At 41.3% G+C, this 140,533-nt stretch overlaps 16 protein-coding genes, 1 long non-coding RNA gene and 1 pseudogene across 23 annotated transcripts in view; 6 read left to right on the top strand and 12 right to left on the bottom strand.

Annotated features, from left to right (window-relative positions):
* Window positions 1–8,196: 8,196 nt before the first annotated feature.
* Window positions 8,197–9,889, bottom strand: LOC134184715 (uncharacterized). The gene is made up of 3 exons (XM_062652460.1): window positions 8,966–9,889; window positions 8,864–8,906; window positions 8,197–8,796 (listed from the first exon to the last, which is right to left on the bottom strand). Exons 1-3 carry the CDS (start codon window positions 9,887–9,889, stop codon window positions 8,477–8,479), a joined length of 1,287 nt encoding a protein of 428 aa, XP_062508444.1. The 3' UTR covers window positions 8,197–8,476.
* Window positions 9,890–13,682: 3,793 nt separating this feature from the next.
* On the top strand, window positions 13,683–14,886 carry LOC134184714 (DNA-directed RNA polymerase III subunit RPC8-like; annotated as a pseudogene).
* A 1,294-nt stretch (window positions 14,887–16,180) lies between these two features.
* On the bottom strand, window positions 16,181–17,339 carry LOC134185004 (uncharacterized). 2 transcript variants are annotated; one of them, XM_062652784.1, is made up of 2 exons: window positions 16,529–17,339; window positions 16,181–16,475 (listed from the first exon to the last, which is right to left on the bottom strand). In XM_062652784.1, exons 1-2 carry the CDS (start codon window positions 17,097–17,099, stop codon window positions 16,339–16,341), a joined length of 708 nt encoding a protein of 235 aa, XP_062508768.1. In that variant the 5' UTR covers window positions 17,100–17,339; the 3' UTR covers window positions 16,181–16,338. The 2 variants fall into 2 exon arrangements, with proteins under 2 accessions (XP_062508768.1, XP_062508769.1); XM_062652785.1 differs by having other exon boundaries at window positions 16,181–16,461.
* Window positions 17,340–31,774: 14,435 nt separating this feature from the next.
* LOC134184336 (uncharacterized) lies at window positions 31,775–34,743 on the bottom strand. Of its 2 annotated transcripts, none has more exons than XR_009970647.1 (2): window positions 34,550–34,743; window positions 31,775–33,277 (listed from the first exon to the last, which is right to left on the bottom strand). It is a non-coding gene; the product is annotated as an uncharacterized LOC134184336 (long non-coding RNA). The 2 variants fall into 2 exon arrangements; XR_009970648.1 differs by having other exon boundaries at window positions 31,775–32,488.
* Window positions 34,744–36,125: 1,382 nt separating this feature from the next.
* On the bottom strand, window positions 36,126–45,695 carry LOC134184988 (DNA-directed RNA polymerase III subunit RPC8-like). 3 transcript variants are annotated; one of them, XM_062652764.1, is made up of 8 exons: window positions 45,581–45,695; window positions 45,114–45,516; window positions 44,945–45,041; window positions 38,559–38,645; window positions 38,426–38,489; window positions 36,765–36,969; window positions 36,637–36,693; window positions 36,126–36,548 (listed from the first exon to the last, which is right to left on the bottom strand). In XM_062652764.1, the coding sequence occupies exons 2-7, from the start codon at window positions 45,222–45,224 to the stop codon at window positions 36,643–36,645; spliced, it is 615 nt and encodes a 204-aa protein (XP_062508748.1). In that variant the 5' UTR covers window positions 45,225–45,516; window positions 45,581–45,695; the 3' UTR covers window positions 36,126–36,548; window positions 36,637–36,642. The 3 variants fall into 3 exon arrangements, with proteins under 3 accessions (XP_062508748.1, XP_062508746.1, XP_062508747.1); XM_062652762.1 differs by having other exon boundaries at window positions 36,134–36,571; XM_062652763.1 differs by lacking the exon at window positions 45,581–45,695 and having other exon boundaries at window positions 36,134–36,571; window positions 45,114–45,415; window positions 45,476–45,525.
* On the top strand, window positions 45,376–46,841 carry LOC134184987 (lysosomal Pro-X carboxypeptidase-like). The gene has a single exon (XM_062652761.1). It carries the CDS (start codon window positions 45,381–45,383, stop codon window positions 46,740–46,742), a length of 1,362 nt encoding a protein of 453 aa, XP_062508745.1. The 5' UTR covers window positions 45,376–45,380; the 3' UTR covers window positions 46,743–46,841.
* Window positions 46,842–47,079: 238 nt separating this feature from the next.
* Window positions 47,080–60,841, bottom strand: LOC134184985 (eukaryotic peptide chain release factor GTP-binding subunit ERF3A-like). The gene is made up of 16 exons (XM_062652760.1): window positions 60,601–60,841; window positions 60,365–60,484; window positions 59,639–59,914; window positions 59,414–59,571; window positions 56,379–56,513; window positions 56,260–56,318; window positions 56,041–56,201; window positions 54,451–54,532; window positions 54,295–54,388; window positions 54,149–54,229; window positions 51,138–51,239; window positions 47,757–47,828; window positions 47,607–47,696; window positions 47,490–47,542; window positions 47,320–47,432; window positions 47,080–47,248 (listed from the first exon to the last, which is right to left on the bottom strand). The coding sequence occupies exons 1-16, from the start codon at window positions 60,749–60,751 to the stop codon at window positions 47,205–47,207; spliced, it is 1,791 nt and encodes a 596-aa protein (XP_062508744.1). The 5' UTR covers window positions 60,752–60,841; the 3' UTR covers window positions 47,080–47,204.
* A 450-nt stretch (window positions 60,842–61,291) lies between these two features.
* LOC134184602 (glycerol 3-phosphate dehydrogenase-like) lies at window positions 61,292–62,857 on the bottom strand. Its single transcript, XM_062652338.1, has one exon. It carries the CDS (start codon window positions 62,855–62,857, stop codon window positions 61,607–61,609), a length of 1,251 nt encoding a protein of 416 aa, XP_062508322.1. The 3' UTR covers window positions 61,292–61,606.
* Window positions 62,858–62,910: 53 nt separating this feature from the next.
* Window positions 62,911–64,607, top strand: LOC134184358 (pre-mRNA splicing regulator USH1G-like). The gene is made up of 2 exons (XM_062652032.1): window positions 62,911–63,115; window positions 63,271–64,607. Exons 1-2 carry the CDS (start codon window positions 62,949–62,951, stop codon window positions 64,508–64,510), a joined length of 1,407 nt encoding a protein of 468 aa, XP_062508016.1. The 5' UTR covers window positions 62,911–62,948; the 3' UTR covers window positions 64,511–64,607.
* Window positions 64,608–64,717: 110 nt separating this feature from the next.
* LOC134184184 (WD repeat domain phosphoinositide-interacting protein 2-like) lies at window positions 64,718–74,542 on the top strand. Its single transcript, XM_062651808.1, has 15 exons — window positions 64,718–64,847; window positions 64,922–65,004; window positions 65,087–65,187; window positions 65,714–65,779; window positions 69,741–69,797; window positions 70,409–70,448; window positions 71,370–71,467; window positions 71,546–71,638; window positions 71,695–71,765; window positions 71,835–71,942; window positions 72,004–72,082; window positions 73,711–73,796; window positions 73,862–73,969; window positions 74,029–74,068; window positions 74,125–74,542. Exons 1-15 carry the CDS (start codon window positions 64,774–64,776, stop codon window positions 74,314–74,316), a joined length of 1,296 nt encoding a protein of 431 aa, XP_062507792.1. The 5' UTR covers window positions 64,718–64,773; the 3' UTR covers window positions 74,317–74,542.
* Window positions 68,349–69,449, top strand: LOC134184185 (uncharacterized). Its single transcript, XM_062651809.1, has one exon. The coding sequence runs from the start codon at window positions 68,700–68,702 to the stop codon at window positions 69,102–69,104; it is 405 nt and encodes a 134-aa protein (XP_062507793.1). The 5' UTR covers window positions 68,349–68,699; the 3' UTR covers window positions 69,105–69,449.
* A 1,007-nt stretch (window positions 74,543–75,549) lies between the features above and the next one.
* On the bottom strand, window positions 75,550–95,584 carry LOC134184182 (myosin heavy chain, striated muscle-like). Its single transcript, XM_062651805.1, has 35 exons — window positions 95,331–95,584; window positions 95,068–95,211; window positions 94,692–94,848; window positions 94,583–94,610; window positions 94,418–94,508; window positions 92,902–93,157; window positions 90,746–90,855; window positions 90,520–90,652; window positions 89,257–89,378; window positions 87,537–87,686; window positions 87,007–87,360; window positions 85,855–85,987; window positions 84,990–85,042; window positions 84,708–84,913; window positions 84,264–84,521; window positions 84,065–84,206; window positions 82,392–82,505; window positions 82,124–82,333; window positions 81,628–81,837; window positions 81,492–81,572; window positions 81,358–81,422; window positions 81,212–81,302; window positions 80,965–81,146; window positions 80,032–80,239; window positions 79,047–79,486; window positions 78,666–78,936; window positions 78,531–78,609; window positions 77,836–78,269; window positions 77,646–77,774; window positions 77,451–77,582; window positions 77,256–77,390; window positions 77,089–77,193; window positions 76,149–76,219; window positions 75,960–76,089; window positions 75,550–75,899 (listed from the first exon to the last, which is right to left on the bottom strand). The coding sequence occupies exons 1-35, from the start codon at window positions 95,502–95,504 to the stop codon at window positions 75,729–75,731; spliced, it is 5,769 nt and encodes a 1,922-aa protein (XP_062507789.1). The 5' UTR covers window positions 95,505–95,584; the 3' UTR covers window positions 75,550–75,728.
* A 192-nt stretch (window positions 95,585–95,776) lies between these two features.
* LOC134184183 (exportin-6-like) lies at window positions 95,777–107,413 on the bottom strand. Of its 2 annotated transcripts, none has more exons than XM_062651806.1 (18): window positions 107,291–107,413; window positions 106,941–107,028; window positions 105,386–106,388; window positions 103,727–103,853; window positions 103,445–103,666; window positions 99,603–99,695; window positions 99,475–99,544; window positions 99,160–99,412; window positions 97,929–98,301; window positions 97,755–97,869; window positions 97,438–97,593; window positions 97,248–97,362; window positions 97,104–97,163; window positions 96,926–97,037; window positions 96,802–96,869; window positions 96,437–96,632; window positions 96,075–96,308; window positions 95,777–96,003 (listed from the first exon to the last, which is right to left on the bottom strand). In XM_062651806.1, the coding sequence occupies exons 1-18, from the start codon at window positions 107,291–107,293 to the stop codon at window positions 95,902–95,904; spliced, it is 3,390 nt and encodes a 1,129-aa protein (XP_062507790.1). In that variant the 5' UTR covers window positions 107,294–107,413; the 3' UTR covers window positions 95,777–95,901. The 2 variants fall into 2 exon arrangements, with proteins under 2 accessions (XP_062507790.1, XP_062507791.1); XM_062651807.1 differs by having other exon boundaries at window positions 97,438–97,590.
* A 66-nt stretch (window positions 107,414–107,479) lies between these two features.
* Window positions 107,480–113,721, top strand: LOC134184536 (ribosomal L1 domain-containing protein 1-like). The gene is made up of 5 exons (XM_062652251.1): window positions 107,480–107,529; window positions 107,584–107,726; window positions 109,597–109,863; window positions 111,100–111,198; window positions 113,253–113,721. Exons 1-5 carry the CDS (start codon window positions 107,497–107,499, stop codon window positions 113,536–113,538), a joined length of 828 nt encoding a protein of 275 aa, XP_062508235.1. The 5' UTR covers window positions 107,480–107,496; the 3' UTR covers window positions 113,539–113,721.
* A 2,765-nt stretch (window positions 113,722–116,486) lies between these two features.
* On the bottom strand, window positions 116,487–117,870 carry LOC134184810 (phosphomevalonate kinase-like). Of its 2 annotated transcripts, none has more exons than XM_062652561.1 (3): window positions 117,779–117,870; window positions 117,503–117,563; window positions 116,487–117,083 (listed from the first exon to the last, which is right to left on the bottom strand). In XM_062652561.1, the coding sequence occupies exons 1-3, from the start codon at window positions 117,868–117,870 to the stop codon at window positions 116,625–116,627; spliced, it is 612 nt and encodes a 203-aa protein (XP_062508545.1). In that variant the 3' UTR covers window positions 116,487–116,624. The 2 variants fall into 2 exon arrangements, with proteins under 2 accessions (XP_062508545.1, XP_062508546.1); XM_062652562.1 differs by having other exon boundaries at window positions 117,503–117,558; window positions 117,779–117,806.
* A 1,601-nt stretch (window positions 117,871–119,471) lies between these two features.
* On the bottom strand, window positions 119,472–128,769 carry LOC134184310 (uncharacterized). The gene is made up of 2 exons (XM_062651971.1): window positions 128,416–128,769; window positions 119,472–120,926 (listed from the first exon to the last, which is right to left on the bottom strand). The coding sequence occupies exons 1-2, from the start codon at window positions 128,761–128,763 to the stop codon at window positions 119,679–119,681; spliced, it is 1,596 nt and encodes a 531-aa protein (XP_062507955.1). The 5' UTR covers window positions 128,764–128,769; the 3' UTR covers window positions 119,472–119,678.
* Window positions 128,770–135,620: 6,851 nt separating this feature from the next.
* LOC134184713 (uncharacterized) lies at window positions 135,621–137,073 on the bottom strand. Its single transcript, XM_062652459.1, has one exon. The coding sequence runs from the start codon at window positions 137,071–137,073 to the stop codon at window positions 135,775–135,777; it is 1,299 nt and encodes a 432-aa protein (XP_062508443.1). The 3' UTR covers window positions 135,621–135,774.
* A 978-nt stretch (window positions 137,074–138,051) lies between these two features.
* The window catches only part of LOC134184377 (leucine-rich repeat-containing protein 45-like), a 10,294-nt gene continuing 7,812 nt past the window's right edge, over window positions 138,052–140,533 (bottom strand). The window contains exons 13-16 of the mRNA XM_062652051.1: window positions 139,874–139,939; window positions 139,701–139,808; window positions 139,408–139,555; window positions 138,052–138,460 (exon numbers count right to left, since the gene is read on the bottom strand). Of these exons, the coding sequence (XP_062508035.1) occupies window positions 138,261–138,460; window positions 139,408–139,555; window positions 139,701–139,808; window positions 139,874–139,939 (522 nt within the window). The 3' untranslated portion in view covers window positions 138,052–138,260. The remainder of the gene's footprint in view (window positions 138,461–139,407; window positions 139,556–139,700; window positions 139,809–139,873; window positions 139,940–140,533) is intronic.

Genomic DNA, 140,533 nt, shown 5'->3' with positions numbered 1-140,533 from the left:
ACTTAGTGTAATTAATATTGATTACAATCAATAATTAATCGGGTCAAATAATTTTTCAAGCAGTAAGTGCAATTACGTTACTGAAGCCTGCAATTGTACAGCGTAGGTATTTGCTTTAATTAACATAACCTCTTTAATTAAAGTCATAGAACCAAAAATTAAAATTTGTAGGTTTTTCTCTCTGTAACCGATTCTTCAACTGGATTGTTTTATCCTGACTGGAGAGCTCGGCACAAAGAAACGCGGCTTCAATACTAGCAACTATATTGCATGAACGTAGTCACATGCAACAATTTTACTCAAGAAAACAGCAAATGTAATCATTAATAAATTTTCCTTACATGAATAGTTATTCTTATTAAGTACAATTGCGGTTGTTGAAAAAGTGTATTGCGGTTATCGTTAATTAGGCCAACTGGGACACTGCCATGGTGAATGTAACAACCTCATTTTATTTAAACATTCTACTGAACATGTTAACGAGAAAATGAATATTATTACTATTTGTTTTTCAAGTAAACCTAATTAGATTACGTTTGTGTATTATTAAAAACTGATCTGTATGCCTATCTGACGACGTGTTACGTTCAATTCTCAATCCTACTTTCTACTTAAATATAATTCTGTTGCATCTGATCAATCTAAATTGTCTGAAAATTCCAAGATTGTCCATTCGTGTAAGCGCTCGTGACGACCTTTGCGTCCAGTCCACAAATTGACCGGCTTCACGGCCATATTCCTGTGTAAAAAGAAGCAAGTTTACTGTATTTTTATATTAGCTAATTAGTGGGCATTGAAAAGCTCAACTTGAGCAAATTGTAAATAATCGTCGAAGACGACACAGCTCTAACCAGGGGTTTGTGCCTGAGAATCGATTAGAAATCGAAAATGCTAGAGAGCTAAAGATCGTGTGTTTTCTGTTTACCTTGCTTGCTAAGATTGAAGAAAGTGAAGAATACAACAAATGGTGAATACATGCAAGCGGCTGTCGAGTGTGACGAATTGAGGTTGGAGTCGAAAACATATTAGCACGGGTGAAGGTGACGGCTCTTTTGAAGAATGTGCAGCAACACTCTCACGTGACCGTGACGCAAGGCCACATTATTGGAAAGATCGCTTTACGTATTCAATCATCATCTGAAGGTGGGTGGAAACTATTGTCATTTATTTCATGATAAATGGCCAGACGACTTCTCATACGTATCTAGCTTCGAAGCGGTTGCAAAAGTATGCGATAACTTTTGTGATCTAGAGGCCAATTCCAATCATTGTGACTATTCCAACAAACCACTCAATCGAGAAATAGTGGCTGTCGTAGTTTATTGAAACCATAAACCGACAAGTTCTTAGTAGATCTAAAGCGATTACTTACTTTGAAGTTTCTAATTGTTGATTATTATCGAGAAATCAATTAGCTGATGAAGTCAAGCAACAGAGATTGCGACTACTTCAATTGTGCAGCGTTGTTACTTAGTCTAATCGAGTTATTTAATTTAGAGAAATATACTGCGGATTGAACAGGTCGTTTGGTCGCTCTAGAAGATTCTTAAAAGTGCTTGTTTTATCTTGCTATTCTAAAGCTAGCACAAGGGATTGAATTCAAACCCAAATAAGCAGTCACAACAATGTGACAAAAATAGTACTAGTAATTAGCCGAACACTTTAATAGTAATAATTATTAAACGTAGTAATTAAAGCTGTTGAAAGGTTTAGGTATTTGATAAGCAGTTTCCTATTTTATTCCCTAACATTTTCATTACATTAATTTAGCGTTTTATTTAGTACTTCTAAATTATATATTTAGTTTACGATAAAATTTTTCTCGTAATTTTCTCGGATCACAGTTACTTATTAAAGTGCGGCGGTGTCATCAATGTCAATTGTTGTCTCGGTTGCCAGGCAAAGTTATCACACCTAATTACATATAATGCGGCAGTTTGAATTGTTAGGCATACGACAACGTTTGTGATCGAAGACCAATTCCAAGCATTACGACACAATGAATGAAGACTAGTGGTTTCATTGAAATAGTAAAGCAACAAGTTCGTAGTAGGACTGAAACGATTATTTAAGATAATATACCGCATAATCTTTACAGAGTTCAATCAATAATTAATTGGTTCAAGAGACAAGAAATGTTGTACTACAATTGTGCAGGAAAGTAACTTGATCTGTCTTAGTAACAAAAACAATAGAAAATTTATTTGCATGTTTCTTATTTTATATCCTTGTTTATTATTAACGTTTTGTAACAATTGGTGTCCTTTTAAAACTTTGTATAAGAGACTCTGACTAAAGCAGTGCAGCTTTCACTTTAACGTAACAAATTTGTTCTAGGGTCAGATAATCAAAATGTTGATAAAAAAGATTGTTTTAACTTTTCCAGAAGATTCTTGAAATTACACCTTTTGTTCTCAGCCCAAAGGCAGCACGAGGAAATAACTTCAAAACTAATAAAATACAAGAAAAATGTTGTCTATAGCAATAACCGCTCATTAATGTCTCGCAGTACTTTACCCTATATATTATAAAATTTTATCTTTGTTGGCTTATTGTTTAAACGCACAAATATTACGGTTTCAGTTGTTTGAATTTTACTAAAGTATTAAATCTGTCGATTCATTTTTTGAAAGTAAATATAAATCACTTAATTACAATAATAATACACTAATTAAAAATTCCAGTTTTAGCGGACCGTAGAAAGAGCTACTGTGATAGACTATAACGTCTCGTTCGACTCACATTTTGAAAGGACTGCAGCAGGAAGCGGTACCCTATGTCCGGTCCAAAGGTGATCAGCAATTCCAATGTTAGGCGTGTTTGAATAAGGAGATTTTCACAGACTAAGTACTTCCCACGATGTCATACCAAAAGACCACTGTAAGATAAAGAACAATAATTAACGCATCGGTAGTTTTTTAATATATATGGAAATTAAGGCTTTTCGCGATCGGGAGGCCAGCTAGATGCATGTATGCACTTACACATGCATATTTCGGTCCACGCACTCTCTCTCTCTCTCTCTCTCTCACACACACACACACACACACACACACACGCACGCACGCACGCACACACACACACACACACACACACACACACACACACACACAGAGTAGCTTCTATCATCATAGAGTTTCTGTGCTGCCTTCAATTTCACAAATGTAGTTATGTCCATTGTCCATGTTAATTGTAAAATCATACAAATTTGGTAAAAACACCACAAATTTGCAAATTGATTGTTAGTATTAGTTTCGTAATCTTTAATATATTCAACTATTTCAATTAATTAATTGTATTTAATATTTTTAATATTGTCGTAATACCAAAACCAAATCCAAGGAAGCCAAACTTGTTTTTACACACTATTTTCTGACTAAAATTTCTACTCCAAACAAGACCTAAGGCAAATTTGCAAGATGGCTCAAGGCAAGTGACATCGCCGCAAATATTTTAAACTCTTTGCGGTGCAGTAAGTGCATACATTATTGGAACATGTAATATCTTTTTGACAATGTAATTGTGGTTGTGTTTTATTAGATTTGAAGTCATTCCCTCGTGCTGGCTTTGGGCTGAAAACAAAAGACCCAATTTTAAGAATCTCCTGAAAACCTAAACAAACTTTTTGATTGTCATTTTGGTTTTGTGTTTCTCAAAAAATTAGTTAGAGCAACGATTTGCGTTGATTTACTAGTTTAACACAAATTTTAAAATATTTTGTATTGGCCGTTTAGATAACGTGATTGAATAGTAAGTAAATACGCAGGCAACTCAAGCATAAAATGAGTTTGTAACAAACACCTTTAACAACAACGGTTTGCTAAAATTGAAATTAATAAAGTATTAATTTATAATTAATTTGTTATTGATTTTAACCTAGTAAATATTTTTAGCCATTTTTAAAATTAAACAGATGCTAAAAATGTTTTTAATAAGTCTTTCTCTAAAGCTCGACCTTCTTTCTTTAACAAAAAAATTTGTTGAACATGATGAAATTTGGGCTAACTTTTAGTATAAACAGACTTAAAATTTTATAAAATTTGCTAACACCCTGCTGCGGTCCGAACTGCCTGCTATATCGCGCTTGATTTCAGTAACGTATAAATTGTTAATTATGCTCACATCGAGCACGTTTTCTATAGCGCGCGTTAAACCATACAAATTTTGATTTGCTTTCGCTGGGCTTTTGCATTTCATTTTTAGGAATCCTACATGCGAACAGAATTTGTACAATTCCTGACTATAGGATGCAAGCTATACGTATATCGCTATTGCCGCTTTCGATCAGCGGCGTAAGAAGAGCAAAATGTTTTGGGGGTTCATTATCAATATTAATTTGATCAAACTTATTATTAATCCGTATATGTATATACGTATAGATTTAGAAACTAACAACGTATCGTTTTCGGTACGGTATAATTATGTACATAAAACCATTCAATTAGACTATAAAATAGATGAGCTATAACGCTCATAAAACTTTTGGGTATTGAACCCCCCAACAATCCCCCGTAGCTACGCCATTGCTTCGATCGTTTCAATGACGTATTTTCAGACATATTTACGAATGTAGTAGTTGTAGCACCCCGCTTTTAGTAGAACGCGCGTCATTCGCCATTTACCTTGTGCATACGAGTTGTGATAAGACCCAAAACGACCTACATAAGTTCAAACAATTGTAAGAAGACGTCACAAGAGTTTAGAGTGGCTGCATTGCATCCTTGAATGCTACAGCTCGAATTTCATTCACGCCTAACTTCTAGATGGAATACCGGCTGTTCTCGTTCAATCATCTCTTTGCAAACTTTATAGAAATTTGAACAATTATTTTTGGATGTCACGCCCTCGTTGGAGTTTCTGCTTTGCATTATTGAATTTCTACATCTTGGATCCTATTTACACGAAATTTTGTACAAAACCTCTGAAGAAGAGATCTTTGCTGTTTTTGTTCATACGTTTGACATTTCAAAAATTATGTAAAAATTGACAATTGTCAGATGTCACAAGCAAAAGATTTCATAAATATGATTGAATTGATTTATCATCATCTATCTCTCAAACAAATTTAGAACTTTTTAGGATTAAAAGAAAAATTTGGCAATAATTTTTAAACAATTTTTTAAATGAAGCAGACCATTTTTCTCCGGCGGCCGATCTCGACCTTTCCGCCGAGGAATTCAATCAGTGTTGAAAACACTCTTTTCAACGCGTTAAAATTAGTCTTTACAACAAGATATGTGCTGGAAAGACTATTGTTAACACCGACTGATTTCTTCATAGCACATGGACCTCCGATGCTAGCAATTGTTTTCTAGGTTGTTAGATGATTAGTCACCAAGACAATAACAGTACATAGTACACAATGTTCAAACATTTTGTTTCGTTGAGTCTGAGAAATTTTAGCCTTCATTTACTATGTTTTCTGTATAAGCAAAATAGAAGATCACACCCCACGATTCTTCCTAATAAACTATAGTAACTGGTTTCCTTTTCCTTACGCTTGCTTCCGCGGTCATAAAGATTTGAACTGCGATTGAATTGCCTCAGTACGTATTTAGACTTGCAATTGCAAATCTTCATTTCAACTACTCGTGCAAAGATTTTTCTATGCTTCTTGTTCAAACTAATATCTCTTGACTGAAGGCCAGTTGTGTGACGGCTCACCTGTGTCACGGCTCACTGCAAGTGTACAGAGTTTAGCTAGAGGAGGTAAACTTTTTGTGGCGTGTCATTAATTCGAGGTGCGATCGACTATCGAAGTAGAAACTCTAACATTGACATAGCGCCGTCTATATATATATATATATATATATATATATATATATATATATATATATATATATGCTAGCAGTTGTTTAGGTACAGGGGGTTTTAATTAAGCGTATTCGCACTGATATAGAACAGGTTACTAGGTTCCCAATGCCTTAATTCCAGCTTTGTATCTGAAGTACTTTCGATGGAAAACCAAATTCTCGGCTGGAGACACAGACGATCTAGAGCTGCTTGACATTATTAACATTACAGACAAAACTTTTATCTAAATATCTATCTGTCTGTGACACCGGTAATTAGTCTGATGAGGAGATGAATATTTCACTTGCTCATCCCTGGAATAAAGCGGGTGTCATTCATTGTGCCAAACTGAATTGATATTGATTCACTGCAAAGGAAAGAGAAGAAATAAAAATTATAAATACGACAGTGAGATTTTTCAGGAGATAATGCATTCAAATGCATACCTGTAGTGTTTGAGCACTTTGGCACCTGGGGACTTGCAGCTGACGGTCTGCTGAACAAATTGTCATTATGTCTAAAGATTAAGAGGGAAAGAACAACTCCGATGACTTCAAGACCTACTGGAGACTTAGGTTATCCGTTACACTGCATAAACCTACTGCTTGTGTGATCATAAAAAAGTTGAACATTCTAGAAGGTCGTTATTTTTTAGTTGATGAACTCAGGCGTGTCCAGGCGAGCCTACATTAATTATATATATATATATATATATATATATATATATATATATATATATACAAAGAGAGTGTGGAATATATAATATATATCTGTACCAAAAAATTACGTGATAACTAATACTATATATTTATATATGTCATTGATATATATATATATATATATATATATATATATATATATATATATATATATATATATATATATATCAATCACATATATAAATATATAGTATTAGTTATCACGTAATTTTTTGGTACAGATATATATTATATATATTCCACACTCTCTTTGTTTCTGACTCTTCCGGTAGGATCGTGCACTGCCACATGCATGTGAGTGAACGCTATTTAGTGGCCTGAGACGCCTCAAAACTTGAAGCAGAACATCACTAGGAAAGGACTGGACTAGATGGCTTGCGCCTTCCCAAGACATTTATAGGGACCATCCACTCATCTCTCAGCTAAACCGGTGTACTAGCGGATTTCGTCCCCTCGTGATAAATGTGCGATTAGGTCCTACTCGGACCACACACGCGTCGCGACTTAGTCCCCCTACGCTGATTTGGTCCGCCAACGTAAAGTTAAATACGACTACATTACATATTCTGCGCCGTATTTTCTCGTCTCGAGAACATCTACTGCATAACAGCACCTCATTGGACCTATATCCGCAAACGGACGCTAGCTGATTTGGTCCTGGGGGGGGGGGCTTTTGTACGCGGGGGAACCAAATCCGCTGCAACATCGGCCCCTTTCAATGATGTGTTCAAAAAGTCACTCTGCAGAATAATCGCACTGGCGTTCGACCTCAGTCGAGAAGAAACATCACAAAACTAAACCAAGTAGCAGTAATTATACTTTTCTAGATACACACAATGACACGTACGATCTCATTTAGTCTTTGAATAACAGAATAGATGTTATTGCCGTCTTATGATGAAGACTATATCTTACCAGTATAAACACATGTCTCGCCTCCTCTATTTTTTAGGTCTGGCTTCGGCCCTGCGAGTAGGCAACTTTATCAGTAAGAAATGTTATGTGCCATTTTTAATAAATTATGCAAAACTTAGTTATAAAGAGAAATACTGTATCAGTATTCTGTGAGGTTAATGCACATGACATATCAAAGTTCTCCTAAAACTGACTCAATATGGTTTCTCGTAACTATACCCATGGTAGGTCTCACCTAAAATGCGAATCTACAAGACTACATACTAGAATATACACGATTAATTAATTAAACATTGTCGCTTGAGTCATGAAAACTCTACCCGCACTATACCCCTGGTAAAGTGCAAGTACAACCCTGTATGTATATACATTGATATATTATTAGTTTTACAGACAAACAGACGAATTACTTTAGTATCATTTGATCGAGGCACTGACATCGAGATCTGTACATGTAGTGACGAGCCCGCTTGTGCTACGTGGAAACATGTAATATAACGTCTGTTTGCATTATGATTTACGTGTTACAAACCAATGAACTTGTGGTCTACCGCACTCGGCTGTATGATAATGCAAAAGAGTTTACATTTAGTTCGATAATGAGAGACTTGCAAACGTCAGTTTTAGTTGTAATAGCGTTCGATTCTCTTCTAGTGTACGCTAGTGAAGTTTAGAATATACAAAAATCATGAATGGCAAAGGGATATATATATATATATATATATATATATATATATATATATATATATATATATATAATACACAATCTATGCAAAATCGTTTTATAGTAGAATTTGTTGTGTTTGTCAGTTCTGTTGTTGCATGAGTTGTGTAGAATGTAAACAGTCAGTCAGCCAGCCAGACATAGAGACCTTTGAATAAATTTTACCACTATATGTTTTTAGTTGTTGTGGCTACTAACAAATCTCGTGACTTTACAAAGTGCCGTTTCTTACTGCTTATAACTGAAATATCGTGGATATGCTCAATGTTAATGCAAATAACTCAATTGATTCTGACCTTACTACTCTGCAATATGTTCAAACCAACTATATCTGGACAAGCAGATTTTTCACTGTTTGTTTTAGGTCAACACTTTCTCTGTCACACAATTGGAGAAGCTGTGCAATAGTTTTGGGTATATGGACCGGACTCCATTTGTGTAGCATCATTCTGACTAATTCGGTCGGTTCGTCGGTTTTCATTAGCATTCTCGGATCAACCATATCCCTGATCTCTCTAATACTGTATTCCAAAACTTCTGCTAACTCCTTCCATCTGCAGCAAATCACTGGAGTAACAGAATTAATGACATCTAAATCGACAATTGGATATGAATCTTGTGAGAAATAACACGATGACCAAGATGCTAATATGTAAAATATAAATTAATAAATGAGATTGTAGAAGTCAGTATATATACAGTGTTGACTTACTGAAACGGGGAAGCACCCTTGTTGCTCTGCATTGTCTTTCATACTAAAACAGACTCAATACATAAAGATTATATAAATACAAATAGTTGATAGGAAACATACAATTTCACGAGTCATTTCGTAAAAATCTTCCCAATTTTCTAATTTATTGTAAACGAATGCATCGAATTCTCTTGGTTTCCTGACTAACGCTCCCTGCTGCAACAAAGGAACTATATATTCCACTTTGCAATCGCCGACGACAACGTCAGATTTGAATTCAGTTGGCTTTGCATCTTGGACTCGAAGTTCGTCGTCTCCTTCAAGCATGTAAGGGAGATATGTGTGAGACTGATCAGCAAACTGAGACTCGTCCTTGATTTGGGGATTTTCTTTTTCTAGTGAAAATTTGATGCCATCGCGTGGTACATTCACTCTAACGGCAAGAGGCCGCTGTAATAGTCTAACTCTTCTGCTCTTTGTTGTTGGACCCCAATTGACTAGATGCTTTCCAGTTCCAACGTCGTATCTATGACGGATTGCGTGGGTTATGGATGCACCGTTCGTACAGCGGACTATCTTGAAGTTCATCGGACTGCTGCAGTATTGACTTCCGATTACTGCATAGTCAATTCTTCTAAACGGAATTGAACGTTCTGGAAAACAGGTGTACGTTTTATCCGCCAGATATTCGTACACAACGACATAAACGGTGGCAATAGAAATACGGTCAAGATGAAGAATGATTTTCTTCGACTTTTTAACATACCTAGCCTGACACTCATGCCAACCACCTAACCAGTTTATCCCGTCTTCATTCATAATGATGTTTTCCAAAAGTAGAATTCGCCCTTTGTAACACTTGGGAAAAGAGGGATCATTTTCAAAAGTATGCGGTATCATTAGTTGAGCGTTTTTCTTCAACTCAATGTTTGGTTCAGTGCAAACTGTAATGAAAGGACTAACAACAACACGTTTGCAAGCTGACAGGCGGTCACAACGTGGTATATTCTCGCACGGTCGCACAAAACGGTCCGAATGAAGCATTGTTTCACTAAACAATACGTGAACATGAACTTTTGGAATTCGTTTACTTGTTGACCTGGGCGGCCGAGGTGATAATTGGAGTGTAGGCGGCGTCCCAGTTTCGTGAATAGCGATAAAAGTGTCTTTGTCCAATGCATTGAAATGAATTGTTAAGCGAGCTCCGGCTTCACTAGAGATAACTAAATGTTGATAAAGAAATTATAAATTACGTTTCGTAGTACATTTGGTTTCAAAAATTCGGTACTCACTTCTCGTGTAGATATTAGTTTCTGTAAAGCGATACACTAATGCTGCACCGGAAAGAACCGAGAGATTACAGCTAGAGTTTCTCTGATCTCTTGACTTTGTTGTCACCAGCATCACTGGGACTATTGACAAATACATCTATTACGACCAAACATTTATAATATTATCTTGGCAATATAAATGCATATGAATAAATAGAAAACAATACATATGATACTTTGTTATGCTAATGCAAAGAGTAGAATGACATAAATCTTGTAAACAAAAATAATTGCATAAGTTTACAAAGTATTACATGCATACACTGACCTTTACATGAAGTCAAATATTTCAAAATTTTGTCATCATCACACCTTGAGTACATATCGGGTCGTCCTCCTTTGTCGTCCAGTACTGTAACTTCTGCTCCGGCTTCGACAAGAATTGTGACTGCATCAAGACAACCAGAATTAGCCGCTATGTGAAGCGGTGCTAAACCCATATATCCCTTGCTGTTGACATCTGTTCCGGGAACAGCCACTAGACATCTCAGTATCTTCAATGCTGCCACCTTTGACATAGAGGCAGGACCGTCTTGTGGAATTGAAAGGCACACTCTATGCAATGCAGCGAGACCTTGATCATCTATTGCGTTGATATCGACACCGTACTGTACTAGGTGTTGAACTGATTTCGTTGCTTGTTGGTCGATTGCAACGGACAGCATCGTGAATCTGCTTCCTGCTATCTCAACTGTACCATTCGGGTCTTCCAAGTGATCTAGCAACATCTTAACTATCTGTTCGTGGTCTTTCATAACTGCTAACAGCATTGCAGTAGTAAATCGGTGATCGTCATAAGCAATTTTAGTCAAATCTGCGCCTTGGTTTAGAAGCACACTGGCAGCATGAACGGCATTCAAATCAGCAGCTACCATAAGGGCTGTTACTCCTCTTTCGCTAGTCTCATCAACGTCAAAAGGAAGCTGGGGAACTGGTCGGATATGCTTCGTTTTTGCAAAGGAGACCGCGTCTGGTTCGTAGTACCCAATCGTCAGATACTTTGCAGATAAATAGTTTTGTCGAAGACGGCGACGTTCTTCGTAAACATGAAACATATCTTCCACTACAGATTTCAAACCCGTCATCACATCCATACCGGTGTAGCCGGTCGAGAAAGAAAATGACTGGTCAGTCAAATCGCTAAGCGCATGCGTAATCTTTGCAGTCCACGTGTTAGATGCGCAAAGGTAAGTATTTTTCTACGACACAGGCGGTATTGTCGGTATACATATGAGCGATCAAGACAATAAAGGTATGCAGCAAAGCAAACGAAGAAAACTATGAGAGTGGATAAACCCTGCCACTGAGCTTTGTAAAGCACATTTGCAAATTGTGCGTCAAAAGGATTCAGGTGAGAAACAAAAGTCGAGAGAGTTGGAGGAAGCAAGCACACGAGCATAGATTAACAACGTATGGGTCGCATTTATCGTTTGTGTTAAAAATGAGCACATCGTTGATTACGCTTTTAAAAATGTAGACTGTAGTGAGTTTCATTTTGCATCGAGTTGTCAAGTTCAATAATTTTAAAACCTTTTTGTGTAATAAGAAGCAGATGTAGAAATTGCATAAATGATAGAAACAAGATCTATAGATATTGTGAACCAAAACCAGCTATCATCATTGAATCCTTTCAACCCACTGTAAACAGGTAAAATATAGATAATGTGGGTTGGAAGGATTTATGATGATGTCTGCTTTTGGTTCATTTAAATACTAGAATTTCTAAAACGTTTCTCTAAATAGGAAAATTAAAGTAGGGATTATATAAAAAGTAATAGCAGCAATTTCTTGATAATATCAACCAAAGCCAGACATCATTATTGAATCCTTCTAACTCGGTAAATGTAAAATGTGTTCAATATTTACTTGCAATAATACCTTAATCAATTCACTCCTTAGTCATGTCATTCCTATATTGACTGAAGGTTGCTGCGCATAAAATCCAGCAGTCAAAATTAAAGATTAACACATAATGGATATGCGTTGTAAATGTTAGGTACTCATGTAAATTGTTATGTGTAAGTAATTACTTGTCATTTTTGCTGCTGTATGCGACATAGATCGCAAAATATTTTATACAATACCTGACAATGGCAAACACAATCGAATTACACAGCTTTCGTAAAATTCTTTCATCAACGATTTGCCTAGTTAGCTAGAGTTGATTAGTGCTTCTTCCCCATTGTCTCTGTTTGCCAGACAATCAATCGCCAATACTGCTCCGTGATTTGCCCGAACTGTGCATTAGTGTTGATGGCGGGTCGTTGGATCAAATCTGCTTCCAAGTTTTTCTGTGATATCTATACCTATAGCGTGCAAAAAGAGGTAGCCGTGGAGAAGAAGAAGAAGAAACAAGAACAAGGAAAATTAGCGTGACTGCATGTTTTGTAGACAGAGACGTAGCCGCCAGTCCAGTTGATCTGGTTTCAACCGGATCTTTTCAATGTTAGGTACATTCACCAACGGACCATTCCCAGGAACTTCCGAAATAGGTCATAGCTGATTAAATAAATTCTATTCCAGCCTCATATCAATTAAGTGCATGCAGACGCGCAGACTAAAACGTGTACAGCTCGTAGACCTGTTCATTCGGGTTTTAGAATAGTGGATAGTAAGTGGAACCACATGATGTTGCTTCTGTCGCCTTCCTCTAAAGCCTCATTACCCTCTGAACTTTTTGTTTCCTGCGATATTCTTCTGAGAGTCTAGAAATTACCCATGTTTTGCATCGTACTCCAATGCATAGACTTTTCGTTTTCTAAGAGACCCTTCCGAGACTCTATGAATTAACCCTGTGCTGCATCGACTCTGCACAGACCCAGCCAACGTACTAATATCTGGTTTTATAGGACTTCAGTGACGCTTAAGACGTTGCATTATGCAACTACATTACTGTGTAACACAAGAAATACTGATCTTTTTGTCTGTCTTCGCGTGCGCGTCCCTGCGTCAACCGGACCAATTCTTAATTGCTCGCAGCGTCTATGTTAGATGATCGGTGATAAAAATAGAACATTTTACGCAGCGTACAGTACAAACAGACCATTGAATTGATTTTGAGAAATTTTAGCCTGTATTTACTATTATTCTACTTGACCACGTCCACAACACTCTCTCTAGCAAGGGGTAACCTCCAGGTTCCAAAGTGTTCAAATATGAGAGGGGTGAAGTCGAGGCTTGATGTACTGCAAGAAATGTGTTGCTTCTCATATTTGTCTCTCTTCCTTTTCTCTTCAATCTTGCTGCAGCAAACCCATCTTCTAAGCCAAAGCATATCTTGGCTGAAAAGGTGTGCCGTTGCTACATCAAGATAATAGCTGCACCCAGAATCATACACAACTACTGTGTATATGTGAGGTCTATTTTAGTCTGTTTGTTTGTGTATTTGTCTGTTTCTCTGTGTCTGTCTGCAAATGGTAGTATACCGCATAACAGGCTATATCTGATATTTCTGCAAATTCTGTGCAAATTTTCTGATTTTGTTGGTTGGATTAGTTTCTTTTTGATATGCTGTGTTCAGACCGTTCATAGATGAGGTTATTGTTGGCAAAGTGCGAAGTTCAAGACCAGAAGGAGTTAACCGTCAGTCAACATATGATTCTGTTTTGTTAACGTTGATCTAGTTATGTTGTATTGCGTTGTTTAGTCGTGTCTCTTGGGTTTTTTATGATATCCTTATACCGGCAGACTCATTTCAACATCCATCTCGATTGTAAGGCAATTGCCATAGTATTTTGGTAAAACATGTTGCATTACAGGAAAGGAAACTTGCCGCAGATAATATCTGTTTTAAAAGGTTACGAAACTACTTGGTTTCAAAATTGGTGGCTTTGTGGTGCTTTTGCAGGCATTATACATGTCGGCAACCCTTTTTATTATATTTAATAAGATGATTAGTAAAAAATGATAAAAATTTAAAATTTAAAATTACAATTATAATGTACAGGATAATTATTAAATATAAAAAATTTAATAATCGACACATGTTAAATAGCCGCTTATTTCAAAAATTGAAAATAAGATAACCAAATATAAATTGAATGGCTGATATTACAATGCAAAAATTGAATGACCCAATCACCTCTGACCCTCAATGACATTAAAATTTTCACTTTGTGTCTTGATAGTTAGTGTAGATGATTGATTTTTACCTGTCAAGTTGGATTGGATTCTGTTATTATTGGCTTTATGGTCTCCTCTGTCAGCATTCTGCACTGTCATAAAACTGACCGGACAACTATTACACTAGTTTGGCCACAAGTTGGTTTGTTTGTGTATTATGCTTAGACACAAGTTGTTATTAGTGCCAACATTAGTTATCACTTAAAATTGAACATTGAAATCTGCCATAAGGAGTGTGTGCGTATGTAAGTCTGTACAATTATTGGCAAATGGTTATTGAGATTTCAAATTTTGTGCGTATTCTATATCTCAAGCATGTCTTGTTAGAACATTTGTAGTTGTAGAATTAACTGCATGCTTGCTGTTTTTCACGCCCTCTGTAAGTCTGCACTGTTGGCTATTGTTAGTGACCAATCAGAGCAAGTTTGGATTTGGGAATATGAGACCGAAGATGGTTGTCACGACCTCTACATGGACGTCAAAAAAGGCGTAAGATTTCGAGTTGCAGAAGAAATTTTTTTCGACGTTTCTCCATTGGCTCAAGAAGCTAACGAAGCAGCAGAAAAGGAAAACAAGAACGAGAGTTGAGGCAATCACCATACACCATAATAGTAAGTAGGCATTTGATGACCAGGTAATATTCATATAATAGAATTGACTGGTCGATATATTTTGCTTAAAAGGATCAGTCACTGGACCCGGATTGCAACTAATTGAATGGTGGCAGATCTAGTCCAAGGTAATATGTACCTGACCTTCTTTATGGAGTTGATATTTACAATTATTGAACAATTTGTCTGACAGTTACTGTTTTATATATAACAAAACTAGTGAAGAGTTAGTGTACCAAGAGCTCTACAATGTAGATCATGGATTCAGTAGAAGCTCTGTCGTGAAAATTATTGAAACAATTTTTGAAAACTTGATCAAGAGTTTAGCAAACTTTGCATAAGTGATAGCTACCAACACATTAGAAAAGCAGACATAAGAAGAGTGATAGTAACATGGCAGACTTTTGAATGAGATTACAACACTCACCGAATGACATTTTGTTGTAAATATCATGAATGTTGTCAATTAGAAATAAGCACCCAATTAATACAAGATTTCTTACCGGGTACAATGTATATTTTATGTATGTAATACCGTCTTAGTCGTCATGTTAACATCAAGACCAGCACCATCGATATAGATGATATTGATTGTGACACTATACAGTAATTTACTACAGATGATATAGTATAGAAGAGAAGTAGGACATGGTCCATTCGCAAATCGCATGGAACGCTACGACCAGACCGATTTCGTTATACGTAACAACCAGATCAAAGGTGAACCGCCAATCAAATCCGAAAAACGTTCAAGAAAGAGTTTCTTACCAGAACAGTGTACTTCATCAGATCTTGTTGGAAAGAAACAAAGGAGCTTATCTGTCTGCAACTGCTGTAATGCGAAATCAATGGCTTTCTCGCGACAGTGTATACGGGAACGTAAAATACGTCTTTGAAGTCTCGTGTGTTGCGGTCCCTTACAACCAATAAGCTAGAGTCTAGATTCCTAGTGTCTAGTTTAATATTCACGTTGTTAGAAAACAGGGGAAATGAAAGAACACACCGTGGACATCTGGTGACCATACGTTGACGGAACTTGCAAATCATCAAAACTGACACTTTGAAACATTTTACCTCTCGGTCTACCGGGTCTACGGTATTCTAGCAACTTTTAATCACGTGAGTAGTTAGCAGTAGTCGTTTCAAAGTAAATTGAAGTCTAAATTTGTAATACATCGCTACAAGTCGGTCGTATAGTTCTTGAAATGGCTCATAAAGCTGTGAACATGCAACATCAGTTACTAGTTGATTGAACTAATCATATAGTAGGCAATGTTGGGACTACTATTTCTAAGTTTCAAGCAATCAGTATAGCTCTGCAACAAAAGATATGCGCAACATCCATATATGTTACCATCGCACAATCTGTATATTGCAAAAAAATTCGAAATCTAACAGTCAAGGCATGGGCAACCATGTCTTTATACCCTCATAGATACGCTAGACTATTGCACGTCTCGAATCCCACGTAGTGCTTCAGTCTGCGAGGCAATGGTAACTTGTCGACGTCTTTCCGAGCAACAAGAAGCGTTATTGCTATCCTACACCACTCCTGCAACGAAAACACTAACAAATACTTTAGTCTCAGAGTGATTCATGAAAATAGATGCGTTTCTCACCACTAGGACGAATGATTCTCGCTTTCATTTTAGAGACAGGGTAGCCAGACAAAGGATTCGTGTACATGTATAAGGAATCGAGCATCATCGGATAAGACACGTACACGGTCTCATCGGCGATACGAAAGTGAATTCGCTTTGCGACATCATACATGATCCCAATTCGTTGTGCATTAGACAAACAGAGTCGCTGGTAGAGACGTCCACAATATAAAGTGAGCGAATGGCATAGTCGAAATTCACACATTGCTTCTTTAGTGCACTGATCTCTAGGCCAGGTTTGATCCATTTGTGTAAAATGATGAGGCTCTGCTTTCATGTTTGTAAGTCCGATGTGTAGACGGATAAGTCTGTCGCTCTCTAGTTTAGTGTCGACTTCGAATTTCTCGTAAGGTTTTGTATGTAGACTAGCGAAAGGTACTGCAGCTCCTGTACATACTAATACAATAGGTGTCATAAAGCAACCCGTGCAGGAACAATACGTTTCGAGAGTTGTCCAATCTTCTTTTCTGTAACGTGAACGAGACGTCTCTTGAGCATCTGAACTGTTATTGGCTGATAGACAATGCATTTCCTTGCAGACTTTTCCTGTGTTGTTTTCCTTGAGATTCTCGTTTTCTGATTCCACAAATGTTAGAAGAAACTCTTGATCCAATGTGATGCTGCAATGAATGGTAGAGGTTCACGGAGAGGAAGACCGGACGTTCTAGGTCTGTATGTACTCGTATGAGGGCGGGACTACGTTACATCGATGGCAACACTTCTTTGTTGTTCTCGAGACGCCTTGCCATTGCTACATTGTTGGAGTAGAGTGACTGCTATACAAGTAAAGACATTTGGAAGATTCGCACTCGCAGAGCTTTGTAAAAACTTTGTCGAGCAAAGTCAACTTTTCGCCTTTGCTCGTAGGCAGACTTTAAACGTGGTCCACCACAGGACATAATAACACGTGGAGAAACACATGGCGAAGCACGTGCAAGTAAAAAGTGCATTGGGAACAAAACTATAGCGTATACACGACACTCTTTTGCAGCACTGTAATAACATTCGTTTTTTGTTAGCAAGACGCACGTTATAGATACATTAGTTAGCACATGTCTTATTCTAAATTAATTAATTAATTGCACAGAAAATTCTAGACAAACTCTCAACTACAAAGTTTTTCCATGGATATATACGCACTCATGTCTACATTAATAAAAATGTGCTCACCCTTGAACACAATACGATATATCCGACACAATCAGATGTTGGTCTATAATCGTTTCTTGTCGTCTTTTGTTTCTCGCATGACCCGTTTTGACAAACAATTTTTCAGATAAGCTTACAAAGCCCTCTGACAGCATTTATCCATAGTTTCTTTTCGTTTGTTTTGCCGTAGCTTACTTGTCTTGATCGCTCACATGTATACCGACAATAACGCCGATGTCGTGTAAGAATCGTCCCTAAGGAGTTCTTTGTGCAATTTATGTGTGAGAAATTGAGTTCGACGACGTTATCAATGAATGTTACAAAACGGGTTTTTTGCATTTGCTAACGTATTTTTAATTAATAATACCACATTGTGTCACTCGTTTGGCTCTTAGACACGTTTGTGCAGCTGCAACAAGGGGCGGATTTGACATTGTTTCTGCTGTGATTGTCTAGATGTGACTGTGAAGAGGTTTTGTGGGCCAGTAGCTAAGACTCGTACCGGGATAGTATAATTGGTTAATCCACTATATATTTCGTAATTGATGAACAGCGTCATAAAGCGTGTTCACACCGGGTGTAATCATAATTAGTTTGGCGTTAGTGCACTAACGCCAGTCGTTCACACTGGTCCTAATCATGATTAGAGTAACACCATTCTAACGCCATAAAGAGTAGTATTACAACCGCATTAGTGACGTCAGTGGTTGCACGTGACTTCGGCACATGAGGTAGTGTAGAAGAAGAGCATGCCAACAATGTTTCTGATGTGGTGTTGTATGTTAAAGTACAAACGCAGTAACAACATGGCGACCTACACGGAAGCGCAGGCAGATGTATACTACAGTACATGCTTGCTTGTACATGTGATAGCTTCCTGCCGTCCCTGAATGAGCTCCCATAGAAAGCAAACTAAATGTTTCCCTCTTCGAAACCTAAAGCAATGGCTTCGTCAATTGATCAATTGATCAAGGTAGAGCATCGCCGCTCCCGCGCAAAACAACGCCGAATTTCACTTGTTACATAAAAAACAACTAACGAACTCAAAACATAGCCATACCATTCAGCAACAACACCCCGAAAGCAGTCCTTCTAATTTAGACAACGCGAAGAGCTTTAGGAAGTCGAAGAAGACTCGTCTGGACAGCCGGTGCGACTCCAAGCAGTCGGTTTCTTCGTCAAATTGCGCCGCCATTCTGGAACATACGGGAGTTCTAAAGGATTACTTGGGTAGAGCGAAGTCCCGGCTATCATCTGTGACGTCGTGCATGCATTCGTTGTAACCGGATATATTTTATACTAGTATACATGGCCCGTCCTTCGTACGGGCAAGATACTGTAGTGTAAAGTTAGGTCTGAGGACACGTCACGTGCATCTTTGTTGCGAGGTCCCGGATGGGCTAAATGAATTCGAATCTTGCTCTTCGCGGATAGAAATCGACACACTCCCCGTGTAGCGCTTGCTGCAGAAACGTGTAGGTTGGATTCGGTGCAAATGCAATCAGAATTTGGAGAGAAACGAAAGCGATAGAAGAGTAAGTTTCGTCGGCAAGAGATATTCGATTGCTCGAAGCTTTGCGAAGGACGACGATGCATACGTTCTACACGGGACTGGTGTGGTCGTGTGTTCGAATGAACCGGAATGTGTAGCGTTTGCGTCATCGAGAAATTTTAGGCTGGGGTCGACCCCTCGAGAGGAGACCCGGTGCATATTTTCTTAATTGTTTCACGTAAACTTTCCCCTGTGTGCGCCGAGTGTGCGTGCCAATTTCGGTTGCGAACGGACAAAAGACGTGGCCGCCAAACGCGAACACACACACACACACACACACACACACACACACACACACACACACACACACACACACACACGAGACAATTTGAGCTTTATATATTAGATTATTTATTGAAAATTTTGCACAGTAGTGCTATGCGCATAATATGGGTGTGGTGTTAGCTCCGCCCGCCATTGTCCCTAGCGACAGCGAATGAGCATTCAGCATATAATTTGTCGCATGTGTGTTTCAATAGCTCCGCCTGGATATTTGTGTGGCGACCAATCAACAGTTGCTATATAATTGATTAGTCTCAGTGATTGGTTCCGACGTTCGACATCGAAAGAGCTCAAATCCAACCGTTATTACTTTCGAAAACCGTTCGGCGACCTGTTTCTTCCGTCTGTGAACGGTTTTTGGCCAAGCGACCGTTTTGGGAGACGCGTCAGCGTGAACAACTCGATTCGAGCAGACTCGCCTACCGTAATTCACGTTTCCCCGCTCGTAATCCGTTCGTTTATGGGTTTGACTTTGTCTGTAGGTTGATTGAAACGTTATTGAGAGGATAGACGATTGTTGGGGACGTTTGCGACTGATAATGAGAGACAGGAAGAGGTCTGGTTCGTGTAGCGGCGAATTCACGGCGTGACATTGAACTAGATTGCTAAATTGTTGCATTTGAGATTGTTCTTGGTACTTCTAATAAAGTAAGAAAGATGTAGAAACATGTGCAGTGTGTTGAGGATGTTGGCTGACTAGCTAGATTGCAGTTTAGAGCAATTTAGAGCAGCCAGACGTTAGTAATTAGAGTCATGTGTCATATGGTTGCCGTGAAACGTCCCCTGTAGCGACATGTTCTTGCAGATTTCTCAACAAAGCGCTCGCAAACAGCCACGGAACTACATCTCCATGAAAGCAACAAAGTGTATAACGCATGTTCACGTGTAGACCGTTCCCATCGAACAATCACCCAGAATCGGTGTCAACTGATCAATCAGGGTCGTCAGAGTCACTTAGATTTGTCCGTTTGGCAATCGGTTTACCCAACTGTCTTCAAATACAACGTTCTACCATCCTGCCGAGTTACAACCGGTTTGAGCGAAGTCGTGATCGACCTTCAAGAGAATAACGGCTACCTCGAAAGCCTAGCAACGCGTAGTTTGGCAAAAAACGAGCCCACGAGTAGAAAGGGCATACGTAGACATGTTCACAGCCGGGGTTTGAGCTCGAAAAGAGAGCGGAGTTCAAAAAACATTGCGGTAAGGTGAGGTGTGACATGCGTGGGAGCGGCGTATATCTACCTTCATGAATTGAGGACGAGTTCTTGCCAGAAATGACGGAATGATACTGTCGAGGCTAATTACACTCGCGTGCCCACATGACTTACTAGTTAGCGGTGTGAACGCGCTTGCGCTAATGTTGGCCCAATCATATTTAGCCTAATCATAGTTGTCCAGATGTTGGTGTGAACACACTCATTAACTGACGGATTTGTTTGCTTCTAAATTGTATATTTGAAATACAAAATTATAAATTAACTATTTTTGAAAAATGGGCTAAACATTTTATTGGTAATAAAAGTAAAAACAAAAATTTTTAATTTATACATTTTTTCATCAATAACAGTATTTTAAAAATATATATTTACTCAATCTTAATTTATCTTAATTTCTCTACTTTACGGCTAATTTGGGCATGGATATTTTTTACAACTACAGAATTATGACATTATTACATGTGTGTGGATTTTAGTTAGAGATAATGGTATAGATTGAAATCGGAGTGCGCTGCTTATCTTTGAGCATGTTGACGATGGACTGCAAAGCTCTACGCATACGCTTAGCCATTTGACTGGCCAGTCATTTTGCTTTCCAACCGGCCACACCACTGAGGGCGGATTTTATATCTGTTGCGGAAAATATGTTTGATGTTTGCAAGAGCGTCTCCGTCTTTACATCTATTTGCCTGCAAAGAATCTGAGGATTGGGAATGCAACGAGCCAGACTCGGTCTTCTTTGTAAAAACGAAGCATGCAAATCCGACCAGTTTCCCAACTTATGTATACTTTGAACGTTGATGAGATTAGGGAAAGAGCAGTGTAACAGCCCTAAAGTATAGCTGCTGATTTGAATGCTGCCAGTGCATTTCTAAACCAAGGCGCAGATTTGACGAAAATTGCTTACAATCAACGATTTAGCACTGCAATGCGGTTAGCAGTTTGGAAAGACCATGACCCCGTTGCTAGATCACTTGGAAGGAAGACCCGAATGGTACAATTTGAGATAGAAGGAATAAGCTTAGCGATTCTTTCGGTTGCAATCGACAGACAAGCAACAAAATCAGTTTTTAACACTTTGTTCAGTACGGTGTCGATGTCAATGCGATCGATAATTAAGGTTTTGCTGCATTGCATAGAGGGTGCCTTCACAAGACGACTCTGACTCTACTTCAAAAGATTCAGCATTGACGATGCTCAAATGTCTAGTGGCTGTGCCCGGAAGAGATGTCAACATTAAAGATATATTGGTTTAGCACCTCTTCACATTGCAGCATTGCAGGTAATACTTGTTGTCTTGATGCGGTCACAATTCTTGTCGAAGACGGAGCAGAAGTTACAGTACGGGACGAAAAAGTTGGACGACCCGATATGTACTCAATGTGTGCGTATCACAAAATTTAAATATTTGTCTTCAATGTAAGTTCAGTGGAAGCATTTGCTATTTGATAGATATAGGACGTTCTAGGTCTGTATGTACTCGTATGAGGGCAGCACGACGTTACATTGATATCAACACTTATTTGTTCTCGACACGCCTTGTCGTTGCTACATTGTTGAAGTAGAGTGACAGACTCATACTGTTTATACAAGTGACGACATTTGGAAGATTCACAGAGCTTTTGTAAGAAAAATTGTTGAGCAAAGTCAACTTTTCGCCTTGCTCTTAGGCAGACTGTTCACGTGGTCCACCACATGAAATGATACATATGCCACGTGGAGAAACACGTGGCAAAGCACGTGCAAGTAAAAAAGTGCATTGGAAACCAGGCTAGCTTATACACGACACTCTTTTGCAGCACAGCACTAACATGCGTATAAATATGTTATTTGCTAGCAAGACGCACGCTATAGATACATTAGTTAGCACATGTTTTATAAAAAATTAATTAATTAATAATTACACAGAAAATCCTAGACAAAATATCAACTACAACGTTTGTCCATGGATATATATATATATATATATATATATATATATATATATATATATATATATATATATATTTACTCATGTCTACATTACAAAAACAATGTGCTCATCTTTGAACACAATACGATAAATCCAACATAACCAGTTGTTAGTCTTTGAATGTTTCTTGTCGTCTTTGTTTCTATAACAATTTATCAGCTCAGCTTACAAGGCTGTGTGACATCTTTATTCATAGTTTCCTTTCGTTTTGTTTTGCCTTAGTTTGCTTGTCTTGATCATTCACATGTATACCAATAATTTCGCCGCTGTCGTGTAAGTTCTTTGTGAAATTTAGCTGTGAGAAATTGAGTTCGACAACGTGGTCAATGAGTGTTACAAAACTTATTTTTGCATGTGCTAACGTATTTTTAATTAATAAAACCGCATTGTGTCAATCGTTTTGCTCTTAGAAACATTGTTCAGCTGCAACAAGGACCGGCTTTGACATTTTTACTGCTGTGATTGTCTAGATGTAATTGTGAGAGGCTTTGTGGGCCAGTAGCTAAGACTCGTACCGGTATAGTATAATAATTATTCGTTAATCCACTATATACTTCGTAATTGATGAACATTGTCATAGAGCGTGTTTACACCGGACATAATCATAATTAGTTTGGCGTTAGTGCACTAAAGTCAGTCGTCCACACTGGTCCTAATTATGATTATTGTAACACCATTCTAACGTCATAAAGAGTAGGATTACAACCGCATTAGTGGCTTCAGTGGTTGCACGTGACTTCGGCACATGAGGTAGAGTGTAGAAGAGCATGCCAACGATGATTCTGATGTGGTGTTGTATGTGTAAAAGCACAAACGCATCAAAAATATGGCGACCTACACGGAAGCGCATGCGGATGTATACTACTCGCGTGCCTGTACATGTGACCACTTCCTGCCGTCTCTGAATGAGCTCCCATAGAAAGTACACTAGATGTTTTCCTCTAAAGCAATGGCTTCGTCAAGACAATTCACGCGAATTCTTGCTGGATATGACGGACGAAAACAGTCGAGGGTAATTACACTCACGTGCTCACATGACTTACAAATCATAGTTAGCGGTGTGAACGCGCTTGCGCTAATGTTGACCTAATCATAGCTAGTCTAATCATAGTTGTCCAGATGTCGGTGTGAAGACGCTCATAGACTTCAAGATTTGTTTGCTTCTAAATTGTATCGTTTAAGTACAAAATTATTAATCAATTATTTTTTGCAAATTGGGTTAAAGGTTTTTTGGGTAATGAGGCAAAAACTTAGATTTCAAATTTATTAATTTTTTGTCAACAACAGTATCTCAAAAAATATATTTACACAATATTAATTTCTCTATTTTACGGTTAATTGTGAGCATTTATATTTCACAACTACAGAATTATGACGTTATTACATGTGCGTGGATTTTAGTTAGAGATAATGGTATAGATTGAAATCGGAGTACGCTCGTTAACTTTGAGCATGTTGACTGTGGACTGCAAAGCTCTACGCATGCACTTAACCATTTGACTGTCCAGTCATTTTGCTTTTCAATCGGCCACACCACTGAGGCCGGATTTGAAATCTGTTGTGGAAAATATGTTTGATGTTTGCGAAGAATTTCGTCGTCTTTGATAAATCTATTTGCCTGCAAAGCATCTGAGGATTAGGAATGTAACGAGCCAGATGCGGTCTCCTTTGCAAAAACGATCGAAGCATGCAAATCCGACCAGTTCCCCAACATATGTATATTTTCGACGGCGATGAGATTAGCGAAAGACAAGTAACAAGCCCTAAAGGATAGCTGCTGATTTGAATGCTGACAGTGAGTTTCTAAACCAAGGCGCAGATTTGACGAAAATTGCTTACAATCAACGACATACCACTGCAATACGGTTAGCAGTTTGGAAACACCATGACCCCGTAGCTAGATCACTTGGAAGACCCGAATGGTACAATTGAGATAGGAGGAATCAGCTTCGCGATTCTTTCGGTTGCAATCGACAGACAAGCAACAAAATCAGTTTAACGCTTTGTACAGTATGGCGTCGATGTCAACGCGATCGATAATTAAGGTCTCGTTGCATTGCATAGAGTGTGCTTTCACGATAAGACTCTGACTCTACTTCAAATGATGCTGCATTGACGATGCTCAAATTTCTAATGGCAGTGCCCGGAAAAGATGTAAACATCGAAAGATGTATGGGTTTAGCACCTCTTCACATTGCAGTTAATTCTTGTAGTCTTGATGCAGTTACAATTCTTGTCGAAGCCAAAGCAGAAGTTACAGTACAGGACGACAAAAGAGGACGACCCGATATGTACTCAAGGTGTGCAGATCACGAAATTTTGAAATATTTGTTTCCATGTAAAGATGAGTGGATGCATTTGATATTTGGTACATATAGGCAATCAATTTCTGTTTGCATTGCAAGCTTGTCTCATTCTTGCTCTTTTCTTGTGCATAACAAAGTATCATGCCTATACATACTTTCTTTTTATTATATATGTCTATTGCCAAGATAATAATATAAATTTTTGGTTGTAATAATCTATTCGTAAATAATTCCCGAGATTTTTGGGGGAACAAAGGTACGAGATCAGATAAATCTAGCTGTAATCTCTCTGTTCTTTCTGGTACAATATTTCTGTGTCGACTAGTGTCAATACGAGAATTGAGGTTTTCTCATTTTTAATTTTGAATAAGAGAGTATTTAAAATGTTTTAATTATTAAATTTTTTATATTTAATAACTATAATGTACATTATAAAATTGTAATTTTAAATTTAAATTTTCAATTTTTTTCACTAATCATCTTATTTATCCGAGACTTCCTCAGTGTCACGAGACTTGCGAGCAACTACAAAAAACGTATAAGGGGAATTGATTTTTGGTTTGTGGCTGACTGGCTGCTTGTTTGGCTAGCTGACTGGCTATGTCTGTCACGCTCAAAGATGCGCCACACCTTTAGTGCTGTCCAATTACCAAGCAATGTTTGCAATTTGTCGTACATGGCAACATAAGAGACAATGCACGAGTCGGTGTACTAGCGTATTTGGTCCCCCGCGCCAAGTGTATTTGCAAATAAGATGTGTTTGAACTAATTAAAGATTTTGAGCATCTATGTACAACATGCGTCTTCCGAACAAACAGGTTTAACCCAAGCTATTGCAGTTCCGTTAAATAGTGTTACGTAGGTTTTCCTCCAGGATTCACTTCTCTTGCACGTGTTTTGCCATGTTTTAATATGTCATGTGGTAAACCAAGTGTACAGCACACATCTGTATAAGACAAAAAGTTGATTTCGCAAACCAAATTGTATAAAATAGACCTTTAGAGTAAATCGGTTGTGACAATGTTTCGTAACAAATCTTTACGAATCTTCCGAAATTTGTCACTTGTATAACTGATGAGTCACTCTAACCCAACAATGTAGCAAGTGAAAAAGGCGCCTGGAAACCAACAAAGAAGTGTTGATATCGATGTGGCATAGTGCCATCCTTCGTTGTTTTGATCGAAGAGTACGTACGTATACAGACCTAGAACGCCTGTTAGCGAATTTCCGTATTCCTCTACCATTCAATGCAACACCACGTTGGACACAGCTTCTTCTCAAATTTGTGGAGTCAGAAAACGAGAATCTCAACAATACAACTAACTAAGGAACTCTCTGCGAGCAAATGCATTCTCCATCAGCAAATAACAGGTCAGATGTTCAAGAGTCTTCTTGTTCACGTTACAGAAAAGAAGATTGGACGAATGACTACCCACATCATTTCTGCACGCGTTGTGCTTGGACACCTTTTGTTAGTACGGAAGCAGTACTTTTCGATAATCAACGTACAAAACCTTACGAGATATTTGAAGTCGACATAAGTTTAAAGTGCGATGGACGCATTTCTGTAATCATCGGATTTACAAACATACGAACAGAGCCACGTCGTTTTACTCAAGAGGATCGAATATGTCCAATGAATCTTTATGGACAGTCACAATATTTGTCAATGTGGGAACTTCGACTCTTTGACGATTCTCTCTTTCTTCGTTGTGGATGTGACTACCCTCGACACTGGTTGTCTAACGCACACCGCATTGGGATCATGTACGATGTCGCAAAGCGATTTTACTTTCGTCTCGACGATGAGACGGTGTTCGTGTCAGATCCGATGACGTTCGATTCTTTAGTGTACGCGACTGCTTTGGCTAGTTACCCTGTCGACAAGGCGACAGTGAGAATCGTTCGTTCTAGTGGTGAGAAACGCATCTATTCAAGTGACGCTCTCTGCCAGTAAAATTTTTTGTTGTATGTTAGTGATTTCGCTGCAGGAGTGGTGTAGGATAGCAATAACGCTTCTTGTTGCTCGGAAAGACGTCGACAAGTTACCATTGCCACGTAGACTGAAGCGATACGTGAGATGCGAGACGAGCAGTCATATAGTATCTTTGAAGCATATATTTAGAAACAAACGTTCGCTCATATCATCATCTTGATCTTTTGCAATGTATACATTATATGCGCTGGTGACACATATAGACGTTGTGTATATTTTAGTACTACTGATTGCTCGACACCATAGCCACAGGTATAGTCGTCTAGAGAAATATTAATCCCAACATTGCCTACTGTATGTTTAGTTTAACTGAGTAGTCACTAATGCTGGTTTTCACGCTCGGTTCCACGGTTATAAGCCGTTTGAACTGCGATAGACTTGCCTCAATCTACCGTATAAAATGAAACACTGGCGGGAATTTATTTTAGCGGATTGGCAGGTTTTCATTGACCGCCAATATAAAATTCACCCTTAATTTGGCCTCCGGGATATGTAGGCATTTCCATGCATTTGCAGGAATAGTTAATTATGCGAGCTTCATACTAACTAGTTATTAAATGTTGATATAGATTTTAAATCACATTTCATAGATTTGGTTTTTGATCAAAAATTCGTTACTCACTTTTCGTATTAATACTAGTCGACACACAAATCTTGCATCAGAAAGAACAGAAAGATTACCGCCAGAGTTTCTCTGATCTCGTACCTTTGTTGTCACAAACATTACTGAAATTATTTATGAATAGATTATTACAACCAAACATTTATAATATTATCTTGGCAGTAGACATATAGAATAAAAAGAAAAGTATATATAGACATGATAATTTGTTATGCACAAGCAAAGAGCAAGAATGAGACAAGCTTCTAATGGAAACAAAAATTAATTGTCTATGTCTACCAAATATCAAATGCATCCACTGACCTTTACATGACGACAAATATTTCAAAATTTTTGTAATACGCACACATAATGTCATTGAGTACATATTGGGTCGTCCTCCTTTGTCGTCCCGTACTGTAACTTCTTCTCCGGCTTCGACAAGAATTGTGACCGCATCAAGACAAAAGGAATTACCTGCAATGTGAAGAGGTGCTAAACCAATATGTCTTTTGATGTTTACATCTCTTCCAGGCACAGCCAATAGACATTTGAGCATCATCAATGCAGTATCCTTTGAAGTAGAGTCAGAGTTGTCTCGTGAAGACACACTCTATGCAATGCAGCGAGACCTTGATCAGTGATCGCATTGACATCGACACCGTTCTATACAAAGAGTTAAACTGATTTCGTTGCTTGTCTGTCGATTGCAACCGAAAGAATCGCGAAGCTTATTCCTCCTATCTCAATTGTACCATTCGGGTCTTTAATATGATCTAGCAACGGAGCCGTGGTCTTTCCAAACTGCTAACCGCATTGCAGTTGTAAATAGTTGATCGTAAGCAGTTTCCGTCAAATCGGCGCCTTTGGTTAAGAAATACACTGGCAGAATTCAAATCAGCAGCTATACTTTAGGGCTGTCACTGCTCTTTCGCTAATCTCATCGCCGTCGAAAGTATACATAAGTTGGGAAACTGGTCGGATTTGCATGCTTGGTTTTTGCAAAGGTAACCGCACCTGGATCGTTACATTTCCAATCCTCAGATTCTTTACAGGCAAATAGATTTGTCAAAGACGGCGACATTCTTCGCAAACATCAAACATATCTTCCACAACAGATTTAAAATCCGCCCTCAGTGGTGTAGCCGGTTGGAAAGCAAAATGACTGGACAGTCAAATGGCTAAGCGCATGCGTAGAGCTTTGCAGTCCACCGGCAATATGCTTAAAGTTAAGCAGCGCACTTCGATTTCAATCTGTACCATTATCTCTAACTAAAATCTACGCACATGTAATAATGTTCTAATTCTCTATTTGTGAAAATATTCATGCTCAAAATTAGCCGTGAAAGAGAGAAATTAAGATTGAGTAAACATCTTTTTGAAATACTGTTGTTTACACATAAATAAATGTATTTAAATTTAAGTATTTATCACATTACCAATAAAATGTTGAACTCATTTTGCAAAAATAATTCATTGATAACTTTGTACTTCAAAGATACAATTTAGAAGCAAACAAATCTGTCAGTCTATGAGCGTGTTCACACCGACATATGGACAACAATGATTTAATAGGCTAACTATGATTAGGCAAACATTAGCGCAAGCGCGTTCACACCGCTAACTATGATTAGTAAATCATGTGAGCACGTGAGTGCAATTACTCTCGACAGTTTTCATCCGTCATGTCCGGCAAGAATTCGCGTGAATTGTCTTTGTGTCAGGCACATCAGGTACTGGCAAATCATACCTGATCAACGCAATATCTCATCTGTTGGGTTCGCATTGCCTCTTGACGGCTATATATATATATATATATATATATATATATATATATATATATATATATATATATATATATATATATATATATATGTATGTATGTATGTATGTATGTATGTATGTATGTATATATGCATGGGTCGACAGACGGCTGCGTCAAGCAACATGTCGTCTAGATTGTCCACTCGGTAACATGTCTCTTATTCTAATTAGAGACTTTGCACAACTACCACCTGTTAGAGATTTGTCCATCCCAATGCAACAAGTACAGACGATACATGGATTCAACATGTATCGAATGTTCAATTCAGCTGTTGTGCTCACAGACCAAGTAAGACAGTCTGGTGTTGATGCAGCCACTATACATCATTCCGACAGCTGCTGTTGAGACTTCGTAACGGCACAGTCACACAAGAAGACGGGAATGCTTTACAAATACGATCACCACAGTCTGTCCCAAACATGTCATCTTTTAATTAACGGAGCCGTGAGGTTATTTTTTGACAAAATTTCAGTTGCTGAATACAACATCAATGCTTTATAAACTCAGCACACCTGTAGCAAGAATCAATGCGATTCAATTTGATACCATAGCTGCTGTTTCAACAACAGACGAAGCCGATGGCCTTAGCAATTTTCATCGCTTCTGGTGCAAAAGTAATGCTTTCTGCTCATCTCTGGCAACCAGCAGGCCTCTGTAATGGAGCATTTGGCACGGTCAATTGATTCTGTATGCACAAGGTCACCAACCACCGCAACTGCCAATAGCCATAATTGTATAATTCAATGAATTTGTGGGTCCTGCGATGATGCCAGATTTGCCTGGCAGTGTACCTGTTTCAACCATTACTGTGGAATGGGCATCAAACTGCAACACCCACCACTCCAGACAACAACTGCCGCTACGACTTGCACATACAATGGCTATATTCACAAATCGCAAGGCAGCACACTCGACCAGGCAGTCATCGATTTGGGACCTAGAGAACATGCTCCTGGATGCACATTTGTCGCTTTGTCACGCCTACGTAGATTGGGAGATGTTATCGTGCAACCATTTCTTTTAAATTAACAAGCTTCTTACAGTTGGTCGACATAAATCAATAGTTTCAAGAAAACAAAAAGAGGAACGTCTGCAGCAATTGAATGACAATCAGTGCCACTCTGTAAACACACCCGTGTATGATTCGCGTATCACTGTATTACAGAAGATAGAGAACATTTTGCCAAACAACGCTGCTTGGAGTGATGACACCGTCATTAATTAACAAAGCACAGCGTCGATTGCGTATGCAGTCTTCCAATTTCAAAAGTTTCCAAAACGTACTCCTGTCACAACACCTACAATTCCAAGAAGTAAGATTGAACAATGTACTAATTCACAACACACATTTGGGACAGGGACAACACTGGGTGGTTTCATCTACTGATGAGCATGGAAACATTTCAATATATGACAGTTTACATAATGGAATAACACGACATCTCATCAGTCAGCTGTGGAACATCTATCATCCACCAGATGAGTCGTACCTGTCAGTTATCATACAATCTGTACAACGACAACAAGAAAGACGACTGTGGCTTACTTGTTATAGCATGAGCTACAGAACTGGTTAATGGAATTTATCCTTCCTCAGTTGACTATGAGCAACACGAAATGAGGACATACCTTCTCTACTGTCTCCACACAAAGAAACTGACACTTTTTCCAAAAGCAACAAATCAGCATTGTATGTCAAAACACTGAGCAATACCAAGTCACTGTTTCTCTTTGCTGTTACTGCCAACTGTCACGAGCATATTTTTCTACCGCGCAACGACTTCTCTGTGACAATTGTTGTGCTTACAAACAATACTAGGACGTGGTACTGTGCTTTTTATCGTCTAAAGAAGTTAAAATAGAATTTGAATGAATGGCATTTTTGGCTGTAGTTAGCGTAGTTTCTATATGTATGCGTATGCGTATGTGCTATGTGTTAGACCGACCCAAATTAAGTACAAACTATACCATGCATAGACTATTTAGACTGTAGTACAAATCATCTGTCTAGAGTCATGCATCCGTATCAGATTCACTCAATTGCTCTACCTCTAGACGTTTTGTAAGAATCTGTGCACTTTATAAAAAAATCTAGAAAAATCTTTACACTCTCTAAATTTCCAAGCATCTTAATTGATTGGTTTGCTCTTCCATCAGCGTCTGGAAATGTTAAGCTGTATACGTATTATATACTATAAACATACTTTCACATGCTAGATAAAGTCATAATCAGTATAGGAACACTACCACCCTGTTCACACGAGTTGTAATTAATAAATTAATACATACACATGACGCAGCGTATTTGCATAGAACCCAATATACTCATTTTCGTATATACAGCTAACTTAAATACATATGCATTACATGTACCGTCCAAAAAAGCAACACAACACAACATATTCTCTCCAACAACAAGTTTACTCTCTATTTTCCTCCAACCAGCTAGCCTGTAAATCTACTAAACTCAGCAATTCCATGAGTCTTGCAAATAAGAAAACTATGCAGGCTTTTGTCGGCTTTCTGATAATTTTCCGTTTTTTCTTTAGGTCCACGTACACCGACTTCTGGTCTTTTCCATTGAAAAAATCCTCCTATGATTTCAATCCGAGGCGTTTCATCGATTCCCGTCTGTATAGAAAGACACAAATTTGATAATGGAAGTCATCTAACTCTAACCGTTACACAATTGATCGCATCCCATACGTAGTAATCAAACGTAAACTTTCGATAGCAATTTGCACGTCTGCCCAAACGGACTGTCCGTGCTCTCTTAGCCACTTCTTGCTCTTTCTTATTACTTTCCCAGCTTCTACGGAAAACATTCTACTCACAAACGACATCGTAAATTGACACTTTGATCTAGCTACCTGACAGTAAATCCATTCCTTTTGTACACACAAACCTTTCTAGACACTGTCTAACCTCTAGACACTGTCTAGCCTCTTTCTGCGTGCCGTTCTCAAATTCTGTCTAAAACGGTGCTCGGTTTCTTTGTCAATTGCTACCGTTCTACAACTACACTGCATAATCACGAACAATGTCAGACGACAAAATCGTAATCAGTCTGTGACCGTGAGATACTTACAAACCGACAAAACTGTTACACAACATTCACGTCCAAATATGCAATTGCAAGTTGACAACAATGTTTATGAAAACATGTCTCAAGTAGCAACACCTGTTATGGCACTGTCTTCACTAGTGTTACTTTACTCGACAACAGTCTCATTGCTTTTCTCATCTATTACGTCTGTCTATACCTAAACTACGTCTACAAATGCGATGCACACGACTAGAATTTATTTGCCTAGACCTACTCGTTCTCTGAACTGCTAGATTCGTTTTTGAAGGATGGCAACTAACCATTTGCAATCAGTTACTTCACGGAAACGCGCCGCAGCTGATACATCTGACGAATATTTCTATTTCGATCAACTAACGACATCTCAAGGACAAACAACTGTTCACGGATTCGTCACAGCTATTTCACCAATGAAGACAAGCACGAAAACCCTGAAACAATACTTCGATGGACAACTAGCAGACACCAAACGCAACAACGTCCGAATTGTTGGATTCCGTAGAGAACAACAAACTTCACTTTAACAGTATCACCATAGCCGAACTCCCGTCGTTATTTACAATTGCTCTGTTCAGCAAAACCGTCAGTCTGACAAAAACAACACCGAAATTCTTCTTGGAATAGCTACCACTATTGGTGATACACCACACTTGAATATGTACGACAGCACCAGCGCCGAGCCGTTATTTCACGCACAACGCTGTCCAGACGACGTCATCACTCTAGACAAGGTTGAAACATTACCTAGTGGTAAACTAATCACTGTAATGGTAAAAGTGGTGTCTTTGAGCGAGACAATTACCATACCAGGCAAAAATTTACAAAAACAAACGGCGACTATTGCTGACACTACTTCATCAACTTGTACTTACTCTTTGGCAACAACACGTGAACACTCGGATGTTGCGAAATCTTACAAACTAATGTTGTCATCACCACTTACAAGGGAAAACGGCAATTGAGCTATCAGCGTTTCGGCACTACGGCTACCTCTGTTGCCGTCATAGGCAACACCTGTACAACATCAATCAACGAGGGAACTCGAACACTAGACAACGTCACTCTTCTTGGTGTACAACAACTCACCATATATGTTGCTTGTCACAAATGCAACGCCAAGGTCACTGCTCAAACAGACAACTCAAACCTAGGAGTGTGCACCAAATGTTTATGACGCAACTTATGGAGAAAGTCCCACGCAAAGCTGCAGCTTCCATCCTCATTCAAACTCAGCTACAATTCACACCTATAACTGTACGAGCATTCGACACCGTCCTCTACCTACTCGTTCATCTTCCCAAAGGTTTGCATAAACAACTGAACGAAGCAAATCTTCTTTCAACGAACATTTTTGATGCAACTATCGACGAGCAACACACACTAGTCGATGTCAAATTGCTTTGATGCACTTCTTCCTAATTCATCTCCTGCATTAACACTCTAACGACTAGATGTCACCTACTGTCAACTATTCACGCGTTCCCGTACTACAGTATGATCAATCATTTACTACACTGTGCTGCATCTAACACTGTTGATAGTCAATGTTTGCCGATATCAATTTCTATGTCAGTAAATACCATACCACTGACGTTACAACGGAACTGAGTCCATACCTAGACTGTGCATTTCAATTGGCTTGATCACGATCGCAAAACGACGACTACCTAGACCAGGCCTATATACGTAATCTAAACTACTAGGAAGTTTGCATGTTTACTTCCACGACAGCTAGGGTTTCAACAAATACATATTGTCTAGCTAGGACTCGGCGTTTCAGTAGACGGTCTGAAAACACCGTTGGACGTGTTGCTCACGAACGCGAGGCGCCTACGGATATTGTACAACTAGTTACTTTAGACTAAGACATGTGCTAACTAATGTATCTTTAGCGTGCGTCTTGCTAGCAAATAACATATTTATACGCATGTTATTGCAGTGCTGCAAAGAGTGTCGTGTATAAGCTAGCCTTGTTGCTAAATGCACTTTCTTACTTTGCACTTGCTTCGCCGCGTGTTTCTCCGCTTGTTGCTATGTCATTTGGTGGACCACGTGTACAGTATACTGTACGTGCAAGGCGAAAAGTTGACTTTGCTCGACAATGTTTCTTACAAAGCTCTGCGAATCTTCCAAATGTCGTCACTTGTATAGCAGCCACTCTACTCCAACAATGTAGCAATGGCAAGGCGTCTCGAGAACAACAAAGAAGTGTTGATATCGATGTAACGTAGTCCCGCCCTCATACGAGTACATACAGACCTAGCACGTCTGGTCTTCCTTTCCGTGACCCTCTACCATTCATTGCAACATTACATTGGACCAGAGTTTCTTCTAACATTTGTGGAATCAGAAAACGAGAATCTCAAGGAAAACAACACAGGAAAAGTCTGCAAGCAAATGCATTGTCTATCAGCCAATAACAGTTCAGATGCTCAAGAGCCGTCTTGTTCCTGTACGCGTTGGTGTTGGACACCTACTGTACTAGTATATACAGGAGCTGCAGTACCTTTCGCTAGTCTACATACAAAATCTTACGAGATATTCAAGTCGACACTAAACTAGGACGCGACGGAATTATCCGTGTAGACATGGGATTTACAAACATGAAAACAGAGCATCATCATTTTACACAAAAGGATCGAAACTGGCCTGGGGATCAGTGCACTAAAGAAGGAATGTGTAACTTTCGACAGTCCAGTTCGGTCGCTTTATATTGTGGTCGTCTCTACAAGCGACTCTGTTTGTCTAACCCACAGCGAATTGGGATCCTGTACGATGGCGCAAAGCGAATTCACTTTCGTATCGCCGACGAGACCGTGCACGTGTCTTTTCCGATGATGCTCCATTCCTAGACACGACTGCTTTGTCTCGCTATCCTGTCTTCAAAACGACAGCGAGAATCATTCGTCCTAGTGGTGAGAAACGCATCTATTTCATGAAGCTCTCTGAGACTAAAATATTTGTTAGTGTTTCCGTTGCAGGAGTGGTGTAGAATAGCAATAACGCTTCTTGTTGCTCAGGAAGACGTCGACAAGTTACCATTGCCACGCAGACTGAAGCGCTACGTGAGAGGCAAGAAGTGCACTTGTGAGTACACAGTGAGGGTATAGAGATATGATTGCCCATGCCTTGACTGTTATAATTCGAATTTTTCGCAATATACAGTCTATGCGATGGTAACACATATGGATATTGCGCGTTCCTTTTGTCGCAGAGCTATACTGATTGCTCGACACCTATAGAAATGTCAGTCCCAACATTGCCTACTATATGTTTAGTCTAATCAACTAGTAACTGATGCTGCATGTTCACGGCTTTATGAACTATGCGATCGACTTGTCGCCAAGTATTACAAAGTTAGACTTCAATTTACTTTGAAACGACTACTGCTAAATAGTCACGTGATTAAAAGTTGCTTGAATACCCTAAAGAATCCAAAATAACTGCTAACGGTGAAGCCCCTCTTTCAAAAATTTCTGGATCCGGCGCTGTATAAGTATGATGAAATCGGTCTGGTCTTAGCGTTCCAAAACAGATAAGATTTTGTGAATAGACCATGTCCTACATCTCTTCTGTGCTATATCATCTGTAGTAAAGGACTGTATAGTGACACAATCAATAACATCTATATCGATGGTGCTGGTCTGAATGTTAACATGACGACCAAGACGCTATTACTTACATAAAATATAGATCGTACCACAGTAGAAATCTTGTATTAATTGGGTTCTTATTTCTAATTGATAACAGTCATGATATTTACAACAAAATGCCATTCAGTAAGTGTTGTAATCTTGTTTGAAAGTCTGCCATGTTACAGTCACTCTTCTTATATCCGCTTTTCTAATGTGTTGGTAGCTATGACTTATGCAAAGATTGTTAAACTCTTGATCAAGTTTTCAAAAATGATTTCAATAATTTTCACGACAGAACATCAACCGAATCCATGAACTACAGTGTAGAGCCCTTGGTAGAACACTAACTCTTCACTGGCTTTGTTATATATAAAACAGTAACTGTCAGGCAAATAGTTCAATAATTAAAAATATCAGCTACGTATACAAGGTCAGGTACATATTACCTTGGACTAGCTCTGCCACCATTCAAGTAGTCCCAATCCGGGTCCACTGACTGATCCCTTTGAGTCAAGTAAATCGACCAGTCAATTCTATTATATGAATATTACCTGGTCATCGAATGCCTACTTACTATTATGGTGTATGGTGATTGCCTCGACTCTCTTTCTCGTTTTTCCTTTTCTGCTGCTTCGTTTGCCTCTGGTGCCGATGGAGAAACGTCGACAAAAATTTCTTCTGCAACTCGAAATCTTATGCCTTTCCTGACGTCCATGTAGAGGTCGTGACAACCATCTTCAGTCTGATATTCCCAAATCCAAACTTGCTCTGATTGGTCACTAACAATAACCAACAGTGCAGACTTACAGAGGGCGTGAACAAACAGCAAGCATGCAGTTAATTCTACAATTACAAATGTTCTAACAAGACTAGCCTCAAATTTCCAGACCAGAGATCGTGCGAGCGCGAACTCTAGTCTGGACCAAAATGATACTAAAATGATTTCGAAAGTACTTATCTAAAGCAATGCTAAATGGTAGTCTAACAGAATAGAATCGTTTTACCTATATCAACATATCATTTGTAAATGCCATGCGAGCTCACGAACAAAGAAGAGACATCTGCTATGTTTGCAGCGATATCTTGGTGGATGGCATGAAACAACAACTCTTTGATTCTTTGGCAGACCGCTAGTTAGTCTAACCGCTCGACCAGTTGTCGTGATGGTCTAGCGATGCTGCTGTGCATGTTCTGTCACCGCAAGCTTGAAAATATCGAAGAACTGATGCTGAAACTAAATCTAAGATGTGTGCATGCACCAGAGTCTTCATCACGGCTCTGGCGTGCACTTAGCCACCCACAAGGATTTCACAAGCGCAATCAGCGTTAGTGCACTTAGCATAACCAATTACTGCTAAACCAATCAGAATTTACAACCGACATTCCGGTTGTAAGGAGCTGATTGGCTTAGAAGGCTATTTCTGAAATCATTTTAGTATCGACTTGGTCCAGACCAGAGTTCGTGCGCTTTGCGCACTCTCTGGTCTGGAAAGTCAAGGCTACAACAAGACATGCTTGAGATATAAAATACGTACAACATTTGAAACCTCAATAACCATTTGCCAATAATTGTACAGACCTATATATGCATACATTCCTCATGGCAGATTTCAATTTTCAATTTTAAGTGATAACTAATGTTGGCACTAATAACAACTCGTGTGTAAGCATAATACACAAACAAACCAATTCGTGGCATAACTAGTGTAATAGTTGTCTGGTCTGTTTTATGACAGTGTAGAATGCTGACAGAGGAGCCAATAACAGCACAATCCAATCCAACTTGACAGGTAAACACCAATCATCTATACTAACTATCGAGACACAAAGTGAGAATTGTTATGTCATTGAGGGCCAGTGGGTGACTGGGTCATACAATTTTTGCATTGCAATATTGTCATTCTAATTTTATTTGGTTTTCTTATTTTCAATTTTTGAAATAAGCGGTTATTTAACATGTTTTAATAATTAAATTTTTCATATTTAATACTTATACTGTACAATATAATTGCAATATTAAATTTGATATTTTAAAGGTTTTTTCACTAATCATTTTATTAAATATAATAAAAAAGATTGCCGACATGCAAAACACCTGCAAAGGCACCACAAAGCCACTAATTTTTGAAACCAAGTAGCTGCGTAACCTTTTAAACAAAAATTATGTCCGGTAAGTTTCCTTTCCTGTAACGTAATGTAACATGTTCCACCAAAACAATAAAACAATTGTCTTACAATCGAGATGGATGTTGAAGCGAGTCTGCAGGTATAAGGATATCATCGAAAAACCCAAGAGACACTACGCAAACAATGCAATACAACATTAACTACATTAACGTTCACAAAACAGAATCTTATATTGACTGACCGTTAACTCCTTCTGGACTCGAACTTCGTACTTTGCCGACAATAACCTCATCTATGAATGGTCTGAGAACAGCATATCGAAAATGAACTAATCCAACAAACAAAATCAGGAATTTTTGAACAGAATTCGCAGAAATATCATGATCGCAGATATAACCGGTTATATGGTATACTACCATTGACAGACAGGCACACAGAGACAGAAAAAGACACAAACAAACAGACTAAAATAGACCTTACATATATACAGTAGTTGTGTATGATTCTGGGTGCAGCTGTGATCTTGATGTAGCCATGGCACACCCTTTCAGTCAAGATATATTTTGGCTTATATTAGAAGATGGGTTTGCTGCAGCAAGATCAAAGAGAATAAAAAAGAGAGACAAATATGAAAAGCAACACATTTCTGGTAGTACATAAAGCCTCGACTTCACCCCTCTCATATTTGAACATTTTCGAACCTGGAGGTCAGCAGCTACTAAGTATCTCAACAAATAAGCCAAACGATCACGAAATATAGAAGGATCAAAGAATGAAGCCGATTTTAGAGGTTTATGGAGAATTAATTACAACAATGCTATGCTAAAGTTATTCTTTATAAGCTAACTTGAGTCTTGCCTGGAGCTGGAGAAGTAAATAAGAATATTTAGAATAAAGACTATCAGAGTAATTTGCACAAAATGACAATCATGTACTTTATGTTAAATTCAGTAGACTTCTTACTGCTAGTGCTAGAGATGTGAGTAGATTATGTGTTTCAATAAAATCAGATTGACAGACAGACACACAGACAGACGGTCATGCACACACACACACACACACACACACACACACACACACACACACACACACACACACACACACATGCACAGACAGACAAACACACAGACGGACATGTAGAGTTTGAGTCGTATTCTGAGCAGTTCTTAGCTAGATCATTGTGTTTGTTGCGGCCTTGGTGGTCACTGGACTTTCCATCTTTAATGATATACGGATGATTCAGGGTCGATTTATGAAAATATACTATCATTGACAGACAGACAGACTGGAGCTAGCTTTGATTTAAACATTGCCTTGGCACACCCATGAAGTTCTGATGTATTCCTGAGACCTGCTCATACAGATGGTGCTGCTGCTTTGAGATGGGAAGAAGAAAAATTAAATACAGCTCTGTAATGAAAGTAGGTGGTGCCTCTGTCAAAATGATAGCACTCGTCATGGAACATTTAAGCAGATGGGGCTTGGATGGTCTCTAATACCTACAACATCTGTCTAAATCATCTGTTGATGAGCTAGGAAAACCAAACCCAAGCAAATTCTTAAAACCACTGGAGAAAAAGATTCTCAGTTCAACCACAAAAATGCAATAGTAACACCATCATCAAGAAGGTTTCCTCACTGTCTAAAGAAGATGAAGCCTCAGCAAAGTAGACCAGTTGCTTCCAAAGTTCAGTGTGTACGCGTGTAAGCATTGCTTGTGAGCTACAGTCCACCCCTACTTACAATAAAATTGGCGATGAGGTCAAAGAACTAGATGGCTGAAGGGAAGCTTGCTACTGGTCGCATCAGCGAATTTCACCAGGGAGTGGATACTGTGAAGGATTACGCAGAGATATTCTCTCTCTACTGTGAGGCTAAAAGGATTACCGACGTAGCAAAGAAGAAAGGAATCTTTCTAACAGTGGTAGGAGCATCTACTTACACCTTGCTTAAACTTAGTGCAACCAGAGAAACCACTAGACCTCTCTCTGGATGATCTCTGCGAGTTGCTGAAGAAGCACTACCAACCACGTGTTGTGGTGAATTCCACCAGGAAGTGGATATTGTGGAGGATTACGCAGACAGATCCTCTCTCTACTGTGAGGCTAAAGGGATTACCAACGTAGCAAAGAAGAAAACAATCTTTCTAACAGTGGTAGGAGCAACTACTTACGCCTTGCTTAAACCTAGTGCAACTGGAGAAACCACAAGACCTCTCTCTAGATGATCTCTGCGAGTTGCGGAGGAAGCACTACCAACCACGTGTCGTGGTGATAGCAGAGAGGTTTTGCTTTTATAAGCGACAGCAACGTGATGGTGACAAGGTCTAGGTCCACGTCTCTGAACTGAGACGCATGGCAAAGTATTGTCAGTTTGGTCCCTACCTAGATATTGCGCTATGTGACCAACTTGTATGCCTGTACAATGAGGCCATACAGCGGAAAATACTGGCGGAAGATGACCTCACGTTGACAAAAGCAATCGACATAGCTCTGGCGTTTGAGTTAGCGAGTCAAGAGACACGCATGTTACGTGCAACAGATGGTGCAATTGTGTCTAGGAGACCTCCGCTGCGACAACCAGAGACGACCACCACAAACTCAACTTACGTGCAATCGAGAAGGAATGTCATCGATGTGATGGTTACAACCAAAGCCTGGTGAGGTGTAAGTTTTTTTCCAAAACTAAGCAGTGCCACTATTGTAAATCAGTGGGCCACATCAGTCGGGTGTGCAGAAAAATAGAAAGCGGACGAACACAAAAGGGAACGAACAACTGTGCAAGTCACACCTACCAAGCATCAGGGGAAGTCCCGGGCAATGCATAAAATTGATGAGGATGTCAGCACATTTTTCTCCTTATCAAGCAAAGAAGGAGTCATGGTCAAAATAAACGTTGTGGGAGTTGATGTGGAATTGCAAGTGGATACTGGAGCAACCATCACTGTGGTTCCAACAAATATCTATAAGAGTCAGATAAGCCATGTACACTTGCAACTGTACAACGGCGAGTCTTTGAAGATATAAGGGGAAGCCATGGTTACAGTATGCTACGGTGAGCAGACCGCTACCTTGAAGATGGTTGTAGTCGATGTCAACAACAACCAGCTATTATGGGAAGGAATTGGGTACAGGCAAGTACTCTTGACTGGAGCTTACTATTTCAGATAGAAAGTGTGAAGCAAGTGAATCCAATTGCAGATTTTCTGGTCCAGGAATTGGTACCTTGGTAGGGGAAGAGGCAGAAGTTATATTGAAATCTGATGCAAGTTATGTTTTCACAGGCCCTACCCTATTCCATATGCACTGCAAGAGAAGATAGACATGGAATAGACCAAATGACCAGTGAAGGAATAATAAGGCCAGTCAAGCAGAGCAAATGGACAGCTCCAAGCATAGTTGCGAGGTAACGTGACAATGAATACGGATCTACAAAGACTATAAGGTTACCATCAACCCATATCTAGACAATAACAGCTACCCCATGCCCAACAAACAGGATCTCTTTGCAGCACTAGCTGGTGGAACAAGATTTTCTAAGCTTGACATGAAGCAGGCATAAATGCAGATGCAGGTCAAGACTGATAGTCAAGAGTATCTTACTATCAATACAAGCAAGGGACTTTTCACATTACTAGAATGCCATTTGGAATCTCGACTGCACCAAGCATGTGGCAGCATCAGATGGACAGGATTTTGTCAGGAGTCAAGGGTGCACTATGCTATATGGACGATGTGCTAGTCGTGGAAAAGACACAGGCAGAGCACAATGAGGGATTGACAATTGTGTTACAAAGGCTGGAAAAGGCAGCCCTAAAGTTGAAACCTGAGAAGTGTGAGTTCAATAAGACTGAAGTAGAATATCTCGGTCATGCTATCAGTAACAAGGGAATTCACCTCTCTGAAAAAGGTGTCTGTGATCCGAGAGGCTCCAGAGCCTACTAATGCAACGGAGTTGAACGCATTGTTGGGATTGCTCAACTATTATAGGAAGTTTCTTTCCAATCTGAGCACAACTCTGAGACTGTCATATGTATTACTACAGAAGAACAGAGTGTGGAAATGGACTCAAGAGCACACGAAAGCATTTAGTAAGGCCAAGTCAGCAATTCTAAGTTCAGAATTCTTAACTCATTATGATTTAGAGAAGCCAGTGACTCTAACGTGATGCTTTGCAATATGGAGTTGGAACATGTTTGTCGTACACCATGCCAGAAGGTACACTACAGCCAACAGCATTTGCATCCTGAACTCTTTCTTCTGCAGAGTGCAATTATGATCAGTTAGAAAAAGAGGCACTCTCATTGATATATGGCATACGGCAATTTCACAAGTACCCGGTAGGAAGACATTTTATGCTTATTACAGATCACCTACATCTATTGAAGATTTTAGGACCATGTGAATGTGCTCCTACATTAGCAGCCGCACGCTTACAAAGATGGGTTCTTATTCTCAGTGCTTACCAGTATATGCTATAATACCGTCCAGGTAATCTGAATAATGAAGCAGATGTCTTATCTCGACTACCCTTACCGGTGAAGGTCAATGATCCAAACAAAACCACATTTTTCATTGATTACTGCGAGATGTTGCCTCTAACAGCGAATGAGTAGAATGGAGACACAGAAGTATCCACTTCTATGAAGAGTCTTCCAATACATCGAATTCAGTTGGCCTCAGAACATTAATCCAATGTTAGAACAATATGGAAGACAGAAACATGAATTGTCTATTGAAAATGGATACCTGTTGTGGGCAAGCAGAGTAGTCATTCCGCACAAACATAGACCAAGGAAATTGGGTGAACTTCAACAAGATCACCATGGCATGACAAAGATGAAGGCGATAGCTAGGAGCTTTGTTTGGTGGCCGAGTATAGATAGAGACATAGACGAAACGGTGAAGATCTGTGAGCCTTGTGGCAATTACAGGCCAAACCAGCATCAGTGAAACCGGCTCACCCATGGATGTACCCAGGACAGCCTTGGGAACGTGTACATGCAGGTTTTTGTGAGTATGGTGGGAAACAGTACTTGGCGATGGTTGATGCTTTTAGCAAATGGCCAGAAGTTCACAAACCGGGCAGCCACGCAACAACAACACAGGTGTTGGATGTAATGAGAAGGCATTTCAAGTTATCATGGATTGCCTCATCGCCTAGTGACAGACAACAAACTGCATTTACTGCAAGTGAATTTCAATTATTTACGCAGAGAAATGGAAATAAACACCAAAGAAATCCGCCATACGATTCAGCTTCTAACAGGCAAGCCGAGAAGCTTGTACAAGAGCTTAAAAGAGCCTGACGAATCGCCCAGATGGTAGGTTGGTCAACAGTCAAGTAACAAGGTTCATATTTTAATATCGAATGACACCCCACAGCACTACTGACAAGACACCAGCTGAATTACTAGTGAAGCGCTATCTTAGAACCAGATTTACATTGTTGATACCCGGAAACAGAGAACACTGTGGTGAAGATACAACAAGAACAGAACAATAGAGCTACAACCAACAATATAGCACGAATTAGTACCAGGAATGACAGTAAACATTCTTAACACGAGACAAGATAATTGAGGTAAATGGCTTAGGAGAGTTATCAAACAATGCCTCGGACACACCAATTATTTGGTCAATGTGCATGGAATTGATCGTTACATACACAAGATCATTTGAGCGAGAGATATGAAAGAAGTATTACAGACTTTACAGCAAAACCATTGAACGTATCAGAGAGTCAACCCAGTGAGAGTAATACCCCATTCACACGAGCATTTGTAACTGTGCCAGCACAGTACGGCACGGTTTGGCTCGGTTTCACTTCGTCGGGTGAATGCCAGCCGAACCGAACCGAACCATGGTGAGTTGGCCCACCTCAAGTTGCCATGCCAGCACAGTTTGATTCGGTTCGGTTGTGTGGTGCCTGTCAAAACAAAGATGACGTCGACGTCTATGCTCGGTACTTCTCCTTGATATTTCCGCAGACTGTTCTAGTGCCAGCGAGAAGTAAGTGCGGACAGCTTGTTCCATGATGACGTCTGTATCTAGCGTGCGTACCAAGAGACATGCCTACTAAAACTCGGCTGGCTCGCTTTGTCAGAACGTCGTGTGAACAAGGGCTGGCTCGCTTCATTTTAGCCCAGGCTGGCTTGGCTCGGCTCGGCTCAGTTTGGAGCTATGCTGGTGTGAATGAGGTATAAGAAGAAAGATCAGAGTCAACCTTTGTCAACTGTAACAACATCAGGAGTCAATCAACCAACATCGAAAATTACAACATCCGAGGAGGTACCCTGTCAGGGTAAACAAACAGAAACCGCTGAGGTACAGACAGGACTAAGACTAAAAATAGTAAGGGAGAAATGTAGTATAATGTTGTTGATGCTAATAGGCGTAGTTAGAATGTAATTGACACATCCTGAGAGCCAGTTGGCATAGTACGTAGCAAGTGTTGTGTTGCTTCCAGCGTGTAAGAATTGCTTGCAAGCTACGGTCCACCCCTACTTAGATCTAGCACACACCAGTTGTGTTGTATGTAGATTTCAATATTGAAAATATATGTATTGACAGACAGACAGACCGACAGATATACAGGCAGACCTAAACAAAGAACGATATGATATACCTTTGCAGTGATAAGCGCCATCTCCTGGTAAAATATAGGAATCTTCAATTTTCGTAATATCGTGCAAGGCTATGCACAAGCCAACCTGATGTATTACCTTCTCCGGCAAACATACACAAACGCACTGAAGAAGAGATTCCCGACACCAATATCGTTCAAATGTCGCAACCTTGTTTGCAAACTTCTTATTCAACTGCGTCGATATCGTCTCTGTTCTGTCCAGCCCAAACAGATGTGGTTTTATCCTCACGGTGTCCTTCATTTCAACGAGGACAAACATGCTGCTTCGTATCTAGAAACATCAAACACATGTAGGTACTGCGCATGTGCAGCTAGTGCTCGATAAGTCATGAAATCTTCCGTGATTGCGTCGCTTGTAACTGCTACAGTTTACTGTCTCCTCCCCTACTCATTATCCAGTCATTCTCGCCAATGGATGCGAGCCGAGCTTCGTGAGGACCCCAAATACAACTACACGACCAAGTATTTCACAACGTTCATCGACCATTTCGGATTCGCCACAAACGCCACCTTCCGCTTGAGATATCTAGTAAACGACCAGTACTGGCGTCCTGAGAGACCAATATTTTTCTATACGGGCAATGAAGGTGACATCACACTGTTCAGTGACAATACCGGTTTTGTATGGGAAATTGCACCGGAATTTGAGGCTCTCGTCATTTTTGCTGAACACAGATATTACGGCGAATCTCTTCCGTTCGGTAACGAATCGTTCAAAGATGCTGCACACACTCAGTATTTGACGTCAGAGCAGGCGTTGGCAGACTTTGCAACCTTGCTGATTGATTTCAAACAGTCGACCGAGGGGGCTGCGCATAGTCCGGTTGTTGCATTCGGTGGGTCGTATGGCGGTATGCTGGCGTCGTGGTTCAGGATGAAGTATCCGAATGTGGTGGGCGGCGCTATTGCTGCATCCGCTCCCATATTGCAGTTTACTGGAGTCACCCCTTGCGATTCGTTCTCCAATATTGTCAGTGCCGACTTTTGTGGAGCGAGCGAAACGTGTTGCAAGAACATCAAGACGTTTTGGAGCACCATGAATGATACACTGGGCAAAGCGGATGGCTTAGGAATTGTATCGGATATATTTCGATTATGCAAGCCACTTTCGTCAGAAAGGTTGGCATACGATGTCATGGAAGGCTGGATTAGTAACATTCTTGGTAACTTCGCAATGTGCGACTACCCTTACCCTGCAAATTTTCTCACCCCTCTACCTGCTCATCCTATCAATAAGTCGTGTGAGTTCCTCAACACGCCGCTGTCCGGAGACGACCTATTGAAGGGTGTGGCGAATGTCCTAAATTTGTATTTCAACTACACCGGTTCAGTCGATTGCTTGACTGTTGGATCACAAGGAACGTCGAGACTAGGCGATCAAGGGTGGGGGTATCAAGTGTGTACGGAGATGGTTATGCCTATGTGTAGTATTGACAATATGTTTCCAGCTAGCAGATGGGATTATGATTTCTTTGCCGAGGAATGTCGCAAGCAGTGGGGTACCGTTCCCAGGCCGATGTGGATTCCCATACAATATGGTGGCAAGGATATCACAGCGCATAGTAATATCGTGTTCAGTAATGGAAACCGTGACCCCTGGTCTGGCGGTGGAGTATTGACCAATATGTCGGCATCGCTTATTGCCATTGTGATCGAAGGTGGAGCCCATCACTTAGATCTACGAGCATCTAATCCAGCCGACCCTCCTTCTGTTATCGAGGCTCGTCTGACAGAAAGAGCTTACATTAACGAGTGGATACATGAATGGAATGGCTGATGCTTAACTTAATTAAACTTGCGTTTCTAGCCACTACTGTTTGTGGGTAGTTGCCAAAACAGACAATTTGTATGGCAAATTTGAAATCACACAACAGTGGAGCAGTGCAGGTCCATACATTAGTTTAGAAATACCATTGACATGTACACCAACCATAGAGACGAGTTGCACGATGAATAATCGACTCTTGCGGATGTTGAAAAGAAATAGAAACTAGAATGTGACGATAATATCATCCAGTTTTGTGTTGCTAGTTGAATCTTGTTCTTGTTATCACTTTCTCGCAGTATTTGGGGGTCATTTGTCTGGTGGGCTTCGTAGCCGTGTTGGACCCGTGTGTGCACAGAGCAGGGCAATTTATTTCTCAAAGTTCAAACTCTAGTTCACACTGATTCTGTCAATTTCAGAAGTGTAATTACAGCTGGTGAACTAAACATCAAAAATTAACCTGCTAACAGTCTCTTATTCGACAAGCTTCAAAACTTTCCCAACAGCAATGGTTCGTCCTGTAACACGACACAATCGTTTACATGTAGTGGCCATACAGAGAAATGGTTAAAGGTATGGAGTGCTTTACCTTCATCTCTCAATGTAAACCGTCCCATAGATGGAAACTCGCTGAACTCTTCGATGCAAATAATACCAGCAGCTTCCAAGTCAGCAATACAAACTTGGTCCTGTTTTACAAATCTAAAACAATGTACTATAAACGACTTGTTGTTATAAATTTCAATGACACATTCGGACCTCGGTTGCTGTTTGCTTTTCTGTCCTTTCTTGTCGAGCAATGCCAAGAGAGACTATCGTTACACAGGTGGCTACTCTATATTGTCAAATTTCAAATACAATAAATATTTCACTGACCACAAACTGGACTTCCTCTACACATGCGTGGATGTGTAACACGGCACTGTACCCCGCACAAATAATACTCTTGTGTTCGAGAATAACCACCTGCAATACCACAAGTGTATACAGACATGGTGATGTCTAACCCATTCGTGTAACTGTTACCTGAGCTCTGAATTTTGTGGCAGCATGACAAGGAGACAAGGAGGGGCATAAGACAAAACCAGCAGAGATGTCCTAAATAGCACACAGACATCAATACTACAATAATCACCTATAAGTTTAGGCTAAGCAACACTACAGTTAATATTAGTTTAGTGTCTTGGTACTTTGTGTGTGTATGTGGACACGGCATGAGTAGTTTCAATGTTACAAACCCAATCACTGTTCATTTGAGATGAAGTAAAGTTAAAGTTTCCGATCCAGTAAAGTTGTGACAACGACGCAGGAGACGCTCATAACGAAAAAGTGTTAGTCTATAGGCTGAAAGAAATCTTTTAGGTTGTCTAATGTCCCGACTCAGAGGAGGTACAGAAAGCTAGCGCAGCTCTACCTGGGGGGTCCTACTATTCAACCAATAAGCACATGGAAGCCCGTATTTGAACCAGGTATCTACTTCAGTCTGCCTTGAGCAATTGTGAAAGCAACATCCGGATATACACACTGATGGTTTTTCTGAGAGGTCATGAGTCGGTGACTCTTTATTATAAACTCTCTTGCTTTCCCATGGTGGAAGCAATGATTATATGCGTTTGCCTGGCACAAATCAGCCCAAGTAAGAAGGTAGAGGCGGCATTCAACAGATTCGTTCAACCATGCATGCCTAACTGATGGACTAACTTTGCCACAGTTCATAACTCCTAAGATTTCGTTCAATATCGGATCAAGCAGAAGATGTGAAAGACGTATTATCCTAGAAGACTGCCTTTGCAGGTAGAAAGTGTGTGAATACTTTTACAATCCTCTTAGGGTTAGAAGGTGTACACAGAGGAAAGTTTATTACCAGTTGGAGACGTCTGACTAGTTGCTGTACGTATTGAGTCTCTGACTGCCTTTAGGTCTGGTTCAGGCTAAAAGACCAAATTTGCCTGTGGGCGTTCCTTCAACGCACGCTAGCTTTATACATAGCAGAGTTGTGGTCGCTACTCACTGTAAACGGGTGGGATAACGCAGGATAACCCCCAAAACATCATTCTACAACGACTTGTCTTGTCTCAAACACAATAGATAAAAAAGGTCGTGGAACAACGGAAAGACAGAACATTCCACCACTGACAGAGTAACCATGTGAAGTAAACATGTATTCACAAATGCAGCTCTTATCAGTCATCGTTTAGAGTACATCCAGACATATAGCAGCAAAGAAACAAAGCAGACAAGGTCTAGAAAAGAGCAAATTCACCTATGGGTGTGCCTTTAACGCACGCAATCTCTTTACCTCATCTCAGGCTCTGATCCTGACTTATGTGTGTCCTGCATGCGGGGCTTCAGTGTAGTCTGCTGTCAACAATTTAGCACATCTTCTGTGAAAAATCTAACAACAGCTAAGAAGCTATGCACCTGTAGCAAATTCTCCATACAGCACATTATTATTATTACATTGGTTTGTATAGCAGAAAACGATCAAATGCAACTACACTGTAGTAGATGAAACGTTGTTGTCAAGAAGCCGTGTAGAAACGCTGTGCTGTAGACGTTTAACTAAACATTGCAACTTGTCGTTGGCTAAAAACTATTCCAGACACATATTTTGAACTTTCTGAAGAGTGACTAACAAAGGTGAACTGCTGCTCGTACATTCGTCTACAACCCTACTAGTAATACCCCAGTGTATTAAAGAAAATAGGAAACAACTCATGTAGCACAACTGTCATCAACACTGGAACGAGTTTTGAAATGCAACACCGCATGCAGCCTCGAACTGCCAGACCAGCGTGTGCGTGACTCTAGTCTGGACCAAAACGATACTAATATTATTTCAGAAGTACTTATCAAAAAGCGATGCTAAATGGTAGTCTAACAGCATAGGATTGTTTTACCTAGTTCAATAATGAGATGGAAATTTACCGTAATTTTTGAATTGCACAAACATAAATGCCACGAGATCTCATGAACGAAGAATAGACGTTTGCCGTGTCTACGGCAATATCTTGGTGGATGGCATGAAAACGACGACTCTTTGATTCTGCAGGAGAAACTGAGAACGCTAGCTAGTCTAACCGCTCGACTAGTGAGACTGCCGCTCAACCAGTTGTCAAAGGTAATGGAGTAGTGACACTGCTGTGCATGTTCTGTCACCACAAGGTTAAAAAAGATCAAAGAACTGGAGCTGAAACTAAAACTAAGACGTGTGTGTGTGTGTGTGTGTGTGTGTGTGTGTGTGTGTGTGTGTGTGTGTGTGTGTGTGTGTGTGTGTGTGTGTGTGCGCAACGGAGTCTCTATCACAACTCTGGCGTGCACTTAGCGCTCTCGACGATGATTTTACAAGAGCATAATCAGTGTTAGTGCACTTAACATTACCAATTACTGCTAAACCCCAATCAGAATTTAGAGCCAACATTCCCGATCTAAGAAACTGATTGACTTAGAAGGCTATGTCTGAAATCATTTTAGCATCTCTATGATCCAGAGTAGAGTTACCCGCTTCGCACGCTCTCTGGTCTGGACGTTCAAGGCTTACATCAACATTAGCCTTGTACCCGGTCCTCTTGCGCGTCCGGAAAAGAGGGCATGATAGACATTGTCTTCGCATGCATGCATAAATTACCCCGAAATCGGCATAATGTATGTACGCATGCAGACCCGACGCTGTTTAGAATCTCGAGCCGATAATGTCGCATGCAACCATAACGGTTTCCATGCGTGGATGAAGCCATAGATCTAGACCCAAGGTCAAGTGATCCAACTAGACGATTCTAGACTTTGTTTTTGTGGCAGTGTAGAGTTTGTCATTCCTCGATGTCTAGTCGTACTGCAGTCAGGCTATTGACAGTGTTTGCTTAGCAAGAAGGACTGCAACAGAAGTTGCAGCTTATTTTGGAAATTTCTATCTGTACGACAGACGGTCTTCCACGCAGATCTTGCTCCGTGCATTCAAGTCATAGCAGAAAATTGAGGTTGCAGGTACATGACAGCCAGGACTGGTATGTCTAAGTCGAAAAAGCGGACAAAGAACATCACGGAAGCTGTTCGCTGTCATTGCGCGACACTAACAACTCGAGATTCTAAACGTCGGTTCAGCATGCATGCATACATTACTCCGATTTTGAGGTAATTCATGCATGCATGCGAAGAAGACAACGTGTACCAGGCCCTCTTCTCCGGGCGCACAAGAGGGCCTGGGTACGAGACTATATCAACATGTAAAATGATGTGCTTGGAAAGGATTATTTCCACGCAAAAGCAGAACACTAAATTAAGTAAAAAGTCAAATCCAAGCACCACCTTTGAAATTGTACAGACTGAGAAATCTAATAGCTACAGCAGTGGACCTACATGCCACATAAAACATCCTACTATAATGCAAACAAATAAAGTTTGACATACCTCTTCTTCTACGCCTTTTAGTTTAACTTTTAATGTCTTTCCACATGATGCTTGAGGAACATCGAGGTCATCAAAAAGAACAGCAAGCACTTCTACAGAGGTCTATACAGACATAAAAAAAAACAAATAATTCTCTTATCTTGTAAGTAGTTGAATTAACATCAATCAATGATCTACCTAAACAGACAACTATGAATTTGCTATAGAATATCGGCTGATATATATATATATATATATATATATATATATATATATATATATAGCCAGTATTAGAATGTACTGGAATTGATTTGGTGGCAGCTGATAATACAGATAACTTTCTAAGGGAATGCGTACAAGCATAGTTGGCATGCGAGGTGCAAGTCATATTGAGTTTGTAGAACTACAGAAGAGATCTCCTATCTGGGAACACTTTCATTTGAGAGGACACACAATTTGCCATCTGTAATGTTTCAAGTTAGTAGCCATTTATTATAGCAGCACACTATCTTGAGACAACTATAATCACTATCTTGATTACCCACCCAGGATTCATCCAGACACAGGGTTCTAGCCAGAACCATCTTTACCGTCATTTTGACTGTTGGGAGCGTTCCTAGACGGATGGGAAGGTTCCAACCGTCATTGTCTTAATGAGGAGCAGTGAGGTTGAGTATTGTTTGCTGCCTAATTAAGCGGCAGGTTTACATAGGAATGCCAACAGATGTCACTAAAGAAACAGTGTAACAGTTGGGGTAAGAAAAAGAAACACCTTGTTTATGGGGTTGGTTGTACAAACATTGTACTATATTTTATGTAAAAAGAACTTATTAACAACACATGCTGGTATTGTAATGTTATCTACACTAAATAGGCGAGTCTTTCCATCAGTCGCCAGTAAATATTCAATTAATTCTAAGCTTGTTTACTTAATAAAGTGTCACATACCCAGGAGGAATGACAGCTGCTTTGTCAGCAAGCCTCATGTGTCTAAACCATCAAGAATTGTTCGCAAATTATCTCTCTACTAGAGAGGCTACAGCGAGGTGATTTACTAAAGACGCATACAAGAATCTCCCTGACCAGACGTTCCATCCTACAAAGCAGGAAATAGACCAGGAAGTGAGGAGCATCACTAGAGTCGTGTATTTGTACTAGAGGATGTGGGCATGGTCACTAAAGCATTATTTTTGGGCATAGATTTTATTAAAATTAGTGATGGTTGGCGCCTAGTCCTGGCTAGAATGCTGCAGACATCACCTCCAGGAGGTGAATTATTAATATCAATTACCACTCATTCATCAATTATCTTATTGAATTCTTAAACCACATCTAGCAACTCTAGTCTACAGGCGATTGAGTTCCTACAGTTTATTATTCTATTTCTGATCGATGACAGAGATATGGTTGTTTCAAAGTCAAGATCATATGGGGAAGAAACTAAAATCCTAATAGAAACCATATAAATGCTAATGATACATTTTTTCATGACATGCAGAAACCCAAATTACCGAAAGAAATGACGTTTTACTGGCCTCGACACTAGGCCTTCCTTCACTTTCAGTGGTCCTTCCACGCAAGGAAAGAAGCGGGGCGGTATCACATGATGTTGCCTCCGTATAGCGAAGGGAGGCCTAGTAACTCTTTATGTCACATGTCATTGAGTTTTGCTAGCAACAGCTTGTGCTCCAGACATGTACAGACTGAAGAATATCGTCTGGGCGTGTTTGTATGTTGCAAACAGTTCCAGTATTCCCCCTACATCGCAGCGAGTGAAGGTACCTCTTTTAGTCACGTGCAGCGGTTGCTTCTGGAGTAGCTTCAGGCTGACATCAGCCACGTAGAAATTTCACACGTAGCCGCAATGGCTTTCGATCAATTCCAGGAGTGCGATGATAGAAAGCGTACATGTACAGTAGCCTAATAGCTATTATGTCGTCTTCTAGTCAACGACAAGAGAGGACAGTCTGCACGTTGCCTTTCTGCGTGTGATCTGGCCGTCTAGTCTTTGCACTCGTTTCTCTACGCTAACTAAACAGTAAGCAGCATCACAAAGACCAGCATGCATAGTTACTGACTGAATTTCGTGCATCTCCATTCCAATACCTTTGATATGACGTATTACTCTGCCGTAAACAAAAACACACCTGATCTCTTTTGCAAACCATTAACAATATGAAACAAACCCACAAAGAGTGGGCTTTCCTAATGACATAATTAGTTCAGTTGTCTAATGACATAAAGAGTTACTAGGCCTCATGGAGACAACATCACGTGATACCGCCCTGTTGCTATTCTTGCTTGGAAGGACCACCGAAAGCGAAGGAAGGATTAGTGTCGAGGCTAACGTTCTACTGTGTGTTGGAAAAAGCCATAAAAGCATTTAATTTGGTACATACATGTACAGAGTTTCAACAAGATAATCACGTGAACAAAAGTAAGCAGAAATGTTGCCAGCTAAAGGGCGCTAGAAGGAGAAACCCTGCCACCAACTAATACCATATACTTGATCTCCAGCAACAAGCTTTCCACACATCTACCTACAATCCTTCTTACAGTTTAACCATATAGTACATGTGTTGGCAAATCAGTACATCAGCCATAGTCTTAACTACTTCTAGTTGTCAGTAGTACTGTACGAGTTCTAAAATACAAAACTGCAGGTTGAATTCAATATGCCTGCCAGTGTGGCACACACTCAAGGAAAGCATCCATACTCATATGTCTTCCTAAAAATACAGATACATGTATTTTCTTCATCCTGTCTACTATCTTCCCTCATTCCTTATGGCCCCTGCCTCCTCTCTCTGTTCTTTTACTTAAACTGAGATGTTCATGATTATTATAACATAATCATTGCAACAATACAATAAATACAATATGCCCGCTATGTGTGTGCATATGCACACACACACACACACACACACACACACACACACACACACACACACACACACACACACGCACACACACGCATGCACACACGCGCGCGCACACACACACACACACACACACACACACACAGAAGTTACTTTGTTTGGCATCAACATCAGAGTGCTTCCTTTTTGAATCACACCTGACTCGACTCGACCAAGAACAACAGTCCCCATGTCCTACATTCACAACAACAAACGTGTCACGCTCTCATGGCCATACCTGCCAGCATGTTAGAGATAACCTTGTACTTATCTACAATCGGCATACGAAGAGGAAGGTCAGTCCGACGCGTTAGAGACGGTAGCTCATCTAAGTATGAAATGAATGAAGGTCCTCTACAAGATAGACAACACAAAATCACAAATTTGTAACTAACAGTCATTAAAACATGCCACACCTGTACCATGGGCACAAAGATGCTGGTAACGGATCCTTCAAGTTGGCACCAGTCAGTCCTGATACAGGCATGTAGTAAATATCTACACAATACAACGAGATGTCTTCAAACAAACTAAATATAACACATGACGCTTTATAGAAGACCAACCGTACAAACACAAATGTTTCACAGTATTACAATATCATTGGTCAACAGTATGTTAGCAATGAATTAACCAATTTCTACACTTCATGACAACTCTAATGGTACCATTTGTATCCTAGCATAGGTAACATGCATGTATCATATATTCTAGTTGCCCAACCAAATGCTCAACCCAGAAAACTTAGCTTGCAAAGTTCCTATGCAAACAAAGACTAATCATCCCTGTGAGTGATTTACTACTGTGCTCTAAAAGACATTCCACTTGCTAAATGCCTCAAGTGACAACAAGCACGATTTAGTGTGACATCTACTGAAGCACTCAAGGCTTTACCTACACCCTACATTTAAAAAGTCAAGCCATGTCTGTATTTCAAGATAACACAAATGCCATTCCGTTTCATAACACTATGAGTTACCTTGCTTAACAATGAAAATCATATACCGTATTATCTAGTGTTCAATGACATATTGTTATAAGTAAACTTTACTGGAAATTGCTGCAACAAGAGTTGGTACCTATGAGGCCCCATAGTTACACTCACACCTGAAATTGACATCATGGCAAAATGGAGAAAAAGTATGTCCACATGCTAATGCAAAAAACAATTCTGCATTTGGCAGCCAGAGATTGCAATTTATGAATACGATGATCACAAAACGACTCAATAAAAATCTGATCCAAAGATCAGCTGAGAGAGCACAAAAACATACACATTTTCACGTGTAACCAATGTAATTGGGAGAAGTAGATGAAGCCGCCTCATCAAGCGAAAAGAAAATAGGCAAGCTACAAGACTAAACTTGCCTGGTAAATCTACCTTGTCGATAACGACACGCTGCTATACCAGCAATTAGGTAAAATTCACATAATAATGGCATACTGTTGAAAGTGAGGTAACACTGTAGCTCAACAGGAAACAAAATCCTTGCCAGAAATTCGATCATAAGATCCTTTCGTGATAAGGCCAGACCAATTAAATTCTTAATGATCAGATTTGCTGGCCCAGTTTTGAGTTTGACCAAATAAATATAAAAACTTGATGTGTGCATGTACAATAACGTTTGCTGTAAATGACTTGGTAGTCCATTCAGCCAACAAAAACATATCGATGACTCTCCACTTGTAAACTGTGCATGTGCTACAGTGACTGTTTCTGCGTTCTGCTCTGTATCACCATCATTTGTTTGTGTTTTTTTAAATGTCCATTTTGTTATCTCACATTTTCACTGGTAGTGCAAAAAGAACAGAGCATGCGTAAAATGCCACACAACCATTAATCTTTTTATTCCGGTAAGTTGGTTTGGTTTTCATGTCATATCCTAGCATAAAAATTCAGTTGTCTGGCCTAATTTAAAAACAAAAGTCATCTAACATAATACATATCGTTCATTTAAATAACTGGTGAACACCATGACATCAAGATACAAATGAGCCACACCTACCGGTTTTGGGATTGAACCCGACCTTCTTCAGAAAAGGAGTCAGTTTGGTCTTGCACTCCTCGTATCTCTCCTCTGACCACTCGACAGTCGGGTCATCCATTTTGTTGATCAGTACAACTAAATGTCTAACACCGGCTGTCTTTGCCAACATTGCATGCTCTCTAAGACACATGAACGACACTTAAGACTCACCATAACAATAAACACACAAATAATGACCTTGTCTGGCCACCTCTTTCAAAGCCAGTTTCAAATTCTCCTTTTCTAGCAGAAATAACCTGTCAGAATGATGTGCGTTAGGTCACCAACTGCTGTCAAATGAGAGAGATGTACAGTACCAGAATCCCTATATCAGCTTGCTGTGCCCCACCAATCATGTTTGGTACAAAACTGCGATGTCCTGGAGCATCGAGGATAGAGAAATGCTTGTTTTCGGTATCAAACGAAGCACGACCGACTTCAACAGTTTTGCCCTTCAATGTTATAAGCAAACGAGCACTCATTCAATACAATAGTATATAAACAAGTTTACTTACACACATAAATATGATAATAACTACCACACACGTGCGCGCGCGCGTGCACACACACACACACACACACACACTCCTCCTCACTCCGTCGGTTAAGGATGTGACATCAGCCAAGTCATGTGATGTGACAGCACTGCAAGGAGGAATGAGGCGACTACTAGGGGGCAAGCATCGAGAGAGCAGTGCAACAGCAACTGTTCGTTGTTGTTCAGTCTGTATTCCATGATAGCTTCCTGTTAGCCATAAAAGATTTGGCTCAGAGCGTGAGGTGGTAAGTAGATTTGCACCTCTGTTGTAGGCATTGTTCACATTGTTGTAGTAAGTAAACACACACAAAATAAACACAAACATTTTTCAGTGCTGGCAATCAATGCAAGACTAGATTCTGTAGGTATGTCCTCTACGGTTGAAACAGTCTTGCACAATGCAGCATGCCATTCCAACATGTAATGGGCAGGCCTTCAAATTACCATTACATTGCAGCTGTCTATCGATTCTTGACGCTACTTGAGCCACATCACTCTTGTCAGTAAGCAAACAAGATTGTATGCACCAGGTCTACAACCAATGCAGCTGCAACTGCATAAACTTGTCCCAGGCTGCTTATTACAGCCCAAAATTGAAGGAGGTAATGATAATGATGAATGAAGAGCCAAGAGAAGCTCATGTTATTGATTAATTGGATAATAAATTATGTGACACACTGTGTGCCACTCTTTGCCTTAAGCCTCGTTCACAATACACCTCGCGTTGCGACGGGGCGTCTCGTGTCAAAAAATGCCGTTTCCGACGCAACACGCTGCAATAGGAAAAAATCCTATCCAACACATCGCGTCAGAAACAGCCTCCTTTGACGCGAGATGACGCGACGCAATGCAAAGTGTATTGTGAACCAGGCTTTACAGTCACAGTGAGTGGCAGGTTTGTTTTTGGTCATGTGATCGAGGCATAGCCAATGCATTAGTCAATTTAGACCAAGTAAGACGAAGTGGTGTGTGTGTGTGTGTGTGTGTGTGTGTGTGTGTGTGTGTGTGTGTGTGTGCGCGCTAGCATTGAGCAAATGTTCCAATATTCAAATATTTTGGGCATTCGAATACGACTACCAGCATTGAAACATTTGTAGCATATTGCTTATGTGTTGAAGTGTCAATGATAGCATCTTTCCAAGGTTGCCATTGATGAAAAAGGCAAATCTATGAGCATAAACCTGCTAAGTGGTTATGCACCTTATGTTGTAGACGAGCGCTCTGGTGATTGTCAAATGGTTTAGACTATACATTCTGAGAGCAACACCCACAATAAATATCAGATGTCTGGGAAAGACGGGCAACTTTGGGAGTACCTGCTGTGTAAAAACCTGTCATTACATGATGGCACCACCAATAATCAAGTAGTTACTTCCTAGCCAGCATTCTTTCCAGTGCCCTACCCACTAGTGTGAGAAAGCCACAACAAAGGATTGTTATCTGTTTGTAATAAATATTAGTTGGTATGTCAAGCATGCTAGATGTCTGGTACACAAAGCTGATATTTCAGCAAACACTGTAAATCCACAAATTCTTCGTATGCATTCTATTTTCATATTGTTGGTACAACTCCTAAATGTACTAAATTAAAATGCATACTAAAATTTTTCTTGGATGACAAACTGTTGTTACAAATTGCCACTATATTGATGATGTACAGTATAATACCATAACACAAGATCCAACACTCTGGTTTTAAATGACCAAAATGAAACTCTCTACGTACAGTATGTCCAGTTTGCAACGTTATCATGTCACTCAACTCAAACTGTTTCTGAAAGTACTCTGACAGACATCTAGCAATGGCATCAACAGAAGATGAACCAGACAATTGATGTGTTCTTGCAGTAGTGACGATTTGTTCTTTTGAATTAGACCTAATGCGCACCCCAACACTACGCTTCCATTGACGACAAAGCTGCTTGCTGTCTTGCAAAGCATGCAAGTAATATAAGTCATCACTTATTCATCCAATGCCAGTCTAAGAAGAAGGCGCCTCGCTGCAGCGACCTTTTTCTGCTAAATTTTTAGTTGTACCATTTCTTCAGACCGTCGGTCCAATACTAGTAACTGTTTTTGATACACATTGTGGATTGATAGAACTGTTGACTTTAGTGATTCAACAATTTTTGCAGACGAGCACGTGCCCTCGTAAACATCCACATTCTTCAGCCATTTGGGCAATGGTCAGCCTAGTCTTGGAGTCGTAGACGTGATATTGTCCTCTCTTTCTGCGCTTAGCTGCCAAGTGATCTTGATCCAGCGCTTTCTCTACACCACTGCAATGTCCTCTTGTTAGATCCCGGATGCGGCTTGCGATCTCCTTGGTAGTGGTAGTTCTTTTTGGTCTTTTGTCATGAGCCAAGCTTAGAACTCATGAATCACATACGCTGATGCACGTATAGAATGAAACAGTTACTGTGCTAGCGTGCGCTAAAATTGTACGTTAGAGCCTGTACGAAAATAAAATGCGTACAAAAATTTGTGGATTTACAGTAGGCTTTTGAACTATAAGTACAGTGCAATTCCACATATTGTTTGACTTGAAGCAGCTGTAATCAATGTTAACCTCTGCACATAGTGTAGAGGAAATGGGGTCAATAAGGTCACCAAATATTTGAATATTTTTAGAATATTCAAAGATTTAATTCACTCATTTGGCTTAATGTGTGTGTGTGTGTGTGTGTGTGTGTGTGTGTGTGTGTGTGTGTGTGTGTGTGTGTGTGAGCACGCACATGCGCACACGCACTTGAATGAATGCAAACAGGAACAAACAGAAACACATAAACCCTTTCTCTTTCAAAACCACCATACCTTGTCTCTTTCCTCCTGGTTAGTATCCAGAGCCCATGACAAGTACCATGTCTCTCTATTCTTCTCCTTCGCTTCTCGTTCATACTTCTCTAGCGTTCGCTTGTCAACCTGGCCAGTGAGATACATTAGGTGACCACCAATAGTCGACTTCCCAGCATCTACACATGCACACACACGCACATCACAATCAAACATAATCATTTCTAAACACACGACAATCCTTACCAACATGACCAATAAATATAATGTTAATATTCTCTTTCTCTGGTTGTGCAACTGCTGCCGCTGCCGCCGCTGCAGCAGTCATAGCTGCTGTTACTGATGCAGACTTCGCAGGCTTGGTCTCTTTTTCTCTGCTGCCCACTTGCAGTTTTTCGATACCTTCCTCAACTGCATCTACTTTGATCTCCTCCTGATGAGATATATCTGTTGATGCTTCTTGTTGAAGACGTTGGTCACAGGCTGTAGATGTCTCTTTATCATTTACAACGTCACCACCCGCTGAAACATTCCAGAAATTCAACAGCAGCTGAGTCTAATCGAATGTGCCAGAACAGCCTTTGCTCCTTTTATTTATGACTATTTACGGTAATACCAGCGGCTTACGTCTGTCTATTCGCCACACACACACACACACACACACACACACACACACACACGCACGCACGCACGCACGCACACACAGTCTCTCTCTCTCTCTCTCTCTCACACACACACACACACACACACACACACACACACACACACACACACACACACACACACACACATCACATTGACATGTGCAAAACCCGCACAGTTGGTCTGGGATTCTGAAGGCATGCGATTCTATTCAAACGGCTTTAGAGTCATCAGAATAACTCTAAGCCGTGAAACCAATGTAGCAATGGGCATCTGCTCTAGCACACCCGATCAAAGTAGTAAGCTGCGCACACCCAAGCGGTGACATACCCGGATGAGATAAACGTGTATCAGATGCAACTGCAGATTTCCCTCCAGTCGGCACCATCTGCTTATCGCTCGCTACCTCATCAGAGCTAGTTTGTATTGCACGCTGCCCGGGCGGTTGAGCTACACAAGACAATCGCCCTTATTAGCAATCGAACCAGCCAAATGCTTCACCACGTGACGCTCACAACCAGACAGACGAGACGAACACAGAATTGAAGAGAGAATTAAGGTCTTACCTGGTGCATCTGATTTGCGCAAAAACGAGGGAACAAACTCCTGAGCGTGCACGTTTAGTGAGAACGACGTCGCATCTGGATTGAGTGTTGAGTTGGTCTTCGCCACGTCATTTGGATCGACGAGTGATTCCCAGCTGTCTGGCTCCCCCATAATGATACAATGTGCACGAGCAGACAGCGGCAGTCGTATAGTCGAGTCTACGATTCGCAACGAGACAACGACGAGCCGCTTTGCCTAATATCGGACGGCGACTGCGCAATCCACGAGGTTGCAATGCGCTAACTACCCTTGGAGTCCCAGACATACATGATACTACAGCATTCGCAAACATTACTCATGTTGAGCAGGTTTCAAGTCAACTTCGATTACACCGTCGACATTTATCTAGGCGCAAAAAATTTAGTTATTAGAGTCTATACATTTAATGTTTATTTATTTATAAATTAATTAGAATTTTTACACCTGGCTGTTTAGCATTCTCAAAGCTGTCCATCAGTCTCTTTGTATGATTATACCTGTAGACTATTTCCCTTCCTGTATTGTTACTACAGTAGTAAGAAGGACATAACAAGAACAATTGTACTTCGTTGTTCTTTAGCTATACAAAAAATTGGTTCTAGGGAACTTTCATTGTTTTCAATAACAACCAATATTTTCCTAAAGTTGAATTACTAGTCACAATGTATCCGGTGACGAATTGGTCCACATTCTTTTATAATCACAAAATTTGAATTTTTTTATGTTCATTCAAAGTGTAATTGTGGATATTTGTTGGCATGTTTGAGAAACTACACAAACTACTCCGAATTACAGCCTCCAGTGTTGCATAAATCAGGCAATAGAAGCTAGAGAAAATAGATGTTTTCTCGTGTTAGCACACCAAATCGGCTCTAAAGTTCAAACAGAAAACAAACTGAAAGTTTGACAGTATCCTGCCCAGAAGTTCTGGCTACATAAAGTTATCTCTAGTGTTAGTTAATAGAGATGAAAGGTAAAACTGCACTCTTATAATCTACTGCATTTCATTGGGATGCCCAACTTTGATAAATGATGGGTCACTCGAAACAGTTGACCATTCAGTTGAATTGCCTCTTGCTTACTGTCGAACTCAATATGTGGACGAGTAGGTAAATCATTCTCCACTTTAGTAGACAAAACGTTTAGTCCACATTCAACAATCATCTTCTCCACGTGTTCGGCAATAGCTAAAGATGCAGAAACACCCGTAGATCGAATACCAGCAACTGTGACCCAAGGACAGTTCGAATCACTATGAATAACATAGTCTTCGTTATCAGACCCTGGCCGTAAACCGGCATAGAAAGACGATATCTTTAAACCCTTCAAACATGGCAGTATCAAAACGGCTCGATTAACAAGCTTTTTTAGAGTAATTTCATCCACTGACATCACGTCTCTAGCAGACTGTTCCTCAGCTGTAGGTCCAACAACAATGTCGCCATAGACAGATGTAAATAATAATACACCTCTGCCTGCCTTAGAGGGTACGGGCATTATTATGTGATTTAACATACGATCGTCCGACTTTTCAAACACAACAAATTGACCTTTTCTCGGTTTTATATAAAACTTGGGCGCAACAGAAACCGGAATCCGACATTCCTCTAGTTTGTCTCCATATAAACCTGCAGCATTTACAACACACGATGCCTCTACTTGCGATCCATTCGCCAAATATAATTTCCAGAATTTAGAATCATTGCTCCAATCAGCACGCGTTACTTCTGCCTCCCTATTGACAACAGCTCCACACTGCAAAGCATCTCGAACATAAACAATCGGAAGCAACCAAGCATCAACAACTGTTTCATCGGGAAACAGTATCCCACCAAGGAGAGACGGATTAAGGTTCGGCTCAATCCGCAGCAGCTCCGTCGGACCCAACGTAACTAGGTTGGTGACCCCTGTAGACTCCGCATGCTTGACCACATCCGGGAGTCGCCGCAGCTCGGCCTCACTCCAGGCGACCATGAGAGCTCCTACTTTTCTGTGAGGAATGCCGAGCTTTTTATAAAATTCCAAATTTATTTCTCTGCTTCTCTTGATAAGTTTCAGTTCTAAGGAGCCAAGAGGAACGTCAAATCCGACGGTCGTAATTCCACTGTTTCCCGAACTCGCTCCCGATAACAGTTCCTTTTCTTTTTCCAAGATTACGACTTTAAAACCACGCACGGCAAGTTGCCGAGCAATAGCACAGCCTACAACACCGCCACCAATCACCGCCACATCAAACATTTTATCACGTGATCTTAGCGCGCGCACGGCAATCATCACGTGCCAGGGCGGGGTTTGAAAGAACGCTGTTTATGTCGAAACGCTTCGAGGCATGGCTGAAACGTCGTTTCATTTCGGTGCGAGAGACGGAGACGTCAGAGTGCTAAGTAAGGCATCAAAAAAGGACGTCAACAAGACCGACGGATCGGGAATGACGCCTCTGCATTGGGCTTCATGGCACGGCAGTCTTGATGCCCTCAAACTGCTAGTCCACAAAGGGTAAATCAATAATCAATATATTGAAACGTTTGCACGCAAATGCAAAAAAAATGTGTTGGTGCAATTTAGTGGGCGTATCCCTACTTTTCCTTTTGCATTGCAAACGTTTGGCGGTGCTTGCTGTGTGCTGACAATGCAGTTTTCTTTGTTTTAAGAGCTAATCCAAACCTGCCCGACAAAGATGGAAGCACGCCTGTTCATATTGCTGCATCGATGGGTCACACTGCCACTCTGAGGCACTTGGTCGAGAAGGGTGGCAATATCTGGGCTCTCGACAATCAAGGACAGACACCCGCCATGGCTGCTGCCACTCGAAGGCGAGCTGAGTGCTTCAAGTACTTGGATTCGCTCAGTGTTCGGCTGCAGGTCGAGACATCGGGTGCAGTGCAAAAGATGCAGCAGAGAGCAATCAAGGAAGCCGAGAAACGAATGAAGCAGCTGAGAAAGAAGCAGATTGAACAAAATAAACACACGGCAGCACCGACAAAGACAGGAGAAGGGAAGACGATGGGAAAGAAGTCAAAGACTTATGCCAAGTTGCCCACAGCAGGACAAGTCTCCGATGTTGTCCAGCAGTTGCCTGTCAAGCCAAGTACTGTGAGTGGTTTCAGGCAACGGATTTTGAGTTCTCCCATGATAGCAAATCCCGGACAATTAAAGTTGAACACGATGTACCGTCAGGTTGCATTAGGCAACTTTGTTTTAAAGCCAGCTGAAACACCAAAGAAGGAAGACGATCCCAAAGGGATGTTGTCGTTCAAGAGCTTTGATACACTCGATAGTGAACAGGCAGACAATGCCAAGGAACGTGTTGGCCATCATCATCTTCGTCGTGTCGGATCAACTGGATCGATTCGAATTAGTCCCAATCTGGGTGAAGAAGACAAGAAGCAGACGGCTGCTACAATACGAGGTATATTTCGGAATGAAGTAAGTGCAACTGCTGGTCTGGTCAACACACTCTCGTCACTAAAAACTCCTCAACCAGCAGACATGGCAGTATCGGCAAATAATTCTTCCTATTCGACCACCAGTGAACGACAAGGACGGCGGAGCAGAACAACTTCACTTTCTGATGCAGCACAAAATAATGAGGAATCTGTCAAAGCCAATGATGGTGAACCATTAGATGACACAGATGCTGCCGCAGCTGTAGCACCAGAAATCGAGGTGGACAACCCTTTGGCAGCATTGTTGGCTGCACTAGAACTGGAAAGCATACTCGATCTCTTGGAGAAGGAACGCATGGATCTCGATGCTTTAGCTCTGTGTAGTGACTCTGACCTGAAGGAGATCAATATCCCTTTGGGTCCTCGTCGAAAAATAATGGCCGCCATCAGACGACGCAATGATGCTATGCAGACTGCGAGACATATGAAAGACACGCCAATTTAGTTAATAACTAATCTATTAGTAGATTCAATTAATTAGTTATTTTTAAATTGTTTGATTTGATGCGTCGTGATTAGCAAAACAGCGATACCGTGAAGAACGTGTTCTGGCAACACACAACAACCTTGTCAAAGAACAACAGAAAGTACACTACACTACACGTAGCTTACATCTTATCCGGGCTTTTCATTAGTTACGCCTACTGCTAGCGCACGCTAGCCAAACAGAAGCGTCATAAATTCTGATGGTTCAACGAAAGTGAGACGATGATGAACCTAACTTGGCAAGGCGCTGAACCGGTTGGCGACCTCCTTGGCGTCACTTTTAATCAAGACTGCTCGTAAGTGCAAGTCTAGAGCGAACACCGACCATGACAGGTTGCTACTGATTTCCATCTTTCATTTTTCATTACAGTTCGATAGCTGTCGGAACTCGCTCAGGATACAAGCTCTATCAGTTTTCATCCGACGAACGCCTAGCCAAAATCCACGAAATGAGTGAGATAAATACTGATGCAATCACAGAACGTGTGCAACCAGTGTACGAAATCTGTCTGTTTGACATGCTTTTATGTGTTAGTGGGAGAAGATGCTTGCATTGTAGCGCGCTTGTTTCAAAGCAGTCTGGTTGCCGTGGTGGGGCAGAAGGAGCCGAGAAAGCTGAGAGTTTATCATTTCAAGGTACGTTTTCTTTTGAAATTTTCGCATGTGATTTCGAATGGTTGGAATGCCTCAGTGGCAGGAATTCTGATGTTGAAAGTTGATGATTTTCAGTGTGTAAGGCCGCAAAAATGAAATTAGTTGTTTGAGGGGCGCACACCAGTGTTTGGTTGGTGGGCGTGTTTTTAATTGATTTTTCAATTTTTCAATTTTAAATTAAATTTTAAGTTAAATTTCAAATTTCTAAATTTATTTATTTGAACATGGTTGTAGTATTTCTTGTTACATACATGAACTCAACCAAGTAGACTATGTTCACATATGACTTTTTGGGAAGACTTGTTGTATTAAATATCCGCCCTCTTCTGGTAGTACTTAAACTTTAACTCCTTGCTACAGAATTATATCAAAATTGATTGTTTGTTATAACTGGGCTTATTGTATGTGTATGTTGAATGTCCTTTTTGACTTGATAATGCAGTGTTCATCGTCTTCGCTTTGTGATGTTTGAGTTATATGAGCTAGTGCTACGTTTTGTCTCTTGCAGAAAGCAACGGAAATATGCAATTACAGTTATGCGAAGGATGTGCTGAATGTGAAGTTGAATAGACAGGTACAATGCTTGTGAATGTCGGTCTGTCTGTCTGTCTGTATGTATGTATGTACGTATGTGGCTCAATTGGTTAGAGTGTGCAGTTGGAGATTGGCAACATTCGGGACCTTCGGGTTAGAGTTTGAGTAAGGGAGGGCCACATACATAAATTCCCTTGGGCAAAGAACATATAATTGCCTCTCTCTTTGGAGTGTGAGGTTCTGTCTACAGCAAGTATCTACAGCAAGTACAGCAAGTGTGAAGTACATCATAGTGACTTCTGATAATGACTTCTGATACAGTAGTGTTAGATTGCAGAATAGTAATTACAGTATCGAACCTGGGCCTTAGGGGCTCTTGTATGTACGTATGCAGGGTTGTCCCCAGCATACAAAAGGCACGGCGGAGCGCCATGCCTTGGCTCCTGCTTGGTACAGGCCCGCCATGCTTTACTGAGTAGGCAGTGGCTACTCTAGAGTCCGTTCACACATTTTGCGCAGTGTGGGAAAATTTCTAGACCTCGGGATTCCGAGCATGTACAAGCATGTGCCCAAAGCAGGTGGAGGCAACTGGTAAATAGAGATGGGTAGTTAAGATGACTATTTAACCCAAAAACTGACAAGTTCCGCATTGTGAGGTGTAAAGCGCTGTCCTAGACCCGCCTTGTTTTCACGTAAGCAGATAAGCTGAATGTTTAATTGCATTCTTTTAGAGTCACCATACACTGATTTAATTAGCTGTCTCGTAACAGTTGTTTTTTGAGTCTACTGTTCTCTAGTGTAGCTATGAAGACAACGAACTTTGTATTTAAAAATTTACAAAGTTGTTTGAAGCAAGCAACTAATTCTTTGCGTATTATTTTAGTTCTTTGCCTACAGGGCCGGGGTGTGATGATAAGACCAATTAGGGGGACGACTGCCATATGGTATGAGCTTGATTGTAATACAAGTACTCAAAAAGCAACAGTGGTTGTCATGCACCGCCCACAATTGCATCAGTAGCAACTGCAGTTCCCTCTCTAGAAGATCGCTAAATGTTTTTAATTTGGGGTGTAGCTACTGCAGAATATTAGACGGCTTTAGAGAACTAACAATAAACAGGTTAACAATAGAAATACATGAGGAAGACTTGTCAGAACTGCACAAGATTCTCCATAGAAACCAAAAAAAATTATAGCATGTGGGGAAATCTAGCATGTGGGGAATCTAGCACGTAAACAAATGAGAGTCAGCTGCGATGTACTGTACTATACATAGTGGTGTGCACAATGTGAGAACAGCTAATTGTTTGATTGAGTTTAAATTAATCAAATTGCAGCTTTCAACCTTCCAACATAGCGTGCAAATCTCATGGATTCAATCACACTGGCTGTAATTAGTGGTCTGGTGAAGGTGACAATGATATGATGGCGTCATTAAAATGTGTATATTTTAATTAATTTGAATGCCGGTGTTACACACTCACTTAGGCATGCACTTTTGTCTACAATTCAGATTGCTAAAAAATACGATAATTATGGACGGTCCTTCACAGGAATCTACACTAGAGGACAATTTAGTTAGAATTTTTGATCTGAGTATATCATGCACATGCATGGCATGTGCTTGCCAGTATTTTGTACAAACGTGATTATCAAAGTGTAGTGGTAAAAAGGCGTACTGTTGTAAACTTTAAAAGGTGTTTTGTTTTCCTTAACAGGTAATGGCATCTGATTCTCGGTAGAAATTGTCCAAAATTTAAAACGTTGCAACAAATGAGAACAAAATACGTTTTAGGTTTGGTTCACATCAGTAGAACACTGTGTAAATAGACAGGTCTGTATATACTATCTCTAAGGCTGTCTAGCAAATTTGATAGGCTTCTAGATTAAAATGCGTGCCATTAAAAAATTGTGGGGGCGTGGTCACGAGAATTTCCGCCATGCCTTACAAAAATCCTGGGGACAACCCTGGTATGTACAAAAAAATTTATGTATGCATGTATGTGTGTGTGTATGTGGCTCAATTGGTTAGAGTGTGCAGTTGGAGATTGGCGACATCCAGGACCTTGGGTCAGAGTTCAAGTGCGGGAGGGCCATATACATAAGTTCTACCACATAATTGCCTCTCTCTCCAGAGTGTCAGTTCTGTCCAAGCAGCAAGTTGAAGTACATAGTGACATATAGTGACTACTGATAGTGTTAGATTGTAAAGTATCGTAGCAAGTGCTTAGCAGTATCTAACCTGGGCCTTAGGGGCTCTTGTAACAAAACAAAAAATGTATGTATTGTGAGGCTCAGAGGATGCCACAAGGTTTTGGTAGCTCCGCCAACCGATACATAGTGAATTCCAAGTCATTTTGGAGAACTTTAGCGACAGAAAGGTATATTAACCTACAGGCTACATAGATTGCGAGCCTAATTGATTGAAAGACTAACCACGATCAAGAAGAAGAATGGCGGCCAAGAGGCCGTTGTCAGTCAGATTGGTTGCTGAAGGCATGACAGCAGAAGACATAGTAAAGGCTTTATTTAAGCAACTGCCAGAAGAGTGTATTATGTGCATTTATGTGCGTGTGTCAGACAATAGCAGAAACGTGGCAGATTACTTTGCTGAATGAAGAAACCAAAGAAAAGTTGGTACTGACAGGCCTGATAGTACATAATGTTTGATTGGAAGTAATGCCACTACAAGATCCACCAGCTTTTGTCTCAGTCAAAATGCCCTTTGAAATGGCAGATAATGTCATTATCTCGAGAATAGCAGAAAACAGTCAAGTTGCAAAAATTACAAGTCTACGTAGTCCTTTGCACAACATGTGGAAACGGGAGTGAGAGTATACAAAGTACAAAATCCAAGAGGATTTTCCAGAGCGTATAATTTATGGAAGATACAATTTACGTCTGCATGTGTGATATGCTGGACAACCTCCAACATGTTATAGAAGCGGAAGCACTACTCATATGATAAAGAACTGTCAACAAAAAAAAGATAAGAATCCTGAAGACCAGCGTAATGAGAATCATGACCATGATCTTGATAAAAACCACGATTTAGAAATGCAGCAAGAAAACAAAGAAGGAGAGAATGTAAAAGAACCGGACTGTCAAACAGCAACAGAAATGGAACTATCAGAACAGAATCCTGAAAGTACAGAAAGACAACTGAAATCTCTACAAGAGATGACAGGTTCAACACTGGAAACCACCAATCAATCACAACCAGAAACAGACAACCAAAAAGTAAGGGACAAATCAGTAACAAACACGTTACCAGAAACAAAACAGTGTGCACAATCCAATCCAACAGAAAGAACAGCAGATCACAAGCAACAGTCTAAAGAAGGAAAACTGAACATGACACTCTGACAAAATCGTAAAACATTGTGCAATCACTTGACAGAAAAACAGAATCACAATCCAGATCTAGAACACAATCTAGATCACCGGTCACCGAGCAGAAGAGCAAACATCGAAAGGGGGGCACAAAGTGCTGCTGAAGAAAAACTACATGTTTCTCTCTTATATGGCTTGGGAGACTTTAATAACTATTGGAGACCATTTGCAGAAAGAAAAGAAGGAGTTATAACTATGTTAATTTGAAATGGTATATAACTTATGATTGCAAATGATCTAAACTGAGTCTGAAGGACTCTTTTAATAAAACAGAAAAAATGTATGTGTGTACTATGTGATGGCATGTCCACTGATAACAGTGATGACTCGAACTATGTAGCCTAGGTATGTATGTATGTATGTATGTCTTATTTATTGAAGCACAAACTCTGCATTACATTTCTAACACTAAATGCAAACAAGCTACTGAGTTCGACTTCTGTCTGTCTGTCTGTCTGTCTGTGTCTGTCTGTCTGTCTGTATGCTTGTTATCTAATCCTGTCCACTCTTGATGTTGTCAGTCAAATTGTACTTGAATAGTTCTCTGACTTGAGCATCAGGTCTTTGTTACAAGTTGCTTCATATGAATATCTTGTTTGTACATTGTAGCGGTTGATCGTCATTGTGGAAGACACTTTGGTCATTCATGGAATAAAGGACATGAAGGCAAGTGGCGACAAGTGTAATCGACCACTAGAATAATAAGTAACCGCTAAAACCATACTTGCGTTTCATTACAACCATTTTTGTGTTTCTATTTTGCACATGCAAGGAGCAACTGGTGCTGTAACCAGATTGTATATGAAAGGTAGCCTCGTCCCCAGGTGTTCGCCTCGCTCCTTCAAACAGCACTCGTGTGTTACATAACTAGGCTGTCGTCACAGCCTCACTTGATGGTGCAATACCTGGCATTTTTTGCATAGTTGAAATTACTTTTGTAGTTAAGATGTAAAGGTCAATATGCACTGCAATATGAAATTTGAATGGCAACATTTTTCATCATTATGTAGACTCAAGTAGTGCACAAAATTGTTTGTCTATGAAAGTGACGTGATTTACAAGTATTTTATCTATACTTACATAATGCGATTCATTGCATAAGATTTGACATGCATACGTTTAACGGATATACAGTACGATTGTGAGCACACGGTGAAATGTAGAATGTGGCTATTGGTTGATCCTGTTACATTCGGAAACGTTAGTTCTATTTGATGTTAGTTTGTGTGGCCTTACATTTGCGATAATAATTCATATTTGTATCTTGCATCTTCCAGGTCATTCATACCATTCGCGATACACCTCTCAATCCATCAGGTATGACAGTTGTGTTGATATTAAACCGGGTAGTGTATATGTAATTGTAATGCTATCGCGATGTTTGCTGTTTTGGCAACTGTAATTGAATGGTGATGTGAATGCTAGTATTTTTGAATGTTTGCCATTTTACTCAAGACCTTGCAGGTCACTTACATCCATTGCCTTTACGATACAATGAGGTATTTATGATGAGAGACTCTGAGTACAACAGTACGATGGGATTTATACGTGCAACATCCAAGTGTGATCCCTGAGACCTTGACTGTGGTATTGCTCAACAGCAAACCAATAAAACAGCAATATTGAGACATTCAATATAATTTCAGTAGAAAAATTCTCAGACAAACGTTTGATATAGTATCTGTGCAATTGATGAAAAAACTCAACAAAGACTAAAACAAGAATGTGTGAACAGAAATATTTCTGTATGCCGCAGCAGCACTCGAGTGACTATCTGTGGAATGAAGAGACCGTGTTAGCTAACTGTTGTTAACAGAAGCACACCAACTCACAAAGTTTTTGTACATTCTGTTTCAATGATGTGCAAAGATAAGAACTTTACAAAAACTATGCTTCTGTATACTAGACAAGATGTATGTATACATGGATTTGATTTTGCTTGCCTCTACCATTTACAGGTTTGAGTTTTTAGAACATTGAGAACTGTAGTGGTAGTGGTGGTGGTGGTGGTGGTGGTGGTGGTGGTGGTGGTGGTGGTGGTGTGTGTGTGTGTGTGTGTGTGTGTGTGTGTGTGTGTGTGTGTGTGTGTGTGTGTGTGTGTTTGCATGCATGTGGGTGTACGTGTGTGGTGTGTGCACGTGTGTGTACTGCTTTAACAACTCGATTATAACCAAATACTCGTTCTGTCTAAACTGTGTTATTGGTTTGTGCCATCACTCGTGCATAACTATTTTTTAGGTGTGTGTGCATTCTCTTCAAGTTCTGAGAACAACTACTTAGCATATCCCGGAAGCACTCAAGTCGGAGAGGTTCAAATATATGATGCTTACCACTTGGTGCGTTACGCTCCGCTCATCATTATCTTTGTAAGTACGTTATTATTTTGCTTAACCTTTCTACTTCTCTTTCTACAGAAATCTGTTGCAATGTTCTCAGCACACGACGGTCCATTGGCAGCCCTTAGTTTTACTGATGACGGCATAAAATTGGGAACAGCATCAGTAAAGGTGAGTGCTGCCACATCATCTTCACTTGATTTAGTATTAAGTGTCAACCTACGTAGGGTACTGTGATTCGAGTTTTTAAATCCGATGACGGCACAAAACTTTTTGAATTCCGGAGAGGTGTCAAGAGGTACCATTTAGTACAGTCATGTAATTCAAAGTATTAGACAATGCTTACAACTTTAATTCCCGTCAACAGATACGTCGAGATCAGTTGCCTCGCGTTTAGTCCTGACGGCAAGTATCTGTGTGCATCAAGCAATACAGAGACCGTCCACATCTTCAAACTGGAAGTACAGAAGGAGAAGTAAGCTTGCGAGTGTTGACAACAAAGCAGATTGTTGAAGCAGCAGATTTTGTATCATTAGGCCCGAGGAAGAATCACAAAGCTGGATGGGTTACTTTAGTAAGGCACTCGCCGCTCCTGCCAGCTATTTACCCAGCCAGGTAATGAAATATAAATTCAATGTCTTTATGTTTTGTACCTTCACTGCGTGTAGACTTTTGTGTTGCATGGTTGTCTCAAATTGGGAATCTAAGCAGCATGTGTATGGATATCAGTGATGTGTTGCAGTGGGGATTATAACATTTGTAAGTGGGTCGGACATCACTCTGTGTACTTGGATACAAGTTCCATTTTAAAATTGACTTTATTAATTATGAACATTAATTATTAACTAAATTAACTTAAATTGAATTAAAATTATTAGGCCACATCAAAAATTTTGTGTTTGGGTCGGCAGCTCATACATATTTGGGTTGGTAAGTCGTAGAATTTTTTCAGGAAATATTTTCCTACGTAAAGCATGCTAGAACAACCAGTATAATGTGCCGAAGTGAAACTACAGCAAGTTTCAAGACAGAAAGGCTGTGAAGCATGCCGCAACAACAACGTCAGATTAGAGTTCATTTCTGGGGCTGACGCACAACAGCTGACTTGCAAAGTGCAGTTAATTATTAACACACACCGGAAGGACAACTTTGTATTTCTTCAGCTGTTCCTGGCTAGGTGCTGCATCTGGACTACCGCAATGACAACGAACCGGAGGCAGTTGAAGATGGCAAGCATATTAAGCAATCTCAACATGGTTGCTGCAGCGAATTGTACTGACACAAAGACTCTGTTGTGAAGAGGGCTTAGCCTTGGCCTCCCGGACCCATGTAGCACTGATTCAAAATCGTCCTTGGCCTCCCAGACTTGTGTAACATCAATTCAAAATCGTTCTATTTTGGAATTTTGAATCGGCGCTACATGGGTCTGGGAGGCCAAGGCTAAAGAGGGCTACTTTTTGTCGTCAATGGAGACCCTGAGAGCCTTAGGTAGACTCTATAGACCCCTTCAGATCATCAGATGCAGCCTTTTCATCCTCTCACAGACTGTTGGAAAGTTGTTTCCGTGGCATTTGACACACGTGTCAAGATCTGTGGTGCGAGAAAGTTCGAACCATGCCAGCATTCCACTGTTTGCCCTGCCATAGTTTTAGCTTACACTCTAACAACCCAGATATTACAGAGATTCCCGGATATAGTCATGGTATGCGTAACACAACCAGAAGACACAGCACACGAAATCATCATTGTTACGGGGTTTTGAGAGTCGTGTAGCGTATAGTGAATAGTATTTCAACTTGTTCATTGCTTCACATTGCTTGCAATTCGATTCTATGACAGTCATCAATCTTAGTACAGTTAATGTACGCTAAGGCAACCCGATAACAAATAAATAAATATTTGCAATCTTTGAAAAATCGGGTTGGACGCACCCGAAACACGAATTTTGTTGTGGCTTTATTTAAATAATTTTTGATTTAACTTTAGTAATTATAAATTGTTAATTACACCACACCAAATTAATTTCACACCGAATTATATGAAAAATTAATTAAGTATTGCCTGTAAGCAGATCCTCCCTTTTCTATTGGCGACATCTATGGTACTGTACTCTGTTCCCAGCATCCAACTGAGCTCAATCTATATGTAGACAGATATGTTTTGTTTAGTCTAACATGTTTGCATTGGACAAATGTGTCTGACTGTTATAATCCCCACTAGTGTTGTTCCACGGTTTATTGTAGGTGACCGACGTATTCAGTCAGGGACGTTCGTTTGCGATGGCTCGTCTGGAGAAGCCGGGGCAGAAGAACATCTGTGCTATCACCGTGTACGACTGGAATTCATTGTGTTTATGAGGTCTTTGAATAGTGTTGTATGTACTTGTGCGTCTAGGATGCAACAGATGTCTCGTCTAGTCGTCGTGACTGCCGACGCAAACGTCCGGATATACAACATCAATCCGGCCGAGGGTGGCGACTGCAAGCTCGTCAAACAATACAAGTAATAGACAGGTGGATGTTCGTGAAACGTTTGGTCTACAAATTTGTGCTCTTGTCCAGTCTTCTAACGATCGACGAGGACGGGATGGATTCATCAGCTGTGAGTCGTTATTCGACGAATCCTTGTACTATTGAGTAGTTCGTTTTTGATCTAAGGTGGAAAGTCAGGCGTCCGGTCTGGCAGCAATAGCACATCCAAAATCAAGAGTGTTTGAGGAATCTCGAGAGTCAGAACCAGTCGGCAAGTCTAAGTCGGCTGTTCTGGAGAAAGAGGATGTTCGACCGCAGGAAGATGGCGATACAGATGACGATCGGCCGCCGGATCAGTTCAAGTCAGGTGAACAGTGAAGGCTAAGTTTCTCGACGTGGAGACTTAGTGCATGGATTTGTACAGCACATAGAATGCATACGGTTACTGTATCTTCTTCCATTTGCAATCATGTGAATACCACGTTTTGTGATAGTGTGAATACCAACTGCAGGGAATTAGGAATGACAAACATGTAGTGTGGGGTGTGAGGTTTGTATGACTGATAACTGTTATAGATGTGATCGACGAGGAGGTAACATTTCTGCCAACATGCAAGCAGTCACACGCGCGCGCGCATACACACACACACACACAATAACTGAACTTCCTATTATTACATTGCTTACTATTACATCACCTGGTCAACCATCAGTCTGATGGTCCATAACGTCTATCCCATTCATGAGAAGCGAATCTTTGACACCAGCTGCAGCCATGTATGTAATGTTGCCCCGTGTGTCATGTCAACCATTGTATCTTTCATCTCCTTCTACCTATTAGACATGCAAGTCTGTTGTGTTGTTGCATCTGTGTTTAATGGTTTCAGCATACCCAGGCATGTTTCCATGTTGCCCAAAAGCCCAAGATGTGGGCGTCACTTTTACTGTTAATGCCAGTGACTATTAGCACGAGTCCTGAAGAAATCTTTTTCAGAACTGTAGTTTAACTAACAACTCTACCCCTAATCCTCACATGTCTAACCCTTGGGATAAAGTTGTGAGGCTTGGGGTTGGATTGTGAGGGTTAGGGTTAGAGTTGTGAGAGTTAGCCCTCACATATCTAATCCTAACCCTCACAAATTTAGTCCCAACCCTCACCACTTCCAGGCATACAGGCACTGGACAAAACTAGCGCGAGAGAGTGGGGAGGAGGGGACGATGCAACACAACTTTAGCCCCAACCCTCACAACTTTAACCCTAAGAAGATTGTTAGATCATTGATGCTTGAATTAGCTAAGACTGTATGTGAATTGCAACCAATTAAACCGCGTTATATTTTTGATATTGATGTCTTGTTGTCATTAGGTTTGGAAAACCCACCAAGAAAATCCTGAGTGTTACGAATAATTTAGTGTGTGTTTACGTTTATGATGGTCAGTAAATAAGGCCATGCAAATGCATATTTGATCCCAATTTTTGGACATTGTGCTAACCTGTTCAGTTACAGACTCTCTGGCAGAAGTGTGCTCATGCACATAAATGTAAGTCAAATTCTAATTTGTCTCTGGAAACCAGTTGGAACAAGCACTTGATTTCAAACACCACAAAACTCAAAACCAACACTCACAGAAATCTTGTTAATTGTTACTACAGCCACATCCTGTAAAAATTCATTTCAGTTTTCCTCTCACACAAACTCAAACAAACCTCATCTCAACGTCAGAACAATTAAAACACGCCTTCGTGCAACGAAACAGTCAAATTGGCACACGTAAGTTGTGCTACTTCATCAGTCTTTGCTGCTTTCCCTATCCTTGTCTCGTGCCGAGCGTGCGCTAGAGGCCGGCACTCGTCCTACACGCGAGAGACGAGCTTCTGCAGCTTCGGCTCGTTCCAGAGCGTCATCTAACTCACTCTGCACACGCCTACCTTTAGCTTTGAGAGACTCGCATTGTTCATCCTGTCAAATACGACCATTTGTACCAACATCAAGTTAGTTGATCTATTAGGCTTGTCTTACAGCCTCCTCAAACTGTCGACGCAGTGTCTTGCCCCTGGTTGTCAGCTTGTCTACTTGCTCTTGCAATCGTTGATTATTCTTCGTCTCTTCATCGAGCTGGAATGCCAGCTCTTTGGCCTTCCTTTCGTGTCTGTACACAACAGAATAACTTAAGACTTGTCTTACTGTATGAACGAGTGATCACCAAACCTCCTAGAACTTCGAATGGCATCCTGCCGACCTTTCTGTTCTTCTTCCAGTTGAGTTGAAAGCTCACGATTCTGCATGAGGATAAATACATGAGAATACAACCATTTGCTGGGGTGTCTTTGAAACACAAACACCATGCTTAAATAAAATGTTACCGACAGGATAGTTTCTATGGCAAAGTCAATGTAAGTAGTCACTTGACCATTTACACATGGTACAATCATGTGTTCTAATAGTAAGTCCCTATTAGTGTTCTGTCAAAGATAAGTTACTGCTGTGGTAGACAAAAAGAACGTCATAATCGAGTACAGTAGACCCTTGCTTGTCTGACCAACCCCCTTTAGGCAAGCTACGGACGAATAAGGGTCGGGTAAGTGAAAAGAACGGATAATCGAAGCATCGGAGTTTGAACCGTACCTCAGAGTTCCAGTCCACATGTCACCCATGCTCACTTACTCCTTACTGCACCTTTGCCAAATGACTGTACAACAAGACATGCAGGGACAGGAACAGGTAGCTAGTACACAGTGCAGGAGGGAGTAGTTGGCCCTCTGGCCTGGTGTCCTAGTGGACTGGGGGCCCCGTGCAACAACATGCCACATCAAGATTGCTTTGAGAGTCACAATATAGAAAACTAATCTGGAGTGATCGATGAGGAAAAGGATGACACATGTAGCAAATGTGGCAACCTGCGCATACTTCGTAAGCAGGGTAACTCTTGACAGTTTCTGCCGATAGTGTTCGCTTGTGTAGAGTCTACCAGCTTCTACAGAAGCAAAGCCTACCAGCCTCTTCCAGTAGGAGTCAAACGACTGCACAAGTGGTTGTCATGCTAATTAGGGTCTGTACAAACATAATTCGGAACTGCATTCACACACAACTCGTGCAATCTGTTTACATATGATGCATGCAGCATGCGATACATTCGCATACTCTGTACCTTTACATCCATTTTTGCCATAACTTTCTTCTCTATCCGAGATGCATTAGCCTCGGCTTCGTCGGCACGCTGTTGAATCTCCTTGAACTGCCTTTCCAACGCAGCCTATGATAGACATTCAACTCTGTACCCTCGACTGATAACACGACCAACACACACTAACTAACCCTTGCATGCTCAGCTGCAGCCGACGTTTCTCGTTCCGTTGCGAGGTCCGCTTGAAGACGTTGCACCTGATCGTTAGCCCGCTTCAGCTTTTCACCAGCCATGCCGGTCTCAGACTCGCGTTCCTCAAATTCTTCCTACATTAGTACAACATTCGTTGTTGTCCAGACGATGCAAGCACATCAAAACTTGACTACCTGAAGTGCCGCAAGCTGCTGCTCTAGCTTACGTTTAGAAGACTGAAGACTGTTCAGTGACTGTCCAGAGTCGGTCACTCGTTCACTAAGCTCACTGCACTCTGCCTCAGCAGCACGACGTGCCCTTTCAGCCTACATTGCGACAGCACTGCAATATCTCGACTACAATTGCAACATCAACGCTGTCTGTCTCACCTGCTCTAACGAAGCCTTGAGATCTTCCAGTTCACCTTGCAGATCGTTACACTTCCTTTCTGCTCGAGCAGCAGACTCCGCGAAAGTATCACGCGACTTCATTTCATCCTCATACATTCCTTGCAGGTCCTATAGAAAGAGACAAAAGTTCAATAACCGTAAACACACTAAGTTTGTCCATTTGCCCAACCTTGTTCTGAAGTTGCAATTTCTTTAACGTTTTCGCCAGGTCGGACACTTCCTTGCCCGAACCTTCCAAGTGGCTTCGAAGTTCGTTGAGTTCTGCTTCGACTCGCTTTTTCTGCTTCATCAAATCATTCTTCGATCGCATCTCCTGCTCGACACTCTCTTGCAGCGCTTCGACTTGTCGAGCCAGATTCTTCCTGTTTGACTCCATTTCTTCATCTTTATCGGCCAAACGACGATCCAACTCTTGCTTGAGCTGAGCCGTTTCAAGCTGCATACGAAGGACTTTACCCTCTTCGGCCTCGAGAGCACCTTCTGCTTCCTCCAAGGCTTGCATCATTTCTTCCTTCTCTTGCTCCACTTTCTTTTTAGCTTTTTCGAGCTCGTGCGACGACTTGCCACCTTCGCCGAGCTGTTCGGTAAGACTGGCAATATCAGCTGCAAAAGCAAAGTTGTCTTACGACGTTGACAGGCAGGCACACTGTTTGCACAAGCTAGCACAAAAGGCAAGCAAGCCATCTGACTGTACATGTCGTATGCACTGAATCTATGCAGCGCTCGTCATTACAATCATACATGTGGATATCTGCTACTAGCAATCTACATGACTGATTACGAGCACTACTTCAATGATAACCTAACTAATTGCATCATGAGAATACACAACTGACAGACGACAAATACGAAACAGACTCATACATTTCAGAAGTTTGTTCTCCTTGTTCGAAGCTTCGATCTGACCTTCCAGTTCTTCAAATGACGCCTTCAACTTCATCAACTACGAGACACAAACATCTCAGTACTCTATCGTCAACACTCGACAGTCTGTCTCACCTCCGTTGAATATCCTCTCGCTTCCTTTTGTGCATTTTCCAAATCCTCCGTTGCACCTTCATACCTCAGCTTCCACTCATTGATTTGCTGGTCAAATTTCTTCTGTTTCTTGTCGAGTGCTCCGGCATTTGTTTGAGCCTTCTCCAAGTCGAGCATCAGATCTTCGACCTCACCAGCCAAACGATTCTTCGTCTTCTCCAAGTTCTTCTTCTGAGCTTCCAATGCCTCGTATTTCTCTTCGGTGTCAGTTGCACGAGCTGCAAGCTTTCGCCTATAGGTAAAAAATAGATTCGATAATGCAGTACAATGTAGTAAGCACATGCACGCACGCGCGTGCACACACACACACAGCATCAAATCACAGCCATCACTGTCACTTACTTTTCATTCTCCAAGTCTTGCACGTGCTGCCGTTCACTATCATATTTACTTTTGTACTCTTGCAAGTCGGCTTGCACTTTCGCCAACGAACGTTGCAGGTCACTCGTTGCTGCATCCTCTTCCTCGATGCTCTCTTTCAAATTCTGCACTTCGTCAGTCGCAGCACGAAACTTTGACTGGAAATCATTCTTGGCCAAAACCGTCTCCTCTAGCTGCTGCTTTAGATCTTCGACTGTGGCTTCAAGATTCTTCTTTGCTTTCAAGAGCGAACTTCCACTAGACTCGGACTCTTCCAGTTGTGCTAGAAGGTCTGCACTCTCGCTCTGTAGTTTTGCTCCAGTTGCGTGGCTTTCCTCAAGAGCCTTCGTTGTTTCGGTGTGTTTTGCTAGCGTTTCGGCCAGTTGTTCTTCTAGATGCCGAACCTGCTTCTCAGCAGCAGTCTAAAAAGGAATGCCTACTCATTAAATTACTGACAAATAGAATAATTAATTAAAATCTGTTCATGTGAACCCTACGCTAAGCTCCAACACGTAAAGTGAAGATGGCCTAGCGTAGAGGCTAGTACGGAGGTGATCATTCTATCGAGGCGGTCACAAAGCAAGGTTCTACTGTAATAATGTGACATACAAACAAGCACACCCACTGTACACAAACCATACGTATAGCAAGCAAGTGTACAAGACAACGTTGTCACATACTGATTTTCGCAAACGAGGAATACACATTACATGCTGGCGGCTACCACATCTCACTCGAAACACCAAACAATACACTACAAAATAACAGAAAACCAAAGACAACCAAACATCGTAATAATCCAGCCATCAATTGTGTCGTGATTTTGTAAGGCAAGTGATGTGGTAAAAAACCTCCAAAATAACTTTAAGCATAACTTACAATGCGACAGTTATGAGTCTGATTTCATTCCATTGTATAACACACATCAATACTCACAGATTCAGGGACAGCACACCACTGTGCTCACCTTGGCTCTAGTGAGTGATTCGACGTCTCCACCAAGCCCCAACGTCTGCTGCGATAGCTTCTTCTTTTCAGCTTCCAGCTTCTGCTTTGATTTTTGTAGTTCGTCGACTTTCTCCTCGAGCTCGCTTAGTGCATCTGTGTGTTTCTTCCTCATACTTTCGACAACTTTGCGATGTTCTTCTTGTGCACCTGTATAGTCTTGTCGAGATCTACATAATGCAATCAAAAGGTAACAACACACAACCCACACCTCTCACACTGACTTATATGCAGACTGACACTCAAACAAACAAACACATGACAAACAGGCACAAACAGACCACATACCCTACTGAAACAGACACACAAAGACAGAGAAATGCTGAAAATCGACAAATACACCGAAAAGATACGTCCTTGTGGAACTACACTGAATTACATTCCTCTGGTAATGGAGCACTTTGGGCGGTGAGGGCAAGAGGGCCAAAAATATCTCAACCAGCTCTCATCAATAGCAACATGCACAACTGAGTGCAGGCAGGACGAGTTCAAGAACTGCTGGAGGATACTATTGTCATTACAATGCAGCAGTGCAAAGCAAAAGTGTTACTGCAGAAGATAAGCAGAGTCCAGTATAGTGGTGACTCAGTTGGTGACATTAGTAACTCTGTTAGCTTATTGTCAACTGTTTAACTCTTAGTCGTACTTAGGTACCTCTTGGGACTGTAATAATGTCTTGTATAAGAAATATATGTATTGACACACAGACAGACCAACCGACCGACAGACAGACAGACGCACATACACACACACACACACACACACACACACACACACACACACACACACACACACACACACACACACACAAATGAAGACAACAGTGATGCAAGCAAGATCAGAACCCAAACACACACAAGCACACATCATCCCGGACACATTGACATAAACATACCGTTGAAGGTCGGTGTCAATCTTCTTCAGCAGCTCCGACTGAACAACTGTCGCCCCACCTGCCATCTCCAGCCTGTCAGTTAGTTCCTCAAGTTCTCGCTGAAGATCAGCATTGAGCTTTTCGACTCGCTTTCTCTTGTCCTGTTCAGATGAGAGATCTTCTTCCAGTTCTTCAATACGAGCCTATTCGCACAGTAAACGATCGCAATTAATCAGAGCATAACGAACAAACGGGTCGAGTCGATTACCTTGAGAGCCTTTATCTCTTTCTCAAGCTGTGCAACACGAGACTGTTCAGTCTCCAATCGAACATTCAGTGCAGTCACCTCGTCTCCTTTCCTAACGATAAACGCAATTACAAAACGAGGAAGTCAAATACACAACAGCGACTTACTTTTTCAAAGTTACTTGTAACTCATCTTTGCTCTGCGTCATTTCTGTCAAGTTGTCACCAAGCGACTACAGAAATCGAATCACATCACCCCATACTATCACCACAACCCAAGATATTCTCATCTTGTCGTCTACCTTGTAGTCGACTTCAAGTTTTCTTCTTGCCTTCTCTACGTCACCTCGAGCCTTCTTTTCTTTCTCCAAAGTGACAGAAAGCTACAAAAAACAATTCTTGCTTGCTTACACCGAGTCTGAGCCATTTCCTTCCTACCTCCTGCACATGAGATTCTGTCTTTGCTTTGAGTTTGCTCAAATGCTTTGCTTTGTCCTCTTCACCTTGTAGTGCATCCGTTAGATGCTGTAACTTCTCTTCAAGAGATTTGTTCGATTTGTTAAGTTGAGCCAACTGTTGCTCTTTGTTCTCGAGAGTATCAGAGAGAGCATTGTTCTGCGATATTTTAGCCGACTTCTCTTGTTCCAGCTACAAACAAGAGATAAAATGACAAGCATAGACAGTTTCACAAAATTTGTCAGCACAATAACCCCACAAACTTTGTACACACACATACACACACACACACACACACACACACACACACACACACACACACACACACACACACACACCGCACACATGCACGCACGTGCACGTGCACGTGCACACACACACACACACACACACACACACACGCATGCATGCACACAGTGATAATCACTTCAGACTTATACTAGAGCATAATATACAGTCGCCATTCCAGATAACATACCTTTTCACTTGCCAGCTGTAATTCACTACATTCTAGCTTCAGCTGTTCCAATTCTGCTTCCACCTTCCGCTTTATTTTTGAAACTTCAACGTTCGTCTCTTCTTCCTCTTCTAAACGAGCAGTAAGATCTCCATACTGCTGCTCAAGGTCTATAATCTTAGTGCGTTGCTTTTCCAGTGTTTCATCATTGACAGCATTAGCCTCTTGTTCCTTCAACAACATAACGATACAAAAAGCAAGGTAAACAAAAACACCACAACAAACTGACTCTCTGTAAGTCTTGAAACAGTTGTTGTGACTTCTCCATAGATTCACTGTACTTTTGTTCAAGTTCTTTGCGAGCTTGTTCTTCCTTGGTTGCCTTCTCCTTTATTTTGTTTAGCTACACAACAAAATCAGATCTCACACTCGATGATTCCCAAATTCCTTTAAAGGGAATCCGCACGCATAACAAGTTGCTTTAGAAAAATAGCCTTGCCTTCAGGAAGTTTAACGGTACCCTAGTCGCCAGCTAAAGCTACTCTGTAAAGGAGAAATCGCATTTCAAATACTCCCAGACGACAAGTGTGCACGCGAGGTATGACATCACTGGAGGAAGACTACAATTGTTTTGTATTAGAAAATCTCGATTAGCACAAAGCGACTTTCTACATCAAATTGCAAGGAGACAACACTTGAACATTCACCTTCACTGAGATACCTGCAGCTTCATAACGATGAGAGAAAAACACTAACTCTTCTACCCAATCTGAAATTTCCTAACTCCGATTTGAGATATCTAAAGTTCATTAAGTATGCCGTTGACTTGCAAAGTTTGTCGTAAACATGCAGGGAATGAAGAAAGAAATATGTTTAGATTTCCATTCGATCCAGCACGGTTGAGAGAATGGATTCTGCATTTGAGGCTAAAAAGAATCAGTCGGACCACATTTCAGTGTATGGTTATATCATATTCAGTCAGACTTCTTTGAGATAGATTTCAGGGTTCTAGCCAGGTTTTTAGCAAAGTGTGGCAGTAGGGCGGGGCAGGGCGGGGCCTCCTAAAAGGGCATGTTTTTGTAAGGGGTGTGGTTTTGAGGTGGTTATGGTTTGTTGAAAACATAGCCCAGGTGAGTTTTTGTGACTTCCTCTGCTTATTAACTTAATAAACTTAGTGGAATAACTTGGCTGTCTTTAAGATGATCTTTGCAGAAAGAATTAGCTGTTTGCATATCAATGTTTGGTAAGGGACAAGGATATTTAATAGAAATGCCACATCCTCATTCCATCATGATGCTTACTGTTTAGTCATCATGCTTTGTAATAAGATCTGTTGGAGCACACAACAGGGAAAGTAAATAGCACACCTGCTTAGGCCATAATTATAGCACTTCTGTGTAGGTGTAGCCACTAATTCCACCTGGAATGTTTGTTTGCATGACATGGCAGTCAATAATCCAGAGGGTTGGTGGGTATCTCATTTTGAGAAGTAAACGATGGTCCGCCACCCTTAGTATGCCTGGTTAGAACTCTGGATTTCAAAGCAGAGCTAGTGGGTGGGTTAGGGTTATAGGTTAGGGTTATGACAGATGTAAAAGCGTTGTAGTTTCCTACCTGTTCCAGTGAGTCGCTTTGGCTAGCAACTAGGGTACCATTGAACTTCTCGAAGGCAAGGCTATTTTCCAAGAACAATTTGGTTTTGCGTGCAAGTTCACTTTTAATACATTATGTACAACATAACTCGTGAGATGCCTAGACAACTGCTGTGAGTCAAAGTACAACTTTCGTGTGGTGTGGTGTGGTGTGTGTGCTTGCATGCACGCTTGTACACACACATGTGTACGTGTGTGTACGTGTGTGTGTGCTTGCATGCACGCTTGTACACACACATGTGTACGTGTGTGTACGTGTGTGTGTGTGTGTGTGTGTGTGTGTGTGTGTGCATGCAAAACACAAACGCACCTCTTCATTGATGACTCTGATTTCGTCTTCCTGTCTGGCGATATTCAGTAACGGCTTCACTTTGGTAAAGAGTTTCCACCATGACCAGTTCCTCAAGAACATGTGCTTTCTCACATTTCGCTGAATGACTGCAATCCCAATCCTACCACAAATCACTGACCTACTAACCAGACATCGCCACCTGCAGTTTAACACTCACCTTTGATCAAGAAGCTTCCTAAAGTATTTTCTCATCAAGAAGCCTCTGCAATACGCCTGAAACTGTGTGATCACTTTTCCCAGCTTCTCATCGCGAAGATCTTCCAACCGACCAAGAACTCCAGCACGGAAGAACACTTTGCTCTTGCCGACACGAAATTCGTTCGTTTCCAATTGCAATGCATTGATAAGCAATTCTGCAGCTTTCCGACTGTCCATGAATCCAGCAGGAATAGCAGTAGGAGCCAGAATAGCATACCTACAACAACAACAACAACACTACAACAACAACAACAACAACAACAACACTACAACAACAACAACAACAACAACACAACAACAACAACAACAACAACACTACAGCATCAAGCTGTGAACAATTCTAGCAATACAACACCATGTAACCATTACAGTTACGAAGACAACTGAACTTACTCTACTATACCTTTGTCTAAAGTCTGAGAAGAAAAGTCTATTGGGAAATCCCTTTCTACAGATTCTGATTCCTTCCAAGACTCCGTTGCATCGCAACTGATGAAGCACCAAATGAGCATCGATCATTCCTGCTTTCTTCTGCTCATTGGGAATGATGCAGCGAACAAAATGTGGAGTTGTGTTTCGAAGGTTAGTCATCAGATTATTGAGAGATTCCTACGACAAACAACAAATCACCAGAACATAACCATATCTTATCCATCACATTACACAGTTTGCCGATGTCACATACCTTGTGCACTTGAGCCACTGTTTGGAACATTCCTCCACCTTTCTTCTTTCCGGCTAGCAACGATACAAACAGAATTACTTGTGACTAGACAACTAAAACGTGTACACAACTTTATAACACTACACTGCGTCCACATGTCACAGGCACGTGTACAACGCGTCTCTACGCTACCAGCTTTCTGTCGCTACCAAACTGGCACAGTAGAACTGGCACCTCATGAACGACATCCAAACAAAATTACACAAAATATGTAAGTCGGCCAAACAGACAGCCAACAAGTCAGTACAGCACAACCCTGATTACCTAGACATTTCGATAACGTGGACAAATCTATTTCCACCCGAAAAGCACGTGTGTGTGTGTGTGTGTGTGTGTGTGTGTGTGTGTGTGTGTGTGTGTGTGTGTGTGTGTGTGTGTGTGTGTGTGTGTGTGTGTGTGTGTGTGTGTGTGTGTGTGTCCTCCCCGTGACACCATTCCAACTAGGCTCGAGTATCCAGCCAGTCATCTCCCCTCAGGAGGAGAAAGACCATTGTTGCCCATTGTTGCTGTATATTAATTAGTTAAGTATTTGTTCATTGTTTACTTGACTGTCAACTTTTGAGTGAACCTCAAGGAAATCACCACATCATCATTCCATTTATCCAGACTTCCGATTGTTCGGACAATCTGGCTTCTACCAAAAAAGTCTTGATAATCGAGGTTGTACTGTACATAAAGACTATTTTCTCAAACCCTCCTCATTCAATGTAGTAAGTTACTGCAACCTTTCATTGTTAACTAAAGTTTCTGTTCAAGACGATACCACCAAGGCAATAGTTCTATCCATATTCCTTAGAATCCTAGAGAAGAAACCACACCTTCATACCTTGCTCAGAAGAAATGTAGCCAGAGAAAAGACCAGCAACAACAGGATTTGTTGATTTTAGGATAAGACCGAGCACAAAGTCGTTCTGGGGATCTTTGTTCTTTAGCAACCAGTCAGTAGCAGTGTAGTCAACCTGCACACACAACCTCTTTCACACACAAATGCAAACAACGCAGAGAACTATTAACTATTAAATTTGTAGACTCAGTATGTCATCACCCATCCAGCCATTCCATACTCACTTCAATGCCAATTAATCCTCGTTCTTACAAAAGTAGTCTAATACGTAATGCAACACACAAGCTACAACTACAACAGATGACTCTATATTTCAACTAAACAGTCTCAAGTACAGCATGGGATATTTCCATTCGTATACAGTCAGACTTCGTCATTCCAACACCCTCACTTTCTGACGAAGGTACAGGTGAAACCAACTTACATGGTCACTGTCTATTTGTTACGATAATCCGACAGAAAATGTGGGACAAATATGGTCGAAATAACGAAGTTGGACTGTACAACTACCTGAAGTACATATTCATATTAGACACTGCATAAATTCAATGCATTTCTCAGTCAGTGAAGGTACTAAAGCGCTGTATGTGTCGTCTGTCACAGTTGTAACTGTAGTAGAGTTGCACAGATAATCGGATCGGTTATCAGTCGGTTACCGGCCGATATTGGCATATCAGTTCTGTAATATCGGTACCAATCAATTGCATGTGCATAATCAGTCCGTTAAGGCCATGCAAGCTGCGTGCCTGTTGGCAAAAGAAACAGAAGTTCCATTTTGGGAGTAATTCGAGGTGGCCAAGGACACAAGATTCGCTTGCTACAAGGCTTGCAAAACATGAACATCAATGATTATTTATAAAATGTAATTATGTATAAAATATCCGTACTGGCATATCGGCCAAATATCCTTTTCAGTGCAACTCTAAATGCGACGTGTCCAACGTGTCCAAAAGTTCAACATAAATGTAGTAGTCGATCATTAACACTGTTACAGCTACCAACTTATCACCACATACAAGTTACACCTACTTGATTTGATTTTACTACAAAATCACTCTCACACCTTTATGTTCCACCACAAGCATCCAACTTAAAAGTATAAGCAATACACTACACATTATGATGTAGACTTACCACTCCAGCATAATGAGCAATTTGGAAGTCTGGATTTGGTGCTTTTGATCTTGGACGGAATGCAGGCTTCGAGAAGTTGTCTGATTTTCCCTCATGAATCTTCAACAGCTTCTCAACAAACGACTTGTCTGTAGCCTTCGGAAACAGACACTCTTCATCAAGCAGTGACAGAACGCCTTGGGTTTTCTCCAACAAGTCAATGCAGGGTTGCAAATCAAGGCCAAAGTCAATGAAAGTCCATTCAATGCCCTCATTGCGATATTCTTCCTGTTCCAGTATAAACATGTGATGGTTGAAGAATTGTTGCAACTTCTCATTTGTCAGATTAATACACAATTGTTCAAATGAGTTGAACTGCAGCAAACAAAACAGCAAGAAGCAAAATTAGCAAGTAAAGATAGCATTTGTTGTAAAGCATCACTGACCAACACACAAAAATTGAAACACATGCAGTTTGTACTCAAGAGTAAACATGTATAACAAACCGTCAGCAAAACTACAAGCAAGCTGAGCCAATACAAATATCTTACATCAAAGATCTCAAATCCGGCAATGTCCAGCACACCAATAAAGTAGTTCTTTCTCTCTTTAGTATCCAGAGTCATATTGATGCGACCAACCAACCAACGAAACATTCTCTCATACAACAGTTTAGACAAAGCACGGATGTCGTAATCAACCTAACATGCACACAATCAATAACATAATCAGCTAAAAAGTAACCACTCACTCTGTGAAGAGACTCACGAACCTACCTGTACCACCTGCCTACCTCTATTATTAAAGCTCTCATGCTCTGCCCCTCTAACCACAGTATTAGCGACTATAAATCAGCAAGTGCAAACCATGTGTTTCTTTCATGGTAATGCACTCTATACATGACTTTCTTTGACTAGAACAGATTTACTTTGGATCCTTACTAGCAAAAGGTAGCAAGACTAAGAACTATTCAAAACATTTTCTACACGAAACTGCTTTCAACTCACTCATCCTTTAACACGAAAACTTCATTTGCAAAATACATCGACAGCATCTTACCACGAATGAATGACATCATCAATATGAAATATTAGTCTCCTGTAGCCAGACCGCTGCGTCATACTTCTGGTCGAAAATGGGTCTGGTGAACAGCCTTTGATGTCACTGTGTTGCTGCATAGTCAGAAATCGGCTATCTAAAGACCAAATTTGTATGCATGCAGTGCAATCCTATCTCAATTAGCTTCTCTTGTTGCGAAGAGAACAACTCAAAGACTACAGCTAGAGTCGTTGCTGTTTGTGAAATCTGCATGCCTATAGCAGCTAAATGCGGCCGTGGGAACGTTGACATCAACAAGTTTCGATCTCATGCAGTCATGATCGACATCGTACATTTACCGTTATGAGCTCGTGTCACAACGGAGACTGAATGTGAACGTACTCGATGCTGTTTGACGTCCACACTGACCACAGACAGTTCAGAGTAAGCGATATATCTGGAAGGGCTTGGAGCTGACATCATCGAAACAAGAAGAGTCGAGTAGTCTTTCTGTGTTTGGGTAATCATCTCATGTATTCTGTGCAATGTTTTACATCGAATACGTTCACATTCAGTCTCCGTTGTGACACGAGCGCATAACGTACGACATCGATCATGACAGACTGCATGAGATCGAAGCCTCAACGTTCCCGTGGCGACGTTTAATTGTTGCTGTAGACATGCCAATTTCACAAACAGCAATGACTCTACTTGTAAGTCTTTGCAGTGTTCTCTACCAAAACATGAGAAGCTAATTGAGATAGGAGTACACTGACTGCATACTAATCTGGTCTTTCGTGAAACGTTAAGAAACCAAATCCGGTATCTAGATAGCCAATTTCTGGCTATGCAGCAACACAGCGACATCAAAGGCTGTTCAGCAGACCTATTTTCACCCGGAAGTGTGACCCGGCGGAAAGGGGTCTAGCTACGTGAGAATATGTAACATCAGGTGCAGCAATTTACTGTACACACACTGTTCAAGTAACATACTGTACATAACATTCTGCTTGGTTTGACTTTCTTATTTCATTCTTAGAAGCATCCAGATAGTGTTATGTCTAAGTGATTGGCTCTAGGTGGTTCCATAAATAGCTGCATGCCAGTGTTCTACTGAGGTAGTGCTACTAAGCATTGACAAACACAGTGCTACATGTATGTGCTTACAGTAACAGTTTACTGTTGCCATAATTCCCTTTAATTTTAAGTAATTGAATGCAAACTACAACTCACTTTCTCAGCATTCTGTGCTTTGTGAACCCACTCGTGTCCAACTTTCATCCTCGGTCGTGACAATCCTTTGTTGAATTCAGCAGGATTTGCAAGACCAAGTAAATGGCATACCTTGTCAGTGTCTGCAAAGAAACAACTCAATATAATAACGTTTCTTTTCACTCTGTGCAGATCACTGTCAATAGCAACAGTATCACAGTTTACAGTCCTACCTAGCCATTTACAGCTTCTGGCACATAATTAATTAATGTCTGTAAACCGGGGATGAATCACGCTTCAGCACATGCATTTATTTAGGTATACAGCTGGGTTCGCAATATGTGATGAACAGCTGTCCATTCTGTTTAGTAACGTTTACAGTCAGGTATGTATTGTCAAACGTTGACATAGAGCAATTCAGAATTCGTAGCATACTCCGCAGAGATTATATGGGATACTCACATAAGCAGGAATACAATGTCATGTATTAACCCTTTGCTCTGATTACTCAATTTCATTTCTGCTCAACTGGAGACAACCTGCTGTTTTGAAGCTGGGATAGAACCTGATTCTATTCATGCATCACCTGTCTGTTACAGTCACGTCACATAGCGTGAAGGCATTCGTAATATGCTATTGTCCTTTGATGTAGGCAGACGAACTGACTGCTCTCCATTACATATTGTGAACTGGCCTTCAGACTTGAGCACCCTGGCCAAGGTAACTGTGTTAGAAAGGGCACATAAACTTAATTAACTTAAACAAAATCTCTCCAACATGTTACCTGTTACCACATCCTGATGATTAATAAAAGTAGAATATGTTCTCATCGCTATACAGTCTAAACTCCCTGTTATAAGGTTGCCTTCTGTTATGTATGGTAAGTTCTACTTACAAAGAAACCTCAGCATAACATCTATCTATATAGAGATTTCAGTGCACAGTGAGTGGAGTGATAAGCCTGTTCTGATTGGGTAAGACAAAAGAGGCAACATTAGCTATACAATATCAAATTACTTAGGTCAATTGATGAAACCTGATACAAACATGACAACTCTTATGCTCTTAGTACACTCACACACCTGGCATCTGCCCTCAATACTTCATACTGTATACCAGGCTTCTCCAAATCTCTTGGAGGCAGTTCTAACTAAACCTCTGGAGTGCAAATTTTGAGCCCTGCACCCATTACTTTCAAAGTCAATTTCAATGTATGACAATGCAACAATAATACTATTATCATTCAATTTATTAATTCTACAACTGTGAATACATGGTACTAACCCGTGGAAACTTCCGCGCATTCTCCTCGTTTTGGCTGCTTTACTTGCACGTTACCAAAATGAAGTACTGTTGCTACGATCTTAAACATGAACGCTCTCTCCTCTTCAGAGAAACCAAGAACTGTCATTGCCTCCTATACAGCATAACAAATAATACAATGTTTTTTGGTTTGTTTGTGTGGCAATGAATTGTCATTCACTAATCTTTTGCACAACAGAAGACTCACTATTGTCTCTTGGTACTGTTCTCGATCATTGATGCTATCGACTTTAGAGACGCCACCACTCAAAAAGCGATAATCGGATGCCTTGTTGGACTTGAGCAACAAAACGTTCTCTGTAAATATTGACAAAGTTTAGATGCCATACTAACACTTCTAGTACCAGTGGCTGCTAAAATTAATTAAGTACAGAGATATCAATACGGACTACAGCGATACACAGTATATTATGAGAGCATCCAAATAGTAATTATTACTAACCACAATTAGACATTCATGCAAGACAGCATTTACACATTGTTTAAAAACCAGGATGTGATCGACTGTATCTGTCAATACTACACAAGCTATGACACGGTACAGTACAAGGGTTGTACCCAAGGATCGTAAGGCGTAAGTAACGAGCCGCTACATTTTGACAACGGACGACGCTAAGCAATCCATCTTCGCAGCAAAGCCACTGTGTCTGCATACTTGCTAGTCTAGCCAGCCAGCCCTCTCCAAAGTTGTCACATATTAGGAGGCTAGCCTTTGATGTAAAGTTTTGTTCAATGGAAATTACAGCTGCATATAGTTGTATAGGACAGCGAAGAGGGGGAGAGACTGCTACACAAGACTAATCCAACACGTTACCACTGAACAGTGTAGATTGCTTCATCAAGGTATGACAAACGACAAGAACTTTAAAGTTAGGGCTCGAAAAATCGATCCAACTAGTTGTCATCATTTGATGAGTTTCCAAAATTTTTAGGTCATCAAAATTTTAGTCTAGGATGTCACGTTGATATCAATCATGGCGTTTAGTGGTATGCCGCTAATTTGTACTGCCTTCTAGAATTCAGTGCAGTGCAAGCATACAGCTCAGTATTCCCACAATGGCATGCAACCGACACACATTACCACTGAGCCAATGGATACGACCTGCTACATTTTACAGAGCTAGAGATCTTCACTGAGGCAATAGTCATAGCTAATTGAATTAGCAATTAAACACATACCACTGTCTCTTTGTCAAAACAAGGCGGGGGGGGAGGGGGGTGTCAACAAAACTTCCACATATCACATTGCGGAAGTTGTCATTTTCTTGCTACTAAACTCTACCTATTTCAACCTACAGGATTTACCATTGTCTCCACTGCTCCCTGGTCACAAACTCATGCCTTTACTTTGTCGGAATCCTGAGATGGCTCTTGAACGCCCAGTTTCATTATCCGGGATATGAGCAGTTTGTAGGGGGTGCTGCTGGCAGTACATACTAGTGTACATGTCATTGTATCACAAATGCCCGATGTGAGCATCAAAGGGGAGGATGTTTCAGTACAGTACAGTTATCTGCCTGCATACCGAGAAATCCATTACCAACTAGCATGTTTCAGTAAGTACAGTTATCCGCCTGCATACGGAGAGAGCCATTACCAACTAGCAACTAGCCTTGGTCTGCTCTAGTCGTCATTTGACACCTAGACTAGAATACTAGAATTTAACTTGTCCAATCACGACTTGACAACCTATTTTTCGAGCCCTGAAAGTTCATGTATGCGCGTGGAACACGCTGTTTCCACGCTGTTGTGTGCATTTAAAACAAGTCGACACCTTTTTTATCCCACTGAGGTTAAGTGAAATAATGACATCTAGAGCAACAGAACATCAAAGACTTGCCTTCAGAAAGTAAAAGGAGAAGCTGGCTACTGGGTCTTGGTAGTTTCTACTGTCCCCTTGATCATAGTTAGTTGCAGGAGCAAACATAATACTAACTTACCAATCAGAACGGGAACGCAATGCACAGAAGGTAATTAGGATACCATGGCCCAAGTTGTTACAAAAGGCCACAGGCCCAAAACTTGGCCTTTGCATCATATATACATCCTACCACAAACCTGGCTAGAACACTGCATACACAATGTCTATAGTTGAAGATGTTGCCGCAGCTGAGGTCACGCACGCAGAATAAAAAAATCACACGGGCATAAATATAAAGGGGTTCCCCAGCAATACAGAAGCATGCCTTTCTATGTCAGTTATGTGAAATACGACTCAACTAATCTAATCTTACGTAAATACTGAATGCCATTGGCAGGACTCATACTTCAGGACAAAGAGCATGTCTAAATTTGACCTTGCAAGTATGACAAGCAATCTCTACACAAGGTAAGGAAACTAACCTTTAAAATCACGTTCGTCTGATTCCAGCAGCTGATAGAAAACATGAAACGTTCTTTCTCCTCGCTGTTGCAGCACAACACGAGATTTCTCCAACAGGTAGTGTTCGATATCAGCTCCCGCAATTTTTCCCATCGGGCCAAAGTGAATTCGAATGAATTTTCCAAATCGAGACGAGTTGTCATTTCTAATGGTTTTTGCATTGCCAAACGCTTCCAGAAGAGGATTACAACGAATAACCCGATCTTCCAAGTTTCCCTGCAACAACACAAGTTATGCAAACCAATAATCAAAGTCGCTCATTAATTTACAGATACAAATTAATTAAAAATTTAACATCTGCTCATAGCACTTTCAAGAGTATATCAGAAAAAATTATTGCTCTTTGCATTTCCTAATTTGACTGTGGTTCAAAAGTATTCAACCAATCAGTCACCATTAATTATCATAATTCCTACTCTTCCCAAAGTAATCAGTTGAGTTGTTTGTGTTACACTTTCACATTCAAACATATCACAGAGCAAAGTAAACAGTTGCAAACCCTTTACAGCACAGTATATAGGCTTGCCTTCCTGTTTCTTCAAAGTCATAATTTACAGTACCTTCATAAATCACAACTCCAACAAAATAGGAAAGTAGGCTTACAGTAGGAAATGTGTTTAATTAATTCATGAATAGTTACCAACTAAAATGAAAGCAGTGGTTCTCCAAGAAAGCATCTCCATTCCTTCATACTAAAATATATTTACTTTATGACATAACTACAGAGTCTAGGGTACTTCCACACTTTATCATCTATCTGGTATGCTCATGTCATATCCTACCTCATTTGACTAATCAGTCTCAGTCTTTGAAATATTGCATCACAAGAAAATACAACATCACTGAATTACTACATTTTTTGGATCTCACATTGAAGCAACACATTTGTTTTGAAACACTTACCACATGCCATTATTCAAAATACCTTGATTAGCATCACACTACCATAAAAGCACAGTAGAGTCTGCATAGTGCTACTCCATAACAAGCCAACAGTCTAACAACAGTGACTCTCCTGTCTGTACAACAGTGTAGCTGACAGCATTGGTACGCAATTACAACTTCTGTGGTATCCATGGTATCCATGGAATCCACTTACTGAAGATTTAGCACAATCATAGCCTAGCAATAGTTGCATGTACCAAAGGCTTATTGAAAATATGCAGAATCCTTGTCCTCAGTGTGGATCACAAAGCATCCTGAGTATTGGAATAATTAGTACAATACCCATATGACCCCAAAAGACCAAGAAAACTCAGGAGTTACTGCAGACAGTGTAGGTAGCCATTTACTGACCGAATGTAGTCTCTATAGCACCAAGTTTGGCACGTACAAAGCCTGCACAACGCTTGTAGATACTATAGGGTTATAACTAGCCAACAGGTGCTGGTGGTTAGTTGTCCACCATGAATATTCAGCACACAGTACGCTTGACAAGAGTGTGGTTATGCTGTAGACTAATCTACATCTGCGTACCTTCTGTTTCTGACCAGATGGAGAGGCGACTTGTGCAAAATATTGCACCACTTTCTTTGTGTTTTCCGTCTTCCCAGCACCTGACTCACCACTACAGCAGACAGGACAAAGAGAGACTGTCGTTAGCAAACCAACAGCACACACACGGAACACGCAAAGCCTCACGTAATCAGGATCGACTGATTTTCGCGATCTGCCAAGCAAATTCAAAATGAAATTATTCAATTATGCAAACAAAGTAATCCAATGCAATAGCCTCTGTAAGCAAGCAGACCTTGGATCATGTTGTTGTACGCGTTGTCAGCGATGGAGTAGACATGTGGCGGCATTTCGGACCGTCGTTTGCCTCTGTACATCTGCACCACCTTGTCGGTGTAGATTGGAAACATGCGGTAGGGATTGATAGTGACGCAGAACAACCCCGAATACGTCTGCAATAGAATACGTTGATACTCTCATACACGATTCTGTTACCGTACATGACTTCACAGGCAGTCTACTGTGTCGTCACGCACGCGTAAGCCTAGATGCACGTACATGCAGCACAGCGTCAAATTCCTTCTCGTCTGCACGTCCCTATTACCTCTACTCCTTTCTTCGCGTCTAACCGCGTGCGATAACAGTCGCATGGCGGATGGAAACAAACTTACATAGATGAGATTAGAGTAATAGCGCTGTCGGAGGTTGTGCAGGACGCTTGCTTCGTTGAGGTAAGTGAGAGCAGCCATGTCTTCAGTCTTCTCGAACTTCGGTGGGTTCATCTGTTGCGTGTCGTCCTCTGCAACGTCGACTTTCTGCAAGCACACAATTTCGACAGGAAGTCATTATGCCGCAAGGTACGTGCGCCGGTCAAGCCCGAGCCGCGTGCGTACGAAGGCGAGTGACGGATGGTGTGGTGTACACAGTGTCTTACCGAGCCGTCCGACAGTTGGCAGACGAGCTTGCTTCCCTTTCGTGACTTTATCTCACCAGAAATGAATCCCTCGTTCTCGTCTGGTACCCAACACCATTTTTTCGAATCGAAGCCAGACGCGCCGGCTGCCGGCGCTTTCTTCGTTCGCAAGTACTTCTCTGGGTCATCCGCCATCCTGGTAGGCGAGAGCTGCGACTGTAGCGCTCCGCTGTCGAGATCGGTAACAAAAAGATTTTATGACGGGACCCGGATAACCAATGACGCCGGACGAAAGATAGCCGCCGGAAGTCCAGTTTGGAGCACTGTGATTGGTCGAAAGGCAGTCACCTAACCAATCATTGCAGCGACACCCACATTACCAACATTCTTTCTTAAACCAACATCCTGTCAGCATACCGAAATTCTACGTGTTGGGATGACGTGAAAGTGTAGTTTCTCACGTCCTCTACGAAGCTGCCCTACTGCGGCGCAGCTGTTATATTTCATAATATCGTCAAGACAAATCGTACGGTAGAAAAATAGTACAGTACGCTTACAGCAACATTTTAGTTTCCTCTCCCACGCAACCATTCTACAACTTCACAGAGCCTGCTGGGAGACTACTATTACAGACCACATAGTACCGAACGTCGCTGGTCAGTCGATGTATAGTTTGCGTAAACGTCGGTAGGTCCTGCAACAAACACAAAACCACATCAATCGCCTAGCAGCGTGCATTGACACGTAACATCAGTGAGAAATCACTTTGTGCAAATTGACTCCTTTCGCCAACTCCTCCCTCTGAGTGTCCGTCAACCCTTCCAGTTCTGACCACAAGAAGTGTGGCAGGAAATGACGGTAGAAGTGGTCGAAGTCGACAGCTGCCATGTTGTGCAGAGCGACGGTTATTTCCTCGCGCAGCAAGTCGTGAGATTTCTTTACCAATACATGCAACAACACGCTGAGAAGCTGGGCAAGAAGGCCACCGCGGATAACCGCCTAGAACCCAAACAACAATTAGCGTCACTCTGTATGACCAAACATGGAAATGATTCCATCCAGTAGTTTCCCCTTGCATGTGTTGCTGTCTACTCTAATTTGCAAACTCAGGCCTGTTGCAGACTAACCTTATGGTAAAGACGCCATTTGCTGTTGAGATTCTCCAGAGCAGTCAGATTCTGTTTGAAGAAAGTGATGTCAGGTCGAAGCAGAGACTCTCCTATAGCCTTCATGATGACCATAAACTGGCCTTCATTATCAATTGGCTCATCCAAGCTTGAAGAGTTCCTGACTTTTTGAAGAACAGAAGTGGGGAAGAAATGTCTGACAAAGAGATCTTATTGATTCAATAACTAAATACATCCTTTAAGTATTTTAATTATTTAAGCTTTACAATATCCTGTCTCTCTTTGTCTATGTCTGACTATCTGCTTACTGCCTCTCTACCTGCCTGTCTACCTGCTTATCCAGTTTTAGTCAAGTGTCACCATACCGCCAGTGATGAACCAGTACATCTTGTAGCAGTTCGAACATGACGGAGTTGATATCAGGAACATCTCTCTAAGCACAAATTATTCAAAGAACACAACTATACATACAACACCCGGTAGTGTTACATGAGCAACCAATGGATGGATCTGTTCCATACAGAATGCAATTATGTTAGGAAGAAATCCTTTGAATGCCCTTCCTTGTTCCTGAACCACTACCTGTAGCAACCTCAAAAACCTAAAAGAATACATAAACTCCAAACCAAGAAAAACACAATCACCACAATGAACAAGTTTAACATACCGTTCAATCACTCGACAGCCATTCTCACTCTCTTTCACAACAGTCTCGCACATCTGTTCACTAGAAAGAACAAACACTACAAACACCAATCCACTGTACAGTACCACACATTTGTATCACTATGTCAGACACACAGACAAATACCTAGTAAACAAACTCATTATCGTCTGTATTGTCTTCTCAATAAACTTTGGACCAACTTGTACTTTCAAGGAATCACAAAGTATCAAAAGGAATGTCATAATGGAATCAATCACATCTACAATATCAAGAAAGCCATGACATCAACATCAAATCTGCTCCTTACAAGGAGAGAAGCCATTACTAGGCACACCTGGCTGTCTGATGTACACAGTGAATAACACCAAACAGGATTCCATTAGCTCTCGGACAGCTTGAAATACAATGAGTTTTGACTTCGTTCCTTGGTATTTTACAGCATCTAGTATTTCAGTCAGAATAGCTAAAGCTCGCTTGATGAAAGGTGCTGCTAAAATTCAGAGAAAACACATTATGACTAAATTGTGTGTGTTTGTATCAGTATGTATGTGTTTGTTTGTTTGTCTGTGTGTGCACATGTGTGTGTGTGTGTGTGTGTGTGTGTGTGTGTGTGTGTGTGTGTGTTGTGTGTGTGTGTGTGTGTCTTTATACCCCTTCCTTGTAAATCTCTGTCACCAACAAAACTCTCCACAGAATGTATCAGACGAAACTGCTGTGATAACCCCTTCAAAAGCTTTTCATGTTCAGCTGCTCGTGCATCCCACTGCTGCTTAACCAAAACAAATAATCAACAAAATCACATTAGATACACAAAAATCATCACACCTGGTCGGTATCAGCAAGTTCTGGCCAAGGGATGACTAAAGCACTGGAAAGTCCTTTGAACGTTAACAGCTGTGCTTGATACGGCAATGCTGCAAGAGATCCCGAAGCTGCATTCTTCAGCATCAACTGTAGCGGCTTCATGCTTAGAATGTAATGTGGTCTCACAGTGGTGCAGAGGGATACCAGCAAGGCAGCAGCTGCCATGTGAACTGTCTCTGGTGCAACTCTGTCTAGAACAGAAGCTATAGCATCAACTTCCTGAACAATGAGACCAGCACACATGTCTTCATGTTCTCGTCGCCTAGCAGTTTCAACATAGAACTGTGACAACCAATGACAGTATGTTCGAAGGGTAGCCAGCCCTTGTGCATGCCTAGAAAAAAATAATAATTACAAAACAGCAGCAAATGTCGACATCTTCAAAACATCGATTCTCGTTATAAGTGCACCACAAATTTAAACTATCATTTAAATATAGTTTTTACTTCTAACAATGTGGTATATATACAGACTGGAAATACTTAGTTTCTTTATGCCCTATTTATACTGAGTTAATAGAGAGGAAATCTATGAAGCCAATGACTCTGGAATTTGAACGTAAGGCACATGGTTACATTGGTAGCTTTAGTATTTTCTCAATAGATACCACACAAAAATCGATAGATGCAAAAAAAGACTAAATATTTTATGTTGTGACAAACTGTCACAGATTTCCCACCGTCTGTAGCAAACAAACTGCCAGACAACTATACTTTGTAAAAAAAGAAAACCAACACCCTACAACAAGCGAGCTAATAACTGCTGTTGAGTCACTTCTGAGTATGGTAGGTAGCCTCGAGCATCACTCTGTAAAACAGTCAACACTGTTAAGTAATACGTCAGTTGATCCTTACAAAACATGAGAAAACACATCAACATTCAATGTTGGAATGCTCATCTGCTCACAATGCCGCTACCAGTTGACTCATCCGCCGAGTATAAGCTTCACTGGAGTTTGAAGCAGTCAGGGCTGCAAAACTTACTACAAATATTGTCATACTAGACAATACATCGACAATCTATAATACTCTGATAAAAGTCATACGACTCAGTACAAATCACAACAATGTAAACAACTGAAGTACGTTATTTAAACATTTTAACTTAAATATAACAGTAAGGTTAAACAGAACAAGAACAATTGTTACATCACTGATACACATTCAGTTGAGTGTGTGGACGACCAACTTACACATCCTGCAAAGCTGGTTGAATCAATTCTGACACCGGAGTTGTAATCACAAAAAGTGCATGCTGTGTGCTGTACAGAACAACCTTACACAGCTTGTCCACCAAGGCATATGCCCGCTCATATCGATTCATAAATTGATCACCAATAAAGTGATCAACAACAGACCCAAGAGCCTGGATGCTTGTAGTCAGGTCTCTTAAAGCTGTATGAAGCTGCTCGGCATCTTTAGCTGTAGCAACTTGCAGCGACTGACCTAACACCAAGTATATAGTCACAACTAAAGTCCAGATGTAGAGATAACCCCAAGGCAAATACCTTGCTCATTTTCTGTAATTAGGTGATGTATTCCTTCATATACACTGACGTTGTTGGAGAAGACAGCAAGCTGAATAGTAAAACCACATGTTGCAATAGTAGAGATATGAAACATGTGATAAGCATACCATCATGTGAATTACTTCATCAGCATAGAGTTCAGCTGCTTTAGCAGCAATATCAAGAATTCGACTTACGAAGTGCTGCCATTCGGATTCTTGCTATAGCAATGTACAGTAAACTTAGTACCATTTCTGACAACCCCACATAAGTATGGAGCATTTCTTTACAATGTCAACTAGCCATGTTACAAATATCTGTGAAAACTGTGCTCATGTTTAATAACAAATGACTACGACCACGTACTTGTTGCTAAATAGATGGAAGTAACCATCACACAGTAAACACTTCAATATAACAGCATTCACACAGACGTAGAATGCTATAAAAGTACATGGTAACACAGTACCTCCAAAAAACACCATTCTGGTCCACAGTCACTCATCATACTATGATCTATAGTAATAAGTTTATAAAATGCCTCCTGTGCCAAACTAAACAGATTAATTCAAAGCATTTGCAAGCAAAACAACTACCATCTAGTAATTCTAAGTCATGATCAAATACTGACCGACAGCAAAACAAGCCAACAGTAGCAGGATGCAGTGCCTTGTTCCACTCTTAGCGTTTCCTGCCTCTTGCAAGCCATGATAGACTTTGAAATTTAGTGAAAAGTGGATACTTATACAGCACAAGAAAACTACTGCTAGAAGCTCAAACAAATGAGCAGTACAGCTCTTCATCCGCACATTGTATTCCCACATTCCCATCTTATATATTGTATGTTGTATTTGGCAGGTGCCATGTGATAGTCATCTGAAGATAGAGCCATACCGTATTCGCCCGTAATAACGCCCTGGACGTATAGAAAAGAAATGCTTTTTTCTGGGTTATACTAGCCTCGTCCCAGAACTCTCTCGTGCTAGTCTTGTCGGTGCCTGTATGACAATTCCAGGCGTGAGATGGAATTGTCATTCGGGCACCGAACAAGACTAGCGCGAGAGAGTCTGGGGACAAGGCTGGGCTATACTAGGGCATGGGCGTTATTTTGGTCCCAGGCATATACAGTACATGGTTGCAATATGCTGTCGTTTAGCCAGTCATCATCTAAACACTTGAAGGCAGAAATACAACAAATGCTTGCAATTATCCATTTGCAAGATCAAAGATACTGGTATCCATACAGACCGTCGCAAAATTATAAAGCCACTCCCTGCACATGACTATACCACAAGTTTTTCAGGCTGATTTACTGATTAGAACTTATAAACAGCGTTTAACAAATAGGCCATGTGATAAAGTAAGAACAGAACAAGAACGTGACAAATTTTGTTTGAGAAAACTTCAAAGGTCATTGCGTTACGAAGCAAAATGTAAACAGCATTTGCGTGGGTGCCTGCACAGTCTAGCAAAATGATCTTTTCAGACTGTTTTTTGGCTTTCAAAAGCCAGTTATTTATGAAATGTTTCTTTGATGTCGACTCTTTGCTCTAATACTTCGTGTTTCCTCCTCTTGCTTTCCGGATTGATTCAACTCGTTGCGGAACACTCTACTAGTGCGCGCACTTCTTCTAGAGAAATCACGCAAATTATGTCGCCTGCAATGCCGTCCACTCTTCGCGAGGGTGACCAATGGTTGCTGCTACCTTCAAGATTCGCCAAAGGTTGTCAATTGGGTTGGCGTCAGGCGAACATGGAGGACAATCCAAAACCGTGACGTCATTGTCACAAAACCATTGGCCAGAGACAACGATGTTTGGTCGTCTACAGGCTTCTTGCGAGGGCGACGGGCGTGCATTTCTCTCCGCAAGTCGACGACAAACTAAAGATCTGGAAACAGCTTGTCTCGCGCTCTTCTCGAAGTCTCATTTCAGCTGGCGCGATGTCAAACGGCAATTTCTCTTTGCCCTCACCTCCAGAAAGCGGTTATCTCTGTCACATGTTTTTCTCGGCCGACGAGATCTTTTCTTACAGCTTATTGCTCCAGCCGCTAGTCTTTTTAGACAGTTTTTCACCGATCCACATGAAACACTGATGGGTTTGGCGATGTTACGCTCACCCAGACCACATTCTTTCAAGGCTTCGATTTTAGCGCAATGTTGTGGACTGAGCTGCTGATCTTGGGGCATCCCCAAGCTCACACCAGCCGTCCGACTTTCCCTCAATTTCATCTAACGAAAGATTGGTCATTCAGCTACAGGAATCAGCAATTTGGCAGCTTTGTGAGCTCAAACAACGACTAGACAATCAAAGATTTCCTGCTATCAACATCATTTTGCAACATTTCGACCACAACCATTTCAAACCGGAGGTGACACTTTTAGAAATTTTGTGTACAGTCTAAAGAATTTAGTAGAACAGTCTAAAGAATCCAGTAGATTTTTTTACAAGATTTAGTTTTCTAGACGTTGATGTTTCAAGTTATTGTGGGTTTTGTGGGTTTTCTTATTGACAAAAACGACAAATAGTCCCCTCAATGATGTCATAGTGGTTTTTCGTTTTCTAAATAAAAGCTGAAAGAAGATCGTATTTCAAGTAGATAATGGGTAAAGCATGTGTAGGTTTCCTTCAGCAAATGGCAAAATTGAATAACAAAAATGTTTTGTTGACCTATTCATCACTGTTTGTTTTGTGGTGAAAGTAGCACACACTTCAAAATTCAAAATTCTGTCATACCAAACAAACCCAATAGGGAGAGTCCTTCCCTCTAGTTTAGAATAGACAATTTGCAGTAAATTACAGTTTAAATTATTTCTCCAAAAGCTTTTACAATATTTTTGTGGTCATTCAAACTTCCGTTATAGTCACATGCAGGGAGTGGCTTTATACTTTTGTGAAGGTCTGTACACAATCAGCATAGACACAGAAACTACACATTACACATGCAAATCGAAGTGGTCGGCTTGAAGCCTGTCAAAAGCATCAAGGCTAATTGCAACAAAGAAATAGAAAGAACTTTCATGCAACACAGACACAGAAACTACACACTACACATGCAAATTGAAGTGGTCGGCTTGAAGCCTGTCAAAAGCATCAAGGCTAATTGCAACAAAGAAATAGAAAGAACTTTCATGCAACACAGACACCACAACCTCATCAAACAAACACAGACGAAGACGAATGTTCTTCGGACCTCGTTTTGTTTGGTCTGCGCATACGAATCCTGAGGCGTATACTTGGGCATGGGCGTTTTTCAGTCTGAAAGTCCTTGCATGTCATACATGGGCGTACATACCGGCATGGGTGTTATTTCGGTATGGCGTTATTATGGGAGAATACGGTATTTACCAGTAATGTAGAGCTAGAGAAAGGTTTACACTATACAAAACATCTGCTTTGCTTTTAGGACCCAATTTGTTGCATGTCTGCTTCTCATCACCCGCCCGCATCCAATTGACAAGCCTCAATGTGCAATACAACCAGAGCATGTAAATCGTACATCTTGACTTTTCCCCGTCCGAAATTTTACAAGATGCTCAACTACATGTTATATTAGTGTGGATCCCCAAATCAGACCTTTAGTCTGGTACACCACTAAAGACTAATGCTGATCTCTTGTGTTCCTTGAATAGCTGTGCCTGCTGACTTCCAGTGTCACCTCTACTGGCTCGTGCCTGTGTCAGTGAGAGAGCCTGGGTGATGAGAAACAGACATGCAGCAAACAGGGACCTTATGTGTTGTATTTGCTGTTTTGCCACCTCAATGTAATAAGATTTTCATAATTCTATAAAAGTGACAGTTAAAGCCCTAAAGCAATACCAAGTATGTCATTCAATTCAGAGTTGGCAAAAAATAAACATAAAATCAGTCATCTAACAACTTGTAACAATTACTTGTCAACTCTGGTAAATGTTACATATCAGCCCGAAGGGGTAGATGCCAGTGGTATTTCTAAATAAAAACAACTAACCTCAGCATCACCTTCATTCTCCATATCCTGTAATTCAGTACTATTATACTGAAACTGTGCCTTCTTTAGCAGACTGTCTACCAGAGACAGCACTACTTCCTTGTATTGATCATGTGTGCCAGCCACAGACGCTTGCCAATTGGGACTTGCTGTTTTTCCAATGATGTAGTCAAGAAATGCATCCCAAATTTCGAGAGACATAAAGAAACCATCCAACAAAGGCTAGCAAATACCAAACATTAATGTGTCACTGCAGTTGCCATTCAGTAACAGTTAACTCACCTGTTTAAAAGTGTACTTGTACAGTAATGACAAAAAGTCATGGATAGAAAAGAAGCCACTAGATTCAACACGCCTCAAGTGATTACTGACAAACACTCTAAGCAGCTCAGAGAACTTCTCAATATAGCTATAAAGACAGCACAAGACACTGTGTAAACTGACTTCCATAAATATTAATATTTGCAATGTACTAGAATGTATGTTAGGTTTAGACTATTTTACAAATATTGAAAAGTCTTGAAAGTTGTGACAACCTTGAAAGCTACAAGTGCTATAATAGCTCATATATATGCATGTACAGAGCACTACAAGAACTACACAAGCAAATCTGCAACATTACAATATTAGTTTCTTGTGTGAACTTTAAAAAATCCTAACACCATTGTTTCATAGCAATAGCACCTACTACAAATATGTCTACAGCATGTGCCTAGAACCAAACAAACATCACAACATTTGCTAATTAAGAAACCTGCTAACTGGAATGAGTGAAGCTAAACAAAAGAAGTACACACAAAAAGACAAAACTAAAGTTGTCTAAAATACCAGAAACAGGTACATGTACTCTCATCTATTAATGTTAATCACAGTATAGATCAAAGATGCTTATGTATGCATAGGGCAAACACACTCTAGTTATCTAATGAAACATTACATAACATTTAAATAGAAACTCGCAAGCAAAAACAAGTTGCTCTTGAAAACTAACTTTGCTTTCGAGAAATTTAACAGTACCCTAGTCACTATTCAAAGCAACTACATAAAGAAGAAATCGCATTTTGAGTTGTTTTGTATTGGGAAAATCTCAATTAGCACAAGGCAACTTTCTACACTAGACAACACTTTAATTAAACATTCACCTTCACTGTGAGGTAGGTGCCGCTCAGTAGTGATGAGACGAAAACACTGGAGGCATTCATTATGACTTCTCATGTGCATAGGTCTGCAACTTCGAGGAAACACAGCATCTACTTCCACTTTGACGTGTAATGCTGCAATGAGACTGGAACAGGTAGGAAACTACAACGCTTTTACACCAGTCATAACCCTAACCCTAACCAGCCCACTGACTCTGCTTTGAAATCTCTCTCAAAGAAGTCTGACTGAAAGTGATCTAAGCATCCTCTGGGATGTGGTTCAGTTACCTCCCTTTTAGCTTCAAACGCAGAATCTCCTCTCTCAACTGCGCTCAATCAAATAGAAATCTAAAGAGACTTCTTTCTCTGTTTCCAGCACGTTGACAACAAATTTAAAAGTCACCGGCATACTAATGAACCTTACATATCTCAAATCGAAGTTAGGAAAGTTGAGATTAGCTAGAAGAGTCGTAAACTAGTAGAACACGTCAAAGCGAAAGTCGATGCCATGTTTCCTCAGAGTTCCAAACCTACACGCATGAGAAGTCGTAACGAATGCCTCCAGCGTTTTCCTCTCATCACTACGAAGCTACACCTACCTCACAGTGAAGGTGAATGAATGTTCAAGTGTTGTCTCCAATCAAGCGATAATTTGATGTAGAAAGTTGAGTCACGCTAATCGAGATTTTTCCAATACAACACGATCCAGGTCTTCCTCCACTATTTTTCAAGAACAACTTGTTTTTGCATGGGAATTCACCTTTAAACATGGAAACAGAAGTGCCTAATAACAATAGCTAACCTGTCCTCCAAATGACGAAGAAGGTTCTCTGGCTCTCCACTGGCATTAGAACCTGGAATTACTTCTTCGGTGATTCTTTCAAGAAGATTAAACGTTTGCACAAAGAGAGTGACAAGGAAGTCTTCATACTCTATCGGAATCTGGTGCTTTGATACCAACTCATTGATACAGCTCATGGCAAGACTGCCCAGATTTGCACAAGATGAACTTTGCGCATTCACTCCGATCTCACAACCCACCGTGGCAAAATGAAAAATAGTAGTCAAGAGGCTAGGCGAAAGAGCTGTTGCCAGTGGCACCCAACTAAACACGTGAACCAAACACTCCAATGCATGGTTGCTCAACTCTTCTGACCGAACATCCAAAGGAGCATAATGATGGGGTGGTTTTCTTTCTTGCTGAGAGGCAGGCAATTGGAACTTAATCGAAGAATCACAAGATATGGCCTGAGACAGTCTATCTGGAGAAGAAGGAGGAGTTTCTGCCACTGTTTGGCGCTGTCTGTCAGCAATTCTCTCCAAAACAGACAAAGTAACAGCTAATAGTTTTGGCACAATCTCAAGTAGCAATTTGTGAAGCTCTTCCTTCCTTGCCATGCTCAAATCTTCCCTCGGAGTTGCCAACTCTTCAGATGCAGTCAATGCCATTACAAGGCCAAGGCTACACTTGTCAGGGTCCTGAATCAGCTGAATAATGCTAATAAAAAATTCGGGATATTTGTGTGGCCAATCAGCTCTGCCAATGTCAACCACCACTTTGATAGCTTTCTTCTGTATATAATTTTCTACTAACATTGAACCATGGCTCCACATTACAAAGTCCAGAAGAAACTGTCGCACTTCTAGTCGATCTTTATCAACAACAGATGCCCACATTTTGTTCACCAGATCCTCCAACACTTTCAGTGCAAACATAAGAACAAAGTGATTACGTGACTGCTTAAGAAAGTAAAGACAGTAGCGCCACGATCCAGACTGCTGTTGAAACTGGCTGAGAATTTGTTCTGAGAAAACATAAATAACACACATGACAGTTACAAGTGCACATCACACTACTAATTGCTCCATATTGCAACATTCAATCATTATTGAGAAATGCACTAGTAAAGACTCTAATCAGCTGGCTTATAAGTCAAAAAGTTCACATAGATGCTTTGTTCTTCTGTGATGTTCACACATTTCATTGTCAAGAAAAATTAAATTCTTTTACAATAATCAAACCGAGCCCACGGCAATGTACAGTCTGAGGCTAAATGGGTCTGTACAAGAGACTTTAGCAAAATTGAAAACTAGAATTGCCAAGAAATTGAAACCTAGACTTAGCCTCATCTAGCCAGCCCCTCCCCCTTTTTGGACTTGCGGAAGAAATTGACAAGACTGTAACCCAAAGAATCTTAACAATGACAAAACATCACATTATCATTGTTAGCGTGGCTACAAAATGACAAACACTTATAACCGAATTCCGAATTCCACAAAGAACACCTACAAGTGACGTCACAGGCGACAGAGCAATGACGTTTGTTTCACTCTGAGTGTACATGTTGCCTACATACCGATCTCCCGTTTCCGTTCATTGCTGCAATCCTGAGAGAACAGCTCGTTCAGTAAGCCTTCCAATCCACGAAGATACTCGACCTCACTCTAGCAACAAGATAAAGTCATCAAAGCAACCAACCAACAACGAGCAACGAGCCGCATCGCCCACACCCACACATACAGTCACATAGAAACATACACACATCCATGCACTTAGACGGACGGGACGTTCGGTTGCTGCGGTAAGACGACACAACAGACTTTAGGCTAGCAACATTTTGGCACGACGCCAACTAATCAAGTCATCCAAACAACGAACAACACCTCAAAATGTCTCATACAAAACGTGCAACAGAGTGCTCCTTACCATGACACTTCACTGTCGTGAAATAAACGATTTAGAGCACGGCAAATGCCCGACACGCGTTCAGCTTGATGCAACAACTCAACCACCCAAATTCTTGCTAGCAGTGCACTGGCACGCTCCCGGAAGCGCAAAATGGCACGTGATAAACACGTGACGAACAAACCCCCCACAACACCGAGCTAACGCACGTTAGCAGGCAATACCGCATGGGTGACCCAGAAGTTATTGACAGAACTCAAGTAAGGCCAGCAGGTGGTTCAACATAGCTTTGTGTATATTTTGTTGTTGCATAGATTAGCAAAGCTGTTGCAGCTTTGCTAGCGTATTTTCGTGAAACCAAGGGCAAAGAGATGTCACTACTGAACGAGAACGAAGTGATTTCATTACAGATTGCTGTTAAGAAGATATCACAGGCATCGGTCAAGCCGAAACGCATGTAAGTTTACATGTGAGCTGAACGTGCATGTTACAGTGATTTAATTAATTTTATTTAATTAATTAAATTAATTATTTTTAGTTAATGTAATTTAAATGTATTTGGGTGTTAAGACATGGATTAATTTAAAAATTTATATAACGATGTCAGATTTAAGGACATCTTCAACAACCAGACATTTTCTTCAGTCACAGTTCTAAAGTGGTTGGGAGAGGAAGAGGCCTGTTCCGATTGAAAATGTCCGACTGATATTAAAGTTTGCGTTTACACTGTAGCATAGCTCACCAATAGTGTCACTTCTATGGCACAATATTCATGTGCTATGTTGTTTGTGAGATGCTTCTCAGAGCAATGTCCATGCCTAGATGGCTAGCTTTAATTGCTTGTTTTAGTTATGAGCCATAAGAAACGAGAATTTGTAAAGTCACAAGACTTGGCGAGTAGTGTACTCAAAACCTGTAAGGATTAACTGACTCGCGGTTTGCGGCTATCTGGCTTGCTGGCTGGCTGGCTGGCTGGCTGGCTGGCTGGCTATGTCTCATGCTGGAGGAATATGCCACGCTCTTAATTGGTTCAGTCATAGAGTAGTATTTGCAAAGGATCATACATGGAGTGCACGCGAGGAGGAGGACTGGGTACAAGTCTAGCAACTAGAGACGATGGACAAACTGCCAATCAGATCTGCAAACATTTCTAAAAGAGTTTTTGCCAATACAGTGTAATTCATGTTTGTAATTGCCAGGTCTTGTAGGAAGTAAACAACAGAACTTACATGTCTGCAACCACTAAAGCGAAATCAATCGATTGTGGCTTACAAGAGCTATACAGGAACCTAACATTGCATAACCACGAGCAATATTTTTGTCCCATATGTGATAGATTGCATTACTGTGCTTTGACAACTGCAGACTATTTACAGCCTGTTTGGTCACTTGAAATGACAGTCTGTTGTATGATTTCAGCTAGAATTTGCCGGTATTTAGTACCCTTAATAAGGAAAATAGTGTCTAAATTCGTTGTTCTTTGCATGACGGTCATATCATGGTATTGAGAAGGCTCATAGCTGTGGAGGCGACGGTGTAGACACAGCATTAATATTATGTGGGTCTTATCATTCAGAACAACGGGTGTAGTAATCAGGCAGTGTAATGGCAATTGGAAATGAGCGTTGGCATGAATACATTTTATTTGAAAGTGAGGAGGCAACTGAAAGAGCATGACCGTTGTTACACAGATGTACTATAGTATAGGCCTGCAGTGGACAGGCAGAAATGTGACAGTGTGTGTGTGTGTGTGTGTGTGTGTGTGTGTGTGTGTGTGTGTGTGTGGTGTGTGTGTGTGTGTGTGTGTGTGTGTGTGTGTGTGTGTGTGTGTGTGTGTGTGTGTGTGTGTGTGTGTGTGTGTGTGTGTGTGTGTGTGTGTGTGTGTGTGTGTGTGTGTGTGTGTGTGTGTGTGTGTGTGTGTGTGTGTGTGTGTGTGTGTGTGTGTGTGTGTGTGTGTGTGTGTGTGTGTGTGTGTGTGTGTGTGTGTGTGTGTGTGTGTGTGTGTGTGTGTGTGTGTGTGTGTGTGTGTGTGTGTGTGTGTGTGTCCTCAGCATGGTCCAGAGACGCCCAAATCATGCATTCTGCATGCTGAAATTTCACCAATACCTCAGCATGCCGAAGCCCATACTGGGTATTGGCAGAATTTCAGGTTCCAGGTGTGTGTGTGTGTGTGTGTGTGTGTGTGTGTGTGTGTGTGTGTGTGTGTGTGTGTGTGTGTGTGTTTGTCTGTCTGTGTGTGTCTGTGTCTGTGTCTGTGTGCACTTATGTATGCATCTACATGTATAATAATCAACACATGTTGGTGCGATAACAGTGTATGCTTCTAGACCTTTGCCACACACATTACATGTTCCTGGAGAAGCTGGCATTTGCCTGATTACTAAAGATAGCAAAGAAAAGGTTAAGGCACTACTGACAGAGCACAGTGTTGAAGGTGTAACTAAAGTTCTACCACTTGACAAACTGAAGCGAGAGTTCAGATCATTTGAGGCTAGGATTCGCTTGGTTGATATGTATGATATATTTCTCACTGATGATCGTGTTTACCACCGGCTTCCTCAATATCTTGGGAAGAAGTTCTACGTTAGAAAAAAGTGAGTTTGTTAAATCTTCAACTTAATACAATTTATGTACAATTTACAATCATTATTATATCAATATTTATAGCATATCATATACACTGCCGCATCCTTTGTACAGGCAGGATACTGTAGCATTCTGACGGAAGACGCAGTCTGAGCGTGTGTGTGTGGACATGTCACGTGCAGTCTTTGTTGCGAGGTTCTGGATGTGCTGAATGAGCTTGAATCTTGATCTTCACGCTTTTTTCAATAGAAATCGACACACTCCCCGTGTAGCGCTTGGTACAGAAAACGTGTAGGTTGGATTTGGTGCAAATGCAATCTGAATTTGGAGAGAAATGAAAGTGCTAGAAGAGTAGTGCTTCAGTCAGTAAGAAATATTCGATTGCTCGAAGCTTTGCGAAGGATGACAACACGTACAGTCTACACAGGAGCGGTGTGGGCATGTGTTCGAATGAACTGGAATGTGTAATGTTCGCGTCAGCGAGAAATGTTACATTGGAGTTGACCCCTTGAGAGGGGATCCTGTGCAATTTTTTTGGGAATTTTTTACGTAACCTTCTCCTTTGCGTGCCGAGTGTGCGTGCCGATTTTGGTTGCGAACAGACAATAGACATGGCTGCGTATCGCGAACACAAACTCACACACACACACACACACACACACACACACACACACACACACACACACACACACACACACACACACACACACACACACACACACACAATTTGAGCTTTATATATGTACTAGATTTACACTGGCAGTTCAAACTATTATCGCTGCTTTAGATTTCTGTTTGAAATCACGTTTGTGATTACCTCTTTGAGCTGCTCTGACAACAGGTACAACAGAACAGTTCTTGACCTTTTTCAAGCCTGTACATGTACACTTATATTCATTGTATAATGGCACTTGTCATTCTCACTTTAGCTTCTTAGTCTTTGTTTTGCTGTATTTCGAGCTAAGGACCTAGCAAATTGACATGGGCTTTCTTTACTTAGGAGAGAGCAGAACTTTGTATATTATATAGTAGAAATGACTAGAAAAGCTGGTAAAGTAGCAGTGTGTATGGTGGACAGAACTTATTCTGGGAAATGGTTTTACGGAAACTTTTAATCACTGCATATGCTTTAAAGGAATAGAAAAATTTTCATTTATTAACAGAACATTTTGCATCTTGTCTTGCAAGATTTTAGTTGTGGCAAAAAGTTGGCAAGTTTCTGAGAATAATTGGTTGTGTTATAGGAGGCCACATCCTGTGAATCTGAGGTCAAAGAATCTAGCGAAAGATATTGCTCAAGCTCGTGATGCAACTTACCTCTATCTTGGGCGAGGACCATGCAGGTACTGCATGTGGCATACACTAAATATGATTGCTAAGAGCATAAGCAAAAGTTGTTAAGTCAATTAAGAGAGAAACATACAGAATGAAAATTATACTTTATGCTACTTGCCAATTGTATGATTCAGTAGAAGTACTAGTGATATCTTTTGTATTGTTTTAGCATTCTATGAAACTTTGCCTTATTATATTTGAGTTAGGTTTTAAAGCATTACAGAGCATTTAGTTGGTCAACTACATAGCGTAAATGATATAACATCAAATGGGTACAGTAGTTCATGTTGAGAACAATGTGCTAGGTCGATAGAAATTTTATTTAGTTATTCATAACTTTTTGTTGTTTATAGTAGTTTCAGACTCTTTGTGTGCGAATGTACTGTACTTTCTTTTGCTCTATGCAAGGTTATACCTGGTAGTGTGTTCAAGCACTGACATAGCGTAAGGGAACTGGGAAGGCTTTACTGGGGAGGCTAAAGCCTCCCCAATGTTTGTCAGCATGTCAAACAGAGGCGTCATGTTTCTTGGTTTGTTGATTGGTCTTAAGTATCTGTTTGATGGAACATGTCGGCCTTTAAATACAGTGAAAGGCTGAAGCTAGTGTGGGAAAGGTCACGACGGGTGAAGTGCGCACGCCCATCACACTTTCATGGCAGTAGCAGATGTCCATGCTGTGAAAGTAAAAATATAGGACGTGGCTTTGAAGTGTGATTGATCAGTCCTTTCAAACTTGAGTATCATGCTATGCCGGTGGTTGAAGAGTTGATAACCACTGTTCACAATGAGATAGGTTAAGACTGAACAACTATAAGCGCTTCAATTGCTTTCATTGTTATCTCCTGATCAATGTAGATCACTCTGGTCTGGTCTGTAGGGTCTATAGCAAGCACTAAATGCAAAGCCAACTTGAGAATCAAAGTGCTTAGACAATCATAAATTTCTAAACAGAAGGCACTACTCTGCTCAGCATTCAATTAGATCAAAGAAAAGAAGAAGAATTTTTTCACTTGCAGGTTGTAATGACTTTGCACCTTAATAGGTTCTTGTGGAATTGCCAATGTCCCACATTGTCACATGCGACTTATCTGTAGCATGCAATTTGTTGTACTTATTGACTTCTCAGCGTGTTTCTTGTAAACATAGCCATCAGCAGGACAGCTGGCATTATTGTCCCCAGTTTCTAAGAAGGTGAATGGGGTCTTTACTGTACCCTTAACACAGGGGTTCATTAACCTGACAGGTAATTAAGTCTCAGACAGGTACACGCTGTTGCATAATCTATGTGATGCTAGCAACTGGCATATCAATCATTGATTACTTGAGTTAAACAAGAATTTTGCTAGCTTTGATCAACGTGACTGGTAGATTTCAATTGCCAGGAAAGCACTATTGTCATTGCCACTTGAACAGTCCTTATTCAACAGCACAGGCAAAGAGAGAAAAAGAACTAACAGATTAATTAACTTGAGGCGCGCATGTGCTAGGGTTACAGCAACACCATGACTGCTTAATTGCAGATGTAGGCAGTATTATCTACTCTCTCTCGGTATAGCAGTATGCGTACTCTATTGTGTTTCTGGTAGATTTTGATGCAAATAAACTTATTTGGCACAAAGACTGCCTGTCCTTTCTCAGCCAGCTGTTCAGACTTGTCTTGGCATGTGGTACCGGTGTCCAGTGACCTGGTATCATTAATTACTATACATGCATTCTTGTATTAGTTACAGTAAATGGTTAGTGAGATTAATTACAGCCTAACTGTTGTAGAGCTATTGAGCAAGAGAACAACTGGTAGCAGGCGGGGTTTAGCACTTTAGTGTTTTGTCATTTGTTACTGTTACCCAGGATTACACAACAGTGTTGTATGCATTTTGTCTTGTTGTCTAATATGTTGTGGATCTCTGATGAAAATGTTATTACTGGGATAACCTCAAGGTTGTGCTATTGTGCTATGTATTCAAACTGTCCTGCCAACTCTTCTGGCTCTAACTTCAGACATTCTGTTAATTTGTTTGATAGGCAGGGATTCTTATCTTATGTGCTCAACTTTGTTTTCCAGTTCTGTTCCTGTTGGGAACACGGGAATGCCTCAAGACCATATTCTGCATAACATTCGACATGCGATTAGTGTCGCCATGAGAAAGATACCACGAGGTTGGAAGAACATTCAATCTATTCATGTGAAAACAACTTCATCAATGGCATTGCCATTATTTAACTCATTGCCAACAGAGCCAAAACTACTGGGACAAGTGAGACATAAAACATGGAAAGACTCTGTTGACATAGCAGTAGATGAAACAGAAGAAGGTGCCAGAGAACTAAGTAGCATGCCAGTTCAGTAACTAGGAGGATGTTGTTGTTATGTTAGAAATGATGACATGTAGGGCACTAAAAAATTCAAAAGTATGGTGGTGTTTATAGTTACTGTGTTAACATTTTCTGTTACTACTGATTTTATCCATGTTTAATCTTGTAAGTGATAAATACTGTGCTTTTGTGTTGCATTGTCCTGCAATCCTGGTCAAGGTAAGCATACTTTTATTGGGTGGGAGGGAGGGGGTTCAATAATATATAACTGCAGTTGATCAGTCTTACACATCATGCTGGTGTGTGGATTGGATAATCTCGTTGGACTTGTGGAACTGTGACTGAATGTACAGAGTTCGCTGTTTATTCCTAGATTTACATAAAAATATAATACAACAGTGATATTCAGATAATATGTTAGATCTTAGTTATTGACAAGACTGTGACCTGTGCACAAGTGTGTCTAATTTTCCTGTTTCTTATCAGAGTGCTTAATATGTCTATGAGTAGAGCCCAGAGAAGCATATCATACCCGCTGAACGTTATCAGCAATTGAAAGTTCACATAGATACCATATTGCAAGGTAACAGAGCACTCGTCACAGTCAAGTAACTGACATACATATCTTGAGTTTGTGCTACATTTGCAATACTGTAAGTCTATGAATGCTCACTGACCCAAGTCTGACCATAAATGTGAGGTAGATTAAATGTGTCACTGAATTTCGGCAACAATGTTGCAGTGTTACTTGTGTAAATTGCCCCTAGAGACAGATGTCAGGGGCTGATGATCAATAGAAACTTTTGTGAGTGTTATTGGGTGCCTGTGAATGGTACATTTGCATGAGACCGTTTGGTTGCAACATGGCCATCACTGACATCATTTGAAACAAAATCTGCTTGATGAAGCAAATCAGCCACATGGGTTCCCAGCATATTAATCAGACATGCATTGCAAACTGATGAGTGTAATACTTAGCAATTCTAAAGGAGAGAAAACCATATAGTCAGTCAATAGATTAGTACAGTGCAAAATACCCATTGACAACAAAGCAATTGATCCAAATTTGTTACATTAAATCAGGGGCTAGGGATGCATAGCACTTTAATTTACACTCTAAATATCTCACAGTAGTTGCTAAGACCTTGACAAATTGCAGTTGGATTAATGTTTCCGTCATATAAGAAGTCATCTACTTTACATTGTTGATAAGTCAATTTAACCTAAACACTCTTTTCCACTGATCACTCTTGCATTGCATCTCTGCATACACACTCATTCCTGCATGCATGCGCATAGCTGCATGCTGATTAGTATAGTTCTTGTCTTCATTTCCTTGCCTGCATATCCTGATTCTACTGCAGCACATTTTGCTCTGTCACCATTCAAAGAAAAGATGGACGGACGGACAGACTAAATGGCAGAAAGAGACAGAAGATGCAGCATGTATACAAGAAAACAAGATTTTCACTAACTAAGCTCACCTAGTCTACAAAGCGTATGGTTTTATAGTGTACAACAACGCAAACAAACAACCATCAATACCCATCTGAGAGACCAAGTGCAAATTAAGTGATTTTATGTACGTCAAATACATTAATTAATCTCTTCTGAAAGTCATCACCGATCTTCGTACACAACCAATTCCAGAGACGTAGATCGTCTTCCTTGCAATTGATCGTAGACAGTACGCATAAGTCGCTGTGCACCTATGTATCGATCGATGCCCTGCAGGATCGATGCCCTGCAGGATCGATGCATACATCTGCAGCTAGCCGCAGTATTCTATGCACTAAAACATTTTAGGCACATCTCATCTCCCTAGACGCGTGCGCTGCGTTATCTTCAATTATCAAATCATGTTTGTTTACTTTGTAACCTACAAGAGATTCTTACTCGATCCGCCTACACGCCCGCTACGTACCAGACGAGCCGAGATTTGCCTCAAAACGAAACGTCAGGCACGCGAAATTGCGATCAACAGTGTCGTGGTGACTTTGGTATTCATACGAAGCCAATACAAACGAAGAAGAAGCAGATCGCTCTCGATTTCGGTTTATCGAAATGTCTGGGAGACGCGTGAAAATTACCATGGCCATCGTCACGTCGTTCCCGTCCGTCTCGTACAGCTGTAAGAGTTGGAGAGTGCCGATTGGGGCGCGAAACCAAATAGTCCCCACAGGTCGCCTAAACCAAATAGCCCCAGCTAAACGCGGGAACCAAATAAGAGGGAGATAATCGCCCGCGACCAAATAGTCCCCTTACACCATTCTAGCACTCTAGCATTAGCGTAGGAAGTTTGGTGAGATTGGGGGGAGGAGACAAAAGGCCAAATTAGGGTCTAACGCCAAATTGGAGGTCTAATCGCCGCATTGATACAGCTTTGGAGGCTAAATATTGGGTGGGCCATGGCTCCCTCCCCCCCCCGGTTCCTACGCCTATGTCTAGGACACAGTTTTATTGATAGATGTTGTTCAAGTGATACGGGGGGGGAGACCAGGGGACATTTAATCCTAACTTTCTACATGCTTTACCAGCGTATTTCGAAGTAACTGTGAGGAACTCGTTGCAGCCGTCGACCATATTTAATGCAAGCAGCATGTTATACAGGAGCAGAAGCAGAAGATAAGAAAGTCCTAAAGCATCAAACGATGGTATCTGAAACAGGAAGCATATTCAAACCACTTGTTGTTGAGTCTCTTGGTCTGTGGACACGAACAGCTTACGTACATTGAAAAGTATAGCACGCAAGGCATCATTTCACAATCGACAAACTGTTAGTCAAACAATTACTAGTTTGCATGAACAACTTGCAGTAGCTTTGTGGTTGTTTAATTCTAGACTGATTCTAGAGAGACTGGCATTGTCCTGTAAGGACGCGCTTTGAAAGAATAAAATATTAAATTATATATATATATATATATATATATATATATATATATATATATATATATATAGGCTTTACAACGTTTGAATTTAGAGATAGAGGATGTACGTAGTTGAGACATGCATACTTGAGTTGTTGGGGATGTTAAGGTGGGGAACGTTCATGTATGTAATAAATATATCCTACATTATATATATATATATATATATTATTCAAGTTCAGTTCTAGTATTGTTCATATAATTTCCTTTTCCCATCTTATACCATTGGCTATATGACCTCTGATTTTACACAGCAAGGGTTCAAAATGACTTTCCAGCTGCTCTTTGTCTGCGTCATTGTGAACAATGAAATCCCATTGAGCGATACCATCCAATGCACACTCAGATTCAACATCATCCACTCCCACTGTATACACCCATCCACGTGACATCCGAGTAGCTTCACTTGCACATATCCTTATGGTCACTGTTGGATATCGTGTTTGAAAATAAATCAAGTCACTTGGCCGTCTGCCATCTGAGATGAGCCACACCGGGTATCGATCATAATCAGACACTTGCTGGATCGCAAGAAGACAAAAATATCCCGAGTCTATACGACGCATTTCTTCTCCCCATTGGATCATATCTTTACGATATTTCTCTTTATACTCAGATGCATCTAAGAGACGCTCCACATCCAGTCCATGATCCTGTCATAGATATCAATTTACCTTCCTTATATGACATCGTTACCACAATGCTCAGTATTGATACATACGATGCATAGTTACTAAACATTTCATTTGGTAATAATTTTTTTGTAATATATTTTCTATGTGATACTAGTGACAGCATACTGTATGCCGTTTGCTTGTCTGTCTTCCTTCCTTTCCATCTGTTTGTCTGTTTGTCTGTCTGTCTGTCTATCTGTCTGTCAATCCATCTGTCCTAATCATTACCCAGAAATGGCACTGGGTAAATCAGCTTCACAACATTCCCGTATAGAAGCATGTGTGATGTTGTCTGACACCAGTACATCATATACATTACTTGACATTCGGTATTTCCTTCCACAACTTCATTTCTGTATAATCAAATGCACGGATGGTATTGACAGTTTTGATCCTACCTTTGCGTATTGTGTTTTGAGAGGAGCAGAGAGTCTCATGATCACACACTTATCTCCTAGACTACAACAACACAAAATTACATTATATTTGCAAATAATAATTTTGCTCACAAAAAAATTAAAATTAATTATTAAATAACAAAAATAATTCAAAAAGACGTTGCAGCTTTTATTATGAAGTAATGTTAACAGGTATTGCAACCTATCATACAACGCATGCGCATAATATTCACTAGCCAGCACGCACACTCACGCAACGAAAGCAGCAGTAATCACCTTTCTTGTATATAAGATGCAACGTAATCCTTTCCGCTCTTTCGTTTACCGCTCAGGATAAGAACGACCAACGGATTGCCCATTGGTTCCATTGGCTTAGGCCTATCATGTGACTAGACCTGTCACGTGATTATAAATACCCGTATAGATATGTGCAATATGATTGGTCGGTTGTTCTGTACTGGCATTTCAACTTCCAGTTGTTCTCGTTGTGAAACAGAATTGGCGACGTTGACGAAGACTGTTTGTCCTCTAGAAAGTAAGCGCATGCCATACCGTACGGCCGTCCTATTGAGTGTTGCCCTTTTTGTTGCCATTTCCTATTTACTATATATTTTATTTAATATTTTTAAATTAATTATTTATTATTTACTATTAATAAAATAATTTATTACAATTTATTATTAATTTATAGTAATTAATTTTATTAGTTATTTTAATTTATATATATATATACAAGAGTACGAAGTGCATCTAAGCCTGGGGTACGAGTAGAGACCACCATATTATATGTAGGAAGTATGGAAACTATTGAACGTTCTAAAGTGTTTCATGTAATAGTTAGAGCATGGTTTGCAGGTCACTACCGTCCACAGCCTGAGGTCTCCATCACGTATAGAATACATCATATTGACCAATCAGCATGCTTAAAGGTCACGTGACATATTCTAAAATATTATGTCTTTATATTTAGAATCCTTGGAGTCCAATTTAGAAAAGTGCACCTTATGGTTGACACATGGTTGTGCGATCCTATAACGTACTTTTGTGTGCACAAATTCAGTTTATTTCCTGTGTGCTCTACTAGTAGTGTACTTGTGGACTGATCACAACTCCAGTCATTTTTTATGACTTTCACATTACACTCTAAAGTCCAGTCATTGAATGAATGCATGCTGCTGCACGGGCATTAGCGTTTTCACACCTAATCAAGGCTGATGGAGCTCCAGCAGCCATGGTCATCCCATTTTTTGAAACTTTGACTTTAGCCGACTATCTATTGCTGCCAACTTCATACAGGCATAGAAACCACGGATATGGGATTTATGTTGCCATAAATAACTGCGCGTGCTCAAACGGTTTTGCAACTTTCAATTTCCCATATAAAAAGTTATCTACTACACATCATGACATGGTGTGGGTCATTTGCTTTAAATTATCTGAAAAGTGTTTTACTTTATTGTTTAATAGTATTTGTAACTGCTATATATATATATATATATATATATATATATATATATATATCAAGTGCATTGCAAAAAGCCTACAATATTAATTGATTGGTCACGTGAACACTTATGAAAGAGTGAGATATAAAATTTAGAAAAAATGTGCTGAAAAAACTTTGCTTTTGATTCCTACAAAATCAACATTCGCGTAAAAGGATCAACTATTTCATGATTTCTGATAATAGACGGTCTCGAAATCACAGGTCGCTACTAAAAGGTCTATCTGCACAGTCGTCACCGCTTAACTAAAGTTTGAACGAGCGTTAAAGATTGCAAACTGATTTTAGATGCACTGAATGTAACTGTTCAAGCTTTCTAGGTCTTCCAAACATTCACTTCAACATTGGTGGTAATCCCTAGTGAATCTTTATCCTGCGATCAATATTATTATTTCTACTCGCTTTCTCATACTCTGACTGACACACGCGCGCGCACACGCACACGCACACACACACACACACGCAACCAACAAACTCCTAGTGTTTTCAAATGTAAATCAACTAATACATATGGAGCAGTCATCGACATGCCATCACCTGAAGTACATGTATGATTGTCTGTAGCTATTAAAAACACCTAATAACCAACAAATGCATAAACGTAAATTCAACAATAAAAAGACAACAACATGTCAAATCGGATTGTTAAGAACAACCGTGTATGTCTTTTTGTTAAAATCGTTGTTTTTCAAAAATTTCTAAAAATAAAGAAGATGAGAGTTGCTTCATTTCAGCCCTTTCTCTCATCACATCAATATGATTGCATATAAATGTGACGGCTTGTTCTTTCAGCAGTGGAACGTTGTGAGTGTCTGACAAACGCAGAACTTCAACTGCATTCTCTACTCTAATCTGTCCTGCCACAATCTGTTCACAGTAACTCTTCAGTTTGGAAACCAGAAAGCGATCAGAAAGGATGAGGAGTTGACATACCATCTTCCAGTCATTCACATCCACTCTCACTTTGTCTGTGACGAGATACACAATGAGAGCTTGAAAAGCATCATAGCTTGCATTTTGGATTGGAATTGTGGTCACGTGTCCATCATGTGAAGGATGGGATTCCTTCATTCCTGATGAGAAGAGACGAGAAAAATAGGAACTGCGAGCAACTAGAACACATTTACAAGCAAAGATTTGTTTGCCTTCAACTTGGAACACAACATCTGCCCAATCCTTGTTGTCTACGAGAAACATCAGATCTTCACCCAATGATACATCCAGGTTTGGTAGTGGTGGAATAAAATACTGCTGGAGATCAACTTTGCGAATGCAATGTTCCTGTGTAAAGTAAAGTGTATGGGTTGACTCGTCCAAAAGAAGATAACGCGGATACTTTAGTTTTGCTTCCTCACCATTGCCATCTACTAAACCTTCCTCGCCACATCCCACTAGAGTAGTCATTGTCTTCATGGTAGAGGAAATTATTCTAATCTTCTGATTTCGATAATCACACACAAAGATGCAACCTTTGCTGTCAATAGTAATTCCAAGCGGTTGGTTTAGTGTGGCCTCTTCTATTGCTCCATCATGAGATCCTCTACCTTTGCCACCAGTAATTGTTCCAACATCCCTAGTGTTGAGTGATACTTTTCGCACTGCATGGTTATGATAGTCAGCAACATACAATGTCTCATTATCTCCACTTCTGCATGCTATTTGCCACGGCCAGTTAAACTTTGCATCACTAGAGTGACCATCTATCAGACCTTCTGCTTCTTGTCCTGCAATAGTAATGACATTACCATGTACTAAATCTATCGTACGAATACAGTTGTAGTCAGTGATGTAGAAGATGGATTTGTTTGCTGATTGAGTAATATCGTTTAATTCTGTAAAAGTAGCAGACATTCCCTGCCCATCTACTAATCCATTATTTCCTGATCCAGCCCATGTTCTCACTGTGCCACACCCATCCACCTACACACAATGACATGCACAACATTAAGAAATGACATCACTACCAATTATAGATGTTTTAAACAAAGAAGGAGAAATATGAACGAAAGCCATTTGTGTGCTGTTCTAGAATATTTCTGCCTATTTCCAACATGTATGGCCAAGAGTGCAGTTAGAAGAAGGTACAAATAAGGAATAGTGATCAAATGCAAACGCACACTGCACTGCCTGCAGAGTCTGAGACGTATACCTTTGTTCTGGTTCTGGTTCTTCCTCGTGTGCTATGCTTAGAAAGACTCCTGAGGAAAGCTTAGAGAAAAGCGATCATTTCACATCATGTCTGGGCGCGCAAGAGGGCTTGGGTAAGAGGCTAGTGGTGCAAGGTCAGGCAATGGTAGATATCAGACTGAGATAGAAACACCTGCACACGTCCTATTCATAGCCAAGTAACATTTTAGGGGGCTTTGCGAGTTGGGAGAATGTGCTTGTATCGGTAGGCTCGTTTACTCACTAACTGGCAACACGCATGCACATTACTCTGTCACCTGTCCCGTATATCTAGTCTACTCTACATCCGTTACACCCACCCACCCCCTTCAATAACAGAAACAAAAACGCAACAAACTGTGTGTTCCTGCAATTAAAATAATGACTTAACGTAAACAAGAAAACACAACGCTGTCTACACAGTCCACCAAACGTCCATGTTACACTGCATAGTCCGACAAGTAGGCCGGTGGCTTGATCAGGCGTCCAGATCTCATGGTGTTCTGCACTGCCTGCTGTTGAATAGCGGCTGGTGGTGGAACAGTGGAAGGATGGGCAGCCTGAGAGGTAGATGAGCTTGTGGAAACGCTGTGTAGGACGACTGATGCTCCCAGCGTGTGGAGGGAAGGTATGGCATCCGACGAGGTGGAGCATCTGCCGGGATTCGATATACTGCTAGAGTCAGTTCGTGAAACCCCCTGAGGAGATGGTATAGTGCTTCTATGGAGCGACGCAGATGCCGACGATTTCGGGATAGGTTCTCCCTTCACTGGTGCGGACTTCGTAAGGCCGATGAGGTAGTGTCTTGTTATCACTGCCTTCTGCCATTAGGACTGCCCCTGGAGGGTTGTATCTTCACTGTTTGACCACACTGTAGGGGTGACAGATGATATGATGTTTAGTTATAGGCTGTGGATTGCCGTTGACGCGAAGTTTGGAGATGCTGCTCCTTGTTGGTGGGAATAAACCGACTGTAATAGATGCGTGGCTATAGTAAGCAAGGTCTTGGTTCTGCGGCAGAACGGACGTTGCACAGGGCTGCTATGCATCGACTCCGTAGGAGTATTGCGAACCTCAACAGAGAGCCACGGATCATCATCCGTCTTCAGAGCTCTTTAAAGAACCGCTTGACTGTTTTGACGGCACTCTCCGCCTTGCCGTTTACCTGGGGTACCCAGGGCTGCTAGTGACATGCTGAAATAGCCACATTGATGCAAAGTCGTAGAATTCCGTTGAGGAAAACTGCGAACCATTATCGGTCACAACAACATCTTGAATTCAATGGAGGGCAAATTGGCATTTAAGCGCTTTGACGACGGAGGAAGATGATGTCCTTGCTAGGCGATCTACTTCAGCAATATTACTATAGTAGTCTACCGTAATGAGATAGTCATGTCCTTCCATAAAGCAGAGGTCTGCTGCGACTTTGACTGATTGACGGCTAGGGATATCGTGAGACTTCAACGATTCTTTAGGCTGCTTATAACATGATATGAGCGGCATACATCGCAACGGCTGACTATGTCTTTGGTAGCAGTATTCATACCGGCCAGTAAAGACACTCTTGTGCCCTGCGAAGACACCCATTGACTATAATAATATTATATGAGCAGTGAATCTTGGCCAGTGTCTGGGCTCGCATGGCGTTGGAATGATTACCCGATTGTCGCAATAAGAATACCCTCCTGTACAGTCAACTCATCTCGAAGGAAGTAGTAGACTCTCGATTTATCTTCTGGCCAGCCGTTGAAAATTACTTGCTGGAGTGTTGTGAGATCGGAATCAGACTGGGTTGCTGCCGTATTGCAGCTTTAGCCTCGTTGGATATACTGTAGGCAACGACTAGACCATGTCAATCGACTCCAATTCTTCTTGAACTTCAAAATTTCCGGGCGTTCTTTACAATTTGCGGGAGTTGGTAGGTACGCCCTTGACAACGTATCTGACAAATGCATACCTTTACCGGACCGATACTGTATGTCCAAATGATACTGATGCATCCAAAGAAACATCCATTGCAGAGGTTTGGGAGCACTTTGCAATGGCTTTTGGCAATAGCTTCGAGAGGTCTTTGGTCCGTCTTTACTACAACAGAGACCCCGTAGATGTAATGGTGGTAGCGCTCGAGTTCAAAAACAATGGTCAATAGCTCCGTCTCAATCTGTGCATAACTGCATTCCGTTTGAGTAAGGGCGCGAATGGCATAAGCAACTGGCTTGCCATTTTGTAATAACGCTGTACTCGGACCTGTAGAAGAGTCATCAAATTGAAGAGTGACCGAACAGCGTGATCGAAATATTGTAAGACTGGGACATTACTTACAGCCGTTTCCAAATAGCAAAGGTCTATCGTGCTCGTACGACCAGTTCCACGCCACGTCTTTATGGGTCAGCTGTCTGAGCGGCCAGAAAAGGTCAGCTAAAGGGTCAGTGAACCGGGAAAGGTAGTTGACTACGCCCAGAATTCGACGCACTCCGGCGACATCTGTAGTCGGCGGTATTTCCATGATCGCTTGAGCTTTGCTGGGATCAGGCTTCAAACCCTCCCTGGTCAGAAGGTGTCCCACGTAGGAGATAGATGGCAATCGAAGACGAAATTTGTCGGAGTTTAACTTGATCCCCTAGTTGTTCTTTGCATCTATGGAGAAAAGCGTGTAACTTTGTGTCGTGGTTTACTGTTACTTTGTCGAGATTAGCACCTCACTGGCAATCAAAATGTCATACGCAACAGCAAAAAAACAGGTAACCCCTCTAAGAGCTGATGAGTTTTATCTGGAAGACTCTCGGGGCCGGAGAGACGCCGAATGGAATCCGATTCCAGCAGTACCTTTCGAACGGAGTGCCGAACGTCGTCAGTTCCCGAGTGGCAGCGTCCAGCCCAATATGCAAAAACCCCTTTCGGATATCAGTAATGCTAAATAGCTTGGCTCGTGACAGCTGACACAAAACGTTGTCCGGTGTTGGCACAGAGTAGTGACTGCGCTTGAGGGCACTACTGAGGGGTTTGGGTCCAAACATATACGGACTTTGCCATTGGCTTTCCTGACCATCACCAGAGCCGACACCCAATCTGTGGGAGTTGTGACCGGTTGTGACTCCAAGCCCACGCAACCTTTGGAATTCCTCCAGGTAGAAGGTGCTTCGTAGTTGCTGGTATTTTGCGGATTGGCGTCTGTATGAGACAAATAGAGGATTTAATTTCTAGGTGAAACTGGCCCGGGAATAGACCAAGTTCGCATTTGAACTCTTCTGGGTAAACTGCACAAATTAGCTGCTTATCGTCTGTCTGGACTTGCTAATGGATGCAGTGGAGAAGTTGGTAGTGTGCACACATCATTTGAATCTTATCGTAGTGGACGGTGACTAAATCATAGCTTGTACGCTCTCAGGTCCCAGTATAGAAGTGTGAGCCTCCTGCACCACTACAAAATCATTGGCAAATGTCAGCCTAGTCTTAGGATTTTCAGCTTCCGTCTGCACTAGCCTAGAGGCTTCATGGTGTCTTGACTGTACGTAGACAGTACGAGCGTATTGGGCTGGATTTCTTGGTTGGGTAGAAGATCTGGCCGGCGCAAACCGTTACATGTGGCACCAGTGTCTAGTTGAAACCTTATCAGTTGATCTTCTACCAATAAGATGGCGAAAAATTGCCGTCTAGATTGACATTTCGACGTTAGGTTAACAGCTTCATCATTCTGGTACAGTGAAAGCGTCATTATTTGCTCGTCATCACTGTGTCCCCGTGGATGTGTTCCGTGACTCTAATTGCAGCTCCTGACCGCAGCAACAGAGCATGTCTTGAGAGACTGCTGGCAGACTCTCGCAAAATGATTGCGTTTTCCACAAGTCCAGCATGCTTTCCCGTAGGCTGGGCACTTGCTTCTGCTCTTCTCATATTTTAGACCACAGTACCGAGAGCTCCCTGCTGGAATGATGGTGGGCACCAGAGCCTTTGATGTCTTGTACTTTGGTGTCTGTTTGATTGCATGGATGTCATGCTCATTCGTCGTTGTTTTCTGCTGTCTGTTAGCAGCCTCATTAGACCGGCACATATCTAAGTATTGAGAGAACGTGAGATCCTTTTTCTGTAGAAGCAGCTTTCGAAGTTTATTATCTCACACTCCACATATCAGTCTCTCTCGCAACAGCTTATCTTCCATTGCTCCATAATTGCAACGGCGCACTAATACCTTGAGACTGGTCAAGTCTGCATCAAAACTCTCCCGATCTCCCTGCTATCGCGACTAAATACAAGGCGCTCGTAGATAACGTTGGACTTACGTATGCAATGCTGATCCATCAGCCTGATGACTTCTGAGATCTTCTGCTTGTCCTCCTCGATCTGTAATTGGAGGCCGTTATAAATGCAAAGAGCATTGCGCCCGAGGCAGGTCACAAACACGGCAATGCGGTATTCATCCGGCTCTTCGGCCAGATGAGCAACGATCTTATACGATTCCCACAGCTGTCACCATTCCCGCCACTGTTGAGGCAGATCGCCGGCTCACTCGCAAATGACTCGGTGGCGGGAAAACGCACCGGGCATGATGAAGCCGCACGTATTTGAGCTGCAGAATTAGCCAATGCGCTAGAATCAGTTGGAGAATCTGTTGTAGACGTGATTAGTGTGTGCTAATGGCGCTCACGTCTGACACTATGTATCAGTAGGCTCGTTTACTCACCAACTAGTAACATGCATGCACATTACTCTATCAACTGCCCCGTATATCTAGTCAACTCTACATACGTTACAGTGCTCACCGCAAAGCTCGAAGATGGATGACGTGAATCGTCTGCTAAATGCGGGTGCATCAAGCCTGTGCAGTTGTGCTGCAAGACATTCAGGAGTTCAAATTCTTACGCTGGGAAGACTAGACATTACCGAAGGGTTAGCACTTGCCAACAGAGTGAGCTTAATTGTCAGCAGAGAATATTCAGCAACAAGTGTTGCTGAGTCAAATAAAGGTCAAACGAATTGGGTGCCGTACGACATTTCCTTCCACTCCTTCTCATGACATTAGTACGCGGTACTACCTGCTGACTATTGTTGCAAAGAAAGAAACGACTGTCCAACTAAAGGTGCGGTTCCTTGACCTCAATGAGCATGCGCTATATCTCCTGGAGAGTAGCAAACAGAGACAGTGGAGTGTTGTTGTGTTAGTTAGTCACCACTAAAACTATCTCAGGTGCGAAAGTTGCAGAATTCCATTGCGTTTTATGGTAAAGGGTCGTGTCCGATAAATGATGGTGGTGTCTAATGAACAGGGTGGCAGAGACCGATCATGTTACCGTTTACCGTCCTAGCATAAAGGTTATGCTAGGTTAGGTAATTACAAGGGTTATCATGTACACACGTGACGGGAACAACTTGGCGTTGTAGAAGCACTACGGTCTGCGTAGCAGCATGATACTGGGTGGTTCTAGCTGTTGGGTCAGTGCAATTCCTCGGACAAGAGTGAATCGTTTCGTATGACTCTCGTCGTTGTAGCTGCTTCGAGTGAGGCGCTAGCCTGGCTGACGAAAGCGAAATGTGAAAGAGTAAGTTATATCGCGTTTTTACTTGCCGACATACGGCTTCTGAGACACTTAGTGTCAGCGTTAGTAATCTGGCTACCATTCCGCTTTGACGTGTAGTGCTGTAAAAAGACTGGAACAGGTAGGAAACTACAACACTTTTACATCTGTCCTAGCCCTAACTCTGACACGTCCACTAGCTTTGCTTTGAAATCTCTCTCAAGGTAATCAGACTGAAAATAATCTAAGCTTACTCTAGAAGGTGGTCCGACTGCCTCCCTTTTAGCCTCAAACGTCAAAATCCACTTCCTCAACAACGCTCGATCGAATAGAAATCAAAACAGACTTCTTTCTTCGTTCTCGCACGTTACTATAAACTTTACAAGTCAACGGCATACTAATGAACGTTAGCTATCTCAAATCGGAGTTAGGAGACTTCAGATTCACTAGAAGAGTCGTTAAATACAAAATGATCCAGGTCGACCTCTAGTGACGTCATACCTCGCGCGCAGCGTCGTCTGGGAGCATTCGAAATGCGATTTCTCCTTTATGGAGTCGCTTTAGCTGGCGACTAGAGTACCGTTGAACTTCTCAAAGACAAGGCTATATTTTCAAAAGCAACTTGTTTTGCGTGCCAGTTGCTCTGTTAAGACTGGGTTAAGCTAGGGCTATGGCTGAGCCATAGCGCTTGCGCACATAGGGCTAACTCGGATTAACTTATATCGGGTTAACTTTGGGTTAGACTCCAATTACCCCAGTCGTACGAGCGTCGTATAAACGCAAGTTTAATAAACTCGGGTTAAGACTGGGGTTAAGCGAGGGTTAATTACGCTAGTTAGGATGGGTCTAGCCTGGTTCACAATACACTTCGCGTCGCGTCGCGTAAAGAGGCCGTTTCCCACGCGAAGCGACGTGTAGGATAGGATTCGTTCCTATTCCAGCCCGTCGCGTCGCGTCGGAAACGGCCTCCTTTGACGCGACACGACGCGACGCGACGCGACGTCCAGGCTTAAGAGTGGAGGTCCGCGGAGACACGCCCTAATATGCGCAAAGAGACGCCCTAATATGTGCAAAGAGAGCTAGCGATCGAGCGCGCCAACGTACAAATGGCTTTTCCTGCTCCTGTACCGCTATCGGCGTTAATGCTCTCCTATTCTCAAACAGAAACTTCAAGCAATCGATGAATGCGCTCTACTGTAGATCTCCTGCCTTGATTACTCGTGTCGCACGTGTGATCGCAAGCTGGGTGGAGTAGGGCTAGCATAACTTTACCCGAGTTAGGCAATCCCGAGTTAACCCTGTGTGTGAAAGCGCTCTCATCAGACTAGGGTTAAACCAAGTTAAACTGAGTTAAAAGTGAAGTTAAGCGAAAACACGCCCTAATATGTGCAAGAAAAAAAACACGCCCTAGAGTCGATCGCGCCAACGTACAAAGGGCCACTCCTTCTCGTGTATCGGCGTTACTGCTCAAGCAGAAACTTTAAGCAATCGATGTATTCGCTCTACTTTAGATCTTCTGCGTCTAATTACCCGTGTTTTACGTGTGAACGCAAGGTGGGTGGAGTGGGGAACATGCTGTTAGCACTCTACCCAAGTTATCCTAACCGAGTTAACCCTGTGTGTGAAAGCGCTCATTATTAACACACGCGCGCGCGCGCGCGCGCGCACACACACACACACACACACACACACACACACACACACACACACACACACACACACACACACACCGTTCTGATTCTCTTGTTTCCCCGGTCTGTCACGTAGATAGTGTCGTCCTCTATCACAGCCACTGAGGAGGGTTGGTTAAACAAAGCTTGATCTGCAGTCCCATCTCTGTAGCCAGGCTGGCCAGCAACTCCAGCAATCGTTTCTACGCGTGCGGATAAGCCGTCTCTTCTAGGTAACGTCACTTTGCGGATACAATGATTATAGTGGTCTGCTACTATTATATCACGGCTATTTGTCAAGGCCATGCCAAGCGGATAGCTGAATAGAGCATCTTTTCCTTCCCCGTCACGATGTCCAAGCTCTAGAGAGCCAGCTACAGTAGATACGTTAACAGACATGGCGGACATTTTGACAAATAAACTCATTTGATATTAACTCTACAAAATATAATGTTGTTTTCTATATTAAATTATCTAAAAGAGTTTTACTTTAATGTATAATATATAGTATTTGTAACTGCTATCAAGTGCATTGCAAAAAGGCCTAGAAGAAGTAATTGATTGGTCAAGTGAACACTTATGAATGAGTGCTGAAAACAATTGACGCGTTTATAATGCTTTCGTTGAGCCGCTGCTAGCATCTTTCGTTCCGATAATTTGTCATATAGCTAGAGATTGATCTCGTATGTGCCTATTGATACTGTAGTATCGAGACTCGTGTATTTCCACTCTACACTGTCGAACTCAACAAAGTCTGCCAAAACCAACTAGTCTGTTCTACTGCGCAGGCGCCCCAAGACTCCTCCCCAAAACAACCCTAAACTATTACACCCCTTCCCTCTAAATTTTCTAAGTTCCCACATTACTACCCTACAGATCCAGTCGTTCTGGAGGTCTCGAAACCGTGAGGAACGCCGGAAGACATGCGGAACGTCGGCAGCTCTCATTTCCAATTGCTTATCAGCCTCGGTCTCTGCTTGTTCTGTTTGCTGATGTTCAGTGACATCCGGAGCGTTCGTTGCTGTTGACAATCTTGTGCTCTCTTCTCCTTGCTGTTGGTCTACCCCAATGTTGGGACTGTCCTCCTTCATTGCTTGTCCCTCTGGACTTTTAGTCTCGGTCGTTCTTTGTCGAACGTGATCCATGTGTCGCTTGACTAACCGTCATTCCTCTAACCTCACTCTGAAAGATAAGGGTCCCGTCTGACTCTCAACCACGCCTATATATACCATACCATACCATATACATATACCATATATATATACGTACATACATACATACATATATATATATATATATATATATATATATATATATATATATATATATATACACACATATATACATATATACCAAGCTCAACGTTAATTACTTTTGTTTTAAAATGTTTCTGAAATGATCACAAGTATTGTGTACTAATGCGTATTGTAACAAACAATACAAACACACACACACACACACACACACACACACACACACACACACACACACACACACACACACACACACACCAGAGTGGACTATAGCTGTCTGTCATCGGTCATTGACCGACCAACTGGTGTTCTTGACCAACTACAATTTTGCTTTGATCGGACATACCTTCATGATTGCATAGTCAAGGCGTAATAGTTATTGCATGGATGGTACTTGTAGGGAATCAATGAGCTACGTAAAACTCCAGACAACTGACAGAAGCAGGCAAGATTTGATGACCTCCAGAAGCGTGAATGCAAATTGACATTTTAGAGTTACATTATATTTACTGCTCCAAGCACCATTTATTGCAATAGCTGCAGTTTTGTTTTGCTCTGGCGGCTCTGGGATCACCTCATTACGACAACCAAAAATTGCGGGTAGACGGAAAGCTGTGTAAATACGGTACTCTAGGCGTAATAACCACCACGTGAGGAGATTTTCAATGGTATCAAATGCATGAGCGTTGTGCCTCTTGCCTTACACTATACACATGTCTTAGCGCCTTGAGGTGTACATGTACACCAGCCGAGGGTTTAATTACAGTGCTTCTCTACTTTTATTAGTTAATTAAGTTGTCTAATGACATAAAGAGTTACAAGGTCTCTCTTCGCTTTACAGGGACAATGTCACGTGTTACCGCCACACTGCTTTCCTCGCGTGGAAAGACCACCAAAAGCGAAAGAAGGCCATACGTCGGATCCAGCCCTCGAAGTTTCGGGCACCTCAATCTACCGGGCAATTGAATTCTTACCTCCGTCAGTTTTCCAGTGGCGCTGTTCATTTACCGACTTGACGAGACCAATTACCTGAACCTGCCTGCATAATGAAGGCGTGGCTGTACACAAAGGGCAGAGCCCGGTCCAGGAGAACCGACGTCCGGCGCAAATCCAGGACTTCAGACAGGACTCCGGTCCACAAGAAAGGCGACCATGACCAACGGTGAGGTTGCCCCGCACACAAGCCGGACCCAACTCTCCAGGACTCAAATCTCCAGAACTGATTCAGCTACGTACAGCCGCCTAGCTAGCTGTCAGGGGTGAGTGCTTTGTTACTGTCTAGTGTGCATGCCTTTATTGCACGCCCGTACGAAAGCAAGTAGTCGCCGGATAGAAAGCACGCATGCTACCGCCGTCTCTTCGGCAAACTTGTCATCGCTCCGTCTCTGTCGGGAAGCTTTTAACGGCCGAGAGTATGCCGCTAGAGTCTTGGCGTCAAGTTTTACGTATCGTTTGCAAACTTCGCTCCTTCACCTCGCCAGTGTCTGGATCGTGGAGTCCTCTACCCCAGTTCTGCAGGTGTGGTTGCGGCTCTAATCCTAAAGCTGCGCCTCGAGTAACTGGACACAAAACCTCGGCTTCTAGTGCCGCTCGCACTTCCTTTTTGACAAGTTGCTGAATAGACAGAGGCTCCATCAGAGCAACGAAACACGGGCCTGCCTCTCGAACTTGCCGGGTGAGGTAAACCAGCATTGCCGTAATAGGACATAAAGCGATACCCGTCCTCCCGAGATGGATATCTGCACCCTGCCGGAACTTGTCCTCATTTTTTGACCGCATGAGCCTAACTCTCATGAGAAACGGTTCGAGAGGGATTCCACTGCAACATCGCTAACTGTCAGATGAACCGTCGATTCAGCGGCCGGTACGAACGGTACTACAACTTCGTCCGCGAACAGACGTCAAAGAAAGCCAAACAACATGCAGCCCAAAGCATCACCACGTCACCTCGTCCACTCTTGGAGCCAATAGTCTTTCAGTCTAAACAGTACACATCTGGACTGATTGGTGATGGCTGCCGCCATTTGGGACTTGACGTCGACCGCGAAACGCCTCGTAAGACCAGTAACCAACAGTGGCAGAGAGAATGCAAGAGGGTTTCCTAAACCATGCCGAATGCGAACATAGTGCACCGCTAACAGGGCATTCTTGCAGGTACAGTGCACGATACCATCGTCCGCCAGGAACACCACTAACAAGCATAGAGTTCGTTCAGATGTCGGGATCCAGATTGCTGCGATACCTGTTCGCTCGCAGGATTGTTGATACCGTGAGTACCTTGACTGGTATGCACGCAACGTGGACGGTGCTAGCCCAGCGCCAAACAAGCAAGAAACCGATCGTTCCAGCAGTCCGAAATCCAGTCGATGTCCGTGTCGCATATTAACGCCGCTACGCTTGGTGTTACTGGACGCTGAGCTGGGTCAAGATGTAAAGAAAACAAACAATGACCGGTTCACTAGGTTCGCGACACGCGTCCGCGCCTGCGTTCCGCGCCCCCGCATGGACTACGTGCCGACGTGAACGCAAAGCTTTTGTGCGCCGCCACTAAATGACAAATGTGCGATAGTTTTATCACGCGCTGTGTTTGCTGCAATTGCATTTTCGAACCGACACCACGACCGCAGCGCCGTCCGACTCAAACTGAACGCAAACGGCCGCTCAGCCTGCTCACAAACACAACCATGGTCAACACCTCCGTGACCATCTTCCCGGGCGCAATTAGGACGCAAACTCAGGATGTGGGCCATGCCAGCTGAATCCATGACGTGTCCCGCACTGCTCAGCGAACGCACAAGCCGGAAGCATCCGACTGCGTTGCTATCGAGGGATGAACTCGGCCGCCCGCCGCAAGTCTAGATCAGCGAGTGGGCCCCGCACGCAAACACACCGCAACCACTTACCGGCAATTCATCCCCTAACGCCACCAGCCACCACTACGGGCTGCTAATCGTCTACCCTCCAGTCTGTAACTTTGAACTTCCTTTTTATCGTAGTAGCCGCGTCCTCATCCCGTGTAGCCACTGGCTCCGCACTCCACATGTGCCACACGTGTTTGTAAGCGCACGATGGTGCCCCTTTACACGATCACAAGTTCACCCACGACACATCGGCACTGTGTTTGAACACGGTGAGAATTGCATCGGAGTAAGAGCGACGTGCAAGCTCGACTGCGGAAGGAGAAACCGCACCGACAGAGCGCACTGTGCGGCCGCATGGTCAGTTTCTAGGCACAGTCTGCATGACGGAGCCCCAGTCAGCGACAGCGGTCCAGCAAAGCCCGACGAATATTTATACATGGAGAAGGTTGCTCCAGGACGTGCGTGTTTCGCGTACTTCCTAAATCTAATGTCGACCAGCCAACTGCTATTCTTACGATCAGCCGCAGGTACGTCAACGGGTATTTTCACCAGTTGGGATGCTTCTCAGCGATTATGGCAATGCATTCAGCGAAGCACGGAACCCAGGTGGTCCCCAGCGCCACCAGACGGGTACGTCCCCAGCGGCCACTCCAGCCCCACCCCGCAGAGCATCAATCTTGAGCCGTCGTAACTCGAGATTTTCTGGCAGCAGATACGCCATCTCCACACATGCACTCTCCCGCTTGGGTTTGCTTCAACAATTTCTCGGGTATGGGCGAAAACAACTCGCTTAGAAAGAACGGCGCGCCCTAGCCTCTCAAGCCAGGCTCTCCACGCAGTCACTGAGCTAAACGCAAGTGAATCATGCGAGGAGGAAGAGCTTATGCCGGAATTGCTCCAGCGCGAGAAGAGCCTGGTCGCTTTCGAGAACGTCACAGTGACGTGTGGGACTCCGGATACGGTTTCATAGCTTGGATAAGGCTAATTCGATTAGTTAAGCCTGTAGGTATGAAATTTGAGTAACGACGCGGCATCGCTTCACGCACTGGCTTGTTTCGCGCGAAAGAACGTAGTTGACATCATCTTTCGCTTCTAGTACGTATATATATATATATATAGCTCAGCCATTCTGCGGTGTCACGACTCCTTTTCAGCATTCAGTTTCGCCAACAGTACACCGCCGAATCGATATCTAGACGACTACGTATACCAATCTGCAGCGCGGTAGTATGAGAAATGAACTCATGTATTGTATGAGGTTAGCGTATGTAGCACTCAGAGTCCATGCTTTGAAACAAGTCGTATGTAGTACACAACACATGCAACTACGAGTCAACTGTATACTTCCTGAAAATGGTAGGTCCACTGTACTTCTGTTTCCCCACGCCTAGGTGTTTAACTGTTCACCGTGAGGAGAGCCAAGCCAATATCATAAAAAGAGCTGCTTGCTGGGTCGAAATTACCGTTACACACGTTCATTTCAGATAGACTGCACTTGACATGCCAACGCCCACAGCAGATAGCCCATTGGTCATTGCAACCAACTAGCTGCTGCGACAAATATCTTCGCTACTACGCTGTCGCGCGGTTTGTGTCTTCACGGCTCGCACACAATATGCTTTCTCCCGGATATATGCGAGCACGTGGCACCAAAATACGCGAAAACACTGCGACGTCCGAAACAGCACGCAGAATCGAGATCATTCGCAACCGCGGAAGAAGCCGAGTCAGGCGGTCTGCCAGTACTGAATCTTGAATCTACACATGCAGGCCCGTAGGCTGGGGAGAGTTTGAGGGGGAAGAACCGCCCGTTCAGCCGTGAAGGTCTGCTTTCCATCCAATGTACACACACACACACACACACACACACACACACACACACACACACACACACACACACACACACACACACACACACACACACATACTGGCGCGTATAGTACGCAAAAAGCCTCTAAATTTGTATGCACTCCTATTATGTCAAATTTTCTCTATTGTTTTCATGCAATCCCTACATTTCTCGTTATTTCTATGTAATATGTTTTAATTGTAGTGTCTATATATCTAAAGAAACTGATCCATAGAAACAGCCGTATGACTGTAATTGTTCCGTATCGTATAGACATGTCGTCGCAAATCGCTATCTGCTCCTTTTCACTCCTAAAGCACGCGACCTTTTCTACTTCGAAAAGCAACTAGTGCCCTTGCGTGGCGTTGACTGGTTTCTTGTACTTTGCTTTGTGCTGGCGTTCGTCTGTAGGTCGTAACGTCACAAAATGTTTGTTCCTCATGCGCTCGCAAACCGCTGCAATTTTGCGCTCCACCTTTAAATTAGCACGCAGCCTTTTCTCAGTTTGAAATAGCAGTGTCGTTCGCAGGTCCCCTGCATCTATGCGTTGTTGTTCCTCTGTAGTTCGCAAAAGCTGACATTGCAGCAGGAAAGAGACGACGAAGCTGCTGGCCGGCTTGAGACACAGCACACATACCCATCGACGGATCGCGAAAGCTGCTTCTAAATCGGGACTGTCGAAACGCTGCAAGCGAATACTTGGTCACTTATACAGAGCGACATATTATCCGGTATTTTGTGTTTCTCTGTCCAATAAGCGATTTGTATGATGCCCCAAGTATCTAGAGGCGGGAGTTTGTGTTCATTAATCAACATAAGTTGCCCAGGTGCGAAAAATAGGCTAATCAGCTAGTAAATATATGTAATTCGAAAGGCAAAAAAGAAGCATGTATGTCACGTCATTGGTCCATTTTGGTGTACACACCGCCCACTTCTGAAGCCAGGCTGCAGGCCTGGTACAGCGGCCCTGGCTGTCTCCGTCGCGAGTGCTGACTTGCTCTGTTGATATTCTCCCTTTCGACTGCTCACCGTCTGCCATGAACGAAACGAAAAGAAACACACGCACTTTGCGACGCTTGCTGCGCTGTGGCGGGCGGAATAGTCACAGTAATGTGCATGCTCCGTTCATCGTAAAGACCCTCGAGAGTCCACTGTGCGCGTGCGCTCAGCAGCGCATCTCCGAGACTGTTTGGTTTGAACGTGGCCATCACTGCATGGCATTGTTTGAAACAGAATCTGCTTGATGAAGCAGATCAGATACATAGATTACCAGCATATTAATTAGACAGGCATTGCAAACACTGATTTTAGTATGAGTGTAATACTTAGCAATTCTTCAAGAGAAAAAAACAATAAACCGTCAGTCAATAGATTAGTACAGTGCAAACTACCCATTTAATTGACCCAAATCTGATACATTAATTAAATCAGGGGCTAGGGATGCACAGTAAATTAATTACACTCTAAACATCTCACAGTAGCTGCTAAGATCTTGACGAATTGCAGTTGGATTAAGGCCATACAAAGCTGGGTTGTGTGGATTTGTTCCTTGCGGTTGCCTACGTCTCTCTTTTAAATAAGTTGTTATCTTTTGTTCCACATCCTCATTATGCTCCAAACCAACTGCTGCTGCAATTTTAGCAGACGTTCCAACAGGATCTTTCTTAAAATCCAAGTATCTAACATCGATCATCCCCTCTCCAACACCCTCTTCCACCATTCGATTGCAAGCCAGCAATACCCACTTCAGTTTCATCTTGCCAAGGTGTGTGGGATCGTGGTCGTGTCTAGTTGGATATGCTTTGTGTATAGCAGTAAACATTGAACAGAAGGAGGCTGTCACCTCTACAGGGTCTCTGTGCAAACGTATAATAATTGCATCTGGAAAAACCTTTCTGATGACATCATGATATACTACATGAAGTGGTGCTTTCAAGACAAACTGCACAGTACTGGGATCAATCCCATCAATCTTTTGATCATAATATAATAGGAGCTTTAGTTCTTGCTTGTACATCTCATATGCCTTGCGAGTAAAGGCTGGCTGAGACAATGACCATTCCACACCATCACAATTACCATCAAATGTCAAGAGAGGAAACCAGAAGAGATACTTGGACAACAGCACAATACATTCCTCCGGAGATTTGTCTGATATCATGTGACTATTCTGGCCTAAATTCATAATGCTCCTCTGGTGTATTTCTATATTGTCTCTCCATAGTTCCTGCCTCTCCTGTCGCCAAACAGGATCAAACTCTCGAGATTCATCTAATGGGGCAATGTCCATACAGTCAGGTATTGTCAAGTAGCGCACACTAGGATAGCAACACATGATGTCCTGTAGTAACGTAGAACCGTTCCGACCAGTACCTGAAATGAATATAGGTTTAGATATTGGAACGCTGCTGATGTCAGGATGTCGAGCAAGCGCTGCCTCTGCAATCAAAAGTGGCCTCAAAATATTCCACTCTACATACGCTTTTCGGTTCCATCGTCCAACTAGCATTGATTCTGGACATTCCGTGTTGGTCTTGGAAGCGGCGAGACGCAGACCTTCAATCCAGATGGGATTCTTGGCTAGTGACAATTTTCTACCGAATTTCCGTTCAATGTTAGATATGAACGCCTCAGCATCAAACACAAATAGACGAACAGGGAAGATCACGGCTACTCTGCTAAGGAAACGGAGAATCCAGAACCACACCGTCAAGACAAAAGCTCCGACTAGAGCACGTGGTGTACAAGTCGCCATTTTAACCTCACGTGATAGGCTACAAAGAGAGATACATATGTCAATGGCCTGGATCACGTGTATGCTTCCGTTCGGCGAATTCGTAGCTATACATTCGGTGAAAAAACGCGTTTCGTAAATAATTTGATCATGACACATGCACATGCATAGCTAGATGATCCGTACTGTACAGATTTGGTTGGAACCACTAAAAACTAAATTAAAGGTTAGTAGAGCTGGATGGCGCCATGTTCTTTACCTGGATATCCACGACACGAAGTTCCGAAGCTGTTCCGTTTTCGTACACGCGTGCTCAAATCTTTGTCGCGTTTTTGTCATGCTTGGTACCTAGAGAGCTTTCGAAATGGACAAAACTGTTCGAATCGCGAATTGATCATGATATATCAATGGCGGAAGGATATCTACAAGGGCGTAACTAGCATTAAAATTTTACCGAGGCAAGTTTATATAAATTAATTAATTAAGCAATAATTTGTCTTTAACCTACTTTATGTATAATGTAAGTAAACATAGCTTCTATAATAACAACTGTCCCAATCTGCGATGTCCTGTACAATCAAATCTTCGTAAGACTCTCTCTCTACTCACAGCCACATCACTATGAATATATGAAAGAGCTAAGCCACTTAGAATGCCCGATCTTTTCTGTTATCTACTAACTGATGCATCTAGCAAAATTTTTGCAACGGCACACCCATTTTATTTACCGAGGCAACTGCCTCGGCTGCCTCATGCCTAGTTACGGATCTATGTATACTATTAGTTGTTCCGGAGAAATTGGAAGGGCGTCTCTGGATAAGCTTTAGGCGCGCGCAGATTTTTTCACGAAATCGAAAATAGAAATACGCTTGTCAAACTCAAATTTGCTTGCAAAAAATTGAAGATCATTGACAAAACTTGAAACGTTAGTCCAAGAAATTTAAAGATGAAAATGACAATTGAAAATTGAAATTTAAAATTTTAGAACAGTACGGAACATGTACTTACACATAGATTTGGTTCTTCTCTCAGAACGAAAGTTCTTAGTCCCGGAATGAATCCACCAACTAGCCCCTTAGGGCAAACAAAATCAATTGCAGCTCATGACGTACTCACCTAACTCTACTGGCAGACGTAACTCAACATGCTACATACGCATGCATCTAGGTACATGTGCCAATTACTGAGTATTCTATAGATTGTAGATGCTATTGAAAGACTGGGTCAATAACGGAGTTATTGCTGCTCTTCAGGTACCGTTCCATGGCTGTTTGTAATTGTTCTGCCCGCCTCATTTCTTCCTCGCGAATTTGTTGGAAGACAAGAGCCTGCTTACGAAGCTTTTCCTTCAGGGAGGCAATTTCGGTGTCTTTAGACAATAGTTTTGACTTTTCTTGAGCTACAGCAACTATAATACATATATAGTAAAACACAACATTTACATGCATAAAATATAAAAAACAATCTGTCTGTCTGTCCGTCTCTCTCCGTCTGTCTGTCTGTTTATCAAAACTAATAAATTTTCAACATGGAAAATCTATGTCTGTCTATCTGCCTGTCTGCATGTCTGTCCGTCTATAAGAGAAGTACTAATGCAAGACAACATTGAGTACCATCTACCTACAAGATAGGTCCACATAAAATCCATCTAGTGTCAAAACACGTGATTGTGGTAACAGTCTAGCTTTTCCATGATGTTAGGTTCAATCTCCTTACGTGTAAAAGTCATAGATGAATGAGGTTAATTAACTGCAAGACACAATGAATGGGTTACTGAACTCAGAAATCCATCGTAAATAGAGCCAAGGCATCATTATATAGACTGCTTGTATATTGTAAATTGTCTTTATAGTGCACAAGTGGTGTGACTGTCTCTCTTTAATGCCAGCATATAGCCAAAAGAAGGCATCTGAAAACTCTAGCAGGCAAAAACAGGAGACATAAGAGTGCATGCAATCAGATACAAATGCCACGATCTTGTCTAATTTAGTAACTTGATAAACTGTTAAATATTTTGATGCAGTTTGTTTCCAAAAAATCAGGGTAAGATAAGGAACGTAGATAGCTCCACGCGCAGCAATGGAGATAAATTTGATCAAGAAGGTAACAGCACCTGTCTGTTCTCTTATAGTTCTAATGCAGAAGAAATCTTATTTGCCAAAACAATCTGAGCAAAGAAGAACACTATTCAAACAAGACCCTCAATTTATTTTTAATTAATAAACTAGAGTACAAAGCTAGATGTATTAAAGTTCAAAGACAAAAATACCAAACAGTTGGTCTGTTTGTATAAAATACATGCATGTATGTACTGTTTCTCTTTGCAACTACTTGCAAATAAATCTTTCAAATGACCTGTTATCTCTGACTCAAGTTGTGCTAAATTTTCATGTAATTTCTTCTCATGAGCACGTGATTCCTCTAGTTGACTTGCTCTCTGATCCAAAGATTGCTGGAGTCGTGAAACTTCTGCCTGAATTGTCAAACATCTATGATCTGCTTCCTGAAACACAAAAATAACTATGAAATTTCAATTCAATGCCATTTGCACTAAAAGTGCTTGCACATTGAATTTATTAATACCATTAACAAAAAATTCATATTGTTTATAAAAGTTTGAAACCTGTCAGCGATTGTTTACAACTTACCTTTCTGCTTTCTTCCAAATTTCTTTTCAAAGTTCTCTGTTCCACATCTCTACTATTGACCAGTGACTGCAGCTCAAGCACTTGGGATGCCTGATTATTGACGCGTGACTAACCACCAAGACCAACCATAAACACAACAGACAAGCTCATTTGTACCTTGCCAGCAAGTTTACCTGCAGATCACGATTGTCTGACTCCACAGATAAAATTTTCTCTTCCAACTGTCTTACCCTCATTTTCTGCAACACAGAATAATCAATAGACAGCACGTAGCAAAATTCGTTCACAAGAACAACAAACTACAATGTGACAAAGACTTGACAATATACTTGTGCCTTTAAATTCTAGACAACATTTTAATACTTCATATAAATATTTTATAAATTTTACAATAGAATCAAATTTAGAAATACTAATTTACACAAAATCTTGTTTCTAAATTTGCCATTCTAGTACTAAACAACATATAACATACACGTACAACCAACTGATCTTCAATTTTCTTTAATTAAGAGAGTACATTAAATAAGAGTTGTTTGTCTCCAGTCCATCTCTAGTTTACTTTGCTATTACTTAAAATGGATAATTACACTTGAGTAATCTGGTGTGATAAAAATATATAATATGTAACATAACATTTTATTTTGCAACAGCAACTTGCTTTTGCATGCGATTTCCCATTTAAAATTTATTACTGATCATAAATGCTGACTGCATACACTACTTTCTGTGCACTTGCTCTTCTAGCTGCTTCTTAGAAATGTGGTTATCATGTAAAGAATGTACGTGATTCGTAAATTTATGAAACCATGCATGCTTAGCTCACTGACAAG

This window comes from Corticium candelabrum, chromosome 9 (genome assembly GCF_963422355.1).
Source record: "Corticium candelabrum chromosome 9, ooCorCand1.1, whole genome shotgun sequence".
NCBI classification, from domain to species: Eukaryota; Metazoa; Porifera; class Homoscleromorpha; order Homosclerophorida; family Plakinidae; genus Corticium; species Corticium candelabrum.
The sequence above is the reverse complement of the archived record's forward strand: the minus strand, read 5'-3'. Positions and strand labels throughout refer to the sequence as shown.

What these genes read in the sequence shown, in the direction of transcription:
- LOC134185004 (XM_062652784.1), bottom strand. Translation starts at nt 17,099, where the DNA reads ATGCATTGTCTATCAGCCAATAACAGTTCAGATGCTCAAGAGACGTCT. An exon ending in GAGAATCATTCGTCCTAGTG is followed by an intron (nt 16,476 to 16,528) that starts GTGAGAAACGCA and finishes AGTATTTGTTAG; the next exon opens with TGTTTTCGTTGCAGGAGTGG.
- LOC134184310 (XM_062651971.1), bottom strand. Translation starts at nt 128,763, where the DNA reads ATGTCCGCCATGTCTGTTAACGTATCTACTGTAGCTGGCTCTCTAGAG. An exon ending in GAAACAAGAGAATCAGAACG is followed by an intron (nt 120,927 to 128,415) that starts GTGTGTGTGTGT and finishes CATTGTGTGTAG; the next exon opens with GTGGATGGGTGTGGCACAGT.
- LOC134184985 (XM_062652760.1), bottom strand. Translation starts at nt 60,751, where the DNA reads ATGGGGGAGCCAGACAGCTGGGAATCACTCGTCGATCCAAATGACGTG. An exon ending in TACACGTTTATCTCATCCGG is followed by an intron (nt 59,915 to 60,364) that starts GTATGTCACCGC and finishes GGAATGTTTCAG; the next exon opens with CGGGTGGTGACGTTGTAAAT. An exon ending in CGGGTTCAATCCCAAAACCG is followed by an intron (nt 54,533 to 56,040) that starts GTAGGTGTGGCT and finishes TGTATTGTGTAG; the next exon opens with ATATTTACTACATGCCTGTA.
- LOC134184182 (XM_062651805.1), bottom strand. Translation starts at nt 95,504, where the DNA reads ATGGCGGATGACCCAGAGAAGTACTTGCGAACGAAGAAAGCGCCGGCA. An exon ending in GTACAACAACATGATCCAAG is followed by an intron (nt 94,611 to 94,691) that starts GTCTGCTTGCTT and finishes TTTGCTTGGCAG; the next exon opens with ATCGCGAAAATCAGTCGATC. An exon ending in CAGAATCTCATGTGCAGGAG is followed by an intron (nt 81,573 to 81,627) that starts GTAGGAAGGAAA and finishes TGTTTTTTGTAG; the next exon opens with CTTTCTGTCACTTTGGAGAA.
- LOC134184536 (XM_062652251.1), top strand. Translation starts at nt 107,497, where the DNA reads ATGGGTGACCCAGAAGTTATTGACAGAACTCAA. An exon ending in TCGGTCAAGCCGAAACGCAT is followed by an intron (nt 107,727 to 109,596) that starts GTAAGTTTACAT and finishes GTATGCTTCTAG; the next exon opens with ACCTTTGCCACACACATTAC. An exon ending in AAGTTCTACGTTAGAAAAAA is followed by an intron (nt 109,864 to 111,099) that starts GTGAGTTTGTTA and finishes GTTGTGTTATAG; the next exon opens with GAGGCCACATCCTGTGAATC.
- LOC134184987 (XM_062652761.1), top strand. Translation starts at nt 45,381, where the DNA reads ATGCGAGCCGAGCTTCGTGAGGACCCCAAATACAACTACACGACCAAG.
- LOC134184184 (XM_062651808.1), top strand. Translation starts at nt 64,774, where the DNA reads ATGATGAACCTAACTTGGCAAGGCGCTGAACCGGTTGGCGACCTCCTT. An exon ending in ACTTTTAATCAAGACTGCTC is followed by an intron (nt 64,848 to 64,921) that starts GTAAGTGCAAGT and finishes TTTTCATTACAG; the next exon opens with TTCGATAGCTGTCGGAACTC. An exon ending in AACATCTGTGCTATCACCGT is followed by an intron (nt 73,797 to 73,861) that starts GTACGACTGGAA and finishes TTGTGCGTCTAG; the next exon opens with GATGCAACAGATGTCTCGTC.
- LOC134184810 (XM_062652561.1), bottom strand. Translation starts at nt 117,870, where the DNA reads ATGGAACCAATGGGCAATCCGTTGGTCGTTCTTATCCTGAGCGGTAAA. An exon ending in GCATCTTATATACAAGAAAG is followed by an intron (nt 117,564 to 117,778) that starts GTGATTACTGCT and finishes GTGTTGTTGTAG; the next exon opens with TCTAGGAGATAAGTGTGTGA. An exon ending in TCAAAACACAATACGCAAAG is followed by an intron (nt 117,084 to 117,502) that starts GTAGGATCAAAA and finishes TATCTATGACAG; the next exon opens with GATCATGGACTGGATGTGGA.
- LOC134184185 (XM_062651809.1), top strand. Translation starts at nt 68,700, where the DNA reads ATGATAAAGAACTGTCAACAAAAAAAAGATAAGAATCCTGAAGACCAG.
- LOC134184358 (XM_062652032.1), top strand. Translation starts at nt 62,949, where the DNA reads ATGGCTGAAACGTCGTTTCATTTCGGTGCGAGAGACGGAGACGTCAGA. An exon ending in AAACTGCTAGTCCACAAAGG is followed by an intron (nt 63,116 to 63,270) that starts GTAAATCAATAA and finishes CTTTGTTTTAAG; the next exon opens with AGCTAATCCAAACCTGCCCG.
- LOC134184713 (XM_062652459.1), bottom strand. Translation starts at nt 137,073, where the DNA reads ATGGCGACTTGTACACCACGTGCTCTAGTCGGAGCTTTTGTCTTGACG.
- LOC134184602 (XM_062652338.1), bottom strand. Translation starts at nt 62,857, where the DNA reads ATGTTTGATGTGGCGGTGATTGGTGGCGGTGTTGTAGGCTGTGCTATT.
- LOC134184715 (XM_062652460.1), bottom strand. Translation starts at nt 9,889, where the DNA reads ATGCTTCATTCGGACCGTTTTGTGCGACCGTGCGAGAATATACCACGT. An exon ending in ACGAAATGACTCGTGAAATT is followed by an intron (nt 8,907 to 8,965) that starts GTATGTTTCCTA and finishes AGTCTGTTTTAG; the next exon opens with TATGAAAGACAATGCAGAGC. An exon ending in AAGGGTGCTTCCCCGTTTCA is followed by an intron (nt 8,797 to 8,863) that starts GTAAGTCAACAC and finishes TTTACATATTAG; the next exon opens with CATCTTGGTCATCGTGTTAT.
- LOC134184988 (XM_062652764.1), bottom strand. Translation starts at nt 45,224, where the DNA reads ATGTTTGTCCTCGTTGAAATGAAGGACACCGTGAGGATAAAACCACAT. An exon ending in TGGCGCTTATCACTGCAAAG is followed by an intron (nt 38,646 to 44,944) that starts GTATATCATATC and finishes TTGTTGGATTAG; the next exon opens with TTCATTTTCGATATGCTGTT. An exon ending in GAGTCCAGAAGGAGTTAACG is followed by an intron (nt 38,490 to 38,558) that starts GTCAGTCAATAT and finishes TTGTTTGCGTAG; the next exon opens with TGTCTCTTGGGTTTTTCGAT.
- LOC134184183 (XM_062651806.1), bottom strand. An exon ending in ACAAGTACACTTTTAAACAG is followed by an intron (nt 103,667 to 103,726) that starts GTGAGTTAACTG and finishes GGTATTTGCTAG; the next exon opens with CCTTTGTTGGATGGTTTCTT. An exon ending in GGCTGTCGAGTGATTGAACG is followed by an intron (nt 97,038 to 97,103) that starts GTATGTTAAACT and finishes GTATTCTTTTAG; the next exon opens with GTTTTTGAGGTTGCTACAGG.